Source organism: Stegostoma tigrinum, chromosome 27 (assembly GCF_030684315.1).
Source record: "Stegostoma tigrinum isolate sSteTig4 chromosome 27, sSteTig4.hap1, whole genome shotgun sequence".
NCBI lineage: Eukaryota > Metazoa > Chordata > Chondrichthyes > Orectolobiformes > Stegostomatidae > Stegostoma > Stegostoma tigrinum.
In genome coordinates, this window is record NC_081380.1 from 4,605,356 (window position 1) to 4,749,534 (window position 144,179).

A 144,179-nucleotide genomic window follows, 5' to 3' on the forward strand; every position below is an offset into this window, starting at 1 on the left:
TTCTCAAGAGAAACTGTTTCGTACATCTAACTTTAATCAGGACTTCTGCATACTCGAACCAAAAGCTTTCCACGCATTCAGTTTTGCCACTCAGCTTAAAATAAAACCTGCTCCTTCCAAACTGAAAATAAGCTAACATGCCTCAATATTTATTCTGGACTCGTAAAATTCTCCAAATGCAAAATTAACTTCCGTTATATCCCCAGATGCTCCCATTCCCTGGAATAGTTCTAAAAAAAAGCTCCAAAAATAGTGACAAATTTATCATTAAATCCCTTCGTGCACACAGACTAAAACCCACATGCCACTAGTTCAAAATCTAAACTCAAAAACAAATACTTAAATATATAGAAATCGCACATCTTAGATCACAGTCATTATTCCATGTACAAGTGCCCTTTTAATAAAGAGCATTATGCCTGATAAGCTCTCTGGCATGGAGAATTGTATGTGAAGCCTCATTTCTCTAGATAGCAATTATGTTGGAGATTTTAAAAATATCAAAATTAAAAATAATTTACGGTTCCTCTCTGCACTTGCTTCAACATTGTACTTACCCGTAAAAATTTATACTTCCTACCTAACCCTTCATTTCACAATCTTTCAAGCAGACTGCTTAAAGAACTACATAGCTGTTTTCCCTGTTCACTCAAGTTGCAAATGCCCTCTTTTGCTCTCTTCCATTATGGGCTTGCTGTTCAGTAACTAAATGGACAATGATGCTTTGAGCTGGAACATGCAAGGATGTGTTTACCCAACGGCAGATACCACAGGAGGCCCTGACAAAGCAAAGCCTAGCCCACAGTTATATTCCACACTAGTCTCCTCCCACCCTACTTCAACAAAACCCCATAAGATTATTTCTCTCTCACGTAAAATTGGCTTCCGACAAGTACAGGAGGTCAGCTATTATTAGAATGAATAGATTGCACAATTCTCTTTGAACTGCAACATAAAACCAATTATTAACCAAAATATAGTTGTAATGCCTTTCACAAACATCAGAAACTCATCCTCACAGTTGGCCCTTAAGACATTTAAAACTAAAGCACATCAAATGCAGTTAATTTTAAGTTGTAATTCATCAACTCCCAGGTGGATCGGCTTCAAATTGAATTTGTAAGAAGTTGAAATTAACAAAACTGAATTGCAGTGAAAATATTGGGCATATAAAGCAAAATCTATCAATGTCAGATGCTCTGCAAGAAATGTATCCATGCAGTGTCAATCTGAAAACAGTTACTGCAATACCCATGCATCTAGACATGTGTTATAAAGCTACTCAGCAACGGAGAATCACAGCTCTGCCTGACCCTGTCGCAGACATCAAATAGCACATCACACATCAGCTTAAGTGGCCACAAATTAAATGTCTCTGTAGAAACAAAAATCAAACATTATACTTTTTCTTGGGATTCAAACAAACAATTTAAGCCTCTATATTGCTGAGGTCAGGCACTAACTCTCCCACACCTCCTCCTACCGCCCCCTTGATCATGGCACCCCCCTCCCCCGACCACCAAACCATTATCTCCCAAGCCATCCACAACCTCATTACCTCAGGTGACCTCCCATCCACAGCCTCCAACCTCACTGTTCCCCAACCCCGCACAGCCCACTTCTATCTCCTTCCCAAAATCCACAAACCTGACTGCCCTGGTCGACCCATTGTCTCCGCCTGCTCCTGCCCCACCAAACTTATCTCCACCTATCTGGACTCCATTTTCTCCCCCTAAGCCCAGGAACTCCCTACCTACATCCACGACATCACCCACGCCCTCCAGAACTTCCAATTCCCTGGTCCGCAACACCTCATCTTTACCATGGACATACAGTCCCTATACATCTGCATTTCCCATACAGATGACCTAAAGGCCCTCTGCTTCTTCCTGTCCTGCAGGCCTGACCAGGCCCCCTCCAATGACACACTCATCCGCTGACACGAACTCGTCCTCACCCTCAACTTCTCTTTCAATTCCTCTCACTTCATCCCACAAAGGGGTGCCCACATAGGCCCAAACTATGCCTGCCTCTTTGTAGGTTACGTGGAACAATCCCTCTTCCGCACCTACACTGGCCATAAACCCCACTTCTTCCTCCATTACATTGATGACTATATCGGCACCGCCTCATGCTACCATGAGGAGGTTGAACAGTTCACCCACTTCACCAACACCTTCCACCCCAACCTTCAGTTCACCTGGGCCATCTCTAATACCTCTCTCTCCTTCCTGGTCCATCTTCGGCAACCAACTAGAAACCAATATCCATTTCAGGCCCACCGGCTCCCACAGCTACCTAGAAGACACCTCCTCTCACCCACCTTCCTGCAAAAAGGCCATCTATCCCCTATTCCCAATTCCCTCACCTCCGCCGCATCTGCTCTCAGGATGAGGTATTCCACTCCTGTACATCTCACTTGTCCTGTTCTTTCAGCGACTGCAACATACCCCCCTCAGTCATCAAGAACACCCTCGACTGTGACTCCAGCATTTCCTGCAACTCATCCCTCAAACCACCTCCCCGCAATAACAACTAGAACAGAACAGAATCCCCCTCATCCTCACGTATCACCACTCCAACCGCCGGATCCAACACATCATCCTCTGACACTTCTGCCATCTGCAATCTGACCCCACCACCAAAGACCTCCCGCCACCCTTATCTGCTTTCCGGAGGGGTCACTCTCTCCGTGACTCCCTTGTCCGCTCCACACTCCCCTCCAGTCCCACCACACCTGGCACTTTTCCCTGCAACCACAGGAAGTGCTACACCTGCCCCTACGCATCCTCCCTCACCCCCATCCCAGGCCCCAAGAAGATTTTCCACAACTAGCAGATGTTCACCTGCACATCTGCTAATGTGGTATATTATATCCACCGTTCCACATGTGGCCTCCTCTACATCAGGGAATCCAAGGGGAGGCTTGGGGACCTCCTTGCAGGAGACCTACGCTCAGTTCGCAATAAACAACTGCACCTCCCAGTCACAAACCATTTCAACTCCCCCTCCCATTCCTCAGACGACATGCCCATCCTTGGCCTCCTGCAGTGCCACAACAATGCTACCCAAAGGTTGCAGGAACAGCAATTCATATTCTGCTTGGGAATCCTGCAGCCCAATGGTATCAGTGTGGACTTCACAAACTTCAAAATCTCCATTCACCCCCACTGCATCCCAAAACCAGCCCAGCTCGCCCCTGTCCTTCCACCCACCTATCCCGTCCTCCCACCTCAAGCCCCACCGCTGTCTCCTACTTACCAGCCTCATCCTACCTGGACTGACCTATCCCCTCCCTACCTCCCCACCTACACTCACCTTTACTGGCTCCATCCCTGTCTCTTTGACCTGTCTGTCTCTTCTCCACCTATCTTCTCCTCTATCCATCTTCTTTCCACCTCCCCCCTCTCCCTATTTATTTCAGAAACCCCTTCCCCTCCCCCATTTCTGAAGGAGGGGCTAGGCCCGAAATGTCAGCTTTCCTGCTCCTCTGATGCTGCTTGACCTGCTGTATTCGTCCAGCTCTACACCATGTTATCTCAGTTTGAGCAAGCTGGTCTCCTGAAAAGTGAATTTGAGGGCAGTAATTTATCACAAATATAATCACTGAAATTTTGACAATTCTTATCTAAAATCATCAGCTATTCCTAAATCTACCACAATGGCATTCCTGGTTCTTCATATTTCTTCCTCAGAGTTCAAGATTTGTCTCAGCACCTTGGGATTCAGTCTAATACAGTATGGAGCTGGAGTAACACAGCAGGTCAGGAAGCATCAAAAGAGCAGGAAAGCTGACATTTCGGATCAGGATTCTTCAGAGGTCCCGGCCCAAAACGTCAGGTTTCCTGCTCCTCTAATGCTGCCTGGTCTGCTGTGTTCCTCCAGCTCCATCCCGTTATCTCTGACTCCAGAATCTGTAGTTCTTACTACCTCTGGGATCCAGACAGCTCCATTAGTTGCCACTCCTACCCTTGCTCCATGTCATTGCTTTACAGGTGGACTCTTTCACAGACACATTTGCCTTGCCACTTTCAGTCTCTAATCTCACTCATCCTCAAACCTTTCCCTTCTGTCCAATGGACCCTCCCCTCTTCCTCAACATGAAACCCATCTCATTTACATCTCTCTTCAGTCCTGAAGAACAAAGTCACACTGGAATGGAAATATCAACTCTGTTTCCCTCTCCACAGGTTATCTGCTGGCAATTCATTCTAAAAATGAGTTTGTTCACAAACTGGTGGCTGGCCAAGTTGTTTGGAACTCATCCTTAATGGGCACTGGGTATTTAGTACCACACACTCCGTGAAATAAGAGCTCAGCACGCACACTATTCTCAGAGAGCAGGGCTAGCTTTGTTGCCAGTTACAAAAGTGTTTCCAGAGACCAAGGAGCAAGATCCCAAACACACCAAAACAAAAGAGGAACTATGTGGGGGAAAACAAAGTAATGCTCTAATGTTTAACCAAAAACGCCTGCCTATTCTCAAACAGCTTCACAAAAATTTAAGCCATCCAAGATCTTTGCTTTTAAAGTACATGTGACAAAACTAATAACTTTTTAAAAAGCCATACTTGCACCACTGAATCAGTTACACTATATGAAGATTAATACCTTACCATTCTTTTTCTCCAGTAGCTGCTTTAAGCAATCTTTCAAAACTGAAGAACGCATGGCACATATGTTGTTATAACTATCCATCATGGGGAATGGAATTGCACTGCTTGGAATTCGGTTCCTGTGGAGGAAACGCAAGATTTTTGCAGCATGAACACCCATGCGTTCCTTGTTTTTTGAAAAGATGTCAACAAACCCTGGAAGAAGAAAGCAAGAAAAATAAATGCAAACAAAAGCAACCATGTACAACGAATGAAAATTAGCTACAATGTGCCACTCATGAAGCCAAAGCCAACTTTCCATCTTCACAAAGTACATAGTATAACTTGGGAACAAACCTGGTCAGAACAAGTGTCCAAAAAGAGGAAGCCCCACTTGTATTACAATCCCAAATAGACAGAATTTCTTTTAAAAAGTTTGAAGACAAAACAATGAGATCTTTTTGGACAGTTTTCCAGTTTGTGGCAATGCTGAAATTTTACCCAACAATCTCAGTCCACTGAGGAGTTAAGCACACACAGTAGATGCGGAACTCACCTACCCAGCCCCTGACACTCAAAGTGATACCAGTTTTCCACAGATATTTATAGAATGACTTTGCGGTTAAATCTATGAAACAGGCTCAATATTTTATCATTTCGTTCACAATTACGATATGTAGTTAATGGAATCTACCATTCAGATAGGGACAGAATAAATATTAGCACTCAGCAGAGTGACATGGAATGAACAATAACATCTTTGCTATATGTGGACCACATGTCACCAAAAATCAAGGCTGCCTCAGGAAAATCATGAAAACTTAAATGGCAGCATAATATAGAGGCACTTAGAAAAGCAAATATGCCACGCACACAGGTGCCAATATGGCACAGCCCACATAGGTTGATTATATAATCCAGATGTTGCATATTAGATATGTAAAAGGTATTCTATGAAGGGTTAAAGCTTGAACGGCCTCCTGGCCAGTTCAAAGCAGATAGAGATTCTCTAAAGACTCTCAGGAATAAGATGGTTAAATCAGCATTTGGGAGGACAAAGTGTGCAGCAAGAAGAAAACTTTAAAGGGGGTTCTATAATGGTTCAGCAAACAGTGTCAAAGGAAGATCAACTTACAACGGCACTTTCAAAATAAAATGCTGGAATGAACAACACATTTAGCTCAAACCCAATGGAGGTCCAGGTTTATCTGAAGTCTGCTATAACAAGTCAGAAAAATGGGAAACAAGTAACAGCTAGGTCTCCCACATTTCAGTGACCCGTAACATACATTTCAGAGTAACCATGTTTGGCTGCAATATCTGCACAAATGTATAAGCCACCAGCATTCATGACGGTTCCACATGGTAGGCTATTGGAGAAAATACAGAGGCACGGGATTTTGGGGTATTTAGCAGTTTGGATTAGAAACTGGCTTTCGGTAAGGCGGCAACCAGTGGTGGTTGATGGAAAATATTCAGCCTGGAGTCTGGTTACTAGTGGTGCGTCTCAAGGATCTGTTTTGGGACCACTGCTGTTTGTCATTTTTATAAATGACTTGGACGCAGGCACAGGTGGATGGGTTAGTAAGTTTGCAGATGACACTAAAGTCGGTGGAGTGGTGGACAGTGTGGAAGAATGTTGCAGGGAGACTTGGAAAAACTGCAGAGTTGGGTTGAAAGGTGGCAAATGGAGTTCAATGCAGATAAATGTGAGGTGATTCACATTGGGAAGAATAATAGGAAGGCAGAATACTGGGTCAATGGAAAGATTCTTGGTAGTGTGGATGTGCAGAGGGATCTTGGTGCCCATATACATTGATCCCTGAAAGTTGCCACCCACCAGGTTGATAGTGCTGTTAAGGTGGCTTACGGTGTTTTAGGTTTTATTGGTAGAGGGATTGAGTTCCAGAGCCGTGATGTCATGCTGCAACTGTACAAAACGCTAGTGCGGACTCATTTGGAATACTGCGTGCAGTTCTAGTCGCCCCATTACAGGAAGGATGTGGAAGCACTGGAAAAGGTGCAGAGGAGATTTACCAGGATGTTGCCTGGTCTGGAGTGCAGGCCCTATGAAGAAAGGCTGAGGGACTTGAGTCTGTTCTCATTGGAGAGAAGGAGGCTAAGAGGGGATTTAATAGAGACATTCAAGATGATCAGAGGATTAGATAGGGTGGACAGTGAGAGTCTTGTTCTAAGGATGATGACTTCAGCTTGTACAAGGGGGCATAGCTACAAATCGAGGGGTGATAGATTTAAGACAGATGTCAGAGGCAGGTTCTTTACTCAGAGTGGGAAGGGCGTGGAACGCCCTGCCTGCCAATGTAGTTAACACAGCCACATTAGGGGCATTTAAACAGTCCTTGGATAAGCATATGGATAATGATAGGATAGTATAGGAGGAGGGGCTTAGATTAGTTCAAAGGTCAGCGCAACATCAAGGGTCGAAGGGTCTGTTCTGCACTGTATTGTTCTATGCTCTATGTTCCAACTAAACAGAATTAATTATTTTTGCATTTCTAAGATTAGCAGTGATAAAGGTTCAACTGCAAGACTTAGGGCAGGTACTTAAAATCCATCAAAATAGAAAAGCTAGAAGAGTCCTGGCAATGAAGACTGAAATCAAGAACATCAGTGACAAGGGATCTTAGTTCAGAAGAGCAGGAAGCAGAATCACTACATGCAGAGAATAGGAACAAGATGCATAGAATTGCTGTAAGGAGCAGTTCACAGGCCTGCTAACAATTGTTAGACCAAAGGCCAAAGCATTAAACAAAAAGAAATTGGAGCTTGTAGAAAATGCAATGTAATAGCTATGTACAACTTTAATCTTCATATACACTGAGCAAACCAAATTGGTAAAGGAAGTCTAAAAGATGAGTTTACAGAATGCTTTTGTAACAGTCTCATGGAGCAATACATTGTGAAACCAAGTTGGGATAAAGCTATTTTTGATCAATATTGTGCAATTAAGCAGAATTAATTGGTACTCTCACAGTCAAAGATTCTCTGGTAAAAAGTGATCGTAATGCAATTGAATTCCATATTAAAAGCAAAAAAAAGTTGCTGGAAAAGCTCAGCAGGTCTGGCAGCATCTGTTCTGAGGAAGGGTCACAGGACCCGAAAGGTTACCTCTGATTTTTTGCCGGACATACCGAGCTTTTCCAGCAACTTTTTTGTTCCTGATTTACAGCATCCACAATTCTTTTGGTTTGAATTCCATATTAAGTTCAAAAGCAACATACTCCAACCCAAACAAAACTTTTAAATTTAAACAAATCCAACTTCATAGTACAAGGGGCGAAGCTGACTATGATTAATTCACTAAATAGATTTTTAAAAGTATGACCATAAATAAAGTGGAAAATATTTAAAGGGAACAAGATAAAAAACATTATTAAAATAAAAGAAACTCAATCCATTCATGGCTTATGAAATAAGTAAAGAGTGTTGGATCAAAAGAAATGTTTAATATTAAAAGAATAAACCAGTCTGATGTTTGGAAGTATCTTAAAACCAACAAAATGCTAAAAACTTGACAAAAAGTGAAAACAACCTAGAAAAGGATACGAAAAGAATCTGATAGCTTTTACAAGTACATAGGTAGTAAAATAACTAACAGTTTGATTCTTCAGAAGCAGGGACAGCAGAAATATTGTTCAAACATTTATGTCTATCTTCACAGGAAAATGCACAAATAACGCAACAGCTTTTAATTACTACAGTTCCATAAATGAGTGTCCCTACCAGGAGTGAGGGAACACCCCTGTAGCTGCCGAATCACATGACTTAATTCACCCTGCAGATTGGCACCACCAGAAGTTTTCAATGACTCCAACATGTTCTCCACGGCAACTGTGCCATCTCCTTCTGCATCAAACTGAGCAAATGCCTGGCAAGAAAGAAATTGAAAGTGATATAACAAGGACAACCTCTAAAGCTGAAGAAAGTAACTGAAGAAATTATTACAGGTAGCTATCACTAAAAGGACTGGGTTAAAAATGCTGATAACAATGCACACTGTATATCTAAGTTTGCTTTTCTTTAAGTTAGTATTTCTTTAGAGAACACGCATTACTTTAGCAATGGAGTCGATCGTCTTGGTTCAGTGGTATTGCTCTCACACAATCCAAGACCCAATGCAATTCCCAGAGAATGAGTCAGAGTCCCAAGCCAGCCACTCAAGCTCAAAATCTCAACTCTCAATCCACTGCAGTAACTAAGTGTCGAACTGTCAGAAGTGCAGTCTTTCAAATGAAACATTAAACCAAACTGCTTTATCACAGATATACGCAAAAGCAAGCACAGCACCAGTCTAGGAGCAGGCAATTTTCATGGTCACAACAACACTTTTTCCTCAGCTTTTTATTATTAAATGATCTGATCATCTATTTCACTGCTGTTCGAGACACCTTGTAGCGCACTTAATGGCTGCCAAATTTCCTACACTTAAGTAAGTGACTGATGTCAGATGTCACTGGCTATCCTTTCCTTTTATCCCTCCTGAGAATGTGGAAAACATGCTAAATGCAAATCTTTGCTCACTTGAAATCTAACTTGGGATACATTCCTCAGATTCACAAATATTAAACAATGGCAGTTTTATCTACTTTCTAGATTGTTTGAGAGGAACAGGTGACTTTGCACTTGTAATGACCAAAGGTCTTCATCAGAAGTTTGTCGAGTCATGACTCAGCCCACTGCTAATAATTGCTTGAGACCAATTATGGCAGTGAGTCAACAATTGTGGCATCATGTGACGCCCAGGAATGTAAAAGTCAAACTAGACAGGTTTTGGTATTTTTAAATTCAGCAATTCATATGTTCTTCCGTTTCCCTACTCTTGTCCTCTCCAATAGGGGGTAAAATGATGATGCCTGAAGAAAAATAACATGCGTGCAGTGAGTGTGAGCTAATTTGAATAAATAATGTGATCTGCAAAAAAAACTGTGACTGCTGGCTTTTCCAAGGAAAAGAAAACTTAAACCTTCAGAAAGAATCTCTTAAATTGATATAGCTCTCAGATTTAAAACAAGCCACACCGTTAGTCATTTATACCTGTATATTAACTTTAACACAGTCATGTGTCGGCAAAAGGTCTTTTTTTAAATTAATTCTTCTGTGGAACGTAGGCATCACTGGCAACACCAGTCTTTGTTACCCCAACACTAATTGCCTTTGAACAGAGTCATTTGCTTGGCCAATGTAGGAGGACAGTTAAAGGTTCAACCACATCACTATGGGTTTGCGGTCATATGTAGCCCGGGCCAATTTTTAGGATTGCAAATTTCTTTCCTTAAAGAACATTGGTGAACGTTACAATTAACCAACAACACTTTCAGTCATAATTACTGAGATCAGTGTCTATTCCAAATTTTTTTAATCAAATTGAAAGTCCACCAGATTTCATGGTGGCATTTGATCCCATGGTCCCAAAGTATTAGCCTCAGGTACTGGATTGGTACCTTAGTGGCATTACCAACACACCACCATCACCTGAAATCTATATAAAATTAATGTGATCATTAGCCCAATAATCTGTTGAGAGCACTCCAAGGTACATTATGCAAGGCAGGCATATTTTACAATTACAGCCACTATTCACTCCTCTTCAAATAGCTTAGCAATATTGTTTTATACTCAAGATGCCATCCGCAAAGACTTGAAGGGCCTTTTCCTGTACGGTAGGCCTCTATAACTCAATTAGGAACGCAATACTAGCAATGTTTGATGGGTTGGGAGAAATGAAATGTAAACATACTTAAATCCTGAATAAGCAGCATAGGTTATGCAAAAAAAAAGTAGTCACTAAAAAGTCAAATGGGATTCAGGAGAAAATGACCACAAGCAGCATTTGAGGCAATTAACACAAACATGTTTAAGGGGAAGCAGAATAATTGGGGAGAGATGAACAGGTTTGGCTGTTAGAACGAGCAGAGGTAGGGAGCTCATATAAAGCATAACCATTGACTTTTACAGCCAAATGTCTGTTTCTCTGCTGTACGTGCTTGTTAATTCTATTCAATTTGACCAGCACCAAATCACTGACTTGCTTTGCATATTTTTGAACAGTAGTCATGATTTCCTGAATTTGGGCAAGAGGTGGGTGGTCATTATTTCAACAATCTTGCACTTGCTACTGTCACACACATTAGAGCTTCTCAATAAATACTTGCTTGGCATTCTTCCATGAGCAAGGGATGGGCATACAGCCTCTGAACTCTGTTCAGGCCATTTGAGACACACTTCTGCATCCATTGCACTTCCTCTGATGGTTTGATGGGCTGATTCTGCAGAGGCAAAGTCTGCCACAACAGCCACACACAAAGATGATCTCTGGTGGACAGATGTCTACATTCAGCACCCCGAAACCTCAATACGTCAAATTTCCATCACTCATCAGTTGGTGTTGTCTACTTTTCTTGACCAACATGAAACTTTTTCTACAAAAGTTCCACTTCAGGGATACTTCGGGCACTGGTCTCTTACACAGCTACCTCTCCATTCAGCATATCCTTGAAAACTTTCTAGTCTGTGCACACAACAAGCTGTGGAAGCCTTCTTTGCTTGATTAATACTATAATGCGGAGGTGCTGGTGTTGAACTGGGGTGGACAAGGTCAGAAGACATGACACCAGGTTACAATTCAACAGGTTTATTTGAAATCACAAGATTTCTGAGCACTGTTCCTTCTTCAAATAAAGTGAAGAGAAGCAGACAGGCACAGAACCTGCAGGCAGGGAGATCAAAAGATTGCATAAATGGTATGAGTGGAGTATCAACAAGCTGAATACTAAGTCTCTGCAGGTGATCAGAAGTGTCAGGTAGTGCGAGTAAAGTGTCAATAGCTGAACAGCAAGTGAAATTCTAGCATGCTTGGCACATCTGCCCCACAAACACTTCATTAGTGATTTGGTCCTTCCACATGATGCCAAAAATGGGTTGTAGACACCAGAGATGGAAGTTATTGAGCATTTTTTTCTTGGTAGGAATATGCTGTTCAGGCCTCACTGTGAATACAGATCTTATAAGATTCCTGATCCTGTAGGTCAATTTGGTATGTTTGCAATGTCCAGCTTGTTTATTTGTTCACTCTGGCAGTGCCATTCCAATGCATGAGCTCAGCTCTTCATGAGTAAAGGTTGGCATTTAAATGGAAAGTCACAGAATTTACTGACTGCTCCTAATGGCATGATGTTGAGTCTGATTACAGGTAGCAACACAATGCCCTGCCCCAGTTTTCTTAAGAGTGACGGTGAGGGAAGAACAGGACAAATAATGCACTAGTCTTTGGAGCTGATCTTTTATCTGTGTAAATGGTACAGATTCATCAGTATACTGAAGTTCTCAGATTAATCATGCTGCATTAGCATCTTGGTTTCCAGTCTTGAGACGTTTGAAGAGTCTCTGCACAGTTTCACCCCAAGCCTGATCTCAGATCTCTCGGCTGTCAAACTGAATGGGGCCAGGCACACTATCATAGAAGGAAAGATTGCAAGAGACTGCAACGTTTAGGCAGGCAGCAGATTTTCTCTAGTATCCAGTGGAAGCCTGTCCTGTTCACTGTCTCAAATGCTTTAGTAAGCCTGACAAGAGAAAACTGGAGTAGAGTTGCTGCTGCTTGCATTTTGCTTGAAGCTTTCATAGGAGGATGTTTATCTGCTTGAGCTTAAAACACATTTTACCACTGAGTATATTGTTAGTTGTTGTGAAATCTTGATAAACTGAGTCTGGCATAGGTCTTCCCCTGGGCAATGAGAAGTAGGGTGCCCCTGCTGTTGTTACAGTCCCCTTCATGATGAACAACATGATGTTTGGATCAGGAGTGCCCCGTTAGATAGAGCCTTCTCTCCAGCATATGTAATTGAGATCAGAGTTACAGCAGTCAGTGGGGCTTTCCAAACTCCAGTAACTCAGGTGACATTCCCAACCTTTCCAGCTGCTAGGGAGTCGATGGTCTTTCTGACTTCAAGTCATAAGCATCCAGCATCAAGCTCATACATGAAAAGGTGGCTGCAGAAGATTATCAAGCGCATGGACAAAGGTATCAATCAAACTGGTATCATGCACCATCAAACCCGCAGACAAGGGTGGCGCAGTGGTAGTATGGCGCACTGACCTCTACATCGCCGAGGCCAGACGCCAACTCTCTGACACCACCTCCAACCGCCTCCTCGATCATGACCCCACACCCGAGCACCAAACCATCACCTCCAACACCATTCACAACCTCATCACCTCAGGGGACCTCCCACCCACAGCCTCCAACCTCATTGTTCCCCAACCCCGCACGGCCCGTTTCTATCTCCTTCCCAAAATCCACAAACCTGCCTGCCCTGGTCGACCCATCGTCTCAGCCTGCTCCTGCCCCACCGAACTCATCTCCACCTATCTGGACTCCATTTTCTCCCCTTTGGTCCAGGAACTCCCCACCTACGTCCGTGACACCACCCACGCCCTCCACCTCCTCCAGGACTTCCAATTCCCTGGCCCCCAACACCTCATATTCACCATGGACGTCCAGTCCCTGTACACCTGCATTCCGCATGGAGATGGCCTCAAGGCCCTCCGCTTCTTCCTGTCCCGCAGGCCCGACCAGTCCCCCTCCACCGACACTCTCATCCGCCTAGCTGAACTCGTCCTCACACTCAACAACTTCTCTTTTGACTCCTCCCACTTCCTACAGACTAAGGGGGTGGCCATGGGCACCCGCATGGGCCCCAGCTATGCCTGCCTCTTTGTAGGTTACGTGGAACAGTCCCTCTTCCGCACCTACACAGGCCCCAAACCCCACCTCTTCCTCCGGTACATTGATGACTGTATCGGCGCCGCCTCTTGCTCCCCAGAGGAGCTCGAACAGTTCATCCACTTCACCAACACCTTCCACCCCAACCTTCAGTTCACCTGGGCCATCTCCGGCACATCCCTCACCTTCCTGGACCTCTCAGTCTCCATCTCAGGCAACCAGCTTGTAACTGATGTCCATTTCAAGCCCACCGACTCCCACAGCTACCTAGAATACACCTCCGCCCACCCACCCTCCTGCAAAAATTCCATCCCCTATTCCCAATTCCTCCGCCTCCGCCGCATCTGCTCCCACGATAAGACATTCCACTCCCGCACATCCCAGATGTCCAAGTTCTTTAAGGACCGCAACTTTCCCCCCACGGTGATTGAGAACGCCGTTGACCGCGTCTCCCGCATTTCCCGCAACACATCCCTCACACCCCGCCCCCGCCACAACCGCCCCAAGAGGATCCCCCTCGTTCTCACACACCACCCTACCAACCTCCGGATACAACGTATTATCCTCCGACACTTCCGCCATTTACAATCCGACCCCACCACCCAAGACATTTTTCCATCCCCTCCCCTGTCTGCTTTCCGGAGAGACCACTCTCTCCGTGACTCCCTTGTTCGCTCCACACTGCCCTCCAACCCCACCACACCCGGCACCTTCCCCTGCAACCGCAGGAAATGCTACACTTGTCCCCACACCTCCTCCCTCACCCCCATCCCAGGCCCCAAGATGACATTCCACATCAAGCAGAGGTTCACCTGCACATCTGCCAATGTGGTATACTGCATCCACTGTACCCGGTGCGGCTTCCTCTACATTGGTGAAACCAAGCGGAGGCTTGGGGACCGCTTTGCAGAACACCTCCGCTCAGTTCGCAATAAACAACTGCACCTCCCAGTCGCAAACCATTTCCACTCCCCCTCCCATTCTCTTGATGACATGTCCATCATGGGCCTCCTGCACTGCCACAATGATGCCACCCGAAGGTTGCAGGAACAGCAACTCATATTCCGCCTGGGAACCCTGCAGCCATATGGTATCAATGTGGACTTCACCAGTTTCAAAATCTCCCCTTCCCCTACTGCATCCCTAAACCAGCCCAGTTCATCCCCTCCCCCCACTGCACCACACAACCAGCCCAGCTCTTCCCCCCCCACCCACTACATCCCAAAACCAGTCCAACCTGTCTCTGCCTCCCTAACCGGTTCTTCCTCTCACCCATCCCTTCCTCCCACCCCAAGCCGCACCCCCCGCTACCTACTAACCTCATCCCACCTCCCTGACCTGTCCGTCTTCCCTGGACTGACCTATCCCCTCCCTACCTCCCCACCTACACTCTCTCCACCTATCTTCTTTACTCTCCATCTTCGGTCCGCCTCCCCCCCTCTCCCTATTTATTCCAGTTCCCTCCCCCCATCCCCCTCTCTGATGAAGGGTCTAGGCCCGAAACGTCAGCTTTTGTGCTCCTGAGATGCTGCTTGGCCTGCTGTGTTCATCCAGCCTCACATTTTATTATCTTGGAATCCCCAGCATCTGCAGTTCCCATTATCTCTGGTACATATAGCTCGAGTGCACTACTAGTGAGCCATTTGCCTGTTCCATGTCAGTGAATACTGTCTCCAATGCAACGGTGTAACTTGGTGATGATGGAGCCAAGTGCATTACACCAAAGTTACCACTGTCATTCAAAAATTCTTTTCATGGTTGGGTCTGATAGTTGTTGGCACAGCACCTTTTCATCTTCCACACAACTTCTTGGATAGCATGGGTCATGGAAGCAGATTGCAAACCAGATGAGCTACACTCCAAATTCATTTCTGCAAGGCGAGTATCAAACTAATCTTTGCTCCTGTTTCTTTATTTACCAAATAACATTACGTAGATGAATGCACTCAATGGTACCTGAATTCTCAGGAGCAAAAAGACTAAACAAGAGCTTCTGACAGATCTCAACTTTTGATTGTCAGGTCAACTTGGTGTCAGTAGCTGTATCTCAGATGACACCTTGTACTTCAGAAGGTGGTGCTGGGAACAGTGTTCTAGTAGCCACTGTTGATTTTTGAATGAAAGATGCCTTCAGATGAAGACTCCGCCCATCTTGCTCATTTGGAAGCACCAAGTGAAATGTTCTGAATTGCCACTACATTTTTGTTCATAAAGTCATGAATAAGGAGTCAACAGCCACAGACATTGCTCATTAAATTAATTCATCTGTGAATAATCTCCTGTACTTTGCCAGAAGAGGGCAAAATGTGAAATTATGCTTCATTGCAGGCCTTACTTTTTGGGGCTACTTTAGGAAAAAGTGACCATTATGCTTTAAAAACAGCCTTTGGTTCATCAACCTTCTTTTTCCGTAGTATGCTGCTGAAGGGAATACTGTCTTTGAATTTACTGTTATGAGGTGTCATTCCAAATTCGCCGTTTCACTTATCCATACATTTTGGTGACAAGGCAAATGCTTACACCTTTCATAGTTGGGAACCAAAATTCATTTTCCAATTCCATACCAGAGCTGTGAATTTCTACAGAGAACCGTCAGAGGAGTGGGACAAGCTGAGCTGCTCTTGCAGACAGTCCACAAGGACATGATGGGCTGAACAGCTTTTGTTTCTCGTGCTCTAACATACTGGCTTCACATATCAGTTCCTAGTATATTTCTCATTCATTTGTTTGCATTGCCACCACAAAGTGTGCTTTACGCTCCATTGATAGTCCATCTGGATCAAACCAAACCACAATGAAATAAGCTGGTAGAACCCGCCCATCTTTCCCTAGCTTGGTGTTTCTGAAAGCAGATATCATGCAATAGCATGACAACTGATGCGTGCAGTGAGGGATCACAGACAGGCAGTGAGATTGACTGCCACAGCTTTGCAATCTGTGTGATGGAGACCATAGACATTGAACTTTAAAAACATGACGATGACGCAAAGCAGTATAAGCATGACTCTTAGAGCTTCAGATTACCCAAGCTTTAGTTAATCCTTATTCCTTCTAAACTCCAGCAAATATAGTCCCAGAGTTCTCAAAAATTCCTCATATGTTAAGCTTTCCCTTCCTGGGACTATTCTCATGAACCTGCTCTGAACCCGCTCCAGGGCCAGTACATCCTTCTTGAGGTATGGGGCCCAAAACTGCACACAATACTCCAAATGTGGCCTGACCAGAGCCTTATAAAGCCTCAGTAGTACATCCCTGTATTTATATTCAAGACCTCTCAAAATAAATTTCAACATTGCTTTTTCCTCCTACCAGATGGACGCCCTATTATTCTCTCAAGTGGATGCCAGTGCTCCCTCTAAGCTGAACTAGTGAACAGACACTCAAATTCACACACGTATTGGTGTGCTGATGCGCTGCCTTTCAGGTTCAGAAGTCTTTATTGTATGCGGACCTCAGTAGTCTGTGCACTGAGAAAGAGGGGCTATCCATGGAAGCTAATAACCTGCATGACTAATTTGTAAAAAAAACTGAGGAATTCTGGCTTCTCGGCTCATGTTTACTGCTCATCCAAAGGCAAAAAACAGGTGACCTGGAGATTATCAGATTTTTCTTTCTGGGATCCTGGTCTCAAATTGGCTGATGGGTTTTCTACATTACAGCAATGACCAATACACTTCAAAACTACTCAATAGGCTGTAATAAGCTTTGGCACAACCTATATTTGTGAAAGATAGTGTCTAAATGCAAGTTTGTTCTTTCCTTTTCATATGACAATTCTCAAAGAATCCTTACAGTGTGTAATGAGGTCATTTGGCCAATTGAGTCCACAATGACCCTGCGAACTACATCTCACCCATGACAGCTTTACACCCTCTCCCTGTAACTCCACATATGATCAAAGCTAATCCACCCCTCAACATTTCCAATCGACCTACCCTGCTCACGTTTTGACTGTGGAGGGAAACCCACAGGGAGAATGTGCAAACTCCACGCAGATAGTTGACCGAGGGTGGAATTGAACCTGGATCCCCGGTGCTGAGGTAGCAGTAGTAATCACTGGGACACCCCAGGAATGAGTCACAGGGTTACTCTGATACCACAATCTATGTTTAGCTTGATCATTAGGACAATTATTTTGAGGTATTATTGCATTTGTATTCTGTTTAGAACTGAAAACAGAAACATGGGGCAATTCATTCTTGAGCATGATCAAATAGTCTAATAAATCTGCATCTTCACTCCAATTTTCTCATTTTATCCCCTTGATTTTCCCTAACCAGGTCAGAATCATTATCTGTTCTGCTGTTTGCAAGTTCCCCTTTAGCTACATAGTAATCTGACTTGGAATTACATCCTACAACTAGCCCCCGCGCCACTTCCTAATGGACTTTGCGGTTGGGTGGGAGGGTGGAGTTGCAGTCATTGATAAGGAGCCAGAGAAGATTCCTGAGAAAATATTTTCTTTATACAGACTTGGTTAAGACAATGAGACATTTTGTTGGAGAGGCTGAATCAGATACCAGTGCATCACTAATAGGGACAGTAAACACGTGAAGCAGGGAAATAACTGGTTTCTTTTTGTGTTGCAAACTTCCACAGTTCACCTTTTCCACAATGCTTTCAGCAAATCTATACTGCTGAAGGGAAACTGGAAATGGGGAATAATAATTAACCTTGCTAGCAATACCACTATTTCAAGAATGATGGTTCCAAAAAGTTGTCATCCTGCAGATCTCAAGTTTGAAACATTCTTTACAAATACTATGTAGCCTTCCAGTTTTATGGATCAGAATTCAGCTCACACATTTTTCAAGAGAGGCTAAACACATGTAAAACTAAAGCGCGTGAGATTGGGAGTAGTCTACTAACATGGACAAAGCAATGGCTGGCAGACAGGAAACAGAGTAAGAATAACGGGTATTTTTCCGAGCTATCAATGCTTGGACCCCAACTACTCACAGCATACAAGTGATTTAGATGAAGCACCTAAATGTAATCTCTCCAAGTTTGCTGATGACACAAACCTGGGTGGGAAGGTGAGCTATGAGGATGGAGAGATGCTTCAGTCTGATTTGGACAAGAGTGAGTGGGCAAACGAATGGCAGATGTCAAACAATGTGGATAAAAATGAGGTTATCCACTTTGGTAACAAAAACAAGAAGGCAGATTATCTGAATGGTGACAGACCAGGAAAGGAGGAGGTGCAATGAGACCCGTGTATCCTTGTGCACCAATCGCTGAAAGTAAGCATGCAGGTGCAGCAGGCGGTGAAGTTAAGGGTAAACAGTATGTCAGCCTCAGAAGCCAGAGGATCCAAGGGCAGGAGCAGAGATGTCTTGCTGCAAATGTATAGGGTCTTGATGAGATCACATCTCAAATATTTAGCGTAGTTTTGGACTCTTCATCTGAGGATGGGTGTTCTGGCTATGAAGAAAGTACAACAAAGGTTCACCAGACTGGTTCCTGGGTTGGAGGGACTGACCTAAGGGAAGAGACTGGACTGGTTAAAACCATAATTACTGGGGTTTAGAAGAACAAGGTGGGTGGATCTCTTCTAAACCCTTTAAAATTCTATTAGGACTAGGCCAAGGTAAAAACATTCCTGTGTTTACGGAAAACTGGGGAGTCTGGAACCAGGGTTACTGTTTAAAGAATAGCGTAGACCAAATAGGACCAAGATGAGGAGAAATTTATTCACCCAACAGAGTGATGAGTCTGTGGAATTCTCTGTCACAGAAAGCATCTGAGGGCAAAATATTGAATGGCTACAAGGATTTAGGTGTAGTTCTTAGGGCTGAAGGGGTCAGAGTATGGGGAGAAAGCAGGCACAGGGTACTGAACGGGACAATCGACATGATCATACTGAATGATAGGGCAGGTTCAAAGGGCCAAACAGCCTACCCCTCCTCCTATTTTGTATGGTTTAATTTGTTTACAGAGAGAAGATTCATTACACTTGGGAAAGTACTAGTAGAGAGAAAGAGGCTAACACCACTGCTGACTCCAGTCAGCCTTTTGAGGTTAATCAAAATAAGACATGCAAACATGTTTTGATAGGATATCATGCTCATGTACCATGTTCCAATCCCTGGAGGTTCACAATATATAAATGAGATATGCCCATGGATAGGTCAGCTGACCAACTCTAATCACCTCATCAAAACCACTGGCCTAAATAATGTTAGCTTAGCAACTGAAATCTAATCGTTAGCAATGCAACCAAGTTATTGTATAGTGTCAGCCTATCTACAGGTCTTGTTAACATATAAGAACTTTAGTAGGGAATTAGATAGCATGCTCCAATAGTAATTCCTCTTTTCAGTCATTTGTGGGCACTAACCAGAGTTAAAAATTATCACGACAGCCCTGAGATCAGGGGACAAAATATGGGACCAATTGACTTTAGCTATTTTCCTTACGTTCATCCGACAATAGGGCTGGTCAGAACATACAGAAGCCTTAGTTAATATTGTTGTCAACCACGCCCTTTGTGCACAACTCAAAGGTGACCTTTGTACTCCCTATTCATTTAAACCAAAATTCCATTCTTAAAAAGAAAACTTCTCCCACTGAATTGGCAAGTCATTCGTTGCAGAAATCTAGTAATATGGCCAAGCACTCAACAGACACAAAGAAACACAGGAAGGTCCTAACTGACCAGAACAGTACTTTGTACACTCAGGTACAAAGTGTCAATCAGCCTTTAATCACATAGCAATAGCTCTTAATAGCCAAACAGCAAGTGACTGAAAGGAAATGAACATTTTTCTCAATTTCCAAAACAACAATCTAAAACTGCACAGGTGTCTCAAAATTACAGCATGGAGCTGGAAGAACACAGCGTTTCTGAAATGTCAACTTTCCTGCTCCTCTGATCCTGCCTGGCCTGCTGTGCTCCACATTGTGTTATCTCTGACTCCAGCATCTGCAGTTCTTGCTATCTCTGAGGAGCCTCACAACCTGCCTGTTTCAGCATGCTAGCATGAACCCCTGAAATTAAAACTGCCCAAGTATCACAACAGTTAAATATGGAGGAGTGAGGAATTAAACTAACAGGATTTCTCAACCAAAGGGAACAAATGGTGGCCACCCGAATGCTTACAAATGAAAGGTGCAGACCCAATATCAGTAATTCAGTTTTTGCAGATGCTAGCTGACCCACTATATCTCTCCTACCTTGTGTTACGGCCTTGTGGATTGGCTGCAGATACTGGACACTGGGCAAATAAAAAAATGCTGGAAATACCCAGCAGATTAGGCAGCATCCATGAGAGGAAACATAGCTACTAAACAATGATTTGAAGGCACAAAGTGACAAACACAGGATTGGTTGTGTCAGTACAAGCTGGGAACAGTTAAATCCCTGTTATGAAAAGCTGAGTCCATGTTATGATGAAATTCTGATCCTTTAGGCGGCACTTAAAAGCAATTCACCAAGACTCCTTCAACTGTGTCATTCCAAATCCACAACCATTGCCATCTGAAAGGACAGGGGCAGCAGATAGATGGGAACACCTCCACTTGCAAGTTCCCTTCCAAGTCATACACCATCCTGACTTAGAAATATGTCACCGGGTCAGAATCCTGGAGTTTCCTCCCTCACAACACTGTGGGTGGCCTTAAACCACATGGACTGCACCTTTTCATGAGGGTAACTCAGAAACACCTTAATTACAATTAAGAATGGGCAATCAACACCGGCCCAGCCCAGCACTGTCTACATCCCTTTGATCAAACAATGAAAAGAACTCGAAGCACGTTAACTACGGTAAAGACAGTTAATGCTGGAAATGCTGAACACTTCCTGCACAATTTGTGGAGAAAGATAGATTTTCGATTCAATAGCCTTTCATCACAAACTTTATAGATGTTGCCAGATCCAACAATTTCAAGCATTTTCTGATCCTATTTCAAATTTCCACTACTTTTTTTTGTATTGACGAACTACACAGCACAAAGTTCAGCATTCATTTCAACAGCAAACAATAAGTAAGCTGATACTGGGATTAGACACATCAAAATCAGTTGCTTTCACAAGTACATCTGAAGGCAGACCAGTCCTTGAATATAACATGTTATTACAGTCCTGGCTGATACTCAGCAGGCTAAATTACTGGCCTGTCTCTATAGGTTCAGAGGTGGGTTATCACTTACAGCTCTGGACAGGCCTTCCTTTTTTTTTGTTATTCTTTTGGGTGAATATTGCTGTCACTGGAAAGGCCAACATTTGTCACCCATCCTAATTGCCCCTGAATTGACTGGCTTGCTTGATCATTTCAGCGCATAGTCAACAGTTAATCAAGTTGCTGTGGGTTTGGAATCACATGAAGCCAGATCAAGTAAGTATGGCAGATTTCCTCCCCTAAAGAATGAGTGACAAGATGGGTTTCTCCAACAATCAATGGCAGTTCCAATGTCACTACCACCAAGGTTCGCTTTCAGCTCCAGATTTATTCACTAAATTTAAATTCCACTGTCTGCCATGGTGGATTAAACCAAGGTTCCCAGAACTGTACCAGCCACTCACCTAAAGTAGGACACTTAGGTCCTTATCACAACAGAATTTGATTACATCGTGCTAGTTCTGATATAAATTATTCATCAACATAGTTTCCTCCAGATTACTGGAGGAAACTGTCTGCAATCAAAGAAATCTTCAACTTTGCAATAACTTCAATAAAGTGGCTTGGCATTCAGGGTTGGCAAGTTGAAAGTTTGCAATAATATTGTGGGTATGGGAATTGTCACCTTGTTCAATAGGTTCACTTACAGATGTGAGTTGCACTGTCGAGGTGTTACAGTGTGTATCAAAGGCCAGCCATGATCTATAAAATGTTCTATTATTTCATAAATTAGAAATAATCACACTTTGAACTCAAAACAATGAACCTTGATTGAATGTATAGCTTGCTACTCTCCAGATATCTGGTAGATTAATGCATTGCTCCTCAGCACGAGAAGCAGTGAATGGAGCAGACTGGAATATACATTCAAACAATAATTAGTTCCCATCTCCTTAATAAAATGTTATTATGAAGGGCACTGTTATAGATCTCACTGCGAGTGGAAGTACAAAGTGCATGGGTCACAGATCTGTCCCACTGGTTGTTGATACAGAATGTAGGAGATACGGAACTCGAAGGGAGTGAACACTGGATGGAATGCAGATCCCAGTCTTTGAGTGGCTACAGTGTACAGGATTAAGATCCCACTCTTGGGGTGCTGAACACAGCAATGGACAGGCATCTGACACCCCAGGGTGCATTTGAGGCACGCACGCGTGTGTCTCCTGTATCTGACACACTGGACATATGTATGTGGGGGACCTGTATCTGACAGCCCAGAGGTGAGAAAGAGAGGCAGGGACCTGAATTTGACATTCCAGGAGAGCGTGTAAGAGAGAGGGAACTGTATCTGACAGTCCCAGGAGTATGAGTGTGGAAGGGACCTGTATCTGATACTCCAGGGGTTGGTGCGGGGGGCACGTGTATCTGACAGTCCAGGGGGATCTGTATCTGACACTTCGGGGTGGGATGGGGGTCCGTACGTGACACACTGGGTGTTGGTTGGGATGTGATCTGACAGCTCTCCAGCCGATCCCTTCAGCAGTGTCCCCCACCCCCCCCGGGGGGTGGTCCTGGGCCTCCCTCACCTCCTCGCACTCCTCCTTGATGGCGAACCTGGTGGCGAGTAGGTCACAGAACTGGGCCATCCTGATGGTCTCCTCCCCGCGGGCCAGGCGCTCCTCCAGCCAGCGGATCAGGTGGCTGTGGTGCTGCTGGACCACGTTCTCGGACACCTCGTCCCGCACCTTGGCGGCCGCCTCCCGCAGGCGCTGGTGCTGGAACAGCACGTCGGCGCTGGGCCCGCAGTTGAGGCCGTGGCCGGACACCGAGCCGGGGCCTCCCCCTCCCTCCGCGGGCTCGGGGCCTCCGTCCGGGCCTGGCGCCGGGAAACCGGCCTTGGCCGAGCCCCGCTCGCCGTCCTGCCGCCGCCGCTGCTGCTCCTCCTCCTCGTCCTCCTCCTCCTCCTCGTCCTCGGCGCAGTCAGGCTGCTCGGCGCCCGCGCTCTCCGTGTTACCCATGCCCGGCCTTACCGCCCCCCCACCAGCCCGGGCACTTTCCTGAAGCTGCGACCCCGGTCCCTCAGACACCGGCTCCCCGGCTCCCGGCTCCTCCACTACCGGGTCCGCTTCACGACACACTGCCGGATTCTGGTGGGGGGGTCCGCTTCACGACACACTGCCGGATACCGAGAGGGGAACAGCCCAACGACACACTGCCGGATTCCGGGGTGGGCGGGTGAGGAGGTGTCCGCCACACGACACACTGCCGGATTCCGGGGCCCGCTTCACGACACACTGCCAGATTCCGGGTTAGGGGGGTCGACTTCACGACCTCAGCGTTGGGAGCGGAAGGTGAACATGTTCTTAAAGGGACCACTCGTGTGGAAGAGGATTGTCAGAAATCTGTCCATGATCATCAATCATTTCCAATTTTGAAATAAAACGTTTTGACCTCCCCCCTCAAAGAAATTACATATGATCAAAAAGAATCTTTCATTTGCTTTGATTTATTGTTGTCACGTGGACCGAAACACAGTGAAAAGTACTGTTTTGGGTGCTGAACAAAGCTCAGAGGAATAAAACAGAATTCAAAACAGCTGCGGAGAGAGAAAGATCCAAATTAGCATTGAAAACGTCCACTCAAAAGTCTCTAAACGGCTGGGAAGAAGCTGTCCTCCAACGTGTTGGTATGCGTATTCAAACTTTTACATCTTCTGCCCAACTGGAGTGTGGAAGAGACTATAACCCTGCTGGGAAGGAACTCTGATTACGGGGATTGCTTTCCCAGAGCAGCAGAAGATGAAGTCAATGGATGGAAGGCTGGTTTTCGTGATGGACTGGAGATAGTAGGAACTGCAGATGATGGACAATCTGAGATAACAAGCTGTAGAGCCATCTTCTGTCCGCCTCCCCCCTCTCTCCCTATTTATTTCAGAACCCCCTTCCCCTCCCCCATTTCTGATGAAGGGACGAGGCCCGAAACATCAGCTTTCCTGCTCCTCTGATGCTGCTTGGCCTGCTGTGTTCATCCAGCTCTACACCTTGTTATTTCGTGATGGACTAGGCTGTTTTCACAACTCTGTGTAGGTACTTGTGGTCTTGGGAGGAGTAGTTGCCAAACCACGCTGTGATGCATCTGGACAAGCTGCTTTCTGCTGGTGCGTCTTTAAAAATGGTGAGTGTCTTTATGGACATGCTGAATTTCCTCAGACTCCTGAGGAAGTAGAGTCATACAGCTGTACAGCACAGAAACAGACCTTTCAATCCAACTCATCCTTGCTGACCAGATATCCCAAATTAATCTAGTCCCATTTGCCAGCATTTGGCCCATATCCCTTAAAACCCTTCTTATTCATATTCCAGATTCCTTTTAAATGTTATAACTGTATCAGGCTTCACCACTTCCTCTGGTGGTTCATTCCATACTTGCACCACCCTTTGTGTGAAAAATTTACCCCTTGTGCCCCTTTTAAATCTTGCCCCATCACCTTAAACTTATGCCCTCTTGTTTTAGACTCCCCTACCCAGGGGAAAAGACATTAGTTTTTCACCCTATCCATGCTCCTCATGATTTTATAAACTTCTATAAGGTCAGCCCTTAGCCTTTGATGCTCCAGAAAATGAAGTCCCAGCCTACTTCAGCCTTTCCCCAGTTCAAGCCCTCCAACCCTGGCAACATCCTTGTAAATCTTCTTTGAACTCTTTCAAGTTTCACAACATCTTTCTGAAAGCAGGGAGACCAGACTTGAATGCAACTCCTGTACTCAGCGCACTGACCAATCAAGGCAAGCATACCAAACACCTCCTTCGCTATCCTGTCTACCTGCAACTCCACTTCTAAGGAACTATGAACCTGCACTGCAAGATCTCTTTGTGCACATGTCCTGCACTGATTTGCCTTACCAAAATGCAGCACCTCACATTTATCCAAATTAAACTCTAACTGCCACTCCTCGGCTCATCTTTTCAAGATCCTGTTGTATTCTGAGATAATGTTCTTCGCTGTCCACTACACCTCCGATTTTGGTGTCATTTGCAAATTTACTAACCAAACGTCCCATATTCACATCCAAATCATGTATATAAATGACAAACAATAGTGGACCCAACACTGATCCTCGCGGCACACTGCTGGTCACAGGCCTCCAGTGTGAAAAGTAACCCTCCACATCACCCTCTGACTCCTACCTTCTAGCCAGTTATGTATCCAAATGGCTAGTTCTCTCTGTATTCTGTGTGATCTTGTGATAATGGGAACTGCAGATGCTGGAGAATCCAAGACAATAAAGTGTGAAGCTGGATGAACACAGCAGGCCAAGCAGCATCCCAGGAGCACAAAAGCTGACATTTCGGGCCTAGACCCTTCATCAGAGAGGGGGATGGGGTGAGGGTTCTGGAATAAATAGGGAGAGAGGGGGAGACGGACCGAAGATGGAGAGAAAAGAAGATAGGTGGAGAGGAGAGTATAGGTGGGGAGGTAGGGAGGGGATAGGTCAGTCCAAGGAAGACGGACAGGTCAAGGAGGTGGGATGAGGTAAGTAGATAGGAAATGGAGGTGCGGCTTGGGGTGGGAGGAAGGGATGGGTGAGAGGAAGAACAGGTTAGGGAGGCAGAGACAGGCTGGGCTGGTTTTGGGATGCAGTGGGGAGAGGGGAAGAGCTGGGCTGGTTGTGTGGTTCAGTGGGGGGAGGGGATGAACTGGGCTGGTTTTGGGATGCAGTGGGGGAAGGGGAGATTTTGAAGCTGGTGAAGTCCACATTGATACCATTGGGCTGCAGGGTTCCCAAGCGGAATATGAGTTGCTGTTCCTGCAACCTTCGGGTGGCATCATTGTGGCACTGCAGGAGGCCCATAATGGACATGTCATCTAAAGAATGGGAGGGAGAGTTGAAATGGTTTGCGACTGGGAGGTGCAGTTGTTTATTGCGAACCAAGCAGAGGTGTTCTGCAAAGCGGTCCCCAAGCCTCCGCTTGGTTTCCCCAATGCGGAGGAAGCCACACCGGGTACAATGGATGCAGTATACCACATTGGCAGATGTGCAGGTGAACCTCTGCTTAATGTGAAAAGTCATCTTGGGGCCTGGGATAGGGGTGACGGAGGAGGTGTGGGGGCAAGTGTAGCATTTCCTGTGGTTGCAGGGGAAGGTGCCGGGTGTGGTGGGGTTGGAGGGCAGTGTGGAGCGAACATTATTATTCTCATTATTCCCCAAACCCGCACGGCTCGTTTCTATCTCCTTCCCAAAATCCACAAACCTGCCTGCCCTGGTCGACCCATTGTCTCAGCCTATTCCTGCCCCACCGAACTCATCTCCATCTATCTGGACTCCATTTTCTCCCCTTTGGTCCAGGAACTCCCTACCTACGTCTGTGACACCACCCACGCCCTCCACCTCCTCCAGAACTTCCAATTCCCTGGCCCCCAACACCTCATTTTCACCATTGACGTCCAGTCCCTATACACCTGTATTACTCATGCAGATGGCCTCAAGGCCCTCCGCTTCTTTCTGTCCCGCAGGCCCGACCAGTTCCCCTCCACCGACACCCTCATCCGCCTAGTCGAACTCGTCCTCACGATCAACAACTTCTCTTTCGATTCCTCCCACTTCCTACAGACAAAGGGGGTGGCCATGGGCACCTGCATGGGCCCCAGCTATGCGTGCCTCTTTGTAGGTTACGTGGAACAGTCCTTCTTCCGCACCTACACAGGCCCCAAACCCCACCTCTTCCTCCGTTACATTGATGACTGTATCGGCGCCACCTCTTACTCCCCAGAGGAGCTCGAACAGTTCATCCACTTCACCAACACCTTCCACCCCAACCTTCAGTTCACCTGGGCCATCTCCAGCACACCCCTCACCTTCCTGGACCTCTCAGTCTCCATCTCAGGCAACCAGCTTGTAACTGATGTCCATTTCAAGCCCACCGACTCCCACAGCTACCTAGAATACACCTCCTCCCACCCACCCTCCTGCAAAAATTCCATCCCCTATTCCCAATTCCTCCGCCTCCGCCGCATCTCCTCCCACGATGAGGCATTCCACTCCCGCACTTCCCAGATGTCCAAGTTCTTCAAGGACCGCAACTTTCTCCCCACAGTGGTCAAGAACGCCCTTGACTGCGTCTCCCGCATTTCCCGCAACACATCCCTCACACCCCGCCCCCGCCACAACCGCCCAAAGAGGATCCCCCTCGTTCTCACACACCACCCCACCAACCTCTGGATACAACGCATCATCCTCCGACACTTCCGCCATCTACAATCCGACCCCACCACCCAAGACATTTTTCAATCCCCACCCTTGTCTGCTTTCTGGAGAGACCACTTTCTCCGTGACTCCCTTGTTCGCTCCACACTGCCCTCCAACCCCACTACACCCGGCACCTTCCCCTGCAACCGCAGGAAATGCTACACTTGCCCCCACACCTCCTCCCTCACCCCTATCCCAGGCCCCAAGATGACATTCCACATTAAGCAGAGGTTCACCTGCACATCTGCCAATGTGGTATACTGTATCCATTGTACCCGGTGTGGCTTCCTCTACATTGGGGAAACCAAGCGGAGGCTTGGGGACCGCTTTGCAGAACACCTCCGCTCGGTTCGCAATAAACAACTGCACCTCCCAGTCGCGAACCATTTCCACTCTCCCTCCCATTCTTTAGATGACATGTCCATCGTGGGCCTCCTGCAGTGCCACAATGATGCCACCCGAAGGTTGCAGGAACAGCAACTCATATTCTGCTTGGGAACCCTGCAGCCCAATGGTATCAATGTGGACTTCACCAGCTTCAAAATCTCCCCTTCCCCCACCGCATCCCAAAACCAGCCCAGTTCGTCCCCTCCCCCCATTGCACCACACAATCAGCCCAGCTCTTCCCCTCCCCCCACTGCATCCCAAAACCAGCCCAGCCTGTCTCTGCCTCCCTAACCTGTTCTTCCTCTCACCCATCCCTTCCTCCCACCCCAAGCCGCACCTGCATTTCCTACCTACTAACCTCATCCCACCTCCTTGACCTATCCCCTCCCTACCTCCCCACCTATACTCTCCTCTCCACCTATCTTCTTTTCTCTCCATCTTCGGTCCGTCTCCCCCTCTCTCCCTATTTATTCCAGAACCCTCACCCCATCCCCCTCTCTGATGAAGGGCCTAGGCCCGAAATGTCAGCTTTTGTGCTCCTGGGATGCTGCTTGGCCTGCTGTGTTCATCCAACTTCACATTTTATTGTTCTGTGTGATCTAACTTTGTTAACCAGTCCATTTGGAACCTTGTCAAAAGCCTTACTAAAGTCTATGTAGATAGATGAGCTTTTGTGTTTTCTTGACAATGGTGTCAACATGGGTGGACCAGGACAAATTGTTGGTGACCATCACTCCCAGGAATTTGATACACTCGACCATCTTCACCTCAGCACCATTGATGTAGAGAGGGTGGGCTCCACTCCATTTTCTGAAGTCAATGACTAGCTCCATTGTCTTGGTGATGTTGATGGAGAGATTGTTGTCTTTACACCAGGCCACTAAGCACTCTATTTCCTCCTTAACTCCATCCGGGCCAGTTGCTTTCCCTGGCTTAACTCTCAAGAAGGCTGATCTAACATCTATAGTGGTCACTACGGGGACAGTTACATCTCAGGCTGATGGGTCAAGTGACATCATTTCACTGCCCTTCTGTTCAAAGCAAGCGTAGAATGCATTGAGCTCATCAGGTAGGGATATACTGTTGCCTGTGATTCTATCTAACTTTGCTTTGTAGCCTGTTATGTTGTGTAAGCTTTGCCACAAATGGTAGGGGTCCTTGTGTCTCGTCTATGTCTCTAACTTAGTTTGGTATTGCCTATAAGCATGCAGGATGGCTTTGCAAAGATCATATCTTGATTGCCTGTATGGGTCAGAGTCACCCAAGTTGAACACCTTCGACCTGGAGTTCAGTAGGGAGTGGCTGTCCCAGTTCATCCATTGTTTCCAATTGAGGCACACTCAAATTGACTTCTTTAGCAATGCAGTCTTTCTGCTGTGATTATACAATGGCTTTATGAGTTGTATTTTGTCCCTTTGTTTTAAAGAAAGGTTTTAATTCAAAGGTGTTAAGATGTCTGTTGAAAGTCCATAAAGTAAACAGCTTTATTTTAAGTTGTAACAATAGAAGCAGCCTGAAGGGGTGGGGTTAAACTCCCACACAACCAGGATTTTTAGTTTTAGGTTTTCAGTAGCACTTGTTTCTAGCATCTTGAAACTGGGTTTGGAAGCTGCATTGCATCTCTCCCTGCTACTCTCTCTTTGTCTCAGAGTTTTCTCTTGATGTTTTTCCTCCTGGACTGGAGACTTGCATGTGAGTCAATCTATTTTTTTGAATTTGCCTTTGCCAGGGTTATGTTTTAGAGATTGTTTACTACATTGAAACCGCTAATTAGTCACAGTTAATACATCTACTATTTTGTTAAGCATTTTGATAGAGTTACAGTTAAGCCAATTCTTTTTTATTTTCATTTTGTCAGTATTTTAACTGTAGTGTAAAAGTAGTTTTTAAAGTTTTGCTTAACATCGAGTAGTTTGGCCAATCGAATTGCATTTGGAATGCAACACCTTGTATTTACCTTTAAAATAAGAAAAAGTTAGGTTCTTGACTATTTCCAGAATATATATTGAGGGTGTTTGGTCAGGTCCCTAACATTACACTCTTACTGAAGCTAGGAACATTAATGGCATACTTGTTTAGGTCGGCTGCTGAGTTCTTGAATATGGACCAGCACATCTGACTCCAAACAGTTCCATAGCATCATAGAATTTGTGAGGTCATTATAAACTAGTTGTGGGCTGGAGGGGCCGAACTTTTTCTGTAGTTATTTCTTATGGTCGCATGAGGCCATTCGGCCCAACGTACTGCATCAAATCCTTGAAGAGTTTTCGAATTAGTTCCATTCCCTGAACATCAACAAATTTCCTACTAGGATCGAGGAGATTGGCTCAATTCCAGCCTCGGGCGACTATCTTTGTGGAGTTTGCACATTCTTCCCGTGTCTGCGTGGGTTTCCATCGGGTGCTCCGATTTCCTCCTACAGTCCAAAGATGTGCAGGTTAAGTGGATTGACCATGTTAAATTCCCATAGTCCAGGGATATGCAATCCAGGTGGATTAGCCATGGGAAATAGAGTGTTACAGGGATAGGGTAGGGAGTGGGTATGAGTGGGATGCTCTTTGGAGTGTCTTTGCAGACTAGATGGACTGAAGGGCCTCGCCTGTACTGTAGGGATTTTATTATTCTAATTATTAAAGCTTCTGTTGGAAGCTACTATTAAATCTATTTCAACCACTGTTTCAGAGACAGCGTTAAAGATTGCAAAATCGCCCTGTGTGACATTAACCTTGAAGCATGTTTAACATAGCAAATGATTCAAGACACTTCACATGCACCTTCTACAGCAAAATTTGATACTAAACCAAGCAGGGCAATATTTGACCAGATCACAAAAATCTTGGTCAAAGAGGTAGGTTTCAAGTGGCATCTTCAAGAGGGAAGAGAGGCAGAGAGGTATATAACAATTATATCCACTTCCAGTACTCCTAGGCAAAGTCTCGGGCTTATCAATTGAGCAAATTTTAGCAGATGAGAGCTAGAACCAGAAGGGTTTTAGTTCATCCAGGCACATCTGGTGGGAAGATGGGCTCAGCCAGTCACCCATTATATCCTTTCAAATCTTCATCACTTAGAGCAGGGATTAGGGCTGGACTGGGGTCAAGGGACTAGACTGGCCAGTGACAGAGCGTAATGGTTTTAATAAGGCTTCAGGTAGAGATGAGGGTAGAATTGAGCGAATTTTTAAATGCAGAGATATTCTGGATGCCAGAATCTAAGCAGCTGGAACTTACCAAGTGCAATTCTAAGTGAAGCAGGGAAGTTAGTTCCCCCAGACAGATGATGTCGGTGACTGTTACAAGAAACTAATTAAATGTTTTCTTTTCAAAAAGTTGTCCAAGTCCTTTTTATAAGTCACAGTCACCTCCATAAGACTGCCAGGGAAAAGCCGGAGGTTCTCCTTCACAGAGTCACGTTATGTCACTTTAAGAGAAATTTATGTTGCTGACATTATCACTTTAAGAAGCGTCTGTTACTGGTTCCGTCACTAAAAAGAGTCTAGTACTGACTCGTAATTTCAAGAAGATTCTATTATCAGTAATGTCACTTTAAGAGGAACTTGAATTACTTACAATTATTTAAAGAAAGACCCTGTATTCCTGATATTTGAAAGAGGAGCTCATTAGTGGTGATATCACTTTAAGAGGAGACAGTAGGAACTGCCAACGCTGGAGACGCTGAGTTAACATGGTGTGAAGCTGGATGAACACAGCATGGCGAGCAGGAAAGCTGACGGTTTTGGGCCTAGAACCTTCCTCAGAAATGGTAGGGGTGGGGGGTCTAGACACAAAACATCAGCCCTCCTGCTCCTCCGATGCTGCTTGGTGTGCTGTGTTCATCTAGTTCTACACCTTGTTATCTCACTTTAAGAGGATTCAGTTTGACTGACAGTAGCATTTAAGACGAGCTGTCATCAGCAATGTCACATTCAAAACAACCTCTGTTACAGACACTGTCACTTTAAGGTGGGGGGTTAGTATTACAGACACTGTCACTTTATGGGAGGGGTTAGTATTACAGACACTGTCACTTTAAGGGGGTGTATCAGTGTTACAGACACTCACTTTAAGGGGGGGATCAGTATTACAGACACTGTCACTTTAAGGGGGGGTCAGTATTACAGACACTGTCATTTTAAGGGGGGGGTCAGTATTATAGACACTGTCACTTTAAGGGGGCGGTCAGTATTACAGACACTGTCACTTTAAGGGGGGGGGTCAGTATTACAGACACTGTCACTTTGGGGGGGGGGGGCGGGGGTCAGTATTATAGACACTGTCATTTTAAGGGGGCGGTCAGTATTACAGACACTGTCACTTTAAGGGGGGGGGTCAGTATTACAGACACTGTCACTTTAAGGGGGGGGGTCAGTATTACAGACACTGTCATTTTAAGGGGAGCCTGTGTGAGGTTGTTACTGTGACAGCTCGTTGGGGAATCCCGGAAGTGTGTGTGTGTGCCGGGATGCGGGAGCGGTAACCCCACTTCCCCCCCGGACGCCGTCATGCTGCGGTCGCTGCTGCTGTGTGCAGTGTGCGGCTCGGTGTCCGTGCTGCTCCCCGCCGATGTCTGGCGCTTGTGGAGCCGCTGGTTCACGGACTGGCTCGGGATTGCGGCGGGACCTGCATCCGTCCGCCTCTTCACTAAGTCCGAACTGAGCCGCTACACCGGAGAGAAGGGCAGCCCCGGGCTTTACCTGGCTATCCTGGGGCAAGTGTTCGATGTGAAGAAAGGGAAAAAACATTATGGTCCGGGAGGTTCCTACAGTTTCTTTTCAGGTAGGGTATGATCCGCACAGCCAAAGCTGCATAGCAACACCCCACACTGTTCCCTGTGCTGGGCACCAGCAATGTAACACTCACGTGGTGAGGGTGCCAACTGGTTCCAGTGCCCTGTTCTTAAAGACCATTCCCCTTCTCAGGTAATGTTTCAATGTGCCCCTTTCTCACCAACTGCTTCACAAAGCTGCGCTGGCGAACTGACCTGCGGGAGGTCCAATGGCTCCCTGTAACCCACCGCTTCATTCTTTGGGAGGGGGAGGGCTTGCAATCAGTTTTGAGCTCTGCATTGAGTTTATCGTGGGCCAAGGTTTGGGAAATGCTGCGGTGTTAGATTGGTCTCTGCTGCCTCTGTAACCAAAGGGTGTGTGGACAATGTCATATTCATCAGTTGGTTGTCAGGAATCGGTTAACCCTATGGGTTAGTTTAGTTAAAATGGTAAAACACATTCCAAGCAACAAAGTAGACGTGGTGACTGATTTCTATGTACATCGCAACCAGACTGACTGACTGTTAGTTGGAGTCACAACATTGTATGTATACGCCCTTAAAGACAAGACACACATACAACAGAGATAACAAGGTGTAGAGCTGGATGAACACAGCAGGCCAAGCAGCACCTCAGGAGCAGCTGTCAGGAAGCTTGATGGTGTCTTTGGTCTGCCCTCTAACTTCTGAATTCCTGAAGTTATACTTTCACCAGTGTAACCTTAGATTCCCTATAGTGTGGAAACAGGCCCTTCGGCCCAACAAGTCCACACTGCCCCTTGGAGCATCCCACCCAAACTCATCCTCCATAACCCACACACCCCTGCACACTACAGGCAATTTAGCGTGGCCGATCCACCTAACCTGCATATCTTTGGACTGTGGGAGGAAACCCATGCAGACACAGGGTGAATGTGCAAACTCCACACAGACAGTTGCCTGAGGCTGGAATTGAGCCCAGGTCCCCAGTGCTGTGAGGCTGCAGTGCTAACCACTGAGCCACCGTGCCGCTCCATTGAACCTCATTCAACCTTCCGCCAAAATGTTGAATCTCAACCTTGCAAGAAAGACTTGCATTTATAGAGCACTTTTTGTTGGCCATTAGGAGCACAAAGATCATTACAGCCACCAATGCACGAACCATTGTCTCAGTTCTCAGCCCAACAACATCTGCCACTTAGTTAGCACCTTTTCATACAGTGCAACATCCTGAGGCATCAACAAATTTGAGACTTGGCAATATATAAGGAGTTATTCTGGCTTGGTAAAAGAGATTTTAAGGAATACCTTTCAGGTGGATGACTGGGAGGTTTACAGGAGGAATTCCAGAGCTTCAGATTCAGTCAGCAGTGGGACAGCAATTAAGCCTTGGAGTGTGTAAGGCGTGAATTAGAGAATTTTCACTCAGAGAGCAGTTTGTAAATGGCATGAACTGGTACAGGAAGTGGTGATTGCAGGTACAATTCTAATGTTTAAAATATATTTGGATAAGTACATGAATAGGAAAGGTTTGAAGGAATATGGGCCAAATGCAAGCAGATTGGACTAGTTTGGTTTTGGAACATAGTGTGGACTCATTGGACTGATGAGCCCATTTCCATGCTGTATAACTCTACACAATCCAACAATGTGCAGGTGAAGTGGACTGGCCATAGTACAAATTGCTTCATAGAGTCCAGGATGTGTTCCAGTGTATGTGCAGACACCCACAGCAAGATTTGTGCCTCAATGTGTGGGGAGCAGTATTGGCTTAGAGTACGAATAAAGTGACAATGTTCTCAGCAATTGCCCATATCAACCCCCTGCAAGGTCAGCCCTGGTCACTCACCCACCCCCTGAAAAGTCTGTGTGCTGTACAGTACTCTGGATTGAGAACCACTGGCAATTATGCAGGAATGGGAAACATCATCAATGGCACCAATGATCCTCCTGATCCCTAAATAGTTCTTTCATTCCTTACATTGCTGTGGTCCATCGCATGATGAAGGAGATTAGAACTGAGACAAGTGCAGTCCTCCCAGCTGGATAATAGAAGGCTGAGGTTGGTGGAGGATGGTGTGATCGATGGTGCTAAGGCTGACAAAGGCTAACATTTAATGGTCTCTATCAAATTGAGTGTTTTTCATGACTTTGTTAAGCAGCATCTAAATGCTGTGTAGCCTGGGTAAAATCCTGATTGACTGGAGGGTTTCAAACATGGAGTTCTGGGAAAGTTGGTCACAGATTAAAAAACATTGTAAGGCAGCATTCTACTACCACAGTTTTTGTTTAGCTGTACAAAGGAGCTTACTAGTTCAGCAAATCTAATACCGTTTAAATAACATCTAAAGTTTAATCTGAAGAGTTGTACCCGACCTGACGCATTAACTCTGTCTGTACAGATGCTGCTACACGTGAATTTCTCCAGCGAATTCTTGAGTTCAGATTTTCAGCATCTGCAGGATTTTGCATTTATTCTAATAAAATGTTAACCCTTCAATGTTGGGCACCCATTATGTGTTTCTCTATCATTCCTAATAACTGACTCACCTCCAGTTCTCTTTCCCGTTTAGCTTTCATACTGTTCACTGTCGTCCTGCCCGTGTTTTAATTGTGCATTTACTACAGCCTGTTATCACAGCTCTGGTTCTTGGCTCATCTTCTGTCTCCAGTGACAACCCACTCCCCAGGGATTCCAGAAGAACTCTTTCTCCATCTCCCAGTCACGATCACTGAGCTCTCTGACAGCAGCAGCATGTTTGAGTGCTGTGTTCTGGGCACAGCCCATGTGCAGGAGGATAGAGAGCGATCCAGCTGCCTGTCTGTGCAGTGTGGGTCTGGTGAGGGACAATATGGTTCCTGCTGTGTGCTAAGGATCTTCAGCCTCTGCTTAAGTAGGGTGTCTAAAAGACCCCGGCAACCATGTGATTTAGATTATAAGATTCTTTTTGGTTCTGTTGAAATTAGACTTCCTTGGGAGGGATGGTGGTGGAGAGCTGATGTCACTGCTACTTCAGAAACCCAGGCTTATGTGCTAGAGATTTTGGTTCTATTCCAATCCTAGAAGCTGGTGGAATTTCAATTCAGCTAACTTTAAAAGTAAAATGTAAATGAAAACTGGACATCTGCGGTGACCACAGCAACTGTCAGTTTGTGGGGTTTGACGGCTGCTTCTTCACTAATTTATTTCTTCATGCTTTTCGCTAAGTGTCTTTTCATTCAAGACACCTCCTCAACCAGTGCATCCAAACTCTGTCTGTCTGTCTGTGTCTGTCTCTCTCTCTCTCTCTCACTCTCGTGCGCTCTCGCGCTCTCTCTCTCTCTCTCCCTCTCTCTCTCTCTCTCTCTCTCGCTCTCTCTCCCCCAACCCTGGGATTAAAATCCGACCTTCAGGCCCCTTTTCAGGCAGGACAGCGGAGCTGGGAACTGTTCAAACTCTGTGCAGCTAACCCAGCAGTGAAAATTCAGACCAGGAGGTCAGAATGGAGTAGAGGAGCAGAGAACTGAGAGGTACAGATACCCAAACCCTTCACAAAGGTTTGGAGGGATACAGGCCTAATGCAGGTAGATGGGGCTAACTTAGTTTGGAGTTATGTTCAGCATAGACTGATTGTACCAAAGGTAATAAAGTGTGAAGCTGGATGAACACAGCAGGCCAAGCAGCATCCCAGGAGCACAAAAGCTGACGTTTCGGGCCTAGACCCTTTATCAGAGAGGGGGATGGGGAGAGGGTTCTGGAATAAATATGGAGAGAGGGGGAGGCGGACCGAAGATGGAGAGAAAAGAAGATAGGTGGAGAGGAGAGTATGGGTGGGGAGGTAGGGAGGGGATAGTTCAGTCCAGGGAAGACGGACAGGTCAAGGAGGTGGGATGAGGTTAGTAGGTAGGAAATGGAGGTGCGGCTTGGGGTGGGAGGAAGGGATGGGTGAGAGGAAGAACAGGTTAGGGAGGCAGAGACAGGCTGGGCTGATTTTGGGACGTGATGGGGGACCTATACTCTCATCTCCACCTATCATCTTTTCTCTCCATCTTCGGTCCGCCTCCCCCTCTCTCCCTATTTATTCCAGAACCCTCACCCCATCCCCCTCTCTGATGAAGGGTCTAGGCCGAAACATCAGCTTTTGTGCTCCTGAGATACTGCTTAGCCTGCTGTGTTCGTCCAGCTCCACACTTTGTTATCTTGGATTCTCCAGTATCTGCAGTTCCCATTATCACTGGTTGTACCAAAGGTTCCATACCTGTGCTGTATGATTGTATGAAAGGCACAAGTTCAATGAATATCTTGCTATAGTTCTTCCTTTGGCTGTTCTATCACCTCCCCATCCTCTCTGCTAATGCCTGCTTTTAGCTTTGCAAATCGTTTTGGGACATGACATTTCCAAAATGCCTATTTCTTGTGGTAAATAAATAATTGAGATCCCAATATTCTGAATGGACTGGAAAACTCATTCCCAGAGTTCAGATCATGATGAATTTATCATCAGATTCTCTGTACAGTCTTGTTCCGGGATTGTATTAGCAATTCGGTTACCAAACTGTTCTTTCTATCAGATCTGCTGAGTTGCTCCAGCAACTTCTGTTTTTGTTTCCAATCCCAAGTAGCCCCAGTTTTTTGTTTTTACTTATGTTATGTGTGTCTGTGGCTTCCAATTGTTTAACAATTGAAAAGTTAGCTGCAAGGCAACAAGAATTTCAGGGACACAATTTCTTAACTCAAGTTGTATCTGAATGGTTCTTGATGAAACTTACAAGATAACGCATGGCTTAGAAAGGGTGGACGCTGGGATGTTGTTGCCTTTAGGCGGGGAGACTAGGACCCGTGGGCACAGCCTTAGAATTAGAGGGGGTAAATTTAGAACGGAAACGAGGAGACATTTCTTCAGCCAGAGAGTGGTGGGGACTATGGAATTCATTGCCACGGAGTGCAATGGAGGCCGGGATGTTAAATGTCTTTAAGGCAGAGATTGATAAATTCTTGATCTCGCAAGGAATTAAGGGCTAAGGGGAGAGTGCGGGTAAGTGGAGTTGAAATGCCCATCAGCCATGATTAACTGGCAGAGTGAACTCGATGGGCCGAATGGCCTTACTTCCACTCCTACGTCTTATGGTCTAATGGACCTGCATACTCTGCTGTCTATACACATATGGACCCAGTTGTTCTACATTGCTGCAGTGGATCAGTATGCAGAGCCTCTGCCCTCAGATGTGAACTTATTTTATTGTCAAATGCAGGCCGAGATGCATGTCGAGCATTTGTGAGTGGAGATTTCACTGAGAATGGACTTGTGGACGATGTTTCTGGGCTCTCGCCCTCTCAAATACTTTCTCTCCATGAATGGCTCGATTTCTACAAGAAAGAATACACTTTTAAGGGTAAGAGTCTCATTTGGGAAAAATGAATGCACCTTATGTGAAAATGTAACCCCCTGAACCTGATCCGAAATCGTGTGAAAATAGCAGTGAGGAAGGACCTCAAAGCCCAGGTCTCCAGATCCCATGCCATCTCCAACTTCTTTTGGGAGTAATACTGCTGGAGGTGCTCGTCCAAGTTCCAATTTATTCCCCTCTCTCTGGCTTGTAGCACAAAACCTGCAGTGGGGAGGAGCTGTGTTGAATTACAGCCTCACCCATTGCAAACCATTACAATGTAGTCTTCCTGAGGAGATCTCATGTGGAACCTCCCAGCTCTGCCTAGCCTCTGGGTAAAGAGGATATGCAACAAGTGAAATAATGATCTGGCCGGATAGTCATTTCTGCAGTGCAGGAGGGAGCATCTGTAATGACACCCCATGGAATCCCGGACAGATTCCAAGGGAATTGTCTGGAACTGAAGATTCCGCTGATCCATTCCCCCATGTTTGGTAAATCTCTGAATGTATCCATTGAAGTAAGAGAATTTGCAGGGTTCCACTGCAGTTCACAGTTACCCAGGAAAAGTTAGAAGATTGAAAACCCAGTTTTACTCCTGGCTAACTATAATCTTGCTCCCATCTCAGTATCCACCAGCCCTGCCCACCCCGACTATGCATTCCTAGACCCCTTACACCCCTGTCTCCTTGCAGGACCCATCATACAGTCCCTGCCAGATACACACCACCCACCCTGTCCCTGCCAACTTCAATCTACCCTCAATACTCCATCACTTACCTGATGCCCAAAGCCATCTAACACTGTAATGTGACATTTCCCTTGTATACTTCCTCTTTCACAGGATTTGTTAAGGTGCCTAACTCTGCTGCTCTTCACTGATTCTTTTTATTCAGTCATGAGACGTGGGCACCACTGGGAGCATTTACTACCAGTCCCTAGTCACCCTTGAGAAGGTGGTGGTGAGCTGCCACAGTCCACGTGCTCTGGGTTGACCCACAATGCCCTTAGGGAGAAAATTCCCCAGGATTTTGACCCAGTGACACTTAAGGAATGGCAAGCAGCTTGGAGGGGAACTTGAAGGGAGTGCTGTTCCCATGTCTCGACTGCCTTTGTTCTTCCAGATGAAAGTGGTCGTGGGTTTGGAAGGTGCTGTCTAAGGATCTTTGGTGAACTTCCACAGAGCATTTTGTGGATAATACACACTGCTGCATGTTTGTTGTTGGGGTACCCATCAAGTGGGCTGGATGGTGTCAAGCTTCAAGCTGTGACTGTGCTCATCCAGGCAAGTGGAGAATATTCCATCACACTCCTGACTTCTGCCTGATAGATGGTGGACATGCTCTGGGGATTTGGGGGTGAGTTAGTTGCTGCAGTATTCCTAGCCTCTAACGTGCTCTTGTAGCCACTGTGTTTAAGTAGTGGGTCCAGGTGAGTTTCTGATCAATGGTAACCTCCAGGATATTGATAGTGAATGTCAAAAGGCTCTATTGGACATAGTCATTGCCTGGCAATTGTGTGGTACAAATGTTATTTGCTACTTGTTAGTTCAAGCCTGGATATTGCCCAGATCTTGCTGCATTCGAACTGCTTCACTATCTAAGGAGTCATGAATGGTGCTGAACATTGTGTAATCATTGGCAAACAGCCCCACTTCTGACCTTATGATAGAGGGAAGGTCATTGATGAAGCAGCTGAAGATGGTTGGGCCGAGGATACTACACTGAGGAACTCCTGCAGAGATGTCCTGGAGCTGAGACGACTGACCTCCAACAGCCACAACCGTCTTCCTAAGTGCCAGGTATGACTCCAACTAGTGGAGAGCGTGCCCCCAATTCCAGTTTGGATAGGGCTCCTAGATGCCACATCCAGTCGAATGCAGCCTTGAAATCAGGGGCTGTCACTCTCACTTCACCACCTCTGTATTTCAGCTGTTTTGTCCATGTTTGAACCAAGGCTGTAATGAGGGCCAGAAGCTGAGTGAACCTGACAGAACCCAAACTGGGCGTCACTGAACAGATTATTGCTGAGCAGGTGCTGCTTGATAGCGCTGTTGATGGGACCTTCCATCACTTTACTGATGATTGAGAGTAGACTGATGGGTTGGTAATTGGCCGGGTTGGATTTGTCCTGCTTATTATAAATAGGACATACCTGGACAATTTTCAACATTGCTGGACAGATGCCAGTGTTGTAGCTAGGCTATAGGAGTGGCAAGTTCTGGAGCACAAGTCTTCAGTGCTGGTGCCGGAACGTTGTCGGGGCCCATAGCCTTTGCAGTATCCAGTGTCTCTGACCGTTTCTTGATATCACATGGAGTGAATCGAATTGGCTGAAGACTGGTATCTGTAACGCTGGGGACCACTCGAGGAGGCCCAGGTGGATCATTCTGGTGACTTCCCCTGGATTTCTGGCTGAAGATGGCTGTAAATGCTTCAGCCTCATCTTTTTGCACTGATGTGCCAGGCTCTTCCATCATTGAGGATGGGGATATTTATGGCGCCTTCTCCTTCAGTGAGTTGTTTAATTGTCCACCACCATTCATGACTAGAAGTGGCAGGACTGCAGACCTTAGTGTGATCCGTTGGTTGTGGGATCACTTAGCTCTGTCTATCACTTCTGCTTTTGCTGTTTGGCGTGCAAGTAGTCCTGCTTGGTGGCTTCACCAGGTTGACACCTCATCTTCAGGTAGGCCTGGTGCTGGTCCTGGCATGCCCTCCTGCACTCTCCATTGAACCAGGGTTCATCCCCTGGCTTGATTGTAATGGTTAAGTGGGAGATAATACCAGGCCATGAGGTTACAGATTCTGCTGCTGTTGATGACCCACAACACCTCATGGATGCCCAGTGTTGAGAGCTGCTAGATCTGTGTGAAGTCTGTCCCAATTAGCACAGTGGTAGTGACACAGAACACGATGGAGGTTGTTCTCAATGTGAAGACGGGACTTTGTCTCCACAAGGACTCTCTGGTGATTACTCTTACCAATACTGTCATGGACAGATGCATCTGCAGCTGGCTGATGGGAAAGGATGAGATTAAGTGTGTTTTTCCCTGATTGAGCCGGTCAGGTCCTAAAGGGTCAATCAGTAGTCCTACTGCTGAACCACTGTTGGTGGTGGACATTGAAATCTCCCACCCAGAGTGCATTTTGTACCCTTGCCACCCTGAATGCTTCCTCCAAGTGTTGTTCAACATGGGACAGTATTGATTCATCAGACAAGGGATATTGGTACATGGTAATCAGCAGGAGGTTTCCTTGCCCACATTTAACCTGAAGCCATGAGACTTCATGGGGTCTGCAGTTAATGTTGAGGACTACCAGAGCAACTCCCTCCCGACTGCATCCCAGCGTGCCGCCCCCTCTGCTGAGTCTGACCCGCTGTTGGGACAGGATAGGGATGGTGATGGTGGTGCCTGGGATATTGTCTGTAATGTATGAATCAGGCTGTGCTTGACTAGTTTGTAAGACAGCTCTCCCAGTTTTGTCACTATCCCCCTGGATGTTAGTGAGGAAGAGTCGCAGGGTTGACAGAAACCAATCAAGAGTCAACCACAGCATCTGTGAAGGAGAAAACAGTTAACATGTCAGGTCCAGTGACCCTTCATCAGAACTTGAGTTCTGTTTTTTCCCTTTACAGAAGCTGCCAGACCTGCTGAGATTTTCCAGCAGCTTTGTTTTTGTTCCTGATTTACAGCATTTGCAGTTCTTTTGGTTTTTATTAAGAGTCAACCACATTGCAGTGGGGCTGGAGTCACATGTAGGCCATCGCGGAGTCTCAGCAGTACTGGGGCCAATGGGAAGTGGGGTAAACTCTCTACTGGTTAGAGTCACTCCTAGCACCACTGAAACAACAAAGCAGGCAGACATTAAATCCATTGTGTCTGTAAGAGGTATCTTTACACCAAGCTGCACACTTATTAAAACACAACTTTCTCTTTGTATAATTTGTGCACTAGTTTAGTTTTGCAAGTTGTGTTTGTTAACTGTCTGTGTCTTAGTTTAAACCTTGGTATCTCTCTCAAACTGCAAGGTTTTTCCAAATCTCAGGTGTGTTTTACCTTTGCTTCTTGCAAGGCAAATTAGTTGGAACATATTACAACCACAACGGTGAACCAACCCAAGTGCTCTCCGATGTGGAGTTGGCTGTGACGCAGGGCAGAAAGCTGAAGGCAGAATCCGAGCTGGAAAACAATCTCTTTCCTCCCTGCAACTCTGAATGGAGCTCAGCCAAAGGTGGCAGAGTCTGGTGTTCACCTCACAGGTTTGTTGTGTCTTCTTCCCTCTGCAATGCTTCTTCTGTCCTGAAGGCAGTGCCCCTGCTAACGTCTGACCACCCAGTTCTGCCCATCCAGGTATGGAGTCCACATGTGCCGAGGTAGAGAGAGATGATTTGATTGTTCTTCCCCCACAATATCCTGACTTCATTTAGTGAATACAGCAGTCACTGCCTGAAGACCAAGAGTACAAACTATAGTCTAAGTGATTTTCATTAGTTATTTATGCGTAATAGCTGAACCATAGCTGCAGAAGCACACAAAATCTACTCTGGTTCAAGTGACAGGGATTGGAATAGAGCACACCATAATCAAACCTGCCCGGGCCTTTTAGTCACATTCCAAGACGCTACTCTTGTGGCTTCTCCACAGTCAGCCCAGTGTGAACAAACTCCACAATTTCTCCTTGATGAAAGTAAGTCCTCCAAAGTACTATACAGTACAAAGTCACCTTGAAAGTGAGGCACATGTGAGGTGGGGAAAGAAACAAATGGATGAAGAACCAGGTCAGATAAGTGTCTCCTGCCTCAGCCTGAAGGTTGTTCATGAGTGCCAAGGTCAATGATAACTCCCATGAGCCCTTTCATCCAGTGAATTGGGCACAGAAATAGAAAAATAAAACAAAATTGACAAAACATATGAATAAATGTGATTTTTATTGTGTTTCCAGCGGAGGAGTAGAAAGGGAGTGGGCAGGAGTCCCACGCAAACTATACAGACCCGGATCAAAGAGCCATCGCTGTGTTTGTGTGAGGACAACTGGACCCCCATCCAACCAGCCCAATTCTGCCCAAAACAGGGGCGATCTCGAAAATCCCAGCCTCCAGGAATACGCAGGATGCCACAGCCTCTCCGTCTCATGTGCCCTTCCATAGATGTAACTAACTAGCCTGACAGATCACAGACCCCACTTCAGAGGCTGAAAGTCATCAGGATCTGAGATATCTCACTACTGCAGCATTGTCTTCAGAATTAAGCACAGCCACTGTATTTTTTTTCAATCAGTAAATGAATATTTTAATAGGATGATTATGACCATGGAAAATGTGCTTGGTGGATAATTGAAAATGAGTGGGTGGGGGTTGTAGAAAACAATGTCCAGATTTATCTGTTTCCAATCAATCTGATCCCAACTGGGACAATGCATAAAGCTGGTCACTGATGGGTTAACCACAGCAATAATGGCCACATAATGTCCCAGACTTCTGGATTTTTACAGAAGGTTCACTCCAATCCATCAGGGAAGCTTATGTGCTACAGTCAGTGGCAGTGGCCCACGTATGATAACAGTCCCATAGTATGACTAGTGATCTTGGCTTTCTAATAATTTGCTGTGCTAGTGTCCTGAATAAACATTCTGCTACTAACCTCCTACTGTCAATGCACCTTTTGATTTCCAAGTTATCGAAATTAATTCTAGAATTACACTTCAGTTGAAAATTAGTCCTGGAATTGGTCATAAATCTGCCCATTTCCCTTTTTTCAGGGATGGTGTGGCTCAGCTACAGTCAAATTTCACTCCCTCCTAAATCAAGCTTGTATCCATTATCCATGTGTGGACAGTGACTGTTACTGTCTACTTGTTCAGGTGGAAGGGGACTGTTACTGTCCCCAACCTTGAGCTAGAAGGGGGCTCCCGTGACACAGTGCACTGGCTCTAACTTAGATCCACAAAGCTCAGCTTTAGATTGTGCCTGGCCCAAAGTAGTGTCTTAGCTTTATATTAAAAACAACAGAAGAACTGCAGCTGCTGCAAATCAGGAACAAAAATAAAGTTACTGGAAAAGCTCAGCAGGTCCAGCAGCATCTGTGAAGGAAAAAAACAAAGTTAACCTTTCAGGTCCAGTGACCCTTCCTCAGTGTCAGTTATGCTCAGCTGGAATCACAGCCTCACAATATTGGAAGTTTCAACCTGTAAAAGTTGATGAGGAAAAAGATGTTCCCAGTATTAACAGATGTTCAGCTCAAAGACAGCAGCCAATTATTGTACCTTATGCATAGCAACAGGAGTCAGGGAAAGGTTTATTCAAGTAGCAAGAAAAATGTCAAGACTCAGCATTAGGCATGGCACAAACTAATTTAACACTACCCCCAATGGTCTTCTAGAAAGACCAAGGAACTTTAACTATCCATCATTCATTCATTCATTCAGCCCTTTCTTTTATATTTGTTCATGGGATGTCAGCACGGCTGCCTGGGTTAGCATTTATTGCCTGTCCTTAATTGGCCTGAAAAAGGGGGTGGTGATGAGCTGCCTTCTTACTATACCTATAGCCCAAGGACTGCAGTATGTCAACAAGAGAGTTCCAAGATTTTGACACTGAGGAATGGCTGATGTATTTTCAGGTCAGGATGGTGAGTGGGGTAGATAGGAACACCACCCTGAGCCGGTTCCATGTATCTGATGCTCTTGCCCTTCCAGATGGAGGTCACAAGGTTGAAAGGTACCATCAGATGACCCTTAATGAGTTACCACAGTCCATGGTGGAGATAGCATACACTGCTGATAATGACCTTTTGCACTGAAGCAGGTGAACAGTGAAGGTCATGTATCAGTACCAATCAAGTGTGATGCTTTGGCAGGCTTCTTGATGTTGCTGGAGCTGCATTCAGCCGGGGAGTATTCAGTCACATTGCTGACTTGTACCTCAGATGATGAACAGGCTTTGGGGAGTAAGAGGAGTTAGTCACTGCCAAATTCCTAGGCACTGAACTGCTTTTGCAGCCACTGCCCATGTATGGTTCCGTTTCTGGTCAACAGTAACCCCCAGGGTGTTGAGTGGTTTATTCAGCAATGGTCTTTGCCTGGTACTCCTATGGCATAAACATTAGTTTGCCACTGATCAGTCCAAGTCTGACTAAATAGCACTGGACATTGCTTAAGCTTCAGAGAACATTTGGTGGAAGGAAAGAAGGAAGGTCAATGACCCACCACCACCAGTCACTGCAATTTTCATCAACTCCAGTTGCCTTATGCCTCCTTACTACCATACTAGTCAAATACACATTAAAATCAAAGGGTGATCACTGTAAAAGAACCAATAGATGGAGGTGAATGTTTGAGTCAAGATTGAAATGACATCAGGATCAAGGAGCCCTGTCTGAACCAAGTGAGCCAGCTATGCTGATCAAGAGCACTGTTGACAATCCGATTTAAAATAATCTTTGTGAACGAAACTTGAAAATGAAACTGCTGTTGGCCAAGGGCAGACATGGACTGCATTTAACTACCTGCTGCTTCTGGTCATGTGACAAGGTTAGTATCAGCCTGGCATGACCTAGCAAGGGGGAAATTCTCCCACCTTCAAAGAGGAATGCTCACATTGGGATTGTGGGCAGTAGGTTTGTAGATTAATTCAATGTCAGCACATTACTGATGCTGTGCTGCTCCCCATAAAGGCCATTCCAATGGAAAGGTTCTACAAGATGTACTTTGGAACGTGAAGGTTATTGGAAAAACAGGTTTGTGCTGCATTCCCAACGAGTGCAACTACAGGAGAGGAGAAAGCATAATCAAGTGGCCCTGATCGGAAATGCACCTGAAGAGAACTAGTCTTTGCTTTACAATTTGATCCTGAATCACCTGATGAATAAAAGTGACCTGAAGTGCAACCAACAACCAAAAGGAAAACAGTCAATCCAAGCACATCAGGGCTGCACAAGGACAATTCAGGTGACTGGTCTTGATCTATTGTTGGTTAATGTATCCGTATAGCAGGGTTTCAGAGTTGTGACAAGTGTTGACAAATGTATTGCATATCAGCCAAGAGAAGGGCATCCACTGATCCTAGCCCCAGGGATACCATCACAACCTGACAACCAGCCAGGTATGAGTTTCATATAAAGTGTGCTTCACAAGAATGAAAAATGCTTGCTGTTCTTGCATACATATGGTGGAAGGGAAATCTAATTGTAGCTTCCATGATATCATGTGGAATTTCAAATAGAAATGTATGAAGGAGTTTTGACATCGGATCTAAAAAAACCACACACACACGCACAAAATTTTACAATTGTATTGTAATGTCATGTCACGTCTGTCTTAAAAGTACAGCTACATCCCTCACTGCAGCTGCCTAGGTACATAGTGGTTTCAAATATACACTCATTTCATAGGGGCACAGGCTGCTGTCATTAGGAGTAACATATCTCTGGCCTAAGCCTCATTTGAGAGTGATCCACTGTTGGCTATTACTGTCCATTACAGGATTTTAACCCTAGCAACTGTATAAGTAGTTTGTTACCAAATAAACTATCAGTTATCATTTCTCTAATCATTATTGCCAGCAACATCTTGGGTACTCATCAATGACATTGCTGTACAGACTTATCCACATACACCATAAACAAGTATACATACACCTTAAAGACAATTCTGTGCAACAGGTTCATGTTAGTGCAAAAAATTAGGCATTACTAAAACAATTCTAATACTGAATAATGGATAATTAAACAGGGTTAAGGTCTGGAATGAATTTTAGCCCATTGAGTGCTTGCTACTAAAACTAAAAAAAAAAAACACGTTTCACTGAACTCATTTGTCTCTTGTTTTTAAAATCAGGCTGTTGAACTACATTTTACCCAAGTGGTTTTATTCAAGAAGTGCTAAATTTTCCAAGTTCTAGCATCAATGTCTGGATGCCAGCAACACAACTCTCAATGGGTTAAAACTCACGTTACACAGAAAACAGACTCAAATACAACTGCACAGACAACAGCAAGAGGAGATGGCATAAGATGTTGGTGCTTTTGGTGCAACTTGATTCCCGAGTAATTACAGACCTGCAGGATCATAATTAAATCTGCCTGCTGATGTAAGCAGGTGAGAGACCGGAGATGGCATAAAAGCAACCTGAAAGTTAATTCCACCATGTACACCATTACTGACTAAATGTAACAGCCCTTTCAAATTCTGCTTTAAAAGCAATTCCAAACAAGCTACTCTAATCCGTAATCACAATTTTAAAAAGTTTGATTGACTAATCTTCAACACAGATCAAGGAAGGAAAGCTGGCTGGAATGAGATTTAAGACATTTAAAAAATTATGACAAAAGGAGATCTCTCTATGAGCACCTTCACTTATTATTTCTCATTGTTGTTAACATACGAATGTTAATTGCTAAAGTGCCAGGGTGAGTTGGAAAAATGATCTACTTGAAACCCACTTGGTCTACAAAAACATGATCTCTTACAATATTTAGATGTCAAAAAAAAATGACCTGCACTGTCAGGGGCTCTAAGAGCTGAAAGTCCCTTGATTTATCTGCTAAATCCCAGCTGGAAATAACGATAGGTGAGGTGGTGCTGTAAAGTCAATTCGCTCACAGGACACTAAACACTGGCCCAGTCACAGTACAGAAACAAGGAGAATGGCTGAAAATCTGGCCCAGAGTGAGGTTAAATTTCCCTTTGGAATAAATCCCCCAACAGCACATTGTTCACTCAACACAACACACAAATGGCCTCTGGACAGCTCATTTGGTTCAGAGTAGTGATCACTGTTAGCCAAATATCTGTTAGTTTATTCAGATCAGCTTCATTACATTATTCAGCTCTGCTCACAAATGCACCAACATCAGAATACATGGAATGTGTATCCAACAGTTGCTGACCTCAGCCAAGAACAGAAACACAAACTCTTCCAAAAAGATTGGATTCAGCCTTCATCCCATTCACTGGAGCAGAAAAAAAAGCAATAACATACACAGTACAGTGCAGAATTATACAGTGGATGTGAATGCAGAATTTCAGCTGGTCACACATTCACTTGCAGCAACAGGCTTTATACCTGAACAGATCAAGATAACGCAATAAAGCAGAACATTATCAAAATATCTTGAAGCATTATATAGCACAGTACAAAATGCATAAAATACAGGAATTGGTAGTCTGAAAATATTTCACACAAATTTTGATGACTGTCAAGTGGCAATCCTTAGAATAGTGCTTTACTCATTGTGACAACACAAGTTAGAACGGTGGTCCAAATTTAACACTTTCCCCTCCAGGAACATCTATTTACACAGCATAACTAAAAAGGGCTTCCTAGTCTATTTTAGACACAGAGACCCTCGGTGTGCGTGCCCAGCACCAGCTAGTTAAAGAAAGAGCTCCAACTTGTTTTGGTTTTCCCCTGAGGGCCTGCAGTGAGCAGTAGCCATTTCACCCCCAACCCCGCAGATACCTGACGGAACAATTATCAGCATTAAGTGACACTTGGACAAGTTGCAAACTGAGTTAGTGCTGCATGTACTGCTCCATACAATGGGCATTTGGGCAAAACAGAACTAAAACTGGGAAGTTTATAAGCCACTGTAAAGTATTGTTTGTACAAGATTGCCAAAGGCTACATGAAGATTTTTTAAAATTTGCTCTCTCATTCCAGTTTAAAAGAGACCATATTCTATCATGTACATGACCATTCACTTGGTCAAAATAGGCAGCACTTCCCTTTTTAAATGCGCAAACACATCTATCAGTAATAAAACATTGTTCTAAATTAGTGTTAGTGTTACTAAGTTGGTTCTTGTAGAGACCCAAACCAAGGATTCATACATTCAGCTGCTGTCATCTATGATCAGATGATCAATGCAGATCAGAAACTTGACAAAATCAAACTGAGGCAGTTACCAGGTAGAGTTTACATAAGGAAAAAAAAAGTCAAACCCCTCAAGTTATTTGCCTTCACCCCCAGTCCCAAACCAGCTTGTCTATATTGTGTCAAGTTTTGACATCTTTTACTGTATCAAGACGACATTGGACAAAACCTATGGATACAGTTGGGAATGGAAAAGTGTTATCTATAATTAATGAACTGGATCGAAAGAAAGTACAAAATGAGACCAGAAACTGGAGAGAGAGTGTGTGTTAACATGAAGTGTCCCCAGGTCCGGAATATTTTTACCACACAACCCTAATCAGAATAGGGTCAAATCTAACCCCAGCCGTAAGCACCAGCAGTCAATTCTGATCCATTCACATGGCTACACATCCACCCATTCATGTCAGAGTCCATTAATACATTAGAGAATCAAACAGCATAATTTCAATCCGAGTAATGTAATGCAGTCCCTCAAGTGTTTGGGCTTCTCTTCGAAAGGTGCCAGTCCAATTTGAGTTTCCCACTGCTGGAAAAGCTGTGTAGTGTTGCTAAAACACTAATTGCAATGGCAACTCCAACAAGTACTAAGAAACACCACCCAGTGTCAGCACATCAAAGCAAATGTCGCACACCCTCACAGGCTTGTTCAAATCAAACTTGATGATGGGAATTTCTTTCTGCGAACACTTGTGACAGAGTAGTCGTCCACAATGGCGGCTGTTGGACAGAGAGGAAATGCATCAACATAGATTGCAGCTCCTGGAAACAGTGACATAGTTTCTCTTACCATTGCATCTGTATGTAGCTTTAATTAACATTGCTGACTTTTATTGGCACCAGTCTTCGAGTTGCATTTAACATTACAACAGCATTTATTGAACAGAATAATTCAATTGCACTTTAATAAAGAGAGAGAAAGACTGCAGATACTAAAATATGGGAAACAAAAAATGCAGCAGAAACTGCTGGAGAAACTCAGGAGGTCTGGCAGCATCTGTGGAGATAAAACAATGTTCAGCTGGAATATGTAGGAAATACAATGAAAGAAAGTGAGGGGTTATGCACTTTGGGTGCAAGAGGCATAAACTATTTTCAAAGTAGGGAAAGGCTTTGGAAATCTGAAGCACAAAAGGGACTTAGGGGACACAGCTGAAGGTTGAGGTTAACACGCAGGCTCAGTTTGCAGTTAGGAAGGCAAATGGAATCCAAACATTCATTTCACAAGGGCTACAGTACAGAGCAGGGATGTGTTGCTGAGGCTGTATAAAGGGTCCAGTCAGACTGCGTTCAGAATACTGAGTGTAGTTTTGGAACCCTGCATTGAAGTAACGATATGCTAGCCTGGATGGGGTCCATAAGGAGGTTTAAGAATGAATCTAGAAACAAAAAGGTTTGTCATAAGAGCATGCAGGACTGTAGCTCTATACTTGGAGTTTAGAACGATGTTTGGCAGGGGGGGTGAAATCTCATTGAAAACTTACAGATTCTGAGGCCTGAATAAATTGGACATAGAGATGATGTTTCCACTATAGGAGATACCAGCACTTGGGGGCACAGCTTCAGAGTGTAGGTACAACCCTTTAGAACTGAGAGGAGGAATCTCTTCAGCCGGAGGGCAGTGAATCTGTGGAACTCACGCCACAGGAGCTGTGGGGGCCAAGTTGTTGAGTATATTTAAGACAGATTCTTGATTAGTAAGGGGAACAAATATTATGGGGAGAAAGGAGAATGGGGTCAAGAAACACAACAGCTATGACCGAATAGTAGGTGCAGACTCAATGGGCCAAATATCCTAATTCTGCACCTAGATCTTATGGTCTTGCCATAGATGGTGCTAGACTTGCCAAGTGTCTCCAGCAATTTGTTCTCATTTGTTCTTTTAAGCCTGTTAACAGATTAGATAAACAGAGACATTTAGTTTTGTAGAAAGTGGCTACATTCAGAAAGCTAAAGTAAACAACAGAAGTGGAGAGCCCACTGCCTCAAAATGACTACAATTACTGAGGTGGGAACTTTAAAGACAGGATTTTAATGAACATGTAGATAAGCGAAGGTAGGCTGTGGTATTACTGTAACCTCAGTAATCACATATTAGCTTTCAGCCAAGGCAGTGCACTATCATGCTCAATGCATGCTGCCTTGTACCTTTACAACTAGGTACAGTGTGACAATCATTTCAACAGTAACCCAGAAATCTGGCCTGAGCTTGTATGAACAACCCACAGAGCATGATTGGAGAGGAATAACTTACACTGAAGCCTGCCAGTGAACCTCACCAGATTAGCATTAATTCCATTTTATGAAGTGAAAGAAACAAAAAAAAAATCAGAAGGGTGTTCTGCAGATGCAGTTGTCTAACAATCTCATTTGTAGAGCTCCCTTCTCAATCTTAGGTTTTCCCAAGGAATCTCACAGCCAATAAGGCACACCAATGTGTGGTCACTGTTGTAATTTAGGAAACAGAAGCCAAATTACATGGCAAGCTCCCACAAACAGCAATGAGGTATCTGACCAGAGGATTTGATGTATTGATACAAGGAGGGATGATTATGGGCAACGTCACAGGGTAGCTACAGGGCTGTTGTTGCAAGTGAAACAGCAAGAACTGGTGGGGATTTAACCAGAGGGTCACCATGCCCCAGGCGAGGGGAGAGTCGGAGACGTTTGACGGGTGCAGGTGCGGCAGACTGAAGATAGATAGAGGATAAGATAGGTGGACAGGAGAGTATGGGTGGGGGAGGTAGGGAGGGCTTAGGTCAGGTCCAGTAGGAAATGGAGGTGCGGCTTGAGGTGGGAGGAAGGGATAGGTGAGAGGAAGAACAGGTTAGGCGGGCAGGGATGAGCTGGGCTGGTTTTGGGATGCAGTGGGGGGGAGGGGAGAGTTTGAAGCTGAGGAAGTCCACTTTTGATACCATTGGGCTGCAGGGTTCCCAAGTGGAATATGAGTTGCTGTTCCTGCAACCTACGGGTGGCATCATTATGGCACTGCAGGAGGCCCAGGATGGACATGTCATCTCAGGAATGGGAGGGGGAGTTGAAGTGGTTCACGACTGGGAGGCGCAGTTGTTTACTGTGAACTGAGCGGAGGTGTTCTGCAAAGCGGTCCCCAAGCCTCCGCTTGGTTTCCCCAATGTAGAGGAGGCCACACCGGGTACAATGGATACAGTATAGCACATGCAGGTGAACATCTGCTTAATGTGGAAAGTCATCTTGGGGCCTGGGATGGGGGTGAGGGAGGAGGAGATGTGGGGGCAAGTGTAGCACTTCCTGCGGTTGCAGGGGTTGATGCGTTGTATCCGGAGGTTGGTGGGGGTAGTTGGAGAGGTCTAGGGAGATTCTCTTTTGGCAGTTGTTGTTTGGTAAGGGGGGTGGGAAGAGAGAGAGGGGAGAGGAGAGAGAAGAGGGATGAGGTGAGTAAGTGTTGAGGGCGTTCTCGACCACTGCAGGGGGGAGGTTGCAGTCCTTGAAGAACAAAGACATCTGGGATGTGCGGGAGTGGAATGCCTCATCCTGGGAGCAGATTAGGATGCAAAACGCATTGATCAAGGGCAAGTAAGGAAAGGCAAATGAATGCTGACTCAGGTCAGCAACACCTGCGTATAATGGAAACTTCTTGGAAAAAGAAAGGTGTCATGCAAGATAACTCACCAATGGTGTTTCCGCATGGTAACTCCAAACTTGGAAATGCACTCAAAGCAATTCGAGCCCTCACACCATGGAGGCTCCTTGGACAGCATGTCTGAAACAACAATGGATTAAGGATTTTGGATGTAGTGCATAATTTTTATGGCTCCATCAATTCTCTTGAATATAAAATGCACTGAACTAATTGTTTATCTCATATCAGATTCTCAAGATGCAGTGATGCATCGACAAGAAACCTGCAGCCTTCTTTCAGAGGGCCTCCAACCACGTCAGGGAAACCAAGCAGAGGCTCAGAGACTGCTTTGTGGAACACCTACACTCGGTTTGTGACAAAACACCTCCCAGTCATGAACAACTTCAACTTCCCCTCAAACTCCCTGGATGACACGTCCATCCTGGGCTTCCTCCAGTGTCACAACGATGCCACCCAGAAACTGGAGGAACAGTACCTCATACTCTGCTTGGAATCCTACAACCCAATGGTCTCAATGTGGACTTTACTAGCTTCAAAATCTTCCCACCTCTGGCCTTATCCCAAGACCAGCCCCACTCATCCCCCCACCACCCCTAGCCAGCCCATCTTCTCTCCCTCCTATCCGATCCTCCCTCCTCACTGACCAACCCTCGCCCCTACTTCCTACATACACTTCGCTTTATTGGCTTCAATCCCCACCTCCTTGACCTGTCAGTCTTCTCTCCCACCTATTGCTCCACTATCCACCTATTACTGCCACTCCCTCTATTTCAGAGCCTCCTTCCACTCCCCCATTTCTGAAGAGGGCTCCCGACCGGAGATGTCAGCTTTCCTGTTCCTCTGATGCTGCCTGGCCTGCTGTGTTCCTCCAGCTCCACATCTTATCATAGGACAGAAAGAAAACTGCGCCCATCTGAAAGGGGCCTGAGAGATACTCCAAAGTGTCACTGAAGGCCTAGCATTCCATTGTGCGCATAAAGAGCCTGATTTAACAAAGACTGGCGAATACACAGTTTACACTATCAGGGTTTCCTTCACACATTGTTAAAAAAGCTTTACCATACAAGCTCACAATCAGTTTGAGATACAGTGAAAAAAAAACAACACTGGCTCCCTACCAGCAGGGTGTGGGAGCAGGTACAATCCAGGCTGGATGACTGATTTACATTGAAGCAGGACACTCTACAAGACAATTACACCATCTTTGGTTGTAGAGATATGTAGGAGTTGGATCTTTATTGCAAAGAGACAGTATTACTTAACCCAGGTAACTCTAGAAAACCCTTTTTCGTCCATTAAGACTTTAGATTTTTTAAAAATCAAATCATTCTGATGTTGTTACATACCATATCAGGTGGGACTTGAACCCAGGCCTCTTAGTCTAAAAGACAGGGACACTACCAGTGCACGACAAGCCCCTTCCATCAAGTCTTCAACGTTTGTTGTTGAAAGTGAAACCAGAATAACGCAAATGGACTCTCACTGAGCCACACAGTTTAAAGGAGATTCCAGACTTTAGAACTGGTTCATCTCAGCCAGAGAAGGATTAGGGCAACATCTCAGCAGATAGCAAGAACGGCAGATGCTAGAGTCAATGCGGAGCTGGAGGAATACAGGTCAGGCAGAAGAGGAGGAGAGGTGATGTTTCTTCATCAGTTCTAGGCCCAAAACGTCAGCTCTCCTGCTCCTCTAATGCTGCCTGACCTGCTGGGTTCCTCCAGCTCTACACTGTATTGACTTAGGGCAATGTCTACAACTGCTCGTGAGAAAGATGATGAAGCAGCGAAAAGGGAAAAAGAAAATCACGTATGGAATTTAATGTGTCACCCTAGGCATATATGCAGAGAGGTGAATGGATCAAATTCAACTGTAAGCAAACCCCCCCCCCCCCCCCACAACTAGCCAAACAGATGTATATATTAGAACATTGAACACCACAGAACAGGCCCTTCGGCCCTCAATGTTGCACCGACCTGTGACCTAATCTAAGCCCATCCCCCTACACTATCCTGTCATCATCCATATGCTTATCCAAGGACTGTTTAAAAGGCAACATCCTGGTAAATCTCCTCTGCACCTTCCCCCAATGCTTATTACTCCTCACCTTGCTGAAATCAGGCCCCTCAAATTATATGGAGCCAAGTGACTCTCACTCTCTCACACACAAAGATGCCTACAGTCTAGGCAAGAAAGTGCAGACAAACTGATTCTTGGAATGGCAGACTGACATAAGGAGAGATTGGGTCAGTTAAGATTGCACTCAAGGGGCAAAGAATGAGGGGTAGGGGGGTAGAAACTGAAAATTTTAACAGCACTAGACAGGTTAGATCAGGAAGGATGTTCCTGATATGAAGGGAGTCCAGAACCAGGAAGGATTGGGGTAAGCCTTTTAGGTCTGAGATGAGAAGGGATTTCTTCAGAGTTGAAAGCCTGTGGAATTCACTGCCACACAAAAAAACACAAGTGGTTGAGACCAAAACATTCTCCAATTTGTTATAGCTCTTGTAGCTAATGGGAAGAGGGCAGGATTAGGACATTGAGTGTGATAATCAGTCATGATCCTATTGAATGGTGTGGGCAGGCTTCAGAAGTCAATAGCCTCCACCTATCTTTGGTGTTTCTATTCCCTTCGTGAACCAGGGCTAACTGTTAGAATTTCACATCCTAAGTGATCAGTTGCACCATCTACAAAACAGCCACCCAAAAGCAACAATAGGAACACTGGGGAAAAGTTACATTTTAAAGCGAATTAAATTGAGATACTTGTATACATCCAAAACCAAAATAAATGTTCGGCTGAGGTTCCTGCTCTCATTTTGGAGCAGAAACTCAGTTTGAGCTAAATGTATTACACACTGACATACAAGGCTAGAAAAGGCACCCAAAAACCTGAATCTCAGTCTGTAGAGTCAAAGTCACACAGCATGGAAACAGACTCTTCAGTCCAACTTGTCCACACCAGACATCCCAATTGGTTCTGGACGCGAGTTTGCTCGCTGAGCTGGAAGGTTAGTTTTCAGACGTTTCGTCACCATTCCAGGTAACATCAGTGAGCCTCCGACAAAGCGCTGGTGTTATGTCCCGCTTTCTATTTATCTGGTTAGGTTTCCTTGGGTTTGGTGATGTCATTTCCTGTTCTTTTTCTCAGGGGATGGTAGATTGATTTGGAGCCAATGTGTTTGTTGATGGAGTTCCGGTGGGAATGCCGTGCTTCTAGGAATTCTCGTGCGTGTCTCTGTTTGGCTTGTCCGAGGATGGATGTGTTGTCCTTCCTCATCTGTATGTAAGGATATGAGTGATAGTGGGTCATGTCTTTTTGTGGCTAGTTGATGTTAATGTATCCTGGTGGCTCACTTTCTGCCTGTTTGTCCAATGTCAGGCAGAAAGCTAGTCACCAGGATACATTAACATCAACTAGCCACAAAAAGACATGACCCACTATCACTCATATCCTTACATACAGATGAGGAAGGACAACACATCCATCCTCGGACAAGCCAAACAGAGACACGCACGAGAATTCCTAGAAGCACGGCATTCCCACCGGAACTCCATCAACAAACACATTGGCTCCAAATCAATCTACCATCCCCTGAGAAAAAGAACAGGAAATGACATCACCAAACCCAAGGAAACCTAACCAGATAAATAGAAAGCGGGACATAACACCAGCGCTTTGTCGGAGGCTCACTGATGTTACCTGGAATGGTGACGAAACGTCTGAAAACTAACCTTCCAGCTCAGCGAGCAAACTCGCGTCCAGAACCTCAACCTGAGCAACAAATCTTCTCAAAACTCACTATCCTAATTGGTCCTCGTTCCATTTGCCAGCATTTAAACCCTTCCTATTCACGTAACCAACAAAATGCCTTTTAAAATATTGTAACTGTACCCTCCTCCACCAGTTCCTGACAGCTACTTCCATACATGCACCAACTGCATGAAAAAGTTACCACTTTTTAAAAATCCTTCCCCCTCCCCTTAAACCAATGGCCTCTAGATTTGGACTGCCCCAACATGATAAACAATGAAATGTTGCTTGCACCTCCTTTAATAAAAGGATATAATGTTTGTTGATAATAATTTCAGATGTCAATTGCAATACTGGAATTTGAACACTTAAGACCTACTTAAATCTCCATTTTAATACTAAACAAGGTAACGTCTATGAATGTATTGAATGTTAGAAGTGCAATTTATTAGTTTAGTTTTAATTTTACTGTAAATTTCTTTAACTTTAAAAGGAGATTAGTTAATTAATTGGGATGATTTTAAACATTACCTAGGAGCCGGAAGAGTAGCTGCTTGGTGGCCACCTGGTAATTAAAGATGTTGGTCCCCTGATTGTTGTTAACTCCCAGACGCGCTCCAGCTCGAACAATGGCCCGACACAAGTTGGCATTTCCCTTCATGTAAGCCAAGAGCAGGACTGCAAAAGGACAGGGCACGTTAGCCAGAAATACCAACACAGTACGAGAACTGAGGGGCAGTTTCTACTACCAATGCAAACATCTAGCTTTAGCTTGCTTTTTAATGCAAGGTGGCACAAATCTTATCCTCCATGAGGGGGCAAAGGTCAATATTTGATGATAACACGGTGTGAAGCTGGATGAACACAGGCGGCCAAGCTGCAGAGGAGCAGGAAAGCTTGACGTCTTGGGTTGAGACCCGTCTCCAGAAATCCGCAGTTCTTACTATCTATCAATATTTGATGATTCCATTTCCATCATTTAATAAGATCAATACCTCACTCCACTTCAAACAATCTAAGCATTAGATGAGGAGTTCTCAGACACTTGTGGTTTTAGGAAATGGGACTGCTTCACAGGCAGCAGGTCCACGCAAAAAAAAATCAAGTATTAGTGGAACAGGGTATCTGTTCATTTTTTAACAATTCAGTGGGATATAGACATTACTTGTGAATAGTTATCACGCATCCCTAAGCGACCCTTGAATGGAGTGGCATACCAAGCCATTTCAGTGGGCATCAAAAAAAAAACATTACTGTGGATCCAGATTCACAAATTGTTAGCCAATGTCAGATTTCCTTTCCTAAATGAGAAAATAAGACAGATTTCTTCCATTAAAAAAACCAATCCAGATTAAGTTGATTTTAAATTCCACCAGCTGTCATTGAGAGATTTGGAGACAGAGTGTTAGCTTGTGTTTCTACATTATTGTTCGAGGAGATTACCACGTCTCACTGGCACTGCTGCTAAATGAAAAACAGTAAGAAAAAGGATAGTCTAAGGAAACCCAAGATTTCTAATTTTTTTTACATTTAAGACTAACAGGCAATGTTTTATCAAAAGCAGGTGGCCTATTCCCATTTTAATTTCATGCGTTTATTTGTGCATCTCACACTCAAAAGAAACTGCATAAAACAAACAAGATATACCCACAGCAGTTAACCGTATTGGAATAAGATGTAAATGATGCTGTATTTGAGCTAGGCGGGGGCAGGGAAGATGAAGACAAGACACGTGCAGGATATTTACAACACTGCATTGGAGATATGGTCACAAACTGGTGTGTGGGGCACTGAAGAGAAAAAAAAAAATCACTAAAAATGGGGCTCACTGCATTCTGCTTCTCTCCAGATTCATGGAACGTATACTGGAGGTTGCAACATTTAAGATAACAAGGTGTGGAGCTGGATAAACAGCAGGCCAAGCAGCATCTGAGGAGCAAGGCAGCTGGCGTTTCGGGTCTAGACCCTTTCAGAAAATTTTTTTTTTTTTTGGGTGGGGGGGGGGCGGCGTGGAGGCAGATAGAAAAATGGATAAAAAAATGATGATAAGTGGAGAGGAGACAGACAAGTTAAAGGGGCGGGGATGGAGCCAGTAATGGTGAGTGTAGGTGGGGAGTTAGGGAAGGGAGAGGCCAGTCCAGGGAGGATGGACGGTGGTGGGGGGGGGGGGGGGGGGGGGAAGAGGAGGGAGGGAGGGAGGGAGGGAGGGAGGGAGGGAGGGAGGGAGGGGAGGGAGGGGAGGGAGGGGAGGGAGGGGAGGGAGGGAGGGAGGGAGGGAGGGAGGGAGAGAGAGACGAATAGAGAGAGACGAATGAGGTTAGTAGGTAAGAAATGGGGGTGTGGTTTGAGGTGGAAGGAGGGGATAGCTGAGAGGAAGAACAGGTTAGGGAGACAGGGACAAGCTGGGCTGGTTTTGGAATGCAGTAGCGGAGGGAGATTTTGAAGTTGGTGAAATCCACATTGATACCATCGAGCTGCAGGGTTGCGAACCGAGCGGAGGTGTTCTGCAAAGCGGTCCCCAAGCCTCCACTTGGTTTCCCCAATGTCGAGGAGGCCACAACGGGTACAGCAGATGCAGTATACCACATTAGCAGATGCACAGGTGACATCGGCTTGATGTGGAAAGTCTTCTTGGGGCCCGGGATAGCGGTGAGGGGATTGGTGTAGCAATTCCTGCGGTTGCAGGGGCAAGTGCCGGGTGTGCTGGGGCTAGAGGGGACTGTGGAGCGGACAAGGGAGTCACAGAGAGAGTGGTCCCTCCAAAAAGCAGACAAGGGTGGGGAGGGAAAAATGTCTTTGGTGGTGGGGTCGGATTGCAGATGGCAGAAGTGTCAGAGGACGATGTGGTTGATGATGTTCATCTTGCACATCTACTAGTGTGGTATACTGCATCTGCTGTACCTGTTGTGGCCTCCTCTACATCAGGGAAACCAAGCGGAGGCTTAGATGTTCTAAAACAGTCCCCATGCTCGGTTTGCAATAAACAGCGGCACCTCCCGGTCATGAATCATTTCAACTACCCCCTCCCATTTCTTAGACGACATGTTCACCCTGGGCCTCCTGCTGTGCCACAATGATGCCACCCGAAGGTTGTAGGAACAACAATTCATTCCACTTGGGAACCCTGCAGCCCGATGGTATCACCTATCTTCTCCTCTATCCATCTTCAATCCACCTCCGTCTCTTCCCCTATTTATTTCAGAACCCCCTTCCCCTCCCCCATTTCTGGAGGGGGGGGGTCTAGGCCCAAAACGTCAGCTTTCCTGCTCCTAAGATGCTGCTTGGCCTGCTGTGTTCATCCAGCTCTACACCTTGTTATCTCAGATTCTCCAGCATCTACAGTTCCTATTATCGCAATCTACGTTCCAACATTTGACTAGTTAGCAAACAACAGTTTGCACGTCTGGTGAAAGGATTCTTCAAAATTCTATTCTTTTCTTCATTGATTTCATCCTGCACATATGTGCCTGAACAGCTGATCTGTATGCAGATCATACACTTCCTAGGGTGAACAGATTTGGAGCTGTCACCATCTGCAATAAAACAGATTAGGGACATGGTTTCCACCTCCTGGATATCTCCACCCCAAAACTCCAGCATAATCACATTCCATGTTGAGGAACATGCAGAGACCATTCATTACAATGCACGATTCAATTTTCCTAATCCTAAACAGTTGAATCAGTTGTATTAAGAGGTGCGTCTCTCGCTCTAATAGCGATGACCACAGACTTGAAAGAGAATGCAGGGTGCATTATTCTCTATGGATTAAAAAAAAAGACATTTTTTGTGAGGAGCTGGTTTTGCCAGTTGAATGCTTACCTGTGTTACCATCGGAATCTGGCTTATCCAATGGGTAGTCGGGCATACATTCCAAGAAGAGCTCAAAGATGGTTGCTGCATTTTCCTTCCCATAATGTCCCAAGACATGCATAGGTGACTGCCCCCTATGAACAGAGAAAAAGGAAAAAAATCAGATCACCAGCCATCACTATAGTTCAGCATAGCCACAGAAACAAACAGCTTTTACATTAGCAATAAATGTTCTGAGGCTAATGATTCTGAACATTCGTCTGCTGTTTATTTAGATCAACACCTTTGTTAAAAATGGAAACTGATTCATCACTAAAACCAACAGTAATTCCAAAGTTCATCTTCATTTCAATCTCTCGTTGCAAAACAGGCAACATACCATTATCACTGAAACATGTATTTTATATGGACACTGAACAGGTTAGCCAGAAATTTTAGGTATCAGCTTACTTCAGTTTTCAATGGTCATACCTCAGATTGAAGACTTCAGCATCAACACTACATTCGGTTAGCAGGACACGCACTACATTCAGGCGTCCGTGCATAACTGCCAAGTGAAGAGCTGTCAAACAATAGTGAAAAAGATCAATAATTCATTTCAGCTAACAGAAGCAGACACACCAAGGATAAAAAGTAGCTCAGCCTATATTGCAGTTAGTCTAAAAAAATCAGAGCCTCAATCTGGTCTTAAGTATTCCAGGGATTGTTTTCTTTCTCCACCAGCACAAAATAAATTAAATCTAACCATATTTAAAATCCTACTCAACAGATGAAGTGACAAACGCATGATTGAACACAGCAGCAAAACGTTCGACTGTAGCAGAGTCACACACAACAGTTATCCAAGTTGCACTAGCTCCCTCGTATCAAGTTCAGTAACTTCAAACCAATCTTCCTTCACATTAACTTTTTTAGGCAAACTATAAAGGGGGAAAAGGGAGAAAATAATAAATATGGAACTGCAGCAGAAACACCAGCAGAGTCATCAACTCTCCCTCTGCAAACCCTGCCAGACCAGCCAAGCTTTTCTGGTGTCAGATTTCCAGCATTCAGGACTTTGCTTTTGTGCCAAGCCATAACAGCACTGATCTATAGGGAAGGGAGCTTTTACTTTATCCTTTGAGATACTACCCTATGTGTTTGTTTTATAATGATGCTCATTCTGTCAAGTGTCACATCTCACCCACGGTAACTAAAACGTGATAAACTTCAAAAGGGTGTTCACAATGCATCAGAAAGCAACAGTGTTCCAAGGGAGTGAATAGCAAGTCAAGGAGGACAGATGAAGCATCATTATATTTAGTTCAGACTTTGCATCAAGAGATTTTACTCAACCTGTTCAGATGTACTAGAACGCCCCTGAAGCAGGTGGGACTTGAACTCAGGAAGTAGGGATATGACCACTGTGCCACAAGGGCCCCAAAAGACACTGCATTTCCCCTCAAATGCAGAAAGCAACACTTTGGCTTTAGGTGCACTGATAATCAGCTCACTATCAACAGCCTGACTAGAAGTGACACCAACCCCAGACTCCCATCATACAGATCTAAATTCAGCAGCACTCTCTACCATCACCACTACTGCTTTTCTCTTACAGAACCACTTAGGTACACAAATACTCTTTGTCTGCTCCATACACAGCACTATATCCAACCACTAACTGATGCTAATTATTCTAGTTCCAAGGTCAGTTGCCAGCCACTTAGCATGGCCCTGGCCTCATGACATCATTTATCTGCTCCACTCATTACAGATCCTTCACCCCTTTCAATACCCGATTAGGATACTTCACTTATACCCAGACTAAAGTCATGCAGTTCCACAGAAAGTATTCCCAATTGACCAGAATCATCCCGGTTAAATGCACAAAAGGACGGAAAAATGCCTGATAATTCCCCACACAGGCTCAGCAGAGCCTGGAATCTCTTGTGCAACTACGGCTGTGCTGCACACTCTTCACTGGTCCCTGTGCTCCATCTCAAATGAAGAGGGTTAAATAGAAATGCTGCCAAATTGAAACACCTGTAAATGAGCCCAACTGTGGGCAACAGGTAAGAAAATGTTATGCACATCTGTGATGGAGACAGAGCCATTACACAAAAGACATCTTCTTCATTGGCCACTTCTGTCCTCATGAATCCTCAATTTCCTTTGCTTAACTCAGAGTTATGCCTTTATTTGAACACATCCAAGTTCTGGAACTGCATCTCACTTAATATTTTGTATGACTGCCATTTTAGGAACATTCTCTGGCTATATTGTCAAATTTAATCTTCGAGATGATGCCTTGTTTAGATATGACCTTGAATGCAAAATGTCACTTTTTTGCAATGGAGTTGAAAAAGTGATTTTGAAAAGCTAGTTTAAACAAGGAGGACGGCTGTTTATTCATTTTGCGCAGAAGTCCCCTACCATTGTTTCCATTCTCATCAACAGCAGAAAATTCCACACCATTCTCCAGAAGCACCGAGCAGATAGTTGGCAAGTCTTGTTGAGCTGCCAGGTGGAGAGCATTCTGACGGTGTTTCGTTAGTTCATTCACCTTGGCCCCTGCAAGCAGCTGGAACACAGGGAAAATACTTACTTGGATAAGATGGACCACAAAACAACAGTCAAAACCAAAGAACTTTAATCTGACAGCAGCAGGACCAAAAAAAAGAGAGGGGTTGGGGGTGGGGGTGGGGAGGGAGGAGAGAGAAGAAAGAAACGAAAGCAAAATTATATACAGCTCAACAGAAAACAGGAATATTCAATTGAAAAATAAAAGCCTTGCAAATGTGAAGGATATCCAATGGAATTGCCCAAATGCCCTTTGAGAGTCTGGGACCACATGGTATAAATCACTAAGTTCAGTAGTGCAATATTTAAATTAAAAATCAGGAATGAGTTGCTGTGTAGGGATACGCGAAGCTCACACACTCTGTTTGTAGATTTTAATGGTTAAACAGTTGGCGACATTACAAAGTGAGCAGGCAGGTGAAATGGAACAGGTAGAGACAACACAAGCAAGATGTTTCCAAAGAATCATTAGCGAGAATGTGTGAAACCTCAAAATTATTCTTGGTCACCAAACAAATACCAGAATATAATTCAAGGTACAGAGCTATAATGGTCTTGTAGCTGGCAACAAAACAATAGCTTAAAAATAATTCTTCACTTTATAGCTTGCATTCCTGTGCAATGCCTATTAACAGATGACCATTTAAATTTGCACTATTTTTCTCCGATTCAATTCCACTGCATTTAACAATTGTGCATAGTTAAGTGTTACCCAAGATTCTAAAGAAGTTTATTTTAGCTTCACTACTTTTCAAGTCATTTCTTCAGTTTGCACTTTGTATGGCGCTACTTTTAATGATGATTTCAATATCTGCAGCCCCAGATGTCTAATTGAGACTCATTCTATAAATATCACATTGCCTCCTTGATTCCTAAGTGCACCATCTTCAAGATTTTGACAGATTGAGTCTAAAGTCCTGGAACAACAGGACTGTCCTCATGCCACTGGGTGCGAGACAAAAGGTAAACTTGAGACAGGATACCACACCAAAAGCTGTTCCTCAAGGGATCTCACTTTTGAGGTCATTGTGTATTTAGAAAAAGTGATTGTTGCTTTTTCTTTCCCCTCAGGAATTCAATTCAACCTCTACTGTAACAAAGTTAAACAGGTGCAGGTCATCCTCAGTCCATGATGTTTTAGTATCAGCTTTGCTCTCTCAAATGGTCTGGTCTAGAGAAAGTCTAAGTCCCAAACCTTTCTTGAAAGTTGCTGCAAAGTTCGTTTATCAAATATTAATGGTAGAATGGAGTTACAGCTTACCAGGGGAAGGCAATAAGCACTTCAGGAAATCTGTATTCTAACACATTGTGCTTACCAAGTTGCGGACTATTATCTCAGAGCCTGCTTGTACTGCCAGGTGCAGTGGTGTAAGCTTGGAGGCATCTTGCACTCGTGAGTTCACGTTCGCCTGCACACTAATCAGGAACAGCACACTCTCAATGTCAGAGTTCTGTACAGCAACATGAAGGAAGTTCCGTCCCTTGTTATCAACCTGTGGACAATGGATTCAGAAGTGAGAAAATCCTCATCATAAAAGTAATCCATTACATTTGTGTCACACCCTTAAACTAGTTGCTAGACAGTAGGTGTGATGTAAAGTGAGTTTTAGGATTAATATTTTTTAAAACAATTTATTGCACTGGTTTTTGGGTTACTAACAAGGGGATTTTCTGTGGTGGCTGATGTTAATCATTAACTACCAAATGTTTCTGCAGCATGCTATTTTTTAAACAAAAATGTTTTCATGCCTAACTTTGGGATCAATGGATTATTGTGCATCACTACTAGACTTTTGTTCAACTTAGACTGTTTTGTGACCCAGCAAGCTAAATAATGGGGCCTCTGGCATTGTGTCCAGTTCTGGTCACCCTATTATAGGAAAGATGTGGAGGCTTTGGAGAGGGTGCAAAGGAGGTTTACCAGGGTGCTGCCTGGACTGGAGGGCTTGTCTTATGAAGAGAGGTTGACTGAGCTCCGACTTTTCTCTGGAGAGAAGGAGGAAGAGAGGTTACCTGATTAAGGTGTACAAGGTAATGAGAGGCATGGATAGAGTTGATAGCCAGAGACTTCTCCCCAGGGCAGGATTGACTGCCACGAGGTGTTAGGAGGAAGGTATAGAGGAGACGTCAGAGGGAAGTTCTTCACCCAGAGTGTTGTGAGCGCATGGAATACTTTGCCAGTGGTAGTCGTGGAAGTGGAGTGTTAGTGACATTTAAGCGACTACTGGACATGCACATGGACAGCAGTGAATTGAGGGGAACGTAGGTTAGGTTATTTTATTTTTGGATTAGGATTATTCCACGGCACAACATCGTGGGCCAAAGGGGCTGTACTGAGCTGTACTTTTCTATGTTCTAAGAGATTTATGGGACTTTCTTTTTCTCCAAAAAGCTGTTGGGGAAAAATCCAAGTCTTAGATATTTTTAAAAACGGTATTACTTTAGGTTTGGGCAGTCCTGTGAAGCCCTTGAATAAAGGCAGCTCTATGGACCCAATGCTCAAGGAAGGCGGCTACAGCAAAACTAGATTACCTTGGAGTAAAAAGAGTTAGTGTTAGCCGCAGATCAGAATTATGATAAAACACTGAAGTAGTAATTTAGAGTTGGGCGTGTTTAAGCTTAGGTGTTGTAATAGTACCAGGAAAGTTATTCTGCAGTTCTAATCTTATACAAATGATTTATAACTTTAAAAAAAACAAAAACAACTTACCAAGGTAAGGTTACTGGGATGCTTAATCTTTGAACTTTAGATCATTTGATTTGTGATATTTTAATTTCTTTTATTAATCAGTTTTCTTTGTTAAAATATCATCTGCAAAATTGCATGCTTTTGTTTCAGTGATTGACTAATTCATTAGAACTAAAACAGGATTTATCAAGAGGACATTTCAGTCTGTTATTTAATTTACAACAGTTGGAATTATAAACACTATAAGCAGTTGATCTTTGATCAGAACATAATGAAAGCAAAGCATAAAAACATTCAATCCAACCAGGCTGTGCTCTATGCCATCTGCCTTTCTCCCTTGCTCATCTAATTACCAAAATCTTTTGCCTCCTTTTACTGCATATATTTATGCTACTGGTAGTAACTGTCTAACTTCTCTTCAGTCTCATATCAAGTAAAGAGGCGTTTCTGCCAAACCCATTTGATATTTGTGACTACGATACACAGATTTGCTCTTCCCCAGGTCAGGGAGCAGTATTTAAAACGTATACATAACTTCTCATTCCGTTAAACCTTTGGGAACATGGTCACCATCCCAAATACTCATTTCAGCCGGACTATGGTTTTTGAACTACAACACATTTAAGGGCAACTTTCAGTACGGAACCTGAAGCAACTCAAGACACCCGCTAAGGGAACCCATCATTGTGGTCCGATTCAAACCGAAGTTATAGGGATAAAATACTGGGCAAAGGTACAACCATATAGAGATTTATTGCCAATATGTGCCAAATGGTAATGTCGGGTCTAAAATAAGTAGTTTTATTACTCTGCTAAACATAACTAGTTTTGATAGATAACAGCTTCAAACAGCATGCTGAATAATTTGATAAAACTTAAGCTGGCCTTTTCAGTTTGGATCTAGTTACTTTACCTCAAGTTTCCAACTCAGACCTCAATACTCAATAGCCCTGCAGCCGTCAGACCAAGCAATTTCTTTCAAATATCAAAATGACGTGAAATAGCACAAAAAATAAATAAAAAAGCAATAGTGTGGAACATGTCACTCTTGCCTGTTCAGCAGCCCCTGGCTCCCGTTTGAGGATAGACTCCGCGGCCTTGTTGTTCTTGTAGGTCATAGCACAGGCAAACGGTGAGAGACCCTGCCGATCCCGTATGTTTAACCGGATATCAGGATGGGAGATCAGAAGCTGAATGATCACACTGTGCTGGTTGCTAATGGCAACGTGGATCGGAGTCCTTCCCTCGGCATCCTTGTAAATTTAAAAAGGGCACCTCGTTATCAATGCACAACTGATCTACAGCAGTTTTACTGCAGGATTGGAATTTACAACACAACCTGTTCTGAGATAATAGGAACTGCAGATGCTGGAGAATCCAAAGATAACAAAAAGTGTGAAGCTGGATGAACACAGCAGGCCAAGTAGCATCTCAGGAGCACAAAAGCTGACATTTCGGGCCTAGACCCATCAGAGAGGATGATGAAGCTCTCTGATGAAGGGTCTAGGCCCGAAATGTCAGCTTTTGTGTTCCTGAGATGCTGCTTGTCCTGCTGTGCTCATCCAGCTTCACAATCTGTTCTCTACCAGCTTCATACAACCTATCAGGTTACACATTAAAGACATTCCACGATTAGAACATCTCTACCAACAATAACTGCGATTCCTGTTGATACTTAGTTTATGGACAAGTAAAATATTCAGGACCAGGTTAAAATCATTTTATTTCCAAAACTGAGCATATTAGCATAGTTTCTGAAAAGAGGCAACATCTAATGATGGCAATTCTTTGGGTTGCCACCTAAGTTGTTCAAGCAGCCATGGAAGAGTTAGGACAATGACAACCAGCAACACAACATCAAAATCCAGTGAGGAGAGGGTCACAAACAGCTTGGGTGTTAATTTGATGAATGTTATACTGTCACAAAATTCAGAGCCCAGAAAATACTGGAAAAAGAGACTCCAGTCAGATAGCATCTGTGGAGAAGAACAAATTTAAATGTTTCAGGTTGCTGACCCTTTTATCAGAACTGGAAATTGTAATGAAAGGCCTTTGACCTGAAACACCATAGGTCAGTGGAGAGTGTACCTAGCAGAAAATAGTAGTTTGCTTTTATTTCAGAATTCCATTTCATCTTCACCTGGCTACCCAGACACACTCACCCACTAAGACTGCTGCAAAAGGGATCATCAGCAGGCTCCTAAGCCCAGGTACCTAACAATCATCTCTCTTGAATAATCCTTCTAGTTTGTGTATTTGTTAGGAAAAAGGTCATCTTTACCTCTATCACACTGCTTTCACCCAACACTGTACAAAAGATATTCTTAAAAAAGGTGTGACTCAGGGCTTGGGGCATGAGAATTTCAACTGCCAGCCTAACGTGGGAGCTTGGTTCAGGTCACAGAATCAGACTAGAATCCCTACAGTGTGGAAACAGGCCCTTTGGCCCCACAAGTCCACACTTACCTTTGGAGCATCCCACCCAGACCCATTCCCTTATAACCCACCTAAGCTACACATCCCCTGAACACTACAGACAATTTAGCATGACCAATCCACCTAGCCTGCACGTTTTTGGACCACAGGAGGAAACCACTGAGCCATCGTGCCGCCCAAAATATGCTGTGTCATAGTCAGACACAAATAAGCCACACAATATTTTGTTACTTTGGCATTGCACTCTTCCCACATTTCCCCCACCAACCAGGTTGTCTCTGACTAGAACCTGCTATTTTTCCCCTTAACCACAGGAAGAGGTTAAACCACTTCAGGTGATTCATGCATTGTTTAATTGTGGGTCGTAGCAGCAATACTAGTCTAAGGACAGGGACAGCAAGTTTCTACAGTGTAAAAATATAGCCCAGCATATCAAGTAAATACACAGCCAGCCAAATTATGTTTTAATTGAAAGTCTCATATACAAATCACTGACCTGAGTATTTACATTAGCTCCAAACTCCAGAAGGCACTGCACTATTTCTTCAAGGCCCCAGCTTGCTGCCATGTGCAATGGTGTCTGTCCATCACGTGCCTCCTCATCACCTTCACCATTGGGACCAGGTCGTCTTGGACTGTTTCCATCACACCCGCTGAACATGAAAAAGAGGAGTGTCACTGCAGCTCTGCAGACATATCCACTGACCTGTGTGTTATGTCTAAGCTTTCTAATTGATTTAGCTGTTTAAAAATGCTGAATCATTTCTCCTCATCCAGGAGGATCAAAATCTAGCCAATAACCAAAAGGTATGTTACTCACACCAATTTTACAATAGAAAAACGTCCATGATATTTCTAAATGTGGAGTCTGTAAAACTTGCTAATTTTTAAACATGATTCCAGAAATAAAACAAACAGTTGTTTGAGTGTTTTCAGGGACTCTAGACCGTATGCCCGCGTCATACAATGCGCCGGGGGGGAAGAGGAAATAGAGATCATTCACTAAACAACTAGGGTTAGACCATTCTTCCATTGCGTGAGAGCAATATTCACAGATCATTTATCAGATATTCCCAAAACACCAAAAAACGGCAGAAAGTAAAGGCTGCATCACTGGTCGTTCTGTCGTGACCAACTTCGAAACAATGAATTTGCAGAGAGTAATGGAAGAGAGTTGCTTTTCGGACCGGAGGCCTATGACCAATGGTATTCTGCAGGAAACAGTTCTGGGACCTCTTTTGTTTGTCATTTACATAAATGATAGAAGGTATGGTTAGTATGTTTGTTGACGACACCAACAATCAATGGTATTGTAGACTGTGAAGAAGGTTTTCTAAGATCATAGAAGAATCTATGGGCTGAAAAGTGGCAGGTGGAGTTCAATCGGGATAAAATGCAAAATATTGCATTTTGATACAACAAACAAGGGTCTGGCTTTTATAATTAATGGTAGGGCCTTGGGTAGTATTGTCGAATAGAGGAACCTAGGGATACAGGTACATAATTCTTAGTCTGCATCACAAGACGACAGGGTGGTTGGAAAAGAAGTTTGGCATGCTTGCCTTCATTGCTCAGTCCTTCGAGTAATGGAAAGTCACGTTGCGGTTATACAGGGCACTGGTGAGGCCTCTTCTGGAATATTATGTTCAGTTCTGGTCATCTAGTTATTAGGAAGGATATTATTAAACTGGAGAGAGAGTGTTCAGAAGACATTTACCAAGACGTTGCTAGGTATGGATGGTTTGATTTGCACAGAAAGGCTGGAACTTTTTCCACTGGAGTATAAAAGAGGTAGCCTGATAGAAGTTGATAAAATAATGACAGGCATAAATAGATTTAATGGTAGCTGTCTTTTCCCTAGGATTTTTGGGGGTGGGTGGGGTGGGGGTGGGGGTTCAAAAACTAGGGACATATTAAGAGAAAAGAGAGAGATTTAGAATAGACATGAGGAGGATTGTGTTTGTGTTTTTTTTAAAAACAGAGGGTGGTTCATGTGTGCAATGAACTTCCTGAGCAAGTTTACAACGTTTAAAAAGATATTTGGTTCAATATGTGAATAGGAATAGTTTAGAGGAATATGGGCCAGCAGACAGGTGGGACTAGTTTAGTTTAGAATCATGTTTGGCGCAGACTGGTTGGACCAAAGCATCCATTTCCGTGCTATGAGTCTATAGCCATCTGCTGAACAGATGTGATGCTCAGTACCTTCCCTCGGTGTTACAAGCTGTACAGTGCCTACAAGAATCATGGAAGTCAGTAATAATTGGACATCTTAGACTAATATTTGGAATGATTAGTTGGAACAGTACTTTAAGTTTTGCTTCAAAAATTGTATTCTACAAAGCAGGCTATGTTAGGAAACAGTCTTGAGTACAGTGCAATTTTGTAAACAATAATTAAAAGATGGCAGTTATAACACCACAATCTATACCTGCGAATGAGGAAACAACCAGAGTTTTCATTATTTTCATCAATAGCTCGATGCAACAGAGTCTGCAGACAACCTCCAGGTCCAGGACCCCAACAGGTTGCGTCACAGCCATGTCTAACCTGAAATTAGACAGAGGTTCCAGTTTAAGGTGAAGCTTGCCACGTTAGACATAGGAACAGGAATAGGCTAGTTAGTCCATCAAGCTCCTTCACTATCAACTTAGATGATTACTGATCTGCAAGCCAAATTCATATACCCATCTTCGCCCTAGATCCTTTAATACATTTGGCTGATAATTTTAAAACATATTTGTTTGTATTTTTAATTTAATTGATCCAGCAAAGAGGTTTAAAAACAAATGGGCCACCAGCACCAATCTAGGTACTAAAAACACCAGAAGTTGTTGGTGAACTCAGGTCTGGCAGTTTCTACTGTCAGAGTTGACAGAGTGCAGTGACTCAAATCAGAAACGTTAATTCTGCTTTCCTACCACAGACATGGAGTTTCACCAGCAATTTCGGTTTTTATTTCAGATCCACAGTCCTTTTGTTTTATTGAAAGTGGCATTCCCATTGACCCTACAACATCCTTCTTACTAAAGATCTAGGAGCTTGTGTCACAATGGAGGCAGCTAATGCCCAAACTAGTTGCCAGACTACCTCAGTCATGGAATCATACCTTACAAACAAGGACCCAGACACCATTGCAGTGGCAGTACTGTGATATGCTGTTGGTAGGAAGCTGCCGTCAGAGTCCTCAACCTTGACACTTCACACAGAGGTTTTACGACATCAAGTCAGACATGGACAAGGAAACCTCCTGCTGATTACCACCTACTACACCCTCTTCAGCCGGCAGCATTCTGTACATTTTCCAAGATGTGCTACAATTACTCACTCGGTCACCTCAGCAATATTTCCTAAACCTGTGCTCTCCTCCACAGGTGGCAGCCAAGGTCAGCAGACGAACTGGATCATGATTTGCTAGAATCCCCTCCAAACCACAAACCATCCCAAATTGGAGCTATATTATTGGCCCTCTACCATCACTGGGCAAGAATCCTAGAGCTCCCTTGTTAGCAGCACCGTGTACACCAATGTCACGTGGAATACAGAGGTTTAAGGAGATGGGTGACCACTACCTTCTAAACAGAATTATGGATGGACAAAAATCAGATTCCTTGTAATGTGGAAACTTACTTGAACAGTGTGCTTGCCCCCAAATAAAAACTTGTACAAGAGAGCCAGGATGTGCAAACTCTAGTTTTCCCACATTTTTCAGTTCCATTGATGCACTGGCTGCTTCATAGAACATAAACAGTCCTTGGATAAGCATGTATTGTTCTAAATGCCCCTAACGTGGTTGAGTTAACTACACTGGCAGGCAGGGCAATCCATGCCCTTACCACTCTTGGAGTAAAGAACCTGCCTCTGAAATCTGTCTTAAATCAATCACCCCTCAATTTGTAGCGATGCCCCCTTGTACAAGCTAACGTAATCATCCTCGGAAAAAGACTCTCAGTCCACCCTATTTAATCCTCTGATCATCTTGTATGTCTCTATTAAATCCCCTCCTAGCCTTCTCCTCTCCATTAAGAGACCCAAGTCCCTCAGCCTTTCTTCATAGGGCCTGTGCTCCAGACAAGGCAACATCCTGGTAAATCTCTTCTGCACCTTTTCTGATGATTCCACATCCTTCCTGTAAATCCAGGGTCAATTTCTCCAAATCCCTTTCTTTCAACTCAAAAATCCTGTCTGTTGTAAATTCTGCTCACCAAAATCAAGTCCTTCAGCGGTGTAACACACAACACTTACTCTAAGGTAACAAGGTGTAGAGCTAGATGAACACAGCAGGCCAAGCAACATCAGCGGAGTAGGAAGGCCGACGTTTCAGGCCTAGACCCTTCTTCAGAAATGGTCTGATGTAGGGTCTAGGCCCAAAGCGTCAGCCTTCCTGCTCCTCTGATGCTGCTTGTGTTCATCCAGCTCTACACCTTGTTATCTCAGATTCTCCAGCATCTGCAGTTCCTATTATTGCTGAAACACTTACCTCTGTCCCTTTACAAACCTCTGCAAAATTTGCATTGCCTGTCTAGACCCTATTTCCTTCAGGTCTTTCGTCCCCAAAACCCTTCCACCATGTCAATCACATGCTTTAAATTTAAAACTTCAGCATGTAGGCATTTAACCAATGGAAGATAACTACCAAAAATATTCAGCAGAGGATTCAGAAGAATCTGATCACCAGAGAGTGAACATTCTGCCATGGCAGTCTCTGGAATAAAAAGTATAGCTACGTTGACAGGGAAGCTAGAGGGAGGAGGGAGGGATTAGATAGTTACAAAGGGGGGAGAAAAAAAAAAGAGGAAGCTTGAACAACAGAGTGGCCCAGTTGGACCGAATAGCCTTTTCCACAGCATACAGCATAAGTAAACTCTGCATGTTGGTTGTTTCATCTGTAGAAAAATCTTCGCTTATTTAAGATAATCTGCAGTGGTCTTCTTTTCACCAGCTAGTTCAAATGAAGTAATATGGTGCAGCCTGATCCAAGCAGATAGGAGAATTTGGTCAATATAGCTGAGATCAGTGAAAGGTACTCATTTGGAACTTTGTAAAATGCCACTTGGAAGCTCAGGTGTGATACGTAGAGAAGTAACATTCCAAATACATAGATTGAGAAATTGGTCAGGAGAAAGTATTACTCCAAACCAAAAAAACATCCTCCACAGATGCGTAAAGTAGATGTTTGTGACGGAGGTTAAGCACAGACTAAACTCTGCAGAATCCCATGCTTCCTTGTAAATGGCTGTTCCTAAACAAGAGAAAACAACAAATACACTGCTATGAAGTAAGCAGCCTTTTTGACTTAGTCTTTTCTACTCTTGCAAAAAGGGTTAAAATCTTTCAGGCACAGATACAAAAAAACGTAAGTGCAATTTATAAAAGTGATCTCACGAAGCTCTAAGGGTTTGAGAGAGTCACTGAAATTACTGAAGCGTAGTTACTGTTACGATGGAAAAAATGAGGCAGATAATTTGCACAAACCACAATAGGATAACAGTCAGGTAATCTGTTTCAGTAACAATTGATTGAGGAATAAATATTACCTAGGATACAGTGATCCGTTCTTTTCTAATAGTAGTGAAATCTTTTAAATCTGGAGAGACCAGATGGAATCTCAAAGAGCAGCACATTTAGACTAAAGTTGATGCACAAGCCTCTAATGGAACTTGAACCCACAGCCTTGTGGCAGAGGAATCTGACTGCCATTACTGAGCCATGACAAACAGACACCAATTGTTACTACACACAAATGATTACCCTTCAAATCAAGTTTACACAGACTGGGTTAGAAAAAGAAGCATCCTTGGGTAGCAGTGACAACCATACTGCCATTAGTGGCATTCTAGCTGAATTCATTTTCCATCGACCTACATTACTTGGCACCCATGTGACAACCTAAATACATAAAATTATGCAGCACCCTTCCATTTGGTACTGTCCACCAACAAGAATCTCCAGGGTACCCATCAAGCTTCACTATGCCTACATAAACTTTCTCAAAAGCACTTGCAAAAACAACAAGGTCAAAGTGCATTCCCCAGTGTTTATAGGCTCATTGTCATTCAATTCATATTGTTACCTAAACTTAGCTAACAACCTTTTTTGATTTTAAAAACAGACACCACCCAATCTAGATGCGGACCAGATAATCTTCCTTTGTAACCTTATATTTGGCAATAATTTAATTCTTCAAGTTAGGCTAGCTTTGCCAAGATGAGTGCATTCTGAACACAACCAACTATTTTCACTTGATGAAATACCACAAAGTATCATTTCTGTTTTTAAGGCTCTTAGCGCAATTGAGAAAGAGAGAACATGGTACATCAAAATTATGCAGAAATTAAGTGGGGCCAAATGTACCAATATGCTTGATACACAAGCCTGTGTGTGTTTATAGTTTTGGAAGCACAGCATCTGATTAAAAATGACTGCCAGAGCCAATTCCAGCACACAAATACAGAAGGCTATTTTCTTTTCTCAGGCAAGAAAGTGAGGGAATGAGACTACGTACATCCAAAAACTAATTTGCTTATTTCCAAAAAGGACTGAGGGCCACGATGTTGAGCCAAACACTTACCTTAAACCTAAGGTCTATCTAACCATCACACATAGTTTATACTATCCATGATTTATCATCTAGGAATTTGTGTTTTAAAAACAGAGCCCAAGTCCAAAATGTTGGAGAGGTTAAGTTTCTTATTGAACTCTTCTGGGGTCAATTGCTATAATTGCAATTTCAGAGTCAAAGGTTCATGAAATAATTGAACAGAGGCTGTATCCTATCACCAAGACACCCTTTATTGACTTGTGCATAGTACTTGGGCTCTGACCGGCCAGCTCGGAGTCTGTCCTCTGAACACGGAGAATTCCAAATTTCATGATATTGGTCAGCCAGTATTTCTGATTTCCTGCTTGGGGTGGTTAACCTGGGCCAAATCAGGGTCCTCAGTTAATGAGGCCAACCTGATTCCAATCACTATAGTGCACTTTACCAAAAGGTGAGCTACAGAGCATATATGTTGCTCCTTTTACCATTCCCCCATCTCTGGCACCAATAGGACAGTACTGTGCTGCAGGAACTGGCCATCCTCCAGTATCTCAATGGCATTACAGGAGGGTATTATCTAACCTTTGTTCAAATGGTTCTTATATGTAACACTTAATCCACATCCCATTTGTGGTTAACAACGTACTTTGAACAACAAAGGCTTGCAAATCTGGCATATTCAATTTCAAATAATGATCCCTGCACTGATTTACATGTAATTCAACACATCAGATTGTGGACTTGTAATCTCACTCGCCATGCAATGCAACCAAGAACAACAGGAGTAACTAAGTAAGACATTTAAAGCAAAGCTTAATATTCACAAGGTACCAGAAATGTACAAAATGGATCACATCAGAAATCTTCTGGAAAAGGCTGGCATAATGCTGGAGTTGGTATGAAGAATTTCTGGCTCAGAAGGGAACCTGTTCTAGGTGTTAAAGAATTTCTACTGTCAAACACTACCCAGAGAAAACAAATGTAGACAGGTGATCTAAATCTATAATTGGACTTCTGGTATCCACGTGCAGAAAGTTTTCCAATGCCGCCACCCTGCTTCCTACAGCTAGGGAGAGACAATGCTGCAAACGACGATGCCACAAACCTTTTTTTTGGGGGGGGTGGGAGCCAGAGGCAACAGACAAGTGCATCTCAAACTAGGGTCATAAAAAGTCACCAGCAAATCATAAACACTTAACAAGACAAGCCTAGTCAGACATTAAAATGCAGGACTCGTTAGTACATGGAATAGCGAACGGATGAATTTAAAACAGAAGAAGGTGACAGTTAGAGATGAAGAGGAGTAGAAGAATGCTGATGCGTGAGAGGAATAGAATAAGGGACTTGCATGGTGTATTCAATTGGTGTAGACTTGATAGGTTAAAACAGCCAGTTTCTGCACCGCAAACCCTATGAAACTGAAATACTTTAAACAAGCAGAACACGTAGCGCAACACTTCGTAGGACAGAGAGCTTGAACTAAAGCTTGACAGGGGAGGTTTCTGGCTTGGTTCGTTTATTTTAATATCCAAGAGGTGGGATTATTCTACTGCAGAAAAATTGTGTTTTTAATCTTTATTGCATTGAGCTGGAGTACTTGAAACTGTGAAAAGGGTTCAGCCCAGTGTTGAGGGTACTCACCAAGGTGGAGGCAATGTCCTCAAGTCCACTCTCCAGGGCTAACCACAGTGGTGCATTCCCCTTCTCATCTGGGACAGACATATCTGCACCACGAGTACAAAGAGCATCAACCACAAGTGGCAGCTGGTTCTTGATGGCCAATTGAAGAGCTGTCTCACTATCACGGGTTCTGTCAAAAATTAAATAAAAGTGTGAAATAAAGATTAAAAAACAATTGTGAAATTATTTATATTAGGGTAGAAACATTAGTAATGAAAGCAGAATTATAACGAACATGCCTGTAAACTGTGCAAAAGTCACACCCAAAAAAGAACACAGATCACTCTCTGCAATTTCCTCTCATACAATTTATGCACTATGCAGTATCTCACTTACCGAACATTTATATCAGCTTGGTGTTCAAGGAGGAAGAGGGCACTCTTGCTGTCTTGTCTCTGAATTGCCATGTGCAATAGAGTCTGACCATCTGACATGCAGTCATTAATGGCAGCCCCCGAACCCAGCAGCTGAGCTGCGATTGTATGCATGCCTGCAGGGAGAGCGCAGTTAAACATTCAGGCTTCATAGCCCATTGCAGAGAAATCACAGTGTTACTTAAAATGCATCTTCAAAAACTTCTCCCCCCCCCCAGAAATCATTAGTCTTCCCAGAGATCTTTTAAATTGACCAATGTGGATTAAACTGGGCAATATTTCTCAAAAAAATAAAAGGCAATGTATTTTGTTTGTAAAATGAATGCTGACTTATCACTCTCTCCAATAACTCCAAATCAGATCATAACAGATTACAGATATCTTCCTACTACTTCATGTCAAGTTTACCTCAGGTTACAAGAATACCAGCTTCACTGAAACAGAAGTATTTATAAAGAACTTCTAAAAGGTCACAAGGACTAAAGGGAATGGAATTTAACACAAAAATATATGTTCATCGTTACCTGTCCACAGAGCCAGCCCAAGGACTGTTTGGTCTCTTGAATCTTTGAGACTGAAGTCAGGAATGATTTGTAGGTTGCTGGTCGCGTGAAGTGCATTTGCTGAGTTGATCAAAAAAAATACATAAAATTACTTTACCTCTCAGTTTGAGATCAAAATGTCATGTTCAATTATGTCTAGTTTAAAATGCTTGGACTGAAACAAGAGCTCAAAGAACAGGAACTATTTAACTGCCAAGTCTTGAAGTAAGCAAAGATCTCTGCAACTTTGTAAGCATGTTACACTGATGTCTAACCTTTTCAAAGGAGTGTCCCAAAATATTTGCACAGACAAAATATGCAGACATGCTTTGGAAATTCAATTTTTAAATATTAACAGTTTCTTGGTTCTGTGGTACTGCACCAAAGTACAAGTGCGATATTTCACCAATCAACCACAGAAACAAGGTCAACAATGACAATTCAGTTATTTTAAAAATCACTCTGTTTGGGGTATGTTATTACACACCACAGGAGCAGGTGGAACCTGAAACCAGACTTCCTGGACCAGAGGGAGAGACACTACCACTGTACCATATCAGCCCGAGACAGGGCAAATTGATCTCATTTTGTAGCAAATGGAAGTTCAATACTGTATATTGAACAGAATAAAACATTTAAAGTTACCATTAAGCAAATCCTAACAAATGTTCTATGTTCTAAAACTCCTTTCTAAATAGAGAATAGGAAAGGAAGGAAGGAGGGAGAAATGAAGAGAGATTCTGAAGATTCTAACTTGAGTTTGCCTCTCAATCCAGCCAAGTGATGCTCAATCTGTAGACAAGTTTCCTGTCCTTCTCACTAGGAAATTGAAGCTTAGGTACCAACTGAGAGGGAAGAGTAACTGTACCTTTCTGCTCCAGTATCACTGACACCACATCAGGATGATTGTGTGCTATTGCCATGTGAAGCGGTGTCTGCAGGGAGAGACCATCCATAGAGTCTTGCGACACACCTGTACCAACAGAAAGTGGTCGCTTGGTCTGGATGTTGGGATTCGCTCCATGCTGCAGTAGTTCTACTGTGAGATTTGCCAAGCCACGACGACACGCTGTGTGGAGGGGAGTTTCACCCTAAACAGAGCACAGCGAAGGGGAAGGAGAGAGATGGGGAGGGAAAGGGAAAGAGAATGCTGAAATCATAGATTTTACTATAGAATAATTTAAGAGAAAAATATCAAGTTAGAATTTGTGCTACGCAGAATTATGCATTGAGAGATAGTCACCATGTACTGCCTTAAAATTAAGGCAATGGTACAGCTTAGCATTTAGTATAGAAAAAATTCTTCACTTGCTAATATCTATTATGAAATATTTATCAGTTTAGTACAAATGGTCCTTGTCAATCTTATTCCAAAGAGAACAGAGAAATTACATGGAAAGAAACAAGACATCTTGCATCCTTGGAAAGAGCTATCCAAATTGTCCACTTTGCCACATTTTCCCCAACAATTCATTTCCTTATCAAGGCACTTTACAAAGTGAAAACACATAACTGGAATTGACAGTATCCAACTTCATTTGTAAATCCTTCAAATGTTTTCAATGCACTTTCAAGCAATGCATTCCAAATAACATGGCTACATTTAAAAAAAATTGTTTGGCCAATGCTCAAAACTATACTCCTGGCTATTGACGCTGCTACTTTTAATGACAGTTTCTCCCAATCTGCTCTATCATTTTGAGATCTCCCTCTTAAATTTTCCTTCACTGTGAATACACCAATTCCAGCTTCACTCACATCTTTACTTAACTGAAGCCTTTTATTGCTGATCTTGTCCTCCTTTTAAGATGTAGAGGTACAGAATGCCTCTAGGTATAGAAAAAGGCTTATTCTGCAGATAATTCTAGCTCTGTAAAGTTCAGGCCAAATCAACTTTGCCAAAGTTCACGACATTGGTTGGAGCCAAAAAAAAGTTCAATGGTCATATGAACAAGGAATAAGAGAATGCCACTGGGCTCTTTGAGCCTGCTCCACCATTCAATAAGATCATGGCTATTCTCATTTTAATCTCAACTCTACATTCCTGCGTATCCTAATAATCTTTCATCTGCTTGAAAAACAAAAACCTGTCGATCTCTGCCACAAAAAGATTCCGCACCTGCTGCGTTGAGGAAGGGAACTGCGAGAAGTCTAAAAAAGTTCTCTTTGGCATCTTAAACATGCCTCACAATTAAAACATGACCACCAGTCCTAGGCACTGCCAGAGGAAATATCCTTTCGACACGCACCTGGTCAAATGCTGTCAGAATGTTATGTTTCAATTAAGTCACTTTGGACTCTAAACTCGAGGTTCAAGAGCTAGCCTGTATAGCCTTTCATAAAGCATTCTGCTCTTTCCTGGTATTAGTGTAGGAAAAAGGCAGTCCCAATGGACAATATGGCTGTTCCCTCATTAGTGCAGGAGTGAGAACTTGGGGGTCACAGATCAGGTGAGGCTGGAGGTTGAGAAGGAAAGTCCTTCATGGCAACCTCTGCCAGTGTGGGGAATTGAACCCATGCTTCGAGTCACTCTGCTTCCAAAGCATTACCATCCTTCTGCAAGCATGATTACTGTATACTGTTCAGACAGATGTGTCTCATTTTTGGTTTGGGACTATGAACTGTAGTTAAGACTCGAATGTTGCACTTTGAGCAGCAGCTTATTTTGAGGAGGACAGAGCAAACCAACTGCATTTGGTAACTGGCCCAGAAAGATATTGCAGGTAATTAGAGCTGCAAGATGACTGCAGTCATCTCAGCACCAACCAGTTAAACTAAAGGATTGGCAGCTGGTTGGATGTTATGCTGGCCAATAAATGGGGAGGCCAGTGCTGGCCTCCCATCACAATGTAGCAAAAAAAAAGCAAAACATATACTGCACTGGTTTTGACTGTTATTGATGTAGAAAGCGGTGTGCTTGGAAACCGCTGGACTGCAAAGCTGCACTCAAGTTTTACACTCTAGTTTTACATCCAGTTAAAAGAAGAATTATTGAATTTTGAATATTCATCACTTCCTGCTGGAGACTGTTTACATTTGTCAGCAACTTAGAATTGCATCTTACTCAAATTCCTTTGTCCATGGGAGTACAACATATTGCTCAAGGGTTCCACAAAGATCTGGTACTTATCGTTAAACCTTATTGAACTGGCCAGTTACAACCCAAGCTCATTTTAATTTATCCCTTATTTGGGTCTGAGTGTGGGGGTTTCAAAGAGGATTGGGTTTAAATCATTAACATTAATTACTTTGCTGCTTAGCTTTGCTCTATTATTAATACTGAAATAGAAACTAACAATTTGTTTAAGTTAAACTTAAACTTGTGTCTGATGATATCTATTCATAAAGTCTGATTAGAAAAAAAATTGGGCAATTTTGAAGGTCATTGAATGTTTTGGATTTGCAAAACAGTGAAACGAGTGATAGACAGGCTGACTTAATTTGGCTTGCTCTCCTTGTCATAACAGTCCTCCAGATGAGGTCTCACCAATGTCTGTATAACTGAAGTATTACCCCTCTACGCTTGCATTCAGTTCCTATTCAGTTAAATAATGGCAAATTTTGAAGTAGTCAACTGGAACTAGGTGTAGAAAGATGAAACACTGGGGAAGTGTGATATTATTTGCCCCAAACATTTAATTCCTAAAGCATGTTACAAGCACCAAGTTGAAGGTGAAGGGCTGAGACCAGGCTTTCAGCCCCTCTCTTCATGTTCAATGTTCACCACACGTCCAATCAAGATGATTTGTTATCGAATCATGAAGTTTTTTGGTCAATTTCTCCTTTTACCCCAATTCAAAGTCAATTCAGACTAACATCACAAATTAAGTCTTTGGTGTCTTCTGTCTGACTGTTTTGTCAACATGCCAAGTGGTACATTCACCCATTAGCGGAGAGAAGCATGCACTTGTTCTAGTGAGTATGTATCAAAGCTACTGAAGCAGTTTCATACTATGCTTCTGCTACTGTATATTAAATTCTGCTCTATGTAATCAATGGAGATAAAAAAAATCAAAGCCAGTCCACACCAGAGAAGTTGCAAACCAATAATGCGTTGTGATAAATGACATTATAATGGTTTCATTCACCAGCCATTTAAGACAATCCCTTAGAATATTAACTTCAAAAAACTCACCAAGTGATTGGTGTGGTTAACCTTAGCCCCATGAGCAACCAGGAAGAGTGCAGCAGCTTCATTGCCAGTCTCCGATGCTCTTTGCATTAGACAATTCCCTAGCAGAGTGAAGTGCAGTTCACTATATTAGAAACCTCTAAACAGTATAGTAGATTGGAAAGTTACCCCATTGAATACTACTTCACATTTAGATAAATAACATCTTAATTTATATTTAACCTCTAGTGTCACAAATTTTATGTACTTAATGTCCTATGAGCAATTTACAAAGAGTCAAGACTATTGTTAAGCTGAAGGTTAGAAACTGAGAAATAATTAAAACAAAATAAGTCACCATTTTAAGAGGCCATACTATACTACATCAAGATGAGGGGAAATAAAAAACCCTTGGTTTCATAGAAGGGTCATACTCAACTCAAAACATTAAGTTTTCCTCTCTGCAGAAGCTGCCTGTCCAGCACTACATTAACTGCATTCTTATCTAACTGACTGTTATTAACCAATTCTATTAAAATCAGTTAAAACCTAAGTGATTAAAGATTTAACTGTATCTTTGGTTTGTTTAGTACATCCTCAAATGGTGTGACCCTTGATCTCTTATATGAAAAAATGTCTGACACTACTTCTCTCACTAACACCTGAAGGTGGACGGAGGCTCCCAAAGCTTGTTTTCAAATAAACCTGGTGTCATATGATTTGACTTTATCCACCCCAGTACCTCCACGTTATTAACTGAATATCTACTACTTGCTAACAAGGCAAATTCTAAAACCTTTTCCGTAAATTGTGATAAGTTTGCTTATAAATATCTGTTGCACACATGCAGTCTGACACTTGTCAGAGACTACAGCTCATGGAGCGTTTTACTATGGGAAGGTTAATACGCTGCAACTATCCGAGCTCTATCTGAACAGAAGCACTTGCTCTTACCACCTGTGTTAGGCACGTCAGTGCAAGTTAATAACCAAATTATTAGGCAGTGTTATAAATGCCCCTTACAAGGCCCTCAAGTTCAGAGGTAGGGGGTCCTGCCACTGTGTTACAAGAACTCCCTTCACAAACTGGCCTCCAACACCAATTGGCAATTACAACATGACTGTGGGCATTCTATGACTCTCGAAAGAGAGTTTCTTCTTGACCAGGGTGTCCCACACATTGAAGTGACAAGTTTACTGTTAGCAACTCAGCAATTTCTCCAGTATATATTCCTATAATTACAATGTAGCACATGCAGATGCAGTGCTCTTGGAAATAATTCCCAACAGAGCTTCTGTACTACAAAGACACAGCCTTGAGAAGTCTTTAAACATTAAAATGCTAATAAAAACAGTGACCAGAGCTTTATTCTGGAAAGCTGTGTGAATAGGTCAGACAGTAAGGAGTTGGTGTGTTCCCTGAACCTGGTGGGGGGTGGACATGGTGGTGTTGGTTGTGCTGGTTTAGTGCGTTGCTTGAATAAAGTAACTTTGGAAAAGCTATATCAGAACTGCTGCAGCTCGAAAAACAGGGTTCACAGAAAAGTCTCTGATGGTTTCATCTGGGTTTTATGAAAATAGTTGCCGACTCCTAACCAAACCTACCCTGTAGACATGACCCGCTATCACTAGTATCCTTACATACAGATGAGGAAGGACACCACTTTGATTGGGACAACACATCCATCCTAGGACAAGCCAAACAGAGACACACACGAGAATTCCTAGAAGCGTGGCATTCCAACCGGAACTCCATCAACAAACACATTGATTTGGAGCCCATCTACCACCCTCTGAGAAAAACAGGGAATGACACCACTAACGCAGGGAAACCTAACCAGATAAATAGAAAGCGGGACATAACACCAGCACTTCAGAGGCTCACTGATGTTACCTAGAATGGTGACGAAACGTCTGAAAACTAACCTTCCAGCTCAGCGAGCAAACTCACATCCAGAACCTCAACCTGAGCTACAAATCTTCTCAAAACTCACTAAACCTACCCTGCCTGAATAACGAGCAGCATGTTGTGGAATAATGGTACTACTCCAATGACAAACATGAAGGGTAATGCTCAAGTTGAGCAGGATGGTTCATAATTGTACTGACAATTTAGTTAACTTCTTAGCACAACATCCTGTTTTTAAATTTATTTCTATTTTATAAACTTTCATATGATTCCGAACTAAAATAATTGTTGTTGATAGTTTCTTCATTTTGGGGTCATTTCGGAATTTAGCAACTTGTGTTTCCAGAAAAAAATCATAATATTTTTCATTACGTTAGAGACCCACTTCAGTTTTAGGGAAAAACTAAAAAAACAAAACCACAACAAGGGAAATATAATGGAGTTTCATAAAAGGGTCATACCTAACTCAAAACATTAACACTGTCTCTCCACAGAAGCTGCCTGACCAGCACTAAACTTGATTAGCTGCACACTCATCTATCCAAGACTGTCGTCAGCTAAGATGAAAATTCACCTCTCAGGGCACAAATTAAACTGATTTTCTCACAAAAAGGTTAGCAAGCCACGGTGACAGTTAACGTGACATTTTAGATCAGATGTTAAACTGTTTATTCAGCTGGACATAACATCCATCTTACTGAAGCAGTTCTACAGTATCCCAGTTTCCAATAATCTGTCAATTTACACTAGTATAATAAACTAACCAAGTTACTAACTTGTACTGTGCTTATATCAGCTACCACATTTCTTCAAAGTACTTTGGGATATCCCAAAAACAAAAGATATAGGAGAAGAAGTAGGCCATTAAGCCCAAAATCTGCTCCACCAATGAGATCATGGTCAACTCGATAATCTTCAAGTGCACTTTCCTGCCTTTATTCCTGTGACTTTAGATTTCTGAATCAGAAGGTGAATCAATTTCAACCTTGAATATACTTAACCAAATTTCTACAGCTCTCTGCAGTAAGAAAGTCCACAAATTCACCACCCTCAAAAATCCTCATGTGACTTCAGTGGGCTACACCTCATTCTGAAATTGTGTCCTGCCCCTAGACTTCCCCAAAAAAAGGGAAAAACAATCTTTTCAAGTCCCCTAAGAATCCCACACTTTCAATAAGGTCTACTCATTCCTCAAAACAGTAATGTGTACAAGCCTAACCTACTCAACCTCTCTTCATAAGACATTCCCTTCATACCCTAGTCCAGCGAAGGTTCATCTGTGGTGTCTCCAATGCTTGCATACCTCTCCTTCAATAATGCGACCAAAGCTGTTCAGTATTCCCAATGTGGTCAAACTAGTACCTTGTATTGTTTTAGCAAGACCTCTATTGTTATAGTCTATTTGCTTTCCCTATTACCTGAACTTAGATGCTAGCTTTTTGTAATTCATGCACGAGAACTTCCAAATCCTTTTGAACTGCAGTTTTCTGAGCTCTCCAATTTAAATAATATTCCACTCCTCTATTCTTCCTGCCAGAGTTCACAACATCAAATTTTCCACATTTGATTCCATCTGCCCAAACTTTTGCTCACTCCCTTAACTTGTGGTGTTTCCCTTTATAGATGACATCCTCACCACTTGTCATCTCAGCTATTTTCATGTCATCCACAAACTTCGTGATAGCACATTTACTTTCCTCATCCAATTGAGGATAAATATTTGTGGTCCCAGCACTGATCCCTCCGGCACTTTACAGATTGCCATTCTGAAAAGTCTGCACATCTCCCAACTCTGGTCTCCTATTAGTTAGCCAATCCACTGTCCATGCTAATATAGCACATGCAATACTATGCACTCTTACTTCAGCAAGTACAGCGTGCATTGCATTTTATCAAACACCTTTTGGACATCAAATAAAGTACCTCTTCTGGTTCACTTATCTATCCTGCTTGCTATTTCAAAAAGAGTGCTAATAAATTTTTCCAAGCAGGATTTCCCTTCAAGGCGCCATACTGACTCTGCTTGGCTAAGTTATGTATTTCTCAATGCTCGACCATTAAAATCCTTTAGAATAGACTAACATTTTCCAAATAACAGATGTTGAGCTGACTGACCTATATTTATGCATTTTTAGTCTCGATCCCCTTTTGAACAGCAAATTATATTTGTTTATGTAACAATTCTCTGACTTGTCTAGAATCTAAAGACTCTTGGAAGATTACTAGGAGCCCACTGTCACTAGAGCTACTTCTTTCACAATCCAAGCATACAGCCCATCAGTTCACTTAGTACATTTCTCCAGTGATAGTGTGCTTATTTCTTCCCCATCCCTTCAGGTTTGGATTAATTAGTATTAATGGAATGCTTTAAAATTGGCCTCCATGGTCAAGAATGAAGCAAAGTGTTTACTCAATTTCTCTGCCATGTCCTGGGCTCTCCATTATTATTTCCTTAGCCTCAGGTTTACATTCACTTTGGCCCTGCTCTTTTTTATATTTCTAAATAAGCAAGCTCTTACTATCCATCTTTAGATTACTTGCTAGTTTTCCCTCAACTTATTCTCATTTTTGGTCATCTTTTGTGGGTTTTTAAATGTTTTCCCAATTCTCTGGTTTACCATTAATTCTGGCCATATTGTATTGGCTAGCTTGGTTTGATTAGAAGCTAAATAATTGCTGCATATATTCTGACACTCCAATGCTTGCATGCATATGCATTGCTTCCCTGGATGAATGCAGCCACATTCAAAGGCTGGCTCGATCCTAAGGTAGAATAATTTTCTCAGCTTTTCCCTGTTTAATGTGGACCTCAACATCACCAGCTTACAGGAGCTGCAGTCTGCAAGGTCTACAGATTACATTAACATCCCCTTTGGCTTTTTTCTGCCGTGAGAAGCCAACTTGTTGCAGTGTACATTACATTCTGGATTACAGCACAGTTTTAAAAAGGGAGGACCAGTCTGTACATATTTAATGTTGCCAGTGTATTTGCTGGTTTCTCACCTTTTGCATCAGGAGCATCTGGATTACTACCCCGCTTAATAAGTTTTGCAGCAAAGCTATTCTCATCAAACGAGGTACCATTCACAACTGGAACGTCATCAAATGGATTCACCGACTGATCAGAGTCTACTGTTATATCCTGGAGTGCTAACCATAGTGCTGTACTTCCTTCATGGTCCTTCAGCTCCAGGTCACATCTGCAAAAATACATGGGCCAAAGACATTTAAAATATTAAAATAAACATGCTGGAATGCACAACACGAATGAAACAATTTCACTTCAAGAATCAAAGCGCTCTCAGAAAAAGCAATGATGAGATTTGTGACTCATACTTACTGTTTACATTGCAGCAGCTGTGTGAAAACATACTCATTGCCTGCCAGTATAGAGGTGTGTAAAGGTGTCCTGTGCAAATGAGGACGAGATCTCAGTAAAAGGAGTTAACAACCAATACATAGCTTTCATATGAACACTACTACACAAGTTAATACACCTAATCCAGAAGTTATCATTTTTTTTTCAACTAAACAATGCCCTCACTAACAAGATGAGGCAGTTTGTTTGTGGCTTCTTCGGAAGGTCATTCTGATCCGAACAGGTTTCAGGATTAAGTTCAGATCTTTATAACCCCAATTCGAAATAAGTGGATGACTCAACTAGATGGTATTGCTACTCATACTACAACCACCACCATAACAACTCAAATAGAATACACAGTTCTCTAGAGGGGCATAGCAGGAAAGAGAGAAGTGTGAAAACATACAAGTGAAGAAATACTGGTAGAACACGCACTTAGTTCAAAATTTATCACAAATACAGGAGGCTGGGTAAGAGAGAAGAGTGTGACAACTGCTGCTCACCGCCCTTTGCTGTCCTGCATGTTTGAATTGGCCGATGCTTCCACCAGTGCTTGTGCAATACGTGCCATTCCCGCCATTGTTTCCACTGAATGCTTTTTAAGACTGTACAAGGCCACGAGGTGAAGAGGTGTCTCCTGCTCTCCATATGTAGCTGCATTCACACGAGCACCATTTCGAATTAGGAAACTAGCTGAAAATTCATCACCTGCATTAAAAAGGAGTCCCAAAATCAGTTTCAAACCTAGACATTATACAAGCCAAACAAATGACAACTTATGAAAAATAGACATGCAATATTTAGCAGAAAAGTATACTATAATGTACAATTAGATTGAAGCAGTTCAACAAGAAACTGCAGGAATACAGTAGTGCTCTATACCATCCAAACAGCAAGAGAAATAAAACAGTGTAAAGACAGAAAAAATGTCAGAATGGTATGTACAGAAACCTATGCAATCAGTATCGCACATTACTAGAAATAGTTGGTGAAAACAATGCTGTAACTGGAGCAAAGAGAATGTTTCATCTACACAGTGAAAGGACAACTTTAGGTTTGAAGTCAAATACACAAATTCATAGTTATCAGAAAGACTTAGCTGCCAGTAGGTAATAGCTAGAACTAGTCTAAGCCCAACTTTCCATTTTAATAGGGTAGATTCACATAGAAATCTTTTACTTTCACAGGAAACTAGTCTGCAAGACAAGTCATTTGGCATAGAAAAACCACTCCATTGCATGAACACAACTCTACTAGTTGCAAACTATACGGTAAATGGAAAAGCCCTGGGGAAAATTGATGCACAGACAGATTTGGATGTTCAGGTCCATTGTACCCTGAAAGTGGCAATGCAGGTCAACAGAGTGGTCAAGGACGCATTTGGATTGCTTTCATTCATCAGACACGGTATGGAGTATAAGAGTTGGCAGGTCATGTTAGAGTTGTATATGGCTTTGGTTTGGCCACATTCAGAATACTGCACACAGTTCTGGTCACCACATTACCAAAAGGACGTGGATGCTTTGGAGCGGGTGCCGAGGAAGTTGACAAGCATGTTGCCTGGTATGGAGGGTGTTAGCTACGAAGAGAGGTTGAGTCGATTAGGATTATTTATGTTAGAAAGACAGAGGTTAAGGGGGGACCCGATTGAGGTCTACAGAATCATGAGGTATAGACAGGGTGGATAGCAAGAAGCTTCCACCACCACTGCGCCCCCCCGCACCCCCCCCCCCCCCCCACCAAAAAACAGTGAGGGACTCACTTACTAGGAGTTACGATTTCAAGGTGAGAGGGGAAAAGTTTAAGGGAGCTATGTGTGAAAAGTTTTTTTTTTAAGAAAACACAGGATGGCGCATGCCTTGAACACGTTGCTAGAGGTGGGAGAGACAGGCACGCTAGCATCATTTAAGATGTATCTAGACAGATACATGAATGGACAGAGAGCAGAGGAATACAGATCCTTGGGAAATAGGCGACAATAGGTGCAGACAGAGGATCTGGATTGGTGCAGGCTAGGAGGGCCGAAGGGCCTGTTCCTGTGCGGTAATTTTCTTTGCCCTTTGTAAGGCATTCACATTCCAATTTCCTTTCAGCACCCGAGTGTCAATGTTCACCTTCACTTCAACCCAAATAAATCAAAAAAAATTGTACAATGTACCAAAACAGCAAGATCATTCTTTTCTCAGTAAATGCAAGGATAGGAGTGGGATTCATTTGTTTGGCTCAACTAATGTTTAATTTGACACTGTTTGAGGAGGAGTATGGTTTCAGACAGCAACATGGGAATTCCAAAATTTGTGTCAAGTGGGAAATGAATGGTTCTTCAAAATCCCACTGCACCAAGGGACAAGGATCAACATTACAAACCAGAAATTTTAGCTTTTTTTGGGGATGTTTGACAGTCAAACTGATTTTTGTTCACAACACTGAAAATGGTCCAAGCTAGCACTTGGTTGAAGAATGTTAGTCTTTAGAACTGTAACACTTTAAACTACTACAATGTTAAAAGAATTGCGCTTTTCAGCAAGTGCCATAAGTCTATGCTATTACTTCCATCACATCCAATATACCATTCCATTCTTTGCTGCGTGTAATTTTCTAGCTTTTCCATTTATGCAGTTCGTTTTAAATAATCCATTTGGTGGCAACTACATTTTTCTGCTGAACTCCCCTAGTGGCCTGAAAGCACATCCTTAGTGCTTGCCAAATTTGAAGGCTCCACGCCTTCCTGTTACATCATTGAAAGATCAGCTGGGCACAGACACGAATGGCGTCAGTGACCCAGGGGGCATTGATGGAAAACTGTGGAGAGTGCTTGATATCAACCCCTTTCCGGAAGGCAAGTCCCTGTTATCAAAGAATGGCTGTCATTTACAGGAGAAATGCAGCTTGCTTATGCTTGGTTTTTGTTTTAAAATACACTAATTCAACTTAGGGCAGTCAGTAGGCATTACAATTTAGAAATTTTGATACATAACCGCGCAACCATTATTTTTTTCAGGCCGGGAGAACAAAATGTTGAGTCTAAAAGCAGAAAGAAATTAATGACAGAAAACCGTTGATCTGAAATAGCAACACTTTCTCCACGCATGCTGCCTTAATTCCTGAATATTTACGGCTGCTTGTCTCTTTTATAAAAACCAAACACTATATTCCACAACATCAAATGGTTCAAGCCCAGAACAAGACGAAAGTCTCAATTTTTTTTTTACTAAAAAACTGTACAGCATCCCCAGACTCCTCTCCCTTCCACAAGATGGCAATCTGCACTTGCTATATGAGCAACCCTGGATACAGCACGAAAATAATTAGTGCTCCGAGATTTAAATTCAAGCTATTTCTTTGAAGCCATATGCAGAACTTTTACTCAGATAATTAAAAGTTTACCAATACAGGTAACCTCAGGCTGATTCTCAAATCGTAACATAACAGTTTAATATTGCACCAATGCCAAATGAGTAACCAAGACTCACGCAATTGTTCAAATGACAAAAATGATAAATCAAACGCTGGATAGATTGTACATCTGCTTTCATAGTTCGGCAAACTCATCAAGTAGCCAAATCTCAAACTGATGGGCTACCCATCTCATTTTCAAACCACCAAATGCTAAGCCTTTGGCCCTCCATATGCAATACACCAGTTTTTCAAGCTGTTGATTACATCTTCAGCTCATATTAAATCTCCAATCTCTTCTATTCTGTTCATTCAATCCTCATCCCTCTCCCATCACTACCACATTTGTTTTTATTTCCAAGGCATATGTAGACAAACATCAGAAGCAGCCTTGTTCAGTTGTCATCCACCACCAAATATGGCTGGTCTGAATGACACAACAACAGGCCAACCCCACCTCTCTGCCAAACCAACCAGTGCTTCACTAAAGGTCTCCTTCATCCTCTCCAAGTGCAAGGAGCTCACAGGAATTGGGAGTTTGTCACCCAGATGAAGCCTATCCACTCAGCCAGATGTTAAGCCTCTCAACTGTAAGCAAATCACATTCTTGGGTTTTTCATCTCTACCAGTAACACTGTTCTCCCCAAAAAGACAGATTATAATTTTTGGATTGAGAGCCAGCAGCATTGATAACATCACCTTTCTGATATTTATTTTAATTCTCCAGGTAAGTGGGCCTCTCTTACTCAGTTAAAAACCAAAAGAACTGCTTATGTTTATTATTTACAGCATCCACAGAAGTTACTGGAAAATCTCAGCAGGTCTGACAGCATCTGTGAAGAGTAAGTTAAAAAAAACACCGAGTTAGCGTTTCAAGTGCAGTAACCCTTCCTCAGTTCCAGATCCATAACATTAACTGATTTCTTCCCCCCCCCCACCCCCCCCACCCGCCCCTCTTCAAAAGATGCTGCCAGACCTGTTGAGCTTTTTCCAGCAACTTCTGGTTTTCGTTTCCCTCTTTCTTGGTTATACTCATGGCAAGAGCATCTTCAATGTGGTTTTCTCTTCCTCCCCTTACACCCAACCTTAACAGTCACTGCAAAAGTACCACTTTGCTCCTCTTCTCTTCAATTAATGTTAAGTTTTCATGACATCAGCCAGCAAAAAGGATGGGGGCAGCAGGCTTGAGGGGAGAGATGGCCCACTCCTGCTCTTATGTTCCTACACACAACACCAGTAACTACCTCTCAACTCCTCTATTGCTTGTGTACTACTTGTCTAACATCCAATATTAGATTAGCCACAATTTCTGCCTATTTTGATATAGTACCTTCAAAATAAAAGGAAGTCAGGAGCATTAAAGCTAAGTGATGATACAAATCAAATCTTCTAGTCAGTGACCTCATTAGAAAAGGCACATATTAATATGTAACAAAGGTCAATTTTTCATTCAAATTTTTGAGGGAGAGAAGAGTGGATCTAAGACCGGTGTTTTAACTTGAGAAATTATGATGGTCCGAGAGACAGCTGCTAAAGTGGACTGGAACGTTAGATTGTGGGATAAACCAGTAGAGATAGTGGCAGACATTAAGGGCATTTTCAGAAAACTCAGAAGAGGTACATCACATTGAAAATGAAAGAAAGACTCCAAGAAAAGAATGCACCATTTACGGCCAAAAAAACCTAAACCAAAAAAAGCCAATAATTCCATAAAAGATGAGTGGCATATCAGAAGATGTGACGACATATGGAAGAGGCAAAAAGATGAATAAGGTTGGAGAAATTAAAGTCTAGAGAAGACTAACTGGAAGCATTAAAAAACCCTTCTAAAATGGTATTTTAAAGGAAAAAGGAGAAGTAAAGTCAGCACCAGTTTTCTGGGTAATTAAGTGGGAAGGAAGAAATGGCAGGCAAATTGAGCAGATATTTTGCATGGTCTTCATTTCAGGAAAGGTTAAAAATTTCAGCAGTAATTTGGTTAAATTTAAAACCTAATTCCTTAAATTCTGGAAAGGTTTCATTTGATTGGAAAATAGCAAATGTGATTTCCCTGTTCAAGGAAGGAGGACAGAAAACAGAAACCATAGCCTTAGGAAATCTCAAATGCAACCAAGCATAGTCAACATGGTTGACAGGACAATCATGTCGGATTAACTTTCTTGGGTTTCTATTTGCAGTAGCAGCAAGCACCGTGGATAAAGGGAACTCTGGTCTCCTTATGATAAGATATATTTACATCAGGCGTTCAGACGAGGTTCATTCGACTGACACTTGGGGAATTTTAGGGAGAGGTGAGAAACTTGACTTGAGAAAAGTTTAGACAGGCTTTGATCCATTGTAGCTTAGAACAATAACAGGATGATTTTACCGAGACAAAAGATCCTGAATTAATGTTTGTGTTTGTGGGAATGACTAGAACTAAGGGACAGTTTTGGGGAAGAAAAACAGCATCTTCCATTTAAGATTAGACATGCAACTATTTCTCAGAAGAGTGAAAATCTTTGAAACACTGCCTCTGCAAAGTCACGAATTTCTTAAGACAGATCAATAACTTGACTCAGATTATTGGACGTAGGTGTGAATATAGAGTTGGTGTCATGAACAGATTGACCATGATCTTAATTAATAACTGAACAGACTCAAACCGGTTGAACAGCCTACTCCTGCACCTCATATTTTTTTCCCCCCCAGAAGAGATCTCAATAACTTAGCTACTCAGATCATGTTATCCTTGCCTTCTCTCAACACATCCTGAAGCACAAAAATCGCCACTCAGACTTTGACTTTGTACATACCTCAACTGGGACAATGCTCCCCAGCCAATATCTATCATTAACAAACAGCTTAAAGTCACAAATACTTTGTGGCTGAAGAGTTCTCCTGTGCATCCTACAGTGATCCAACTCCAATACAGCAATCTCTCCTCCTTTAAAGGAGCATTGTAAACTAAATTCTTGGACCAAACTCGTAGTTCTCCCTCTCAAGTTAAGCCTTCTTTCATTCCATGTACGAGGGGTAGAAGGAACATCATCCCTGCCCCTTTCCAAGGTGCCCCAAAGGCCCCAGTGTTAAGCCATGGCAAAAGGACAGATGCTGACAGGTTCAGAATCTTTGGAGGATGACGACTTCTGTATCCTCCAAACACAAGGATGGAACAGGAAACCACTTCATTTGTTCTTTGACCTCATCACATGATTCATCAAAACTGAATGTGGGAAATTTATATTGGCACAACTTGACTGGAGAGATTGTGGTCATAAATCATGCCTCACTGTTGTATGAGAAAGAAAGGGACAGAACAGTGGTGGGAGAAGGATGTGGCAGGAGAAAGAAGGGCAGAAAGAGGGAGAGAGAGAGAGAGAGAGAGTGGGGGAAAAAGAAGAGATGGCTTCGTACATAACACTATTTTCAAGCTGCAAAACCTATCTAGTGTTTCAGTTATAGCTACCAGACTTCCATTTCAGCTTACAGCCCACAAAATTGTGTGAACTCTTTCATCATGAAGAGCTTAAAAAAAGGCACAAAATTGCAAGGCAGAAGGAATGAGTAGACAGCTTGCCCTTAGGCAGATCACTACCACACATATGAAGTCACGAGTTCAAAAGAGCAGTGTGCACAAAACCAGCTTAAACAAATACAGCTTTAGGGGACTTGGTGGTGTTGTGTGAATATTACTGGACAAATGATCCAGCAGCACAAGATGCTCTAGGGACCTGGGTTCAAATCTCACCACGATAGCTGATACTAGTTAACTGAATTCAAATTCTAGAATACAAAGCTAGTCAGTGATGGCAATCCTGAGAACTGTCATAAAAATCCCTCTTTCATGTCCTTTTCAAAAAGGAATCTGCATTCTGTGACTAGTCTGGCTTAAGCCTGACTCTAAAATGCACAAAAAATGTAATTTACATCTTAACTGCCCTCACTAATTAAGAAAACCCACAAAATGCTTATCTTGACAATTTAAAAAAGGTATTATGGGCAGCACAGTGGCTCAGCAGTTAGCACTGTTGCCTCACAGCACCGAGGACCCCATTGTGATTCCAGCCTCAGGCAAACGTGTGGAGATTGCACCACCAAGGCCATCACCCCCCTATAAAGTCTCAAATTCACTTGCGTAGAAGGCCATCAGCATCAAATAACCACAACCAAGCAAGGAATTAGCAATCTGGATGCAAGAGTGGGGAGAAAAGTGAAAAGTGCAGAGAAACTTTCACTGCAATCTGTAGAAGTAGCAGCTAGAATAGCACAAATTTGTATGTTTACTTAACATCAAGCCGTACTCAACTTGGAGGTCACAATGCAATTTCAACTGCAGGTTTCCACAATATTTTTCAAAAGATCTATTTGCAACATCACCCAAAGGCACTTTATCCTGTCTCCCACAACCAGATTCAGGAGGAGTTTACAGAATTCTCACCTAGCTATTCAGGCTCAAAAACAGAAAAGCTTAGTAAAAATAAAAACAATGGGATCAGAGTACAGAAAAACCTTTATGGTGTAATTTTAATATTTCAGGCACATTCAGCTTCGAAATTAAAAGAATTCAATATCTTCATTGCTTTAAGACTCATGCACATCCACACTCCGCAACTGAACAAAGTACCAAGTTTGTGCAAGGTATCTTGGCTTTCATACCTAGTTTCCACATTCTACTAGTCTTGTAGCTTAATTCTTTCACATTGCATTACCATAACAATCTCAGAATTTTACCTAGATAACAAGGCATAGAGCTGGATGAACACAGCAGGCCAAGCAGCATCTTAGGAGCAGGAAAGCTGACGTTTCAGGCCTAGACCCATCTTCAGAAATGGGGGGAGGATAGGGGGGTTTTGAAATAAATAGGGAGAGGGAGGTGGAGGTGGATCAAAGATGGATAGAGAAGATGATGATACATGGAGAGGAGACAGGCAAGTCTGAGAGGCAGGGATGGAGCCAGTAGAGGTCAGCGTAGGAGAGGTAGGGAGGGGATATGGTCGGTCCAGGGGGAAGGATGAAGGTGGTAGGTAGATGGGGGTGTGGCTTGAGGTGGGAGGGGCGAGGACAAGCTGGGCTGGCTTTGGGATGCAGCAGGGGGTGGGGAGATTTTGAAGCTTGTGAAATCCGCGCCCCTCATGGGAGCATGAGGAGCTCGAACAGTTCATTCACTTCAACAGCTTCCACCCCAACCTTAAGTTCACCCCAGACCATCTCTAACACCTCTCTCATTTTCCTGGATCTCTGCCTCCATCTCAGGCAACCACTTAGAAACCGATACCCATTTTAAGCCCACTGACTCCCACAGCTACCTAGAATACACCTCCTCCCATCCACCTTCCTGCAAAAATGCCATCCCCCTATTCCCAATTCCTTCGCCGCATCTGATCCCAGGATGGGGCATTCCACTCCCGAACATCTGACGTCCTCGTTTTTCCAAGGACTGCAACATTACCCACCCCCAGCCCCCCAAATGTGTCACCCACATTTCCTGCGACTCATTCCTCACACCCCATCCCTGCAATTTAAACAAAAAAAACCCCTCATCCTCACATACCACCCCAACGTCTGCATATAATGCATCATCCTCCGACACTTCTGCCATCTGCAATCTGACCCCAAAGACATTTTATCCCTCGCCACCCTTGTCTGCTTTCCAGAGAGACCACACTATTTGTGACTCCCTTGTCCGCTCCACACTCCCCTCCTGCCCCACCATACCCAGCACTTTGCCCTGCAACCACAAGTGCTACACCTGCTCTTACACCTCCTCCCTCACCCCCATCCCAGGCCCCAAGACGACCTTCCACAAACAGATGATGTTCACCTGCTAATGAGGTATACTGCATCCGCTGTTCTCATTGTGGCCTCCTTTACATCAAGGAAACCAAGTGGAGGATTGGGGACCCCTTTGCGAACACCTACGCTCAGTTCACAATAAACAACTGCACCTCCCAGTTGCGAACCATTTCAACTCCCCCTCCCATTCCTCAGACGGCATGTCCATCCTGGGCCTCCTGTAATGCCACACCGATGCCACCCGAAGATTACAGGAACAGCAACTCATTCCACTTAGGAACCCTGCAGCCCAATGTTATCAATGTGGATTTCACAAGCTTCAAAACCTCCCCTCCCCCCAGTGCATCCCAAAACCAGCCCAGTTCATCCCCACCCTCCTATCCTGTCCTTCCTCCCACCTACCCCCTCATCCCAACTCAAGCCTCACCCATTTCCTTCCTCCTAATCTCATCCCGCCCCTTTGACCTGTCTGTCCCCCCTGGACTGACCAATCCCCTCCCCTACCTACACTCACCTTTACTGGCTCCATCCCCGCCTCTTTGACCTGTCTGTCTCCTCCCACCTATCTTCTCCTTTATCCATCTTTCATCTGCCTCCCCCTCTCTCCCTATTTGTTTCCGAACCCTCTACCCCTCCCCCATTTCTGAAGGGCCCAAAACTTCAGATTTCCTGCTCGGCCTGCTGTATTCATCCAGCTCTACACCTGGTTATCTCTGATTGTCCAACATCTGCAGTTCCTATTACATCTAACTTTACCTGGCTTTCAAAGTCATTCATCTGAAGTGTTAACCATGCAGCTTCCCCCACATATGTCAGTTAACCTGCAGAGTGTTCCCAATGTTTTCAGTTTGAGATTTCAAGCCTTTCCGGACATTTGTTTCTTTACTTGCACCACAAATAAATTTGCCAATTTGCAAAGTCTGAATCAGAAAATTGTAATTTTTGACATTAAACTGAATCATTCAATGCTGACAAGCCACTGTCACATTTAGAGTGTGTAGTGAACACAAGAAGTGGAAAATCTTGCAAGCTATTTGTGCTATCAATATATTGATCTTAACACCTTGCCATCACTTTACCTCTTTGGATAGCTTTGTGAAGCAAACTCCAGCCATTCTTATCAACCATATCAACATCTGCCTTGTTATTAACCAACGTGGTTGCAATGCTTTCCAGCTGTCGAGACAGTGCCAGATCCAAGGCCAGGTCTCCATTATCATCAAGTTCATTCAGTTTACCAGGCAACTGTAAAATGTAGTAATAAACAAACAAACAGCAAGAGCAAAAGAAAAACATTAATGTCAACAGCCAACAGGAAAAAAGACCCTACGTCATTACACCAAATCTAATGATCTGGAAAACTACAGCTGGTGATATTACCATACAAAAAAATTATTTCACAGTTTTTAAAAAAAAGCTTTGCGAGGTGGTGATCTGTCTCAATGAGAAATTTCTTGGAGAAGAGTTTCAGTTACAAGAAAAAAATGACTTTAAAAAAGGGTACAGGATCCAACTATATAGATCAACATGTTCAAACTAGAGCTCAGGGGTCACAAGCTCAGATGATCAGCTTACCAGGTAGCTGTTCTGCTATCCATTGTTCCTGTCCAGTTTGTCTTATTATACTATGAAGAGTTGAGTTTTAGATAGGGCAGTTTCTTAAGAAACTTAATTCAGTACATCAAGATTAGTAAAGGCAATTAATGTTAAATATGTATACATGTCTTCGTAAGTTGAACTAAGAGGTTCCAGAGCTTACAATAAACCAATGAAGGTAAAGAAAATTTGCTCCTGGTAGAGAATTCCTAAATAAATTGCCTTCAATTTGTAGTGGATATTTAAATCTCAGCGTTCCTGCAGTTGTAGGATTTTTTTTTGCAAAAAAAATCTACAAAGCAAGTGCTCTATTTTCAAAGCCCATGTCATGCTTGAGGAATGAGGCAAAAGGGTTCTCCAAAAGTTACATATGTAAACATTTGAAAAAAGATTTACATGGTGAGGAACCCTGAAGGAAAGTCTTCTGCACATTTCTTTAGTTAGAAGACGACACCTACCTGGGAGTCCATCGCAATGAGGTAGAGAAATACAACATCTTCTCTTTCGACTTTGATGGCTTTATGCAAAGGGTATTCCGTCTTTGATTTAATCATTTTATACAGCAAAGGTGCAGTCATGCTACTGAAGTCATCTTTCCGCAGATCATCCTGGACAAAACACCAAAAGCACTAGTTTTGTTTTCAAGAGGAGTAGAAAATCATTCCAAAAGGGACCATTTTCATTGTGTATCAGCTGATACTTCTCTGCATACATAAAAGCTACTTTCACAACGATACATGTCTATAGTCCTCATTGTTGAAATGTCTAATACACAGTTTATAAGGGGCAGTAGAAAAACTGGAAAGTAGAAAGTCAAAGAGATAGGTTGTAATGCAGATGTTCAAGCATAATGAAGTGATTGGAGAGAAAGAATAAAATAATTTTTAAGAAACAAATAGTAGTACAATCTGAAAGGGTGGTGGAAATCAAAGTGAATAAATTGGATGGGCACTGAAGAGAAATTTTCTGAGCTACACGGATAGATCATGGAGGGTGGGGAGGTGGGATTGCTCTTTAAAAAAAAAAGAGGACCAGCATAGACTTGAGAGATCAAAAAGCCATAATGACTAACTTGAGACACACACACACACACGTACACGAATCATTCTGTGACTGTTTATGGTTTCATTGTTGTTGGTGACATGTTTGATGAATGCCTGCAGTGAGCATGTTGACAGCTAAAGCTAGGAGAAAATAATGCACTGTAAAAATTCATTGACCAGGCCTAGGCATCACTGTCAAGGTTCGAACTTAAAATCGCCATCTTTTTGAGGACAATTGGAGACGACCAATGAGCCACCTTATTCAAAACAAAGTAGCTTGCACAGGCCACTTTCAAGGACAGGCAATCATGCAGTGTTAAAGTGTGGAGCTGGAGGAACACAGCTGGCCAGGTAGCAGTGGAGCAGGAAAGTTGACATTTCGGGTGGGGACCCTGCCTCAAAAAACGACAACTTTCCTGCGCCTCTGATGCTTCCTGGCCCACTGTGTTCCTCCAGTTGCACGCTTCTCGTATTCTAGTACTTGCAGTTCTTAATGACTGAAAATGATTTTACATACCATTCACCAAACCAGAAAATGTTTCCTTCCCAAGGATGCTGGCAAACCAAATTGGTACTCAGACAACAATTCAGCAGTTTCATCACCACCAGTATTAACTTTCATTACTGATGAACCATATTAAATAGAATTTAAATCCTTTTGTGGTATTTAAAGTATGCGCTTTTGGTTGAAATCTCAAGGCCTCTCAATGCTGATCATTACCACAACCATACTGTTACTGTAGCCCTTATAGGTTACAGCTTGAAAATCTTAAGGTATTCCTCCACAGTTCAATTCAAAAAAAGGATTTAGTTGCACATAACACATTTTAGGCACCCTGTGATCACAAAAGTCATGACAAAAACTTTTTTTGGAAAAAGAACATGCACTTAAGATTCAAGACCTTCAAAAGAATTTCCATCATCATCTTGCAACACATTACCTTTATTGCGAAAGATGGAAACTGAAATTCCAGTGAGAGAGATTGAGGACAAAGAAAAGAAAATGGCATGTAATCAACTTACATTTGGACCTGCAAATTATGTTCAAAACTAATTGCACCTTTGTTACAGTGCAAGGTCATTTGGTATTGCTACAGCAGAGTATAAAAAAGTTTTTTTGGAATAGCAAAAGAAATTGCTGACAAAACAAGCATGTTTTCCCAGCTCAAACATGAGGGACACATTTTACATGTGCCTAAGCAGTCAATCCTCATTTTTGAGGCTGATGGAGGGACAAATATTCAGCAATATCTAGTTGAACTTAAAATAGTACCAAGCACTCATTAACATTCAACTGAATAGTTAGGAGGGGCCATCCATTCTATGTTGGATCCAAAGGGATCTTAAAGAGGTATGGAAACTAAAACTGTATCAATCTCTACTCTGAGATCAATGAACACAGAAGATCAAACTAAAAGCTTTTTGGGAAGATATAAATCAATCCAGTTACTGATCACTTTAACCAGCACAGACTCTGCACAATGCCATGTCTAACATTCATATCATTTTTAATGTCTACCTTTAATTCTCCCAGAATTAATAACTCTAAGTGAACCATCCTTCCAAATAGCAAAATGAAAGAATCTCGGCTGAGCGTTTTACACCAAATTTGCATAATTTAAAACAAACTTCTTCAAAACGTGTTGGATGAATTGGAGTCAGCAAAGTGAGTTATATCATTACTGAAGAAAGGCACGTTTCACTCTAGGAATCAGCTATAGCACTGAGCACACTAGTTACTGCACAGGGGTTCTTCATCTCCCCCCCCACCCCAACCACAAATTCACTTGCAGCACAACACCTTTCTCAAACTAGTCATCCATACCACAGGGTTTTCCCCAGTCAGTCAATTACATCAATTGTGGCACATGGAATTCCTATATTGACCACTGGATACTACAGAATTGTGCAAACAAGGAACTTGTCCCTTTAATCTGCTGGAGTCAAACCCTGAGTGGAAATTCTGATGCCAGAATTGACCTCAACTAATTCTTCAGTTTTGTTTGGGGCGGGGGGGGGTTGTGGAAGGAAGAAAGAGGGCAGGTTTCAAAATAAACACACTTCTTTCAATGTTCCTCATGTAGATCACTACAGCTCAAATCAAGGGAGACAAAAACAAAAACTAGTAAACAGCTTGCCTCCCAGCTCGTCAATTTGGAAAGTGACAAACTGCATTTTTAAGTCACCTGGAAGGTTTGTCATCAACAACATTTGTCAAATATCTCTGACCAATTTGAAAACCAATGTGCTAACAAATATAGCTTAGGTTCTTAGTTTTTGCATTGATTTACATGCAAATCTGAAACTCTTGGAACATTGCTACAAAAGTGCTATATATATGCGCAAAACTAACTCACCCAATGGCTGGCAATAATCTCAGAACAGTAGTTCAACAACGTAGTTGCACTTAGCTCCTCTGCAGTCTGATAGAAGCGAATACAGTTCCTAACATTAACGAGTGACATTACTCCTTTTTCACACCTGTCAATGGGAAGCACAGACATCAATACACATTGTACACGTACAGAATACATTGAAAAATCTTGCATTATCACCAGGAAATAGGATGCTAGCATACACAAATTACGATCCCTGGTTACACAGATTGGTTATACACACACCTAAACAGGAGTACCTTGTCAAAAGCACCCTCATCCCCTCAACAGTAACCTCTTAGCTCAGATCAAACAGTTGCTTTTTCTTTGCATTTGAGCAAAAGATGTCAGAGTATAGGTAAATCACATTACACAAATTGTTTTCATAGTTAAGGTTCCCAGAAAGGATAATTCCATCGTTAAAAGACTAGATGAGAGTACAGAATGAAGTGAATGCAATATAAAAAGACTGAAGATATTTTTACCCAAAAAGGTGCTGCATGTATATTCGTGAGTAAGGTCAGCACATGCAGGGTCAGGGGACAAGTAATAATACAATTAAGTCAACTAAATTACAAAACTAAAAACTATTGGGATTAAACAGTAACTGCTTAGAATGAATAAAATCCTTCCTGTTGCCATTCTGAGGCATGAGCATCACTGCCTGACCAGCATTCATTGTCCAGCTCCAGTTTCCTTTGAGAAGGTGGTGCTGAACAGCCTTTTTGAACTGTTGCGGAACACCTGGTGTAGGTAGATTTCCCAATACCTTTAGGAGGGAATTCTAGGATTTAGACCCAGCAAATGAAGGAACAGTGATACATTTTCAAGTCAGGATAGTGAGTTGCTTGGACAGAATTAAAAGGTGGTCACGTTCCCACGTATCTGCTGGCCTTGTCCTTCTAAAGTGAAAGGGTTTGGAAGGTGATGCCAAAGGAGCCTCTGAATTTCTGCAGTACACTTTGTAATGACTACACTGCCGTGAGGGCCAGTGGAAAGTGGACGTAGTTCCAATCAAGCACGTTGTGTCTTGGAGCGTGTCATGCTTGAACGTTGTTGGAGCTGCACTCATTCAAGGAAGTGGGAGTATTTGATCACATTTCTGACTTGTATTTTGTAGATGGTGGTCAGGCTTTTTTTTTGGGGGGGGGGGGGGGGGGGTGGTGGGTGGGGGCGTACTGAGTTACTCGCTACAGTATTCCGAGTCTCTGACAGACTCTCACAGCCAATGCGTTTGTGTGTCAAGTCCAGCTGAGTTTCCAGTTAATGGAAACTCCCAGGGTGCTGATAGCGGGAATTCAGTGATGGTAACATCACTGAACATCATAATGCATTGGTAAGACTGCCTGACATTCTTGTGACATGAATATTACTTGCCACTGGTTAGCCCAAGCCTGGATATTGTCCAGACCTTGTTCCATTTGAACATGAGATAGTAGGAACTGCAGAATCAGAGATACCAAGGTGTACAGCTGGATGAACACAGCAGGCCAAGCAGCAAAGGGTCTATGCCCAAAACATCAGCCTTCCTGCTCCTCTGATGCTGCTCAGCCTGCTGCGTTCATCCAGCTCTACACCTTGGTATCCCATGTGAACATGGACTGCTTTGTTATCTGAAGAGATGCAAGTGGTACTGAACATCTCCATTTCTGACTTACGATGGAGGGAAAGTCTTTGGTGAAGCAGATGAAGATGATTGGACTAAGTTCACTACCCTGGAGAACAGATGTTCACGAGCTGAGATGACTCACCTCCAACAATCACAACCATCTTCCCGTGAGCCAGGTACGACTCCAACTAGTGGAGATTCTGCCCCTTAATACCCGTTGATTCTAGTTTGCGAAAGCTCGATGCCACCTCCAGTCAAATGCACCTTGACGTCAAGGGCTGTCACTCACACGTCACCTCTCGACTGCAGCTCTTTTGTCCACATTTGAACTAAGGTTGTAATGGAGGTCAGGAGCCGAGTGGTCACTGGATGTCACTGAGCAGATGCTGTTTGATAACAACCTTTCATCATTTTACTAAATTGGCTGGGTTGATTTTTTTTTTTAAGGGAAGGAAAATAGCCGGGCAATTTTCCACATTTCAGGTAGATGCTAGTGTCGTAACTGTACTAGAACAGCAAGTTCTGAAGCACAGGTCTTCAGTACAGTTGCTGGAATGTTGTCAGAGCCAAAAGACTTAGCATTATGTAGTGTCTCCAGACATTTCTTGATGTCACATGGAATGAATCAAATTGGGCGAAGACTGCTTCCAGAGATGCCGAAGACCAGAGAAGGCTGAGACGGATCATCTACTTGGCATTTCTGGCTGAAGAACGCTGTGAATACTTCAGCACCCCAACAGCCCAACAAGTCCACACCAACCCACAGAGCATCCCACCCAGATCTATCTCCCTATAACCCCATCTAATCTATGCAACCTGGAACGCTACAGGCAGTTACCCACGGCCAAACCATTAACCTGCACATCTTTGGTCTACGGGAGGAAACCCTCGCAGACATGGGGAGAACATGCAAACTCCACACAGACAGTCACCTGAGGGTTGAATCAAACCCAGGTCCCCTGCCACTGAGAGGCAGTAGTGGTAACCACCAATCCACTGTGCCACCATTATCTTTCGCACTGACGTGCCAGGCTCTTCCATCATAGAGGATGTGGATAATTGTAGAGCCTTCTCATCCAGCAAGTTGTTTAATTGTTCACTACCATGCACATGGTAGATGCGGCAGAACTGCAAAGCTCAATCTGGTCAGTTGGTTGTGATATCTCTATCACTTGCTGCTTCTGTTGTTTGGTAGCTTCACCAGGCAGACACCTCACATTCAAGTAATCCTGGTGCTTCTCCTGGCATTACTTCCTGCACTCTCCAGTGAACCAGGATTGATCCAAAGACTTGGTAGTAAGGGTTGAGTGGGGACATGCCAGACCACGAGTTTGCAGCTTGTATCAGGGTACAATTCTGCCGATAGCCCACTGTGCCTCATGGATGCTCAGTTTTGAGTTGCTGGATCTGTTCAAAATCTGTACCATTTAGCACAGGGGGATAGTGCCACACAACATGGAGGGTGATCCCCATGTGAAGGCAGGACTTTGTCTCCACAAGGACTGCGCAGAGGTCATACGGATACCATCATGGACAGAGCCACTTGGTTGGATCAGGAAGAGGTCAAGTGTGTTTTTCCTTCTGGTTAGTTCTCTCACCAACTGCTGCAGACTCAGTCTAGTAGCTAAGATAACAAAGAGTGGAGCTGGATGAACACAGCAGGCCTAGCTACATCCTTTAGGATCCAACCAACTTGATCTATAGTACTGCTGCCAAGCCACACTTGGAGGACAAAGAAATTCTCTGTGCAGAATACATTTTTGTGTCCTTGCCACTCTCACTATTTGCTTTCAGTGTTGTTCAACATGGAGTGCCAATTCAGTCAAGTGAGGGCAGTACATGGTAATCAAGAAGAGGTTTCCCTACCCATGTTCAATCTGAAGCCATGGGACTTCATGGAATCCAGTGTCAATGTTAAGGACTCCAAGGGCAACTCCCTCCAGACTGTATATCACTGTGCCTTCATCTCTGCTGAGTCTGTCCTACCAGCAGGACTGGACATATCAATGTATGGCGACAGTGGTACCTGGAACAGTCATTGTCACTGAATCATACCTTACTGACAATATCAGGCTGTGCCTCACTAGTCTATGAGAGAGCTCTCCCAATTTTGGCACTAGACCCCAATTGGTCAGTAAGGAGGACCCTGTAGGGTCAACACAGATGTTTCTGCCATTGTCTTTTCTGGTGCCTAGGTCGATGCCAGACGATTTGTCTGATTGCAAAGAAATGAAACTTTGCAGCAGTTGGTACAACTCAATAGCCTGGTAGGCCATTTCAGAGGCCTACTAAGAGTCAACCAAACTGCTATGGGTCTGGAGTCACATGTAGGCCAGACCAGGTCAGAATGGTAGATTCCTTTTCCTTATTTCCAGTGTTTTTTTTAAAAATATAAATTGAATTCCAATTCCACCATCTGCCATGGCAGGATTCAAACCCTAGTCCCCAGAATATTCACTGAATTGCTAGATTAATCCAGCAACAATATCACTGGCCATTGTCCACTTTTTTAGATAGTGGCAGTCATTCTAAAAAGATTAGTGATTGGGCCACTGTTGTTCACTATTTACACTAGTAAAAATTGAACTTTGAAATTGCAGGAGTATATTAAAAATTCCAGTTACAAAATCAGGGTGGAGACTCGTGGCAACAAGACAAATTGTTATAGTCACTGATAAATCCGGGAATTCAAAAAGAAACTCTACAGACTGTTTCAACATGGAAAGGTGGTTCAGCTGAATAGCACAGTAACGGGAAAACATTGAGAAATAAGCAGATGTGATCACAGGGCAAGTTGAAGCAAGGCTGAACAACACTAGTACAGGCCTGTTCCTGTAGAAAAACTAGTCACGTAACAAAAGTTAAAATGGACAAGCACAATGTTTGTGATGCACTCCCCAACTTGTAATTTGACAAAAATTGATCAAGGACAGAATTCATGACACCTTAAGGTCATAGTATGCAAGAGATTTACAACCAGAACTCATTCACTCAATTCAGAATCTGAGCTTGTGAAATATCTGGCAAGGGTGCCACATTTGAATTTTGCAGCATGCCTTCTAATGTTTATTAAATCTGATAGATGTCCTGCTGCCATACTGCAGTTATGAAGCCATTTTACAGACAAGTTTAAACACAAAAGCAGATTCCAGGTCAGCAGAAATGAGGTATAACCACACTGACTCCAATGCAGTCAAAAATTATGTATTATTGCTTCATGACGCATATGCCCAGGACACAGCAAAAAGCATTGCTTAAAACATAGCCTAGTTTCTCTTCATGATATTAACGTCAGCGTAAACAGAAACACTTTGGGGTGCAACCACACCATCACATTAAATATGATCTGGAATTCAGTTCCTATATTGGGCTGTGATTTAAGTCTTTCAGTCAGGAAAGAAATAGTAATGCTGAAAACATGACAAGCATATCTTAAAAAGCACATACAATCACAGATCAGGAAAAAAATAAACATCAAGAGCAGTTGAAGCTAAAGATACTTCCCAGCTATTCATTACATACTCTAGGCAAAGTTAACCAATGCAAGGCTAATAGTTGTAATGGGAGCGAGACAAAAAAAAACTAAAAAAACTACCTCACAGTGAAATCAACAGATGGACAGGACTTCCAAAACAAAAAAAAACAACAGCATTAGGAATGAAGGCCAATCACTCCATAAACACTAGGAGAACCCGGAACAAGGTAGCACAACCTCAAGATCTTGCCCGGGAGGAAGGAGTTGGGGAAATCTGGAACTGTTCTTCTAATAGAAGCTGGGTGTTAGAAAAGTGAACTGAGGGGCAGAGGATTTCTGCTGGTCGAAGGTATCAGGGATCTCGATGTGAGTTTGCTCGCTGAGCTGGAAGGTTAGTTTTCAGATGTTTTGTCACCATTCTAGGTAACATCATCAGTGAGCCTCCGACGAAGCGCTGGTGTTATGTCCCGCTTTCTATTTATCTGGTTGGGTTTCCTTGGGTTGGTGATGTCATTTCCTGTTCTTTTTCTCAGGGGATGGTAGATTGATTTGGAGCCAATCTACCATCCCCTGAGAAAAAGAACAGGAAATGACATCACCAACCCAAGGAAACCCAACCAGATAAATAGAAAGCGGGACATAACACCAGCGCTTCGTCGGAGGCTCACTGATGATGTTACCTAGAATGGTGACGAAACGTCTGAAAACTAACCTTCCAGCTCAGCGAGCAAACTCACATCCAGAACCTCAACCTGAGCTACAAATCTTCTCAAAACTCACTGGTATCAGGGATTTCAATCAAGGGAAGGTAAATGTAATCACTGTAGAATCCAGGGAGTTGATTGCCTGAACAGGCCAAAAGGAGCAAGGTGGCCATCAATAATGTACTACAACAGGGATTAGCTCTTCCCAACGAGAAGAACAAGTCAAACGGTTTTTGTCATTTGTAGTTAATTTGTAAAGCATCAATGCTACATAATCACACAAATTTAATGTGAAACAAACTTTCCCTCAAATTTTCTTCCCACATATAACTACTTTGAAAAAAATTGTTTCGAACTTGAAGTTACAAGGAAGCAAACAGCAACTGAATTGAAAGTCTAACTGCAACTCACACAGAATTATCAATCTCAGTTGTATAGTTCATTTATAAGTGTTCATCAAGCCAGACAACGTTAAGATCTCCATACTCACACAGAACAAGCGTAAAATATCCTACCTTTCTCGGAGGAGATATAGCTGAAATCTATTAGCTAGTTTCATTAGTTCAGTGAGGAATACATCATCCTCCTTCAGTTCAAGTTCATCTGTGTAAATCCATCGGAGCATTGCCATAGTTACTTCTGGATCTGCATCTGGCAAGGTGAACAAAAGAAAATCATTTATAGTAAGAAAATGTAATAAGCATGAGGATGACAAGTTGCCATTCAACAAAGATCATGACCACATCTTTCCATTAATGATACCTTGCCATTCTAAGCTCAAAACCCTTTGCCCAAAAGTCAATCTCATACCTGAGCATGCATCAAGTGAACAGCCACAGTGCACAGAGGTACTGAATTCCAAACACTAACACTTGCAAAGGAGTTTTTCATCTTAGTCGCAACTGCATGCCTGAGACTGATTTTTACCTTCTAGACTTTCTCGGCAAAAGAAACAATTTCTCAGTATCTACTGTATTAGGTCAGTTTAAAAATGTTACTTCCAGCACAATCTCCAGTCATTTGCCCAATTCCACAGAACACATGTCCACATTATTCAGAGGTCAGCCTTCTTACTTCAGAAATCAATCTAGTAAACTTTTGTTATACCTTGCTCTCAGGGAAGTATGTCCTACCTTTGGTAAAAAGAAAATGGGACCCAGTATTCCTGATGCGGACTCACTAAAGACCTGTATTAGTGCAGTATAACTTCCTCACCCTTGTACTTCATAAGCTTTTCAATAGCGGTGATATACTAGCTGCCTTACAAACTGCTTGTTGAAATTGCAAGTTTACTTTCTCCAAATTGCATACAAGGACACTCAAACCCATTCAAATCCTAATACTTGATGGTTGCAAACTATTTTGCTTTTCTATTCTTCCAAACAAAGTGAATAATTCTCCACTTCCCAACACTGTACACCTTGTGCCACTGCTTGTCCAACAAATCCTGTTATGTCCTCAGCTTCTAGCCTTGCCCCAGAATGGATACCGGTGAACTATAGCTCTCTGTATTCTCTATCCCCATCCCTGAACAGGAAGTTTATATTTTTTCCCCACATAGGGATCATTCCAGAATTCCCTCAATTCTAGAAAGTCAAAACAAAAGCATTTAGCACCCATATAGTTACCTCTTTTTGAGCAAAAACACCTTGGACCATTAGGGTTAAGCAAATCAGCAGCTTTTACACATTAAATTTTGGCTTATAGCTTTCCTCACAAAGAACGGGTAGAGCCACAAGGTGGCATGGGAACAATAATTCTTTAGGAGCAAAACCTATTCAAGATAATATAGGCTTTCCATTTTGGGTATTCAAGTCTGTAAACCAGAGGAGAAACCATATCTATACAGCTTAGTACTTACTCATGCTAGGGACACCTTGCAAACAAAATAATAGCGCCAACACTTCAGCAATGGGTCATACACCATTACCAGAACACAAACAAGCAAACACTCAGTTCTCAGGCCCAGGCTTCACCCAGATAATTGCTAACCTGAACAGGCAGGTCACGTGACTAGACTGCAAGACCTGATGCTTAAGATTGCTGCATGTAAAGAGCATGGTGGCAGTAGTCATTAAACATCCCCCACCCCATCTGCACTTCAGATAGAGGGAAGGTCATTATGATCCACTTGAAGACGATTGGGCCTAGGACGCGGAGGAACTCCTGCAGAGATATCCTAGAAAACTGATGACCAATCTCCATAAATCACAACTACCTTTTCTTGTTGGGTATGACTCCAACTAGGAGTGTTTTTCCCCACTGAGACCAACTGACTCCAGTTTTGCTACAGTTCCACAAAATCACATGCTTATGGCACACCTCAGTACTAACCCTTTCAAATACAAACAGCTACACTTTAGAAATTTTGTACATTAAGCACCCCATGAATCAGTTATCTGATTAGGCTGTGCTCAACATAAAACACTCCTTTCGGACAGTGTAATTTTTGTTCAACCAAACAGCAGCAGGACTGATTATTTTCTTCCCTCCACAAACACTCCAAAATCAGCACCACATAGGAGGAAAAATAAATGTGAGAGATATTGGATCGATATGGTACAGTGGCCAACGAGCCAGAAATAGAGTTCAAACAGGCAGTTCACCCATTTTAGACAATCAATAAAAAGGCCCTATATTCTTTAGAGATTAGAAGAATGAGAGGTGATCGAATTAAAATACCAGAGATGGTTTGACAAGGGATATCCTAAAAAGTTGCTCCTCCAGGTTAACGGGTTTAAGAGTTAGGGGGTCTCTCAAGATAAGGGGTTCAGCTGTTTGGGAGAACAATGAGAAATCCCTTCACGCAAAAGCTTGCGAATTCTTTTCTCCAAAAGGGCTCCAGGTGCTCAACACCCATGTGGCTTTCGATTAAGTGATTTTTTGGGCAATAAGGGAATCCAGGGAAGTGGAGCTGATGCAGCGGTTTAAAAGTCATGGACAAATTGGTGCAGCAGGCTCAAGAAGCGTAGACACTACTTCACATTCTGACCTTTAAGCTTATAACATAAAATCAAGTACAGGTAGTTCTCCTAATACTCAACATTGTGTGACCTTGCACTGTAGAAAATCACGTCACAGGGAAATCACTAACTGTCCAGTAGAAAGGTTACGTTATCCAAACAACATCAACGTAACATGCTATAAGAGAACTACATGCTGAAAGATAATAGGTGCAGGAGTAGGCCATTCGGCCCTTCGAGCCAGCACCACCATTCATTACGATCATGGCTGATCATCCACAATCAGTATCCTGTTCTTGCCCTATCCCCATAACCCTTGATTCCACTATCTTTAAAAGCTCTATCTCTTTCTTGAAACTATCCAGAGACTTGGCCTCTACTGCCTTCTGGGGCAGAGCATTCCATATACCCACCACTCTCTGGGTGAAGAAGTTTCTCCTCAACTGTTCTAAATGGCCTTCCTCTTACTTTTAAACTCTGTCCTCTGGTTCTGGACTCCCCCATCAACAGAAACATACTTCCTGCCTCCAGATTGTCCAATCCCTTAATAATCTTATATGCCTCAAATCAGATCCCCTCTCATCCTCCTAAACTCAAGCGTATACAAGCCCAGTCGCTCCAATCTTTCAACATATGATAGTACCGCCATTCCGGGAATTGACCTTGTGAACCTACGCCGCACTCCCTCAATAACAAGAATGTCCTTCCTCAAACGTGGAGACCAAAACTGCACACAATACTCCAGGTGCGGTCTCACCAGGCCCTGTACAGCTGCAGAAGGACCTTTCTGCTCCTATACTCAATTCCTCTTGTTATGAAGGCCAGCATGCCATTAGCTTTCTTCAATGCCTGCTCGCTTTCAGTGACTGATGTACAAGAACACCCAGATCTCGTTGAACTTTCCCTTTACCAAACTGGACTCCATTTAGATAGTAATCTGCCTCCCTGTTCTTGCCAAAGTGGATAACCACACATTTATCCACATTAAACTGCATCTGCCATGTATCCGTCCACTCACCTGGCCTGTCCAAGTCATCCTGTATTCTCATAACATCTTCCTCACATTTCACTCTGCCACCCAGCTTTGTGTCATCAGCAAATTTGCTCATATTAAACTTTTAATGCCTTCATCTACATCATTAATGTATATTGTAAATAGCTGTGGTCCAGCACCAAACCTCATGGAACGCCACTGGTCACTGCCTGCCATTCCGAAAGGGACCCGTTTGTCACTACTCCTTGCTTCCTGTCAGCCAGCCAATTTTCAATCCAACTCAGTATTTTGCCCCCAATACCACGTGCCCTAATTTTGCTCACTAATCTCCTATGTGGGACTTTATCAAAGGTTTTCTGAAAGTCCAGGAATACTACATCCACTGGCTGCCCCTTGTCCATCTTCATAATTACATCCTCAAAAAATTGCAGAAGATTAGTCAAGCACGATTTCCCTTACGTAAATCCAAGCTGACTCTGACCTATCCTGTTACTGCTATCCAAATGAGTTGTAATTTCATCCTTTATAATTGACTCCAACATCTTTCCCACCACTGACATCAGGCTAACTAGTCTATAATTCCCTGTTTACTTTCTCCCTCCTTTCTTGAAAAATGGGACAGCATTAGCCACCCTCCAATCCGCAGGAACTGATCCTGAATCTATAGAACATTGGAAAATAATTACCAATGCGTCCACGATTTCTAGAGCCACCTCCTTAAGTACCCTGGGATGCAGACCATCAGGTCCCGGGGACTTATCACCCTTCAGACCTAACAATCTATCCAGCACCATTTCCTGCCTAATATAAATTCCTTCAGTTCATCCATTACCCTAGGTCCTTCAGCCTCTACAACATCTGGGAGACTGCATGTGTCTTCCCGAGTGAAGACAGAGCCAAAGCACCTATTCAACTCTTCTGCCATTTCCTTGGTCCCCATAATAAATGCACCCGTTTCTGTCTTCAAGGGCCCAATTTTAGTCTTAATTTTTTTTTCTTTTCACATACCTAAAAAAGCTTTTACTATCTTCCTTTATATTTTTGGCCAGTTTCCCTTTGTACCTCTTTTTTCTCCACGCATTGCCTTTTTAAGTTATCCTCTGTTGCTCTTTAAAACTTTCCTAGTCCTCCGGCTTCCAGCTCATCTTTGCTGTGTTATATTTATACAGTCCTTAGCTTCCCTCGTCAGCCACGGCTGCCCCCTCCTCCCCTTAGGATCTTTCTTCCTCTTTGGACTGAGCTGATCCTGCACCTTCTGCATTATATCCAGAAATACCTGCCATTGTTGTTCCACTGCCTCCCTGATAGGGTATTGAACTTTGGCGAGCTCCTCCCTCACAGCTCCATAGTTCCCTTTGTTCAACTGCAATACTGACACTTCCGATTCTCCCTCTCAAACTGCAGATTAAAAAAAAACTTATCATATTATGGTCACTACCTTGAAATCCCTGATCAAATCCAGTTCATTGCACAACACCAGATCCAGAATTGCCTCCTCCCTGGTAGGCTCCAGTACAAGCTGTTCTAAGAATCCATCTTGGAGGCACTCTACAAATTCCCTTTCTTGGGGTCCAGTACCATCTTGATTTTGCCAGTCTACCTGCATGTTGAAATCTCCCATAACAACTGTAGTGATACCTTTGTGACAGGCCAATTTCAACTCTTGATTCAACCTGCACCCTACATCCAGACTACTGTTTGGGGGCCTGTAGATAACTCCCATTAGGGTCTTTCTACCCTCAGAATTCCTCAGCTCTATCCATACTGACTCTACATCTCCTGATTCTATGTCCCCCCCTCGCAAGGGACCGAATAACCATTCCTCACCAACTAGGATAATATTGCAGCATGAATAAGGGAGTGAAAACTGCTTTCCGAGTCCATCTTATACACCAACCTGACAGGTCAAGTTCATCAGTAGAAGCAAGATTCGCCAGGCTCCAGGTATCACTGCGTGCTGCCAAAACAAACTTGTGAACGTTGATGTACTTTCCCCCAACCTTCACTTTCAGATCACTGCAAGATTAAAAAAAAAAACAGTTTTTATGCTGCACCATTACTGAAACCTGCCAGAGCGATGATGAGCAATCGCAAAGATATCCCTTTTGACAAATGCCCAGCAGGGTGAAACATTGGGAAATATCAAGGAAGAGCAATACCACAATTGAGAGGCTGGTTGGACTCCAAGCAGTTTAGGAAAACAAAGGCAGGAAGCAAGAGGTTTCAAACAAGGTGGCACGGCAAGAAGGGAAGGTGGGACAAATGAACCAAATTAAATGGGAAGTGGGTTAACCCAATATTCAAATTGTCTGTTTTGGATATGGAAGTGGTCAACAGAAAAGCACTAAAGCTTGCCAGGGATAATGCAGTTAACTTAATGGTTCTTCAGCCAAGTATAATAGGAAACTGAGCAACTGGAAAGCTTCAGTGATTGTAAAGGTTGTGCAGCATTTAGACTCTTCAGCTGTTTCAATATCTGTCATTACACATTAACTACAGGCTCATGAGTCAAACTTCCTGGCCCTACACTGGTGCAGAATTATTCTTCCTCATCCTTGCTATAAAATGTCTCCTAGAAGTCATCTCCTCCAGCGGCACTTAGCATTAAAATTGTCAAGATGCTCAGAATCAGCACTTTTTTAAAAAAGTGTAGGCTTTAAAACAAAAAAAAAATTCTTCAGTGGAATGATCCTCCAAGCTAAAATGAGCCATTGTCACTAAATCTAGCTATTAAAGAGAGTGTGTCCTGGATATGCACCAGTTACAGGACCAAACACACAGAAATGTTAAATGTTCATAGAGCACAACACCAAACTGCCCTCTGAGCAGTGAGGGATAAGCAATAAACGCTGCCTCTTCAATGACACCCCCATCCTGCAAATGATTAATGAAAAATAAACACACCATGCCATTTGAAAAGAGATATTCACTTAATCCTACTAAACTTCTCTTCCAAATACTTAATCAACTCTTTGAAAAGAGAATATCGAATCTGCTTCTATTGTCCTTTCAGTACTTTCCCCAATCAGCTCACTGTTTTAAAGACACTTCACCTCATCATTGGGTTTCTTTGCCAAACATTTCACTATCTATAAATCTGGTTAGTGACTCTCAAGTTACTGTGAATAAACCTCTCTTCGCATTACTTCAAAAGCAACATACTGCAAATCTAAAACAGAAAATATTCAGCAGGCCATCCAGTATCTGTGGAGAAACAGTTAACTCCTCAGGTCGAGCACCCATCTTAGAATCCTTACATCAGACACCTAGAAGTCCTGACAATGAGTCAGTGTCCAGAAACTTTTTCTCCTATTTCACAGATCCTGGCAGACCCAAACATTTCCAATACCTTATCATAGCATTCTCTGCTGAAAAGGAAAATAAACCCATTTTGCCAAATATTAATTGAAAGTCCGCATATACTTCAAATTTCACACCCTCATCGATTGTGTTATTTCAACGGACTCAACCAAATTCAAACAGGATAGGTCTGTAATAAATAATTTATATTTTTTTAAAAACTCATGTAGACTATGAGCCAGTAATTAACTTTGGTCCTGATCAACACCCTTCATTAATTCCTGATAATTTCTTTTATGATCCTAAATTAGCCCTGTGCTCACTTGCACTGTTTGCATTTATAAACAGGCTTTGGGATGTTAGCTGTTAATTTACTATAGATACTCTCTCCCCAGCCTCTTACATTGTTTGTTTTATCCCCAAACATATCTTTACTTTCCCCCCAAAACAGAAAGCCAAATGGAGTAATGAGCCTAACAAACTACAATCGAATGCAGCCACATGCTCCAGTTTCCTCCCACAGTTCAAAAGCTGTGCCGGTTAGGTGGATTGGCTGAGCTACAAATTGTCCAGGGATACGCAGGCTAGGTGAGTTAGCCATGGGAAACATGAGGTTGAGGATAGGATGGGGCGGCTGGGTCTGGGTTTGATGCTCTTTGGAGGGTCATTGCAGACTCAAAGGGCCAAGTGGTCTTTTTCCATACTGTAGGGATTCTATGAATTATTACTGCATATCTAATGCTGTGCAATCAAAAAAATTCTCCTGTAAAGAGCTAAAAGATAAATCAAAGTCCACGTTTTTAACCATACGAAACAACCACATTTAAGAGATCTATTGCCTGAAAAACAACCCAAGAAAGGGAGGAAAGTAGGTGATGAAAGAAAACATGCCAACAGATGCAAGGATTTGTTTGCAAGTCAGAGCTAAAGTTCATTAAGTGGCACTGCTGGTCTGCAGCCAGTTCTGAAGTAGACTGCTACTTCTGTTAGCTGAAGTGAATGGATGATGAATATGAAGTTGTTGACTTGCTCGCTGAGCTGTCTTGTTTTTGTTCAAACGTTTCAGCACCACGCTGATATCAGTGGAACCTCTGATGAAGTGATGTTATTCTACTCTGTTTGGAATTTACACTGTCCGTTCAGTTATGGTGAGTGCTGTCATTTCCAGTTTTGATTTGAGATAATAGGAACTGCAGATGCTGGAGAGTCCGAGATAACAAGGTGGAGAGTTGGATGAACACAGCAGGCCAAGTAGCAACTTAGGAGCAGGAAAGCTCTAAAAGGTGCTGCTCAGCCTGCTGTGTTCATCCAGTTCTACACCTTGTTACCCAGTTTTGATCTGTATGGGTTCAAAGCCGGAAATGACAGCACTCACCATAACAGAGCAGACAGTGTAAATTCTGAACAGAGTAGAACAACATCGCTTCATCGGAGGTTCCACTGATGATGTCACCAAAACAAGCCAGCTTGGCAAGCAAGTCAACAACCTCACCCACAACCAAAGCTACAGATCTTTGCCCATACTTTAAATGGAAGTAAATTTCAGGGCAAATACAAAATCATTGTCCCACAAATGATTAATTTATAAATCCAGAAAGAAAAACACTTTCCACAATGTCCTACAGGGATATTCCTGTGTAGAATACATTTATTTACTGTGAACGTATATTTAATCAAGACAATGTAGAAAGCCATAAAGCATCCTTCGGTCATAAAATAAATCTTTCAAATAAAGCTAATATTCCTAGTTCAGACCAATTGGCACTGGAGCAGATGAGCTGAAGAGGCAAAGGATTATAGCACCATTGTTTGAATTTAGATGTTCTGACATCAATGGTCAATTTATGATTGTTGCAAAAAAAGGTAATCTAGTCAACAACTCAATTAAGAGTCAATAAGTACAGAAAACTTTGTTTTAACTAGCATCTTATGAGCCAGCACTCTCGACAAACTGCCAAAAATTAGACATCCGGTATTTGAGGTGTATAACTATTAGCTCGAACTCTAAGTAGTCAATTGAAGGTACAAGAATGAGAAGATTCTCTGCAAGTTTTAAGGCAAAGCTGGATTATTATTTTTTCAGTGATTAATGCTGTAAATGAAGTATAAAAGTGACGCACATACCCGCTGCAGTATATTTCTATTGCTTACTGTGTTTTTTTACAATGATTATGCGGATCTCTTGTTCCATTGGTACAATACTAAACCTTCAGGTGCCAGTTAATAAAACGTTTGCAGTTTGTATCAGTTCAACAGACCTGGTTACTTCCCAACATCCAATATCTTATCACAGGCTAAGTCAATACATTAACCTTCACTATACAAGATTTACCTGTATTGTTCTTGCTGATAAAGCTCAGACACAATAGACAGAAGTCGGCAAACAAAGGAGTCACTGGCATTTTCTACTGTAGATGTGGCTGCGAGCATGGTACATCTCTTCTCTGTTTCTGCCAGCTTCTGTTGCATTTTCACATACTCCTGGCGGAGAAGGGCCAGGTGTTTCTGCAGCTTAGCAACCTCCTCTATCAAATGGCACAAGAACAGTCAGAAGAGGAAACAAACAAATATAAATGACAAGTAACTAACAGGCCCTTGTGCTAGGAGAACTTAAAATGGCTTTGCTAAAAAGCTTTAATGTGAATTCCACAAATTGTCAGTTCCATTATTTTATTTTTGTTAGCTTCGTTATTTTACAAAATTAAAAACATCCAATTTGTTGCACTGCTTGCTACAGATAACTAGGTCAGTAAAGATGTTTTATCTTTGGCATAGAGAGAACAGAGTTTTCCAAATAAAATCAGCAATTGTCCCCTAGTCTGCTACGTTCAAACCATCAGTCCAATTCCACACGCAAATTAAGAAAAGAGTTAGCATAGAAATTCCAGCTACAAGCTCCAAGAACATGTGGGTAAGGAATTGCTACTGCTCACTGCATAGTGAAGACTTCAACCACAATCACCAGGGTCCCTAAAACCCAAAAGAACACTCATTTGTGGTTCAAATGCTACCTAGTGAAACCCCTTATCCTGTTCGGGTATTCATTTTCTAAAGTGGGTACCTGACACATATGGAAACCAATCGCAAATGTATAGAAGTGTCCACTGAGAAATTCACAAAAAAAGAAGAGACTGCTTGGCTATCACAGAATCCGCACACTGTCCGCCTTGAAATACACTTCAGTTTACAAAATCTTGATTGGGAGATGGGGGTGGGATGCAGATCAACAGAGCCAAGCATGCATTAATACAAAACCCAGTCAGTCAATCTTATTTTACCTGAAATCATCCTGCTTCTACAATCCTTTCATAATATGGAGGGGAGGAGAGGACTGTTCAGTCTGCAGTCTAATCAGTACTGAGAATGGGACTCCTGCCCACATTGCATCTCTGACCACTAGTCAAGAACAAAGCCCAAACCAGAAATCAGAGTTGCAGCTCACCCCAGGTGTAACACACAAGGGACTGACTGGATTAGTGCCAATGATTCACCACAAACAGACAACACTGGAGAATCTCTCTCACCACACCCACCCACCCACCATCAATGCCAGGTTTCTTCAACATTCTCCACATTTGTTGCAGATTGCTAGCATCCACAGCACTGTGATTTTATTTCAATAATCTGCTCATGCTTGCAGAGCAGTGAGTATGAAGTTCAATCCCACATCCCCTTCCAGTGCCTCTGAAATCAGCGAGAAAACAAATCAATGGAACAACTTATCAGCATTCCCATTTGATGCCAAAACCAGCTTAGCAGCACTGTACATCTGCCCTAGTACCAAGATTAAATTCAACAGAACACACACTATATACACAGCCAGAAATCCCACCAACATTCTTACTCCAAAATGCCCTGCTGGGACAGCAGGCACCGTGAACAATCACACGCTCCTAAAGGCAGATATTTGGCCATGGTGGGCTTCACAACTAAACTGGGTTCCAGCCCCACCCTGATATTAAACACACTGTACAATAGAGGCTAATGCACAGTCAGGACCCCCAACTCGATCATGCTGTGCCATTATTAATAAACAGCTGAAGGCACCGAGTACAAAGTCTCTAACTCCCCAATAATACCCTATGACAATACTTAACAAGCCAAGCCCCCAGGCAAGTTGCACAAGTGCAGGTGCAACACTGCCATCTGCCCAACGTGGACAAATGCCTTTTACATCCTGGCCACAAAAAGCAAGATGAAACCAATCCAGCCTATTACTGGCCCATTACTTTACTCGATCAAAAAGTGATCCTAATCAGTGTCACCAAGCAGAACCTGCTCAGAATAACTTGCCCACTGACACTGAAGTTAGGATCTACCAAGATCACTCAACACCTGAGCGTCATCACAATCCTGGTCTAAACACAGGCAGAGGTGAATTCTAGAGGGGGAGGAAAGTGTGAAGGTCCTTGACCATCAAAATTGCATTTGACCTAGTGCAGCAACAAGGAGCTCGAGTAAAACTAGGGTCAATGGGACTGAAGGGGCAAACTCTCTGCTGGTTTGAGTCATACTCGGCACATAGGAAGATGATTGTGGTTGTTAGGAGTCAGTCATTTCAGCTCCAAGTCATCTCAATAGACAATAGGTGCTGGAGTAGGCCATTCGGCCCTTCAAGCCAGCACCACCGTTCATTGTGATCATCCACAATCAGCATCCTGTTCCTGCTTTATCCCCATAACCCTTGATTCCACTATCTCCTTGACCCCCACTGATTCAGAGGCACTAGAAGGGGATGAGAGATTGAACTTCATACTCACTGTTGCTCTGCGAGCATGAGCAGATTATTGAAATAAAATCAGTGATGTGGATGCTAGCAATCTGCAACAAATTGTTCAGAGTAGTGCTCTAGGCCAAATTGTCTTCAGATGCTTCAATTATCTTTCCTGCACTACAACATCAGAAGCAGGAGTAGACACGCACGCACACACACACACACAGTTCATGTTTGAGGAGTCAGGAACTCTGCTTAACTTTGTTGTCCAGATCGTGCCATGTATTGACATTCAAGTTGGGGGCTAATAAGTGGAAACCATTATTTACAATGGAGTGCCAGGCAGCAACTACTGCCCTTTCATCATCATACCACCCCCAACACAATCCGCCCATCATCATACCACCAATAACCAGGGCAGAACTCTACTAGCCATAAGCACGTGGTACAAGGACAGGTCAGAGGCTGGAATTCTGCAGCAAATGACCTACCTCCAGAATTCCCAAAACTTGTGCCTTGTATGTGGTGGACAGGTCTGGAGTGTAACGGATTCCGAATTCACAAAGCTAAGTACAGCTCCAACAACACAATAAGTTTGACACAGAACAAAGAACCCCACTTAAATTAGTGCCCACTATCACTTTAAAACGTTTATTAGCCTCACACTGTGCATAGGGGCAGCAAACACAAAGGTTTCAGTGCAGCAGTGCAAAACCTTCCAAACCCACTACCAAAGTTAAGGCCTATGAAGAGAAGATAATTATCAAAAATAATGAATTTAGGCACATTTGTTTCAGTCATTAGAGAGTGGCTGAAGTGAAGGGTACAGATGCACTTACAGGGAAACTAGATATTGAGAGAGTAAGGAAAGGATATGCTGATAGTGAGACGAGAAAAAGATGGGCAGAGACTTATGTAAAATGTACTGTCACCACAGGCCAGTTGGTCAAATGGTTGGTATGTTAAGTTCTATGTAATTAAGTACACAAATGATGGTTAAAATTCCAATCTCCATTGTCATTACAGCCACCTACTACTAGTGCAAGAGAAAGAATAACCATAGTGATGATAAATCAGACAGGGCCTGTGTTTATTTAATATCCATTCTTGAAAGAAATCACAACCGACATGGCCACCTTCAACTACCTTTGAGAAAGGGGGGGGGAAAAAAACATTCTTGGAGCTGAAAAAACAAAAGCCACAGTTGCACCCACACTGTTAGCGGGAAAGAAGTTCCAAGATTCTGACAATCGTGACGGAATGTTGATCTTTCCCAAATTAGCTTGACAGGGTGCAAGCTCAAGGGTGTAACCTTTTTATTTTAAAAAAAAAGATTTTATTTGCCATCCCCTTGCAATATAAAGGCCTTCAACTCAGCTCCCCTCCCTTTTCAGCTTCTTTAGAATGTACCTAGCCTATAACATCTCCTGAAAAGTAGGAGAGATTTTGTCAGTTCTTGATCATTTTACTCTAGGTCATCCAGTGTCATCTACCATCACCAAGCCCACTGCTGATTTAATTGTTTTTCACTCTTCTCCATTAGCTTACAATCCAAAATTCACATACGCCAAAGAGCCCCTGACAGACTCCTGGCCACCTCACTTCATGGCATACATAACACATCCTTTCTGGTTGGGCTGTACCATTCCAGAGACACCTCCCCAACCTTAGCCTTTACCCCAGTCAATACTCAAGTAATTAAAAGTTCTCTTTTACCCACATCAGATTAATTCCTCTCAATAAGATGTCAGGAATAATCATAGTCTTGTGTTTCTCAGCTGTAACCAGAGGGATACTTCAATACTTCAAGGAGGTCCCTTTTTCTCAAGTTATAATCAATTCTCCCACTCCATCTCCCTTTTCTCATTTATCTTTGCTGAACACTACCTCCTCGAAGCACCAAGTATCATTTTTAAGCCACAGTTCTGCATTTACTACGTTATCAGATACCCACACAGCAATTTGTGCTTGTAGATCACTAACTTTATTCACCAGAGCTTGCATTGGGTGTTGCTCAGCACTTCTTCAGCCTGCTCCTTTCTAATATGGAGCTACTCCCTTTTCTGGTACAACTCAACACACTGTGGGGGCAGGAACAGAGACACTGACTCCATGGAGTGGGGGGGGGGGGTGCCAGTGGTGGGGGCAGGAACAGAGACACAGTGACCCCAAATGGAGTGGGGGGGGGGCAGTGGAGGAGGAGGAGGAACAGAGACACAGTGACCCCAAATGGAGTGGGGGGGGGGGGCAGTGGAGGAGGAGGAGGAACAGAGACACAGTGACCCCATGGAGTGGGGGGGGGGGGGCAGTGGTGGGGGCAGGAACAGAGACACAGTGACCCCGGGGGGGGGGGGGGGGGGGGTTGGGAAAGAGTAGGGACTGGACGGGGGTGGGGTGGGGTGGGTCACTCTCTACTCCAGCTCGAGATAAGCCTGAAGCCAGGCCTGGTCACCACAACCAGCCCAGTGTATCCGGGCCTGGGGACCGCAGGCTATGCTCCTGCGCCCTCCGCCAGCCGCGGCGCGGTTCGCCCCCACAAAGTCGCGGCACCGACAAGCTCCTACCTTCCGCCATCTTGGCCTGAGCCGCTCTCGCGATAACCGGCCGTTCGTTTCCTAACTCTCCCCCGCCCTGCAGAAATGGTCGCGCCCAAACGCGGGGGCGGGGCCTCTCTTAAAGTGGGACTGTCCCTGATTTGGAGAGTCTGTCACCTTTAATCCTTGCAGCCCACCTCCTGCGCACTTACAACCCCCTAACAGAGCCTGCTAGCAGCTTTGTTTACATTTAAAAAGTGCATCAATGCATTGACGAGGATTGAGAGTTGTAAGCAGGAGTTAATAAAGGCAGAAAGTTTTAGAGAAACTCAGCGCTATCTGTGGGGAGAGAAACAAAGTTAATGTTTGCAGACGAACTTGCCTCTTTTTCAGAATTTTTAGAATGCTGCTTTATTCCATGTATTGCTGATGTGTACAGTTAAAGTGTTCAACTCCAGAGAAAGAATCACACCACTGAAACTTACAAACTCCATCAAACTCAACTGTTGATATTTGCCTGTTATATATTCTAAAGGTCATTTATTTGTGAAGTCTCATTTAGCAGAAAATAGTGCTCCTTGTGGTTTGAATAACACAATCCATCTGACATGAGTTAATTTTACAGAAGTCTGAGCACTGAAATATGTGTGAATCTGACTTACTTAGTGTAAGGGTGTAATTGCATGGGAGGCAGTTCGGAGATGGTTCACTAGATTAATTCCAGAGATCAGAGGTTTGTCTCATAAAGAGAGATTAAGCAGTTTAAGCCTATACTATCTGGAGTTGAGAAGATTGAGAGGGGATCTAATTGAGGTTTATTACATGCTAAAGAGAGTTTACAAAGTCATAGAGTCATACAACATGGAAACAGACCTTTCGGTCCAACAAATCCATGCCAACCATGTTCCAAAACTAAACCAGACCCACCTGCCTGCATTTGGTCCATATCCCTCCAAACCTTTTCTGTTTATGTACTTCTCCAAATTAGTTATAAACACTGTGACTGTACCAAACTCCACCGCTTTCTCTGGCAGTTCATTTCACAGACAAGCCACTCTGTGTGTGTTAAAAAAACCTTGTTTTGAATTGCCTCACCCTAGGAGAAAGATCCTTGCTATTCACCTAATCTATGCCCCTCATTCTTTATAAATTTCAATAAGGTCATCCATCGACCTCGTGGCTAATATTACACCCTTGTTTAATCAGGTAGGGAGGAAGAAGACAGAAAAGAACGGGCCATTTAGCCTGGTCACTAATAAGATTTTAGAATGCATCATTAAAGATGAGATTGCGGACAATAAAGTCCAAATCTAAATCTGCTGGAAGAATTTACAAGTTGATTCTTAACCTGCTTGGCCTCATTATGGACACATCCTTGACATCAAGATGTGGAGTGGGACTCAAACCAGGCTCAGAGGTAAGGGATTGTACCTCTTGACCACAAGGCTCGCTCTTGATAATCATGTCCAAAAAAATTTTGGGATTGCAGGCTTGATGACATCTTGATTCACAATATCCACAGCTTCTCATGTGGCAAAATCATTTTGCACTCCCTGTGGAATTAATAGTGGTTTGTGGTCATTCATATAAATGATTTGAATGTGAACATAGGGGACATGATTAGTACGTTTGCACATGACACTAAAATTGGAGGTGTAGTGGACAATGATGAAGATTATCTCAGAGTACAACAGGACCTTGAGCAGATGGGCCAATAAGCAGAAAAGTTGCAGATGGAGTTTAATTTAGATAAATACAAGGTGTTGCATTTGGTAAGGCAAACTAGGGCAGGACTCATATCAATGGTAAGGCCCTGGGGAGTGTTGCCAAACACAGACACCAAGGGATGCAAGTGCATAGTTCCTTGAAAGTGGTGTCAGAGGAAGACAGGATGGTGACGAACGCATATGGCACACTTGCCTTCATTGGTTAGAACATTGAATATAGGAGTTAGACATCATGCTGCAGCTGTACAGGACGTGAGGCAACCTTTAGAAGAGGAGATAATAATGCATACAATTCTGGTGACCTTCTATAGGAAGGATGTTCATAAGCTTGAGAGGGCACAGAAAAGATTTACAAGGATGTTGCCATGGTTGGAGTTATTGGGAGAGGCTGAATCGGCTGGGGCTATTTTCCATGGAGTGTCAGAGGCTGAGGGATGACCTTATCGAGGTTTATAAAGTAGGGCAGCATGGATAGAGTGAATAGACAAGGTCTTTTTCCTAGGATGGAGGGGTCCTAAACTCGAGGGCATTGATTTAAGGTGAGAGGGGAAAGATTTAAAAGGGACCTTGAGGGGCAAATTTTTCACACAGAGGGTGGTGCATGTATGGAACGAGCTGCCAAAGGAAGTGGTGGAGGCTGGTACAATTACAACATTTAAAGGGCATCTAGATGGATATATGAATAGGAAGGGTTTAGAGGCATAGGGAGCAAATGGAACTATTTTAATTTCGGATATCTGATGAGCACGGACATGTTGGGCTGAAGGGTCTATTTCCATGCTGTACGGCTCTACAACCAATCACTATAAATAAAAGGAGAGGCTGAGACATTTATGATAGGGCTCCAGTACATGGGGCCCAGGCTGCTGGAGGCATGGGCATCATTGAGAAGGCTCTTAACATCGAGGATACTCAAGTGGCTCGAATCGAGGACTGCAGATGTCTCAGTCAGTTATGGAGTTGCAGGTGATTACTGAGATGCTGAGTGATTGGGGATTTGCAAACAAAGTGAGAACTTTAAAATGGCGGTGGTGGACCAAATCAGCCAGCATACAGGTGATGGACAAATGAACTTGATCCAAATAAGGACGCAGTCTGCAAGGTTTTCAATGACCTTGAGTTAATAGATGGTAGTTGCAGGAGTCAGCCTAGAACGTGCTGGAATAGGCAAATCACAGGGTAACAAGTGTGGGTTTTAACAGCAGATAAACTGAGGGAAGGGCCAAGTCAAGACGTTAAGGGGCTTGACAAAGAAACTCTTGGTGATTTTATAAAAACGCATTCCCAGGATGAGGGCATTGCCGGCTAGGCCCAAGTATATGTAGGGAGGATGTCTCCCCTTGTGGGACAATTGGGAATGATAGGTCATAGTCTTAGGATCAGGGATGAGCAGCCTTATAACACATGGACTTCTCTGCAAGGTCACGAATCTGTGGAATTCGCCATCCCAGATTGCAGTGGATGCCAGGACACCAGATCAATTTAAGGAGGAGATAGTTTTTAAATCAGTAATGGCCTAAAGAGTTATGGAGAGCAGTTAAGAAAGTGGAGTTGAGGCCAAGGCAAGATCAGCCATGATCATATTGAGTGACAGACCAGGCTCAAGCGGCTGAATGGCCTCCTCCTGGCCCTAGTTTTTACATTTTTCTGTCTGCTTGCAGGAATGCTGGATAGTGTTTGTAGTGCTGGCCTGGACTTGATTAGAATGTACCCACAGCAGAATGCCTGCCGAAAGTTAATATTTATTTGCCTCTAGGATCTGAAGAGGGGTCATGCTGGACTCAAAACGTTTACCGTATCTCTCTCGCTCTCTGTCCACAGATGCCAGCACTGCTGGGTTTCTACTGTCCTTTCTGTTTTCAATTAAGGAGACAAGTAGGACAATTGGCCAAGCACTTGTTCAAAGAGATATGACTTGAAGTGCGACTACAAGAAGCAGGGAGTGATAGAGGGATTTGTGGATAAATTTCCAGAGGTAGGGGCAACAGCAGCTGAGGCCATTTAAGGTTGCGTGGGTGGAGTCACGGGAATGGCTAATGCCCAAGAGACCAGAGATGGAAGGGTAGGAACTCTTAGGCATGTTACTAAGGTACTGAAGGGAGAGACCATGCCAGAATGTTCAGCCTGAGATAAGAATTTTAAAATATTAAGGTGTTGCTTGCCTGGGAATCAGTGAGAGTCGTTGAGCTGTGAGCTAGGATACCGCAGACCACAGATGCTTAGAATAAGCTTCAGTTCATCATGGATGAAGGATAATCTGGTCATTTATGTCATTTAAAAGTAGTGATGGTCAAATTGATGAAAAGCAAGGGGTGCATTTTGGAGGAACAGTCACAGAAAAAATGCTGCAAAATGACTGGAATATTCTAGTGTAAAAGTGTTATTTTGTTTACTCCGACCAAAGTATGTGTGAGTTGCACGCTGCTACCAGTTCTGGAACATGAAACAACTTAATTTACTTGATCCTTGACTCAGCATGTTCCATCTGGCTCTGCCATTAAGTCGGTCTGTCAGTTGTACTCAGTGTGTAACTCTTTAGTAACTGGGTTTTGGTTCCACTTGCTCACTGCATGCTCTGTATTGTTCATGCCATGTGGTTATTCAATTTCACCATCTTTCACAATACAACTTTTCGAAAGAAAGAACTTGCATTTATATAGTGTCTTCTGCAACCACAGGATGTCCCACAGTGTTTTATAGTGACTAAAATACTATGGAAATGCAGTCACTGTTGTAATGAAGTGTCGCATAGAATTAGTTCTGCCATTCAATAAAATTGATGTTCTATCTCCTCTCACATCCCTCAGTATCAATTATGGCATTAAATATATCTCTGCATTGCCTTCTAAACATTCAAAACTCTGAGTGAAGAATTTTCCTCTCTTCTCAGTCCTGAAAAACATCATGACCAGGTCATGGGTTCTAGTGAAATCGGCTGATTGATAAATATTGGCTGGGACACTGGAATCTTCTCCCCAGCTCTCTTTCGCAAGGAGATCTTGTACATCAGCCCCATTGGCTGGTGTTGTCATTCATAAACTGCAGTCTCTGGGTCCTACACTGCACTATTTGGCTGGAGTTTGTGCTCAAGACTCTCGAGTGGGATTTGATCTAACAATCTGCTGACTCAGGCTGAGGTGCGATTTCACCGCCGCTTCTATGCTTACCACAATACATGGTTTTAGCGTCAATTCCACAGTCATCACAGACTTGGCTGATCAATATTAACACTGTATCAGAGATAGCAGGAACTGCAGCTGCTGGAGAATCGGAGATAACAATGTGTAGAGCTGGGTGTACACTACAGGCCAATCAGCATCAGAGGAGGTGGAAGGCTAGACCCTTCTAGGCCCGAAACATCAGCCTTCCTGCTCCTATGATGCTGCTTGGCCTGCTGTGTTCGTCCAGCTCTACACTGTAGTATCTCCAATATTAACACTGTGCCTGATTTAAACAAACCTTCAGCTTTTCCAGAGTTATTGAGACAGCAGAAGGGTTAAAGACAGATACACAACAATTGCTGAAAGAGATCCAGGAATCTTCGTCAAGCACATGGGTCTTGAGAAAGTTTGAAAACTGAGCTCAAGGAGTTTAGGGAAGCAATAGACAGTAGTCAATGTATCTGAAGCCTCTGCTACCGTTAAAGAAGAATGTGTTGAAGGCCAGGACAAGAGGAGTGAAGATGTTGGAAGAAGACCTATGTTTCTACAAAGGTTGTGGAGACAAGGTAGGAGAGATTGTGGAGTGATTTGAAGACAGGTGCAAGGTTGCTGAGTAGGCATTAGGGAGGACAGGGCAATGAGAAAGTAATGAAGTCTGAAGAATAAAGAAGTTTGATCAAATTATAGAGAATTTGCAGTTTTACTATTTCTCCCACATAGGGAGCCCTTCAATCCACAATGGGGTGGCTCAGTGGTTAGCACTGCTGCCTCACAGAATCAGGGACCTGGGTTTGATTCCAGCCTCGGGCGACTGTCTGTGTGGAGTTTGCACATTCTCCTCCTGTCTGCTTAGGTTTCCTCCGGGTGCTCCAGTTTCCTCCCACAGTCCAAAGATATGTGCAGGCCAGGTAGCTTGGCCATGCTAAATTGCCCATAGTGTCCAAGGATTAGCCATCGGAAATGCAAGGTTACAGGGATGAGGTAGGTGGAAGGCCGTTTGGAGGGATGGTGCAGACTTAATGGGCCAAATAGCCTCTCTCTGCACTGTAGGAATTCGAGCCACTCTGAGCTATTGTTTACATTGCCTCAGCAAGTTACATTTGGTTGGATGAGAAAAATGGATTCTTCACCATGATTGGAAAATTGCCCTGATGGGGCACTTGCGATAGCACGCCACCACAGGAGAGCGCTTGCAAATATCCCAATGGGACCATCAATGCTGGCATTGCTTGTCACAATAACCTCTCCATTTGCTGTGAATCTTTAGGTCATGAGAGAAGACACCAGCAGCACACTTGAACTTCAGGAGAGCCAGGGGGTAGCAGTGAGTGTAGAGGCCATCACTGAGGAGAAGGTACTGCCAAAGCTGAAAGGGCTGAGCTGGATAAATCCCTCGGAAGGGGATGGGCTACATCCTAGAGTTCTAAAGGAGATAGTGGAGAAGATTGGGGTGGCATTTGTGGTGGTCTTTCAGGAATCATCAGAGTCAGACAACGAAGAATCAGACCCTTCGGTCCAACTAATCTATACCAACCATGTTCCCAAAATAATCTAGTCCCACTTGCCTACATGTGCTTATCTAAACGTCTTTTAAACATTGTAACTGTACCCTCATCCACCACTTCCTCTGGCAGTTCATTCCACACATGAACCATCCTCTGTGTAAAGAAGTTGCCCCTCATGTCTTTCTTAAAAATTTCTCCTCCCACCTAAAAAATATACCCTATGGTTTTGAACACCACCCCCCCCCCCACCCCCGAAGGAAAAGACCCTCACTATTCACCTTATTTATGCCTGCTGCGATTTTATAACCTCTCTCAGGTTCAACCACCTAGCTAATGTAACACCCCTGTTCAAACAGGGAGGGAGCCAGAGGACTGGAAAATGTCTAATATAACACAGTGTGGGGCTGGATGAACACAGCAGGCCAAGCAGCATCATAGGAGCAGGAAGGCTGACGTTTCCGGCCTACACCCTTCATCAGAAATTCTGATAGTCATACAGCTATATTTGGTCCAACCAGTTCCATGCTGACCAGGATCCCAAACTAAACTAGTCCCACCTACCTGCTCCTAGCCCATATCACTCCCAACTATGTGCTTTCCTAAACGACTTTTAAACTTTCTAACTGTACCCACATACAGAACCTCATCCGGAAGTTCATTCCACACACACACACCACTCACTGACGAAAAAAGTTGCCGCTCAGATCTTACTTGATTTTCTTCTCACTTTAAAAATTTGCCCCCCCCCCAAGTCTTGAAATTCCCCACCCTAGGGAAAAGACACCTGTCATTCATCTTGTCTCATGATTTATAAACCTCTGTAAGGTTATCTCTCAACCTCTCCCTCTAACCTAAACCCTCCATTCCCAGCAACATCTGGTAAATCTCTTATGAAGCCTGTCCGGCTTAATAATATCCTAATTATAGGGTGACCAGAACTTCACACAGAACTTGCTCCAGAAGAGGCCTCAGCGATGTCCTGTACAACCTTCACATGACTTCCCAACTTCTTTACTCAAAGGTCTGAGCAATGAAAGCAATAATGTTGGGATTACGCTTCTTTGTTCACCCAGTAGGAAAGTGTCGTATTCTTAAACATCACGCTTGCACTGATTGAAAACAGCACCATCCCAATCACATCATGGTATTGCAAAGGAAACGTTTGACACTGAGCCATGTAACGAGACACCTAAGCAAAGGACCAAACTCTTGGTCAAAGGGGTTAGTTTTAGGGATCATCTTAAAAGAAATAAGTAGAGAGGCTGAGACATTTACGGACAGAGTTCCAGTACCTGCGGCCCAGGCAGCTGGAGGGATGGCCATCTTTGGGAAGGCACTTAACATCAAGGTTGTGGGTTTTAAAAGCAGATAAACTGAGGGAAGGGCCAAGGCAAGAGGTTAAGGGGCTTGACAAAGAAACTCTTGGTGATTTTTTAAAAAGTTCATTCTCCACATGAGGGCATTGTGGGCAGCCAACAGTTCAACTCAGCCTCAGAGTTCCCAAGAAGGATGAAGTCAGTGGCTAAAGGAGCAGAGTCTGGAGCAAGGAGTCATGACAATGGTTGGCCTTCCTGACATTTCTCTGGGGGGTGGGTACAGCTCATCCATTGTCACAAGTGGGTTGTGCAGCCCGACAATTGAATCAAGTGGTGGTGGTGAGGTAAGGCTGGGTGACCATATGAAACTGATGCCTATTCTCTGCCCTAGCCTCCTTCCATCTTTTCTCATCGCAATTTCACAGAATCATGGAATCCCTACAGTGTGGAAGCAAGCCATTAGGCCCATCAAGTCCACATCAACCCTTTGAAGAGCATTCCACTCAGACCTATCCTCTACCCCATCTCTGTAACCCTGCATTTCCCATAGCCAATCCAACTAACCTGCACGTCTTTGGACCAATTTACTATTATAAATAACCTCTCCCTCAGATACTTGTCTAGCATCCCCTTAAAAGCATCAAACACTTTGTCTGGTTAGGAGTTCATTCTCACCACTCTCTTTCAGAAGGATGTTCTTTACTGGAATTTGTTGACTGTACTATTTTGGGACAGCCTTGTCATTAGATTACAGAATTATTTATAGTACTAGTTGGAATCATTCAACAGGTTATGTCCATGCCAGCTCACCGTGGAGCAATCCATTCATTCCCTATCCCTGTAACTCCACACCCAGCCAATTTTCTTTGAAATCATTCATTATCTCCACTTCTATCGCCTTCCTTGGTCATGAATAACTCTTCCTCAGATTCCTTCTGCATCTCTAGCTCAACACCTTAAATCATTGCCCCATTAGACCTTGTACCACAAACTAATGGAATGCCTCCTTTTCTACTTTAAAATTGTTATGATCTTTTCACCTCTGTCCCAGCTGCCCTCAAATCTCCTTTGATCCAAGGAGAATAACCCCAGCTTCCTCCTCAAATTAGCCACGCCTTTAAAATCCCTCACCCCAGTACCATTCTTGTAAATCTCCTCTACTTTCCCAGGGATCATCACATTATTTCTGAAATGTAATTCCAGAATTAGATGTGATACTCTATTTAGGATCTAACTAGGGCTTCATGAAGGTTCAGCTTAATGTTTGATTTTGCACAAAATGGATCTATTTATGAAGCCTGAGATCCCACATATTTTGCTAACTCAAACACCCTCAACACGTTCCACCACTTTCAAAGATCTGTTATACTATTCCCCACAAGAGGATACATTGCCTCTATACCTGCCCTATTAAAACCTTTCGGGGTTTTAAAGATCTGCATTAGGTCACCCTTCTGACTGTTGTTACGAGAGACCCAGTCTGTCAATCTTTTCCTGAAATATATACCCATCCCATTCTGGATTTGCTTTATTTATGACCTTGAAAACCTGTGGCACAACTTCCAACAACTGGTGTACATCTACTCCCAAAATCCTTTTGTTTCTTACCCCCACCTAGACTATTAGCTTCTTCCAACAAAACGTGCACCATCCCATATTTATGTGCTGAACTGCATTTGCCAATTATTTGCCCATTCTGCAAGGCTGTTGTGCTCACCTACCATTTGTTGCCATCCTCCTCAGTACTGACTATGTTCCTAACTGGCTGCAATCCCCATTCAGCTTCTTGTCCCTCACTTCCACACTAGCTGACCCAGTTCATTTATCTACTGCATTACTATTATCTGCTGTTACCTCCTCAAGATTTCAATAAGATTGGTCAAGCAAGATTTTCCCATTTGACATCCTTCCCAACTAGTCAGTATTTCATTAGGTGTCCTTCTATTCTCTTGCTTTTTAATGATTCTATTGTTTTTCTCATCATCAATGTTAAACCCCATTCCCTGGTCACTGTCTGTCCCAGTTTTAAATATAGATGCTAAATAAGAGAGCAGTAACAATATGGGAGCAGGCAGCGAAGCCAGTGTGAGCAATCTCTTGGTTATGAATGGATAGCTAAGAATCAGAAATGAGAGTGGGTCAGATTCTTTTGGGACAAAGAATCATGTAAACAATTTTGCAATAAGAGGCAGTCACTGTAGCACAAGGAACTGGAAAATTATGACACTAAAATCGATAGTGAAATGCATATGCTTCAAAGTCACTTCACATGCAGAGAATAATTCATCTTTGTGGGTAGAAACAATAGATTTCCCTTATCTTACCATTTACGATCATCGAGATTGAACCAGTTACCTCAGCATTTCAACGTACACTGCATGTAACATAGGATGAAGTCCAAACTGACTGCAGAACATGGCTTTGCTGGCTTATATATGGTACATAGCAAAGGGCAATGAAGAGAGGTAAGCAGAAGTCTTTTCAATGGGTGGAATTCCATAATAAAAAGTCATGTGAAAATTTCTTATCCTTGTAAAAATAGGGAATTGCAGCCCTACTGGAGAGGTGTTGGAGGAGAATGGTTAGACCAACCAATCAAAGGCTGCAGACATTTTGAGAAGGATCAGGAACAGTGTTCTACCTTTCTCACAGTCAAGCAGGATGTTACTCATGACCTTGATATCCATTGAACCTCAAGGGAACAGAAGGCAAAGCTGTCCTGTGATCATAAGATATAACTTTTGACCCCAAATGTGTTAGAAATATGTACAGAACTTATAAGGCTTGCACCAGGAAGCTAGTAATGCTGGCAAATATTTACGTGGTGATTATAACAAGGGCAGCTAGTGGACATTACAGAGTATGAGTTCCTTGACTGGGGCTGTTAATCTGGTTCAATCAGGGAGCCCTGGCTGACATAAACAGTGCGTCAGAGAAACTGACACTCGAGTGACTTTGTGATGGGATACCAGCTTTCGTGGAATAATTAACTCTTGAAATGGTATCTTGAGTAGGAATTGCCAGGATTCTGATCCAGCAACGCTGAAAAAGTGGTGGCATGTGATCGAGCCAGAATGGTGTGAAACTTTGAGGAAACGGAACATAATAACGTACCCCAGTAGCTGCTGCCTACGTCTTTCGATAGAAGTTGGGAGTTTCAGATGAAGAAACATTGGAAAGTTGATGTGTCCACCCTGCAGATGATAAATTCTGCAGGCATGGTACACTATCCACAAAGCAAACACCCACTGGTAAAGTATCAATGGCTTTGTTCCAGATTGTGATGAGAAAGTACCATGAATAAACCATATAAATGTACAGAGTTAGGGAAATTGGCATGCAATTACAATCAATAGAGAAGAATTGGGATGGAAAGGTTGATGGCAGAGCTAGTTCTCCATCCTGTATCAGAGATTTGTAACCTTATTCATCTGGATTTTATATAGATTCAATTGTATACAGGGCAAGTCAAACCATTTACGAGCCTCCCTTCACAATTTAAAGCTTGAATCATTCTGGTACATTAATGGTACCCGAATCCAAAGGGAGATACTCATCAACAGAGAGAAGCTAGACTGAAAATGCAATCATCACTCAGAGGTTGGTGAACTTGTGGAATTCTTTACAACAGAAGACTGTGGAAGCCAAGTCACTGAATATATTCAACAGCTAGATCAGTTTTTAGATTTTAAAGGAATCATTGTGGACCTCCTCTATCATCATGTCTTCCACACCAGATAGAGGCAGTTCATGATTTTCACCATTTCTTTTTCTCCCCCTCATCTTGGTGATAGGACTAATATTGGCATATATTAACAGAGTAGGTATTGTACACTTCCTCCTTCCACTATTCAGAAACAGGCCTTTCAGTCCAACTTGTCTGCACCATTTGTCAGCTTTTGGGCAATATCCCTCCAAACCCTTCCCATTCATGTACCCATCCAGATGCCTTTTAAATGTTATAATTGTAGCACCCTCCATCACTTCCTCTGGCAGCTCGTTCCATACACGTACCACATGGATAGGGCGAATAACCTAGGTCTTTCTCCTCAGGAATAATGGGAACTGCAGATGCTAGAGAATCCAAGATAATAAAGCGTGAGGCTGGATGAACACAGCAGGCCCAGTAGCATCTCAGGAGCACAAAAGCTGACGTTTCGGGCCTAGAAGGGTCTAGGCCCGAAACGTCAGCTTTTATGCTCCTGAGATGCTGCTGGGCCTGCTATGTTCATCCAGCCTCACATTTTATTATCTTTCTTTTCAGGTATGGGATTTCAAAACTACAGGGCATAGCTTAAGGGGACAAGGGAAAGATTGAGAAGGGACGTAAGGAGCAACTTTTTCCACATAGCAGATGCATCTTACATGGAATGGACTGATAGAGGAAGTGAGATGCAGGTACAGTTACTACATTTTAAAAGACATTTGGACAAGTGCATAAATAGGAGAGGTTTTGAAGGACATGGGCTAAATGCAGACAAATGGGACTGGTTTAGTTTAAGAAACTCTGTGTGCATGGAAGAGTTGGATCGAAAGGGCTTTTCCACGCTCATTGACCCTACATTGTGAGCCAACATTCAATATACATGCATCTCAGATTTGATTTACGACTTGGTAACCTGACTTGCATTTCAATTAATTGTATAACTAAATAGGGACTGGCCTCTATGATCAGAGTAGGAGAATCAGCCTTTAAACAGTGGTGGTTGTTGCATTGGGTTTTGGTGGCAGTGGTTAACAGCACCTGTTAGACCCAGAGCCTTGTCTACTATAGGAATATATTCAATAAAGATTGCAACACGAGAAGTGTGGTCAATTACAATTCAGATGTTCAGTATGAACATTAACTGCACCAAATGTCGGGCACTGAAGCTAACCAATTCCTTATTTTGTCGGACATGGAGCTCCCTGAAGCAATGAGAGCACTGCAGTGCAGTTATGCAAGATACAAAGTTCAGGCTGTTCAGTACACTAGCTGAATCAGAAATGGGAAGTTGCAAACAGGAAAATCATTTCACTGCAGCATGGGTAATCTCACATGAAGTGATCAGGAATAAAAACTCCAAATTATTTAACAACAAAGCTGGCTTCCATTTCTTCTTAGAAATAATAGCTTCAGGAGCAGCAAAATCATACAGGACCTCGGCTCTATAATTTAGATGCTGTAAGGATTACAGATATTTTGTTTGCAAATAAAATAAATTACAAATAAAAAAGGCTTGTACTACTTGGTTGCAGAGAGTGAGACAGTTTATATAATATATATTATACAAAAAGACAACTGTCAGTTCGTGGCTACAGAAGATGGCAATTTGCTGAAAGCTGAATCTTGATACTCGTAACATTCAAGTACCAGGGTTCAGACTGATTGAAAGTAGCAGTTTGACATTGTACAGAAGAATGCGAAATCAGGAAAGACATGGACCTCCAAAATACCTGAAAGCATGCTGAAAGCTCCTCTCCCTCTTGATTGGGAAAAGATGATATTTCACAAAAAGAACAAACAATTCTTAATAAAATCAAGTCCAATCCAGCCAACAAGCTTCCAGATTGAGGACCAGAGTAATAGCATTACCAACCACCTAGAAGAGTAAAGTCGCTTTATGCTGTTCCATTTGTAATTGATCTTTTACACAAAGACAGGTACTTTGTTTAGACCTTGCACCCGTGATATTTCGAAGATGACCGAGTCCTGAGGGGGACAAAGGAGGAGGGAGACAGAGGGCAGAGGCATGCCCGAGAGATGGTGCGGTGCAAAGACGGTGCACACACATTCGAGAGAGACAGGGTGTGCGCACAAAGGAAAGGAGGGGTAGACAGCGGGCACACATGAGCATTGGGGATGGATTTGGTATTTGAACTGAGAGGTTTGCATTCATAAGTACTACTGTTTGCACCTCCAAGTCAGAAATCACACAAACATTAGGTTGCAATCCAACAGGTTTATTTGAAAATCATAAGCTTTTAAAGTGCTGCTCCGTTACCTGGGTGTTCTGGTTTGCTCCCACTGTCCAAAGAACAGGCTAGGTAGATTAGCCACAGTAAATGGCTCAGTGTCCAGGCATGTGTAGGTTAGGTGGATTAGCCACAGGAAATGCAGGGTTACAGGGATAGGGGAGTGCGAGAGTCTGTGTGGGATGCTCTTCCAGAGGATCAGTGGTCTTGATTGGTTGAATGGCCTGCTGCCAGACTGTAGAGATTGTATGCAGTAGTTTGCTTTAATTGCCATGCTTTTGCTCCATGATTGAAATGGATTTCTGGCTGATATATCAAAGGTTTACTCTGTCAACCTTGAAGGCCAGAGTTTTGGACAGCTTCACATCCCAACTCACATTAAGTTCTGCTCATTGATCTCCTCTAGGCTTGCCGAATAGATAATATCACCATCTTAAGATTCTTAGCCCTGTTTTCAAATCTTTCATTTGCAGAAATCTACAAGCCTTAAACTCCATGTACCCTTTCCCCAATGTAGCTCAATGACAAATAGTGTTTCATAATGCTTGTAAGGTAGCACCTGATGCTCTGACATTAAAAGGCACAGTATAAATGCAATTTATTGACTGTGCCTGGCATAGCTGATCATTAAGTTACATAACAATTCTGTGCTGCATTTTGGCATGTACATAAAGTTGTCTAGCAATTTTAACATTAGAATGCTGTTGTGGTTACTCAAAAGTTAGTAAAATAAATCAAGTTTCTCTTCCCGCCCCCCCCCCCCCCCAAAGTAAAACATTCACTACTTTGTACAAAGTAGCAAAACTTTAATTTGCACCTTTAAACAGGCTATTTGTACTTTGTGCATAATGACTGACAACATAGGAATGGTATTTCCCTGGCTAAGAAGTCATCCTGATGTTTTGAATCACTTGATATATGTACTTTTATTTCAATAGACATATTATGGCTATCAAGAGTTCTTTGCAAAGTGACTCAACATCAGAAGTTGCAGACAAGATTAGTTTCAGTTAGCATTGAGCTAAATGCATCTTGGAGCTTAATTCCAGAACCCAGGAACATCAGACTACCCCATGCGCTGAGCTTGATATATTAATTAGCAAGGGAATTTAGCCTCACGAGCAATTCATGGTTTTTACACCATAACAGGGGCTTTTCATTAAACACCTCAGAGCATTTTCTACCAATGGCTTTAATTCAATGTTCTCAACATGGAGATTTTCTTGGATATACTTTTCAACTAGTTCAGTTCAATTCATGGCCAGGGTTACAGCCTTAAATTGTAAATTTCCCAGAATTTAACCTCAATACAAATCAGATGATCTCAACAGTCCAGGATAAAACTAGTGATATTCACAGCTTTATTTTTAATTGGTAAAATTTAATTTTTGCTTTAATAATACTGACATCTTATTTGGTTGTGTTAACCCTAAAATCTTCATATTGAATAAAATATTAAATCTCATTTAGATGATACTCTCCCTCCCTTTAATGTTAAAAAACACCATTTATGCTATCTATACAGGATGGACTTTTGATTTTTTTTTGCATGAAATGACCTCATCTCATCTACACTGAAATGGAGAAGGCGCAGCTCTAACATTCACTCTTGGGCACTGCAGGTACTGACTAGCAAGGAAATTTCCTGACCCAACACTGCCTCCCACATCCCAGCTTTCCGTCCATCCATGCAAAATAAAGTCAGTTTAAAAATGCAATAAATCTTGTAAGTGATTCACTTGTGCAGGAGGCTCTTCTAGTCAAAGCACACACAAGTTTGAAACAATACTGGACTTAAAAGCTACTGTTCATCATAATGTCAGTACTAACAGCCTGGTGCCCCTCATCTCAAAACTGTACTGAATCCCAAAGCAGGTCTCACCAGAAGACAAATTAAACAATGCACTCAAGATGTCACTCTCTGTACAAAAATGCAAGCATTAATCCCTCCCCTTTCTTTCCTGGATTTATGATTGCACTAACCCCAAAAAAGGTATAAAAAAATTAAAAATGTGCATCAGTGTATTTAAATATTTAGTATTCACAAGAGCTCAAGTCTTAAGATTGTGGTCAAATACAAAAAAAAACTTTGTTCTACTTGCAGTGTATGAAAGCATAATTTGCATAAAGTTCAATCTGTTGTTATATCCCTATCTTGTGCTGGAATTCAAATTTTAATAATTTCCACATGAAACAAGTGCAATTGAGGGGTTAACACAATTGAAACCAACACATACTGGAAAACAATTATATTTTGAAAGAACTTTCACTACAGGTGACAGAATTCCAAAAATCAAATTACATGAAAATATACATCACCATTTGTCTTTGTACACTCCAGCAGAAAATCTGCATTATAGCTAGAAAGGAAAGAAAAATCACATACACACAAATAGCATTTTTAATACCAAAAAAGTCCTCAAACTCCCACTGAGAAGGGTGAAAGCCTACACCTAAACATGTGAAACCTACTTCAAACACTTCCCCACAAAATCAAGCTCAGAAAACATTGTTTCATCAGTTGGGCAGTGAAGACTAACGAGGTCACCTTGGCTAATTTCAGATTCAGATATAAACTTTAACCCCTTGCTGTAGAACCAAAAGTAGCTGCATGTTAAATTTGAACATCTGCAAATTATTTATGCCCAAAAAAATGTTTTTGGCCACTGAGTGTTGATGCATCAGAGTATCTGGCAAAACATTCTCACAATGGAATCCATCTTAAAAACATTGATAAATGCAACTTTCAGTTTTACAGTGCAATATACCTTTTACAAGACTTTTGTTTTAATAGTAAACTTCAGAAAATTGAATGCACAAAGCCCTCTTGCTAAAATCTTTCAGAATTTACACGATTCTCTAACTACAAGCAAGCTATAATTTGGTACAATGCATATTGTGGGTGTGTAAGTACAGTATATAGAATATCCAGATAATGTTGTGCTATGTACAGGTCTTTACAGTTCCTCCTGAAGATCAAAGCAGTTCACAGGAATCCTGATGCATCATTTTGTCCCCCCTCCCCAAGTTGGCATGATAGGTATTACTCAATGAGGACGGCATAATACACTCTCAGCTCCATAATGCCGATCCAGGATTTCCAACTTGTTACCAGTTTGAAGAGGTCCAACAATTGGTGGGTTGAGTGCAGAAAGTCAACAGTGCCATGTTGGTTCTTAATTGGAGACCTGCAACTCAAATTTCCCATTAGTTATTGCTTCAGTTTAGTGCAAATTCTTAAAACAAGCTTTAAACACCACTTTGTGCATGCTATAGTTTAAAAAGCAGACATCTTTCTAATTTACCAGATGCAGCCTAAATCTCAGGCTTTAAAGTTTTTGTAGAGATCTGAGAAGCAATTATATCATTAATTTCCTTAAGCTGCAGAAAACCCATTCTCCCAGCATTAAAAGAGTCAACTTAGCTTCCTTGCTAACATTAAAACGAGATATGTTGCAACATGTACCAAATTGGATTCATTAACATTCTACAAACAATTGTAATGAAACCAAGCAACTCCATTTCATCTTAACTGGAAGATCAAGGATAGAGGATTTACAGGTGAAAGCTTCAGTCAGGCAACTTCTAATTTCCATACTTAGCAATCCCTCCATGACAGCTTTCACTTGCATGTTCATCTGACTTTATGTAGTTAGTGATCCAGATTAGACCCTATCACTAAATCCAAAATATTACCCTATCCCTCCATTCTCAATGATCTAAGCAGCCCTTAAAAGCAAAATCAGTTGTACACCCCAAAAACCACTGAAGCAAATCAGTTTTAGTTTCCCCTGCACTACTGAAAATAATTTACATGGGAAGCAAATAGGGGGAATATGCTGGTTGTAGAGACTTGATAGGAAAATACTGCAACCTCTTAAGTGCATGTATTGAAAATGACTTGACATCTGTTTTGGTGATGGTTGCACCTTCCAGTACAGTAACATCATGAGTCTTCAGTGAGTTAAGGCTTTGCAGTATGCAGTAACATATACATGAATACATCTAAAAGTTGGACTTAGCTTATGAACTATGAGCTTACTGAATGGTGGAGGAGCCCCAGTCAGGTGGTCTACCCACACATCTAATTTCAATGTTTGATGAGTAAGGCGATCGTTGTTGCGAGTTCCTAACTTTTTTTGAAAAGGGAAAGAAATCTGCTGTCCACACCCTGATCGGACTCCAATACACACAGCAACGTGTTTCAGTCTCTGCAGTGTCGTACACACTCAACGTAGTTGTCAAACAATTTAAAGAAAGCCACTCGCTGGTCAGGTAAAGCAGCTCACCACAATCAAGGGAAAATGGACAATAAAAGCTATTTTGTTATTGAATAAAGAGATTAAAATAAATTACTAGTGTAATCTGCATGGGATGCTGCAATCTTTGACACCATGGAAACTACTTGGATTAATTCACAGAACTACAAATTGTGGGAGGCAACATTCAGGACACCTTTCAATCCTGTTATGCATGCTCCCAAACAGCAAACTCATAGGGCTTAGATTTTCAGGAAACTCATAGGTGTTTTTTTTTTAAAAAAGTGCTTTTTCTTAAATGGCTCTTGCCTGAGTGGCAATTAAGGTTTCACTGCTTAGTTTGAAAAGATTTTTATTTTTGAAGACACCAAGCTTTAATAAATTCACCTTCAACAGGAATTAAGAAAAGAAAGTTAATCCAGAAAAGCCAGGAGTACATCAGACTGAAAATGACGACTTGGGTAGCACGCCCACAGTTCCTGCTCTGCTCTCACTTCCCTTCGAAAATAAAGTCTCAAAAATGTTTTCACTTTTTAAAATAAATATTTACATACTTTGCATTACATCTGTCAAAACTAAAATGTAAACACAATTTTCAATGCACGGCAACTGCAAGAAATACAAAAAAAATTGTGCAACCCTTTTAGCACTGGGACAGAAACCAAGAGAACAGTGTACCATACTAAAATACCAATAGATACAAGCATTAGCTGTAATACACAACAGTATCAACATATCAGTAACATGACAAGTAAACGTAGAGAGGATATTTCCTTTTATGGGAGAATCAAGAATTAGGGGTGCTGCTTTTAAAAAAAAAATCAGGGGTCACCCACCTACAGATAAAACTGTTTCTTAGGAGGGTTGAGTGTCTTTGGCATTCTGCTTCTACCAGCTTTTGAGAATAAGAGTTTGAATATTTTTTAAGGCATAGGTAGATAAGAATCTTAAGCAAAAGGGGTGGAAAGGTTTTCAGGAGTGGGCCAGAATGTGGATTAGAGGTTACAAAATCAGTCACGATCTCATTGAATAATGGAGCAGGCTTGAGGGGCAGAATGGCTTACTCCTGCCATTTTATAGGTACGACTTAAGCAACACTTCTCTTCTAGCATATTGATGATAGCCAGTACACGACAAAGACAAAACAAACCCGGAGCTTAAATGGACTTGGATACTTCAATTGACCTGTAGTATACAGAAAAGAATTTTACGATAAGCATAGCTCCTGAATTATAACACAAACTTCAGATACTGGTATACATCTCAACCTATGCTAAATCTGACTATGGCCTCAACCTGAAAATCAGTGCAGAATAATAGCTGAGTGAATTGATAATGTTTTGCTTTAGCTCTAGCAGTAGATTAAGTGCTGCTGAACTTCAAAGCTTCAATCATCAACCCTTTGACATATGGCTGGATAAGGTTAAAAGGATAACTTCTGGAAGCCAGTGAGGTACGGCTGTAATTCAATCTTTGCATTTTGCTGTTCATTAAGCTCTTTTAGTTTACTGTAGAGATGTTATTACTGTTTAACACTCCAATCAAGACAAATCAGTGTGCTGACGGTAGTTAAATCCTAAATAGTCAACTTTGCACCAGATTGACAGTTCACTGTTTTACTCACCAGAAAGTGAAGCTTCCTGGTGAACAAAGTATCACTCAAATGCAGTCTCTTGACTTTTTCGTACACAGCGCGCAACTTTTCGTTTGAATTCACCATTACGGTCTTCCCTCCATTCTTTCTACAAAATAAAAGCCAGAGAAAAGTATGTTCATCTGTCTCCAAAATATTAAAGCTATTAAGTTGCAGGAAGGCGAATGCAAATCAAAGCAAAATACCAAGATGACCCTATGTAACATGAACTTCATTGGAAAATAAGTTTCAGCATAATTTGTCCCCTCAGGGTGCCCAAAAGCACAGTACAAACACAAACAGTTTTAACTTAGAGGCAATTACAGCCAGCATAGAAAAGCAATTAGCAACAATGAGATCATTTTAAGTGTAGGTCAGGGTATGAAGATCTCAACTCGAAAGTGATAGATGCGAGGCAAGCAGTGAAAGACGGACTGTATATCAGTAACAGACTGCTGAGAAATTCCATTGGCCTCCTTTGCATCCTCCAGGCTCGACAGGCGGATTGAATAAACATTGGTGTCCTTTTCGAAGTCACCTCCCCAAGCATTCAGGCAGAACGTCTGTCGAATCAACTATGATGGACTGCACAGTATGTCTGCATCCTGCTACCTCAGCTCTCAAATGGCCAACACTAAACATGCTACCTTTAGAAGTGGCAAATCCTTATTTTTGCAACTGATTTCCATAATTATAATTTTGATTATCCACAAACTGTAAAACTTAGGTGGTGGGAACAGGGCATTAAGAATTTCAAATACTAATTAAGGCACTTATGATCATTAAGCAGAAGGGTAACCTCACTATGCAAGAGAAATGGGTAGATTTGTAATTTACAACAAAAATCAGGAACTAGAAAGTGTAAATGTTAGCATGGTTTGAGACACAAGGCAAAATAGCATGAATGGGTGTCACAGGAAATCAACAAAACCATGACAACAAGCATGTTAACTTCCATATTTGAAAAATATCCAAAACTAAGAATGACTTGTTCCTCCAAAGCATATTAGGCTGCGTGACCAGGAAGGGAAATAGCTACAGATTTATCAAGACTGGCAAGGCAATTGTATGCAACTGGTGTATTTTAGGTCAAGGGCTGTATTACACAATTTTTCACCAGCTGAATATTTATGGTGAGAAATTGGGATCACCAATTGAAACACAAATTTAGAAAGGCTTGTGACACAGTGGTGGTGTCCCTACCTTTTGATCAGGAGACCTGCTCCAGAAGTGTGTAATAACAGCGATGTACATGTTTACATGAAGAGTATCAGTTTGGAGGCCTTTGAAATACTCTGGTAACAGTTTGGGATCCCTATCTCTGGACCAGCAAGCTTAGGTTCAAGACCCACCTATTCCAGGTGTGTTTAATAACCTAGCCAAACAGGTTGATTAGAGAATATCCTCACACAAATATTGGGGTCTTTTGTGGCGCAATGGCTGTGTCCCTACCTGAGCCAGGAGTCCTGGGTCCAAGTTCTGACGGTGCATTGGTGCATGTTCAAGAAGGTTTAAAACTTAGGGCTGTTTCTCTCCAGCTACAGTTGATGATAATATGCAACCATGAAAGGCTACATCAGTGGGCTGCAACAAAGTTGGATAAGCTCCAGCTTGATGTGAAATTATAAAGTACATTCCCAACACATGCATTCAAGGTGACAAGTGATCAAAACCAAGACTTTGATCAATACTGAAGGCAAAGGAAGTCAGAAAAATAATTGTATCTGTAAAGTAGCCTGTCAATTATTTATCTTGATCTGCTTTAAGTAGAAAAACGGGAGACAAATTGACATTAAATGCTGGATTTGCAATGATGCCCATATTGTATAGATATATATACAAACTTAAACATAGTTTGTATAAAGTCCAAAACAAGCTTCATCAGATGTGATCTAATAGTTGAGTTTAAGGCATCACTGGTGCATTTGGCAAGTAACAGACTGTGGGAGACATGTTAGGGACATTACGACACTTTGCCTAAGAATTCTCCAACTGCCATTTGGGAAAATGCTGGGAAGAGATCGATTTCGGTAGTGGGCATTCCTACGTATCCCCAGAATAAAGGAAATGCCAATCTTGACATACTTGAATGGCATAACAGCACATTCCTGTTCCTAGGTTTTTGTATAGCAAGATAATAGCAGCCAAAACAGCAATTTAACTCCTTTTAGGACAATACAATAGAGGCCCCTCGGCCCAAGACATTGTGCCAACCTATTACCCTACTCTAAGATCATACAACCCTGCATACCCTACAATTTACTATCATCCATGTGCCTATCCAAGAGTCACTTAAATATCCCTAATTATCTGAAATTTTGTCCAAAACCTGCCTTTGAAAGAGACATGCTAAGAATGGTCCAATGAAGTCTGCTTATTATTGATAAACACTCATTTGAAAGAGGCTACTTCTAAAAAAAAATTAAATTTTAAGACACCCATGATTGTAAAATGTAATGTAACTCCATTGAGGATCAAGAGATGATCTAAATTACATCCAAACAAACATCACATCATATCATATGGAAAGCAGTTGTCAAATTTATTTTTAACTTCAGAGCTCTAAACTGATGTTACTAGTTGATGTTTCCTGATCTTTTGGAATTTCACAACCTGTTTGGTTTAATCTGACATCTGCAGAGACTTTCCAGATGACAATTTGCCACTGGCCTCAAATTCATCCTTTTATTTAAGAAGGTTTAAACATTGAAGAAACCTTGCAATGAGAAGCAGTGATATTAATACCCCAAGTTTCAACTCAAAAAAATCTTACCGCTGCATCTACATTGGCTGGTGAGTCTCCATTTGGATCTGCCAACATTGAAATCACACTAATAAGAATTGTTTCCACAGTGTGAATTGGCAGCCAGCGCTCCTCAGGTTTTTCATATCCATATTTATCCTCCCCAGGCTCATGAAGGATTGAGATGCATACCTCACCATTCTTATCAACTGCAACAGAACAAAGAGACCCTTAATTCCCATTACAGCACTTCATTCAATGCAAGTGGTGCACACTTTAAAGAAAAATATTCAAAACAGTCAATACTTATTCAAGGCATGTCAGCATAAAACAATCAGGTTAAAATGCAAACATAACTCCTCTATTCAAGCAGAGTAGGAGATGGTAATAAAACTACAGGTTAATTAAATCATCTGTTGTAGGGAAGATGTTGGAATTGATCATTGAGGAGGTTATATCTGAGCACTTCAAAAGAGACTCAACTGTGAAGAACCAGCATGGTTTATGAATGAGAAGTCACATTTATCCAATTTTTTAAAAAAGCTGTTCTTTGACGTAGTAACATGCAAAGGGAATAGGGCAAGTCATTAAAGGCATGGTACTTAGCCTTCAAAGACACTTAACATGTTGCCACAAACAACTGCTGACTAAAAAAGCTCGTGGTGTACAAGAAATTCACAGATAGAAGGCTGGCAGGCTTGCAGTAAATAGAATACACATAAGTGAGTCTGGTTTTGATTTACATTGCTCAATGTGAAAACTGAAACCTCAGCTTTTTACAATTACAACCATATGAGGTGAGCAGAGGCATAGTAGCTAAATTTACTGATGGCAAAGAAATAATAGAAACCGCCTTACTCTGATGCAAACAGCTCGATCCTGGGCCTGCTGCAACTTTCAAACAAACACAATGCAATGCAAACTCAAGGAATACCTCATTTCTGGTATGTGGATTTTACAGCCTCTAGGTTTCAATATCAATATTCTGAAAC

At 42.9% G+C, this 144,179-nt stretch overlaps 4 protein-coding genes across 9 annotated transcripts in view; 1 reads left to right on the forward strand and 3 right to left on the reverse strand.

Moving 5' to 3' along the window:
* The window catches only part of zzef1 (zinc finger, ZZ-type with EF hand domain 1), a 255,470-nt gene extending 231,848 nt beyond the window's left edge, over nt 1-23,622 (reverse strand). For all 3 annotated transcript variants that reach the window (XM_048556964.2, XM_048556965.2, XM_048556963.2), the window contains exons 1-3: nt 22,991-23,622; nt 8,340-8,484; nt 4,617-4,811 (exon numbers count right to left, since the gene is read on the reverse strand). In XM_048556964.2, the coding sequence (XP_048412921.1) occupies nt 4,617-4,811; nt 8,340-8,484; nt 22,991-23,422 (772 nt within the window). In that variant the 5' untranslated portion in view covers nt 23,423-23,622. The remainder of the gene's footprint in view (nt 1-4,616; nt 4,812-8,339; nt 8,485-22,990) is intronic.
* An 8,785-nt stretch (nt 23,623-32,407) lies between these two features.
* On the forward strand, nt 32,408-46,729 carry LOC125464503 (neuferricin). Of its 4 annotated transcripts, none has more exons than XM_048556914.2 (4): nt 32,408-32,813; nt 38,014-38,154; nt 42,234-42,411; nt 43,095-46,720. In XM_048556914.2, exons 1-4 carry the CDS (start codon nt 32,540-32,542, stop codon nt 43,297-43,299), a joined length of 798 nt encoding a protein of 265 aa, XP_048412871.1. In that variant the 5' UTR covers nt 32,408-32,539; the 3' UTR covers nt 43,300-46,720. The 4 variants fall into 4 exon arrangements, with proteins under 4 accessions (XP_048412871.1, XP_048412868.1, XP_048412869.1 ...); XM_048556911.2 differs by having other exon boundaries at nt 42,198-42,411; nt 43,095-46,717; XM_048556912.2 differs by having other exon boundaries at nt 42,225-42,411; nt 43,095-46,710.
* A 1,195-nt stretch (nt 46,730-47,924) lies between these two features.
* Nucleotides 47,925-120,986, reverse strand: ankfy1 (ankyrin repeat and FYVE domain containing 1). The gene is made up of 25 exons (XM_059655197.1): nt 120,919-120,986; nt 115,973-116,165; nt 112,238-112,356; nt 106,899-107,034; nt 100,578-100,701; nt 97,636-97,785; nt 96,661-96,826; nt 86,914-87,118; nt 86,390-86,458; nt 86,053-86,249; nt 81,166-81,263; nt 77,899-78,121; nt 77,013-77,111; nt 76,451-76,604; nt 76,076-76,244; nt 70,325-70,443; nt 68,390-68,546; nt 66,510-66,710; nt 64,085-64,261; nt 62,622-62,769; nt 60,681-60,771; nt 60,219-60,343; nt 56,928-57,074; nt 52,675-52,765; nt 47,925-49,743 (listed from the first exon to the last, which is right to left on the reverse strand). The coding sequence occupies exons 1-25, from the start codon at nt 120,926-120,928 to the stop codon at nt 49,611-49,613; spliced, it is 3,501 nt and encodes a 1,166-aa protein (XP_059511180.1). The 5' UTR covers nt 120,929-120,986; the 3' UTR covers nt 47,925-49,610.
* A 15,800-nt stretch (nt 120,987-136,786) lies between these two features.
* ube2g1a (ubiquitin-conjugating enzyme E2G 1a (UBC7 homolog, yeast)) overlaps nt 136,787-144,179 on the reverse strand; it is a 66,950-nt gene continuing 59,557 nt past the window's right edge. Inside the window, exons 4-6 of the mRNA XM_048557366.2 lie at nt 143,218-143,396; nt 140,436-140,553; nt 136,787-137,740 (exon numbers count right to left, since the gene is read on the reverse strand). Of these exons, the coding sequence (XP_048413323.1) occupies nt 140,467-140,553; nt 143,218-143,396 (266 nt within the window). The 3' untranslated portion in view covers nt 136,787-137,740; nt 140,436-140,466. The remainder of the gene's footprint in view (nt 137,741-140,435; nt 140,554-143,217; nt 143,397-144,179) is intronic.

Bases quoted from the DNA above. Each gene is read 5' to 3' on its own strand.
- LOC125464503 (XM_048556911.2), top strand. From the start codon at position 32,540: ATGCTGCGGTCGCTGCTGCTGTGTGCAGTGTGCGGCTCGGTGTCCGTG. The intron at 32,814-38,013 runs GTAGGGTATGAT...TGTCAAATGCAG, and splicing joins TTCCTACAGTTTCTTTTCAG to GCCGAGATGCATGTCGAGCA. The intron at 38,155-42,197 runs GTAAGAGTCTCA...TCCAAATCTCAG, and splicing joins GAAAGAATACACTTTTAAGG to GTGTGTTTTACCTTTGCTTC.
- ankfy1 (XM_059655197.1), bottom strand. The intron at 64,262-66,509 runs GCAAGAGTGACA...CATTGTCCACAG, and splicing joins AGCCAGGGGCTGCTGAACAG to GTTGATAACAAGGGACGGAA. The intron at 60,344-60,680 runs GTATGACCATTG...CTCTGTTCATAG, and splicing joins GCTGAAGTCTTCAATCTGAG to GGGGCAGTCACCTATGCATG.